This window comes from Cygnus olor, chromosome 2 (genome assembly GCF_009769625.2).
Source record: "Cygnus olor isolate bCygOlo1 chromosome 2, bCygOlo1.pri.v2, whole genome shotgun sequence".
Taxonomy (NCBI): domain Eukaryota; kingdom Metazoa; phylum Chordata; class Aves; order Anseriformes; family Anatidae; genus Cygnus; species Cygnus olor.
Window position 1 is genome coordinate 29,890,716 of NC_049170.1, and position 144,179 is coordinate 30,034,894.

At 35.6% G+C, this 144,179-nt stretch overlaps 1 long non-coding RNA gene across 1 annotated transcript; it reads left to right on the forward strand.

Moving 5' to 3' along the window:
• The first annotated feature begins 23,740 nt into the window (after nt 1–23,740).
• Nucleotides 23,741–114,506, forward strand: LOC121066298. The gene is made up of 3 exons (XR_005817647.1): nt 23,741–23,810; nt 53,097–53,250; nt 114,466–114,506. It is a non-coding gene; the product is annotated as an uncharacterized LOC121066298 (long non-coding RNA).
• The last annotated feature ends 29,673 nt before the right edge of the window (nt 114,507–144,179 follow it).

The window sequence follows — 144,179 nt, forward strand, 5'->3', positions numbered from 1 at the left end:
TTGTTATATAGACTTCACAAATATGCACAAAAGGACTCAGAAAAGTCAGCCTCCATCTCCCAAATGCAAATACTTAGCAGAGTCCTCAACTTCTCAGGTTAGGTGTCCTGCTACCTCTTGCAGTGCACTGTTAGACCCTTAAATAGGAATTTAAGAGATCATTAGAATCATCAGGAAAATAGCAGCTACCAATACTTAAAGGGAAGAATAATAACATAGGTAACCAACTATCAACAGCTTAATGACCAGAGAAATCAATGAGGTTTTCTTGCCTCTAGGCTGTAAAACTGAGCTGGAAAGCTGAGCACCAAAAAAGTCATCAGCATAAGCTACTGCAGAAACTAACTATACTAACTACTAGCTTTGTAGTAACTTTCTGATTCTGCCTTGCATTTACTGTTTGCAATTGTTTGGTTTTGTCTAGTAGTAAACTGCCTTGAATTATCTTGCAGGGTAGAACAGGGCAATTTAAAAACTGCATATAATTTCCATGTGAACATCAATTCACTTTCTTGTTAAGCCCCTGTTCAATACTGTTCAGTATTCTCTGTGGCCAAGAGCATCTCTCCTGTATAAATTCATTGAGACACTTTGGATTCTTTAAGCAGTGGTCCATAAAGACATCTTCATGTTCCATCTGGAAGATTATTCACATAGTTTTTTCCATTTCAAGCTGAGTCAGAAGTTCGTTAGAGGAAGAGAATTTGGACTCCTGAGGGGAAAAAAAAAAAACAAAAAACAAACACACAAAATAATAATAAAAAAACAAAACAACAAAAACACAATACAAATAAGCAAACAACAACAACAAAAGACACAAAAAAACAACAACACAACGCTACCACCACCACCCACAAAAAAAAAAACCAACACCGATGGGGCAATTATTCACAAATCTAGTTCATTATTAAGCCAGCCTTGTATGCAGGATATCACTGCCATTTAAAGCCATGGAAAAATACTTTCTGAGAAAACATAGTAAAAGCTGCATCTGTGATGTCTTATGCTTATTATCTTAAAAAGAAACTGCAAGTTTATTGGCACTGTAAATTCAAATCTATGTGCTGAATTAAAATTGGGTCTGTATACTTTCTCTGGCTTTGTGGTAGAAAAACAAATGTTTTAATCGCTATGGAGAAAGGTTCTGTTTATTTATAATTGCACCTGTTCTTGCATAATAGGAAATACAGTTTGAGCCATGCTTTCCTGGAATTGTTGTCTGACTGGTGCAGTTGTTCTCTAAATCTGATACTTGTGTGTTGTCTTTCAAAGGATGTTTTATTTTTTCTATTTTATTTAGTTATTTTAAATATCTGGCATGTTCCTCTTTACATTAGTATCTTAGCTATGTTTCCTGAGCTGCCTCTGTGGATGTCTTTCACGCCTGGACAGTAGCACCCAGTGTCTCCAAATTTGCATTCCTTGACAAAGCTGTCTTAACAGACAAATGCATGTGATGGCCAAGTTGGACATAATGAAAACTCCGTTCTGCACATTTTAGGAGCTGTTTGAGAAGCTTTTTCAGTTATTTGACCTCCTTAGAATATTTTGTTTACTTTTAATCTTAAGGTTTGTAAACCAGCCTTATCATTTTTACCACTTGCAAGAATTGTACCCCTGCCCAGTGGCACTTCCTTCCCTCACACAGAAAGTTTCAGTTTTAGAAAAGTTCAGGAAATATTAAAAAGAGTTCATGATGTATATTTCAATAACTAAATAAAAGGAATTGAAGTTCACATTTAACTTCTAAGCCTAGAACTTTTAATGCATTTACCTCTGAATGGGGGAATTGCTCATGTTCAGACAAATCCTTACTAAATTCCATTAGTAAGAACAGAGACTTAAATATGCAAAGGGATTTCTTCTGTCTAACTGGTAGGCATGCCTACACTTTCGTGTTCCTTAACAAACCAAGTAAACTTTTAATAGCTCTAAAATTTAAAAAAACTAGTTCAAATACATCCATGAGGACTTAATATTTTCATTTTTTTTTAAATCCCAAATGCAAACAAAAATTCATAGTTATAAAATTTCTATCTGGTTGCAAATTTTGATCACTAATTGTTGGGTATTTCAGCCTGAAAATCTGGACCAATGGTAAAAATCTTTTAAATGGAAAATTAACCTGCTCTATCTAATCTATATATGACTCATAATAATATCATGCTCATGATATCAATATTCATGCTTCATGATTCATGGTTTGATTGCTTCTTGGAAAGAGTCTAGAACAGAAAATTGTTGTTACAGACAAATCAATTAATTCTCTTCCTGCTAGGGAAAAATATGCTTTACAGTATGATACGTTAAATTAAAAAATAGGTAAACTGTATCCAATCTTGTCTGTGAGGTATAGTTAAACTGTATATTGCCTAAATCATGAATATTTAAACTCTGCTTAATTTTGCTTGCCCTCCACTATACCATTGGTGCTGTATATTCAACAGGACAGATGTTCTCCAAAAAGATATGGTAAATCAGAAGCACTATCTGATTGTTGTAGTTAAGGTGAACTTTAAGATTTGTACAATCTGCTGTGAGGGAAACCATAATCCTATATAGAGACCATATTGCTAAAGAAAGTATCTCTAGACAGGGGGAATTTATAAAGGGTATATCCCCTTGAAGTACCTGGGAACTTAGCCCAGGTGCATGATAGCCATTTACCTATGGTCTCTGGAGAGCTAATGCCTGCTGGTCTACTGAGCAGTGAGTCATTGGTAGAATTCAAGAAGCTACTGTGGATTCTCAGTAAGTTCAACATGCTCAGAATATTGGGTCTCTGCTCTTCAGGCTCAGTAAGTGAATGGCTGTCAATTTGTGGGTCTGGCTAAAAACTTCAGCTACGTTTGTGCTGGGATTTGGCATGTGTACCCAAAACTACCTAACACCTATAATCTTGAAAATGCTGCTGGCTTAGGTAAAGGCCTGTCTTTATTTCTGCATGTGTTTTATTATGCTTAACTCCCTAAAAAGAAACTTTTTTCATCTTTCTCTGAGTCAGGTGCCTGTTTAAAATTTTGACCTAGAATCCAGGGTGATTCAGGGCAATACCATATTGTTCGCTATTGCAAAGCCAGACGCTTTTCTTGAAGGGCTCTCCTTCAGGGCTAAGTGTGTGAACTGTGAAGTTGATTTCCACATTGTTACTGAATATGTAAAGAATTTCTGAACATCTGATGTCCCTTTTGTAGCTATGATGATATCTGGAAATCTCTGTCAAATGGCCTCAATCTATACCTGGACAACATTTTGGCCACAGAAAGGTTAAATATTCAGAAAAAAATCGAAATCCAAATACATTATCACTCTATCCACTTTCTAAACCGAATCTGGCATCTCTCATTACAACATAAGAAAAAACAACATCTTATAAAAATGTAAACCTACCTGCCAGAGGGAAGAGGATTATGAGAATGATGGCTTGGCTCAGGACAGATCTTCATGAATTTGTTTCTTTCTAATATAAGCACAAGTTGTACCTCAGACATGTTTGTTGACTTTCTGAAAACAGCGAGGAATTTGCTGTAACCTCAGGCAGGTAATTTCATCTTGGTTTACATAATGTTCTGATGTGCTCTAAAGAAGTGTCCTGAACAACCATTGCAGCAGTTCCCTTGTCTTTGAAATACTATGGCTTAGCTCCACATAGGATGTAGACTGTTAAACTGGTGAGAAACTGGTCAGAGCAGACGCACATCTATCAATCTAACACTTTAACTCATTTAATTTCTACAAATGGCAACATATTTTTCTGAGGCAGACACCAAAACAAACAAACAAAAAACTTTTTACAGCAATAGTTCCCACAACAGTCTTCCTTGCAAAATGAGAAGCATTTATTGTAATCAGAATATTTTGCTTTCTTGTGCTTAAGATTTTGTTTACTGTTGACCACACAGTGCCTAACTTTCCCCTTATCTAGCTAGTCTTTAATGTGGTATTGCAGCTAAAGTACAAAGTTCTCTGTGTTTTACCCAGAATATGTGCTGAAAATTCAAATTATCATGTTAAAAGTGTGCTGCGAAAGATGATGTCAAAGTGCTCTAGGACTGAGGATAAATTCTATCCAAAGAGGAGTTCAAAAAAGAACACACAAATTTTACATTTCTGGAATTTGTATGTTTGTTATGTTTCAAGATATGTGAGACCAGATCTTTGGGTAGCATCACCATTACAACCAGTGCTATTGGTTTTAATTACATGTATTGTAATTACGTGTAATTACATGTATTACAACCAGTCATCACATGAGGCTGTGGGAGAACAGAAAGAGTTGATCAGCACACAGAAAAAACAGAGTTCTTGTGATGCTGCCATTAAACATTCTCTGACAATATGTCTTCAGTTCTTGCATAATCTGAGATTCTGTGATTTTCTGCCAGCTTAATTGTTTTGTGGATTTTAAAATCTCACTTATAAACTTGGAAAGAAACGAGAAAATTTGGTGGATGATCAGTTTTGTCAGGCTGGTCTGTTCTCATAAACAATAAGGAGAACTGATGAAAGGCAGAGCTGTAGATATAAAATGCAATGACATGTTTTAACAACAACATCAGGTGTACTGAATAATAGACATGCTGTCATAAGACAGTATCAGTTTCAGAATCTGAATATTCAGCAGCACATCACAGGTTATTTGAAAAGTGTTTATATTAGCATTCAAAGCAACAGTCTAGGCTCTTTTTTTGTCTAGTCATCACTAAGCAGATATTCTTTCTAACATCTGCCAAAATTTTCTAACATCCTAGGAAAGCAAAGTTTTCAAAGGAGTATGAGACTTCATAGATCTGAATTGTATGTTTGTTTGTTTTCTTGTTTTTTGTACATGTATAGATTGAATGCAAGACTAGAGATAACTCTGGAGGAAACAAGCAAATAAGTGGTTGAAACTATCACAACTGACAGTCAAAATGGAAACGAGTGGATTTTTAGGGCCACATCCCCAAAATAGATAAGCAGGGCTAATTCCTGAAAGGTGTTCAATGAAAGTGAGTATGTGTGTTAGTGTGTGTGAAGAACAAGAGAAGTAAGGAAGGAGAGACAGTGAAGAAATAAAAATAAACATCAAGCAATAAGTCAGCTAGGAGATTTTTGCAGGTTAATTTTGAAGTGCTCTTTATGGAGGAAAGCCAAAGGATCTAAGGTAGAAGAAAAGCTTATTATCATACTAAATATTATGAAAACCAAAAGAGAGTGTATTTTTATTAAATATAAGAAAGAAATTATTTCGTGCAAGGATGGTTAGGTCCTGGAACAGGCTGCCCAGATTTGAGGGTGCTGGAATTGTTCACGGCCAGGTTGGATGGGGTTTTGAGCAACCTGGTCTAGTATGGAAGGGGTTGGAAGGCTATGGAAGGGGGATTGGACTAGATGATCTTTAAAGGTTCCTTCCAGTTAAAATCCTTCTATTCTATAATACCTGAATAAGAACTGGAGTATGTATACCTTAAAAAAAAAAAGTAAAAAAAAAGTAAAAAAAAAAAAAGAATTCACATCCACCTTCACACACCAAAAGATTTAAAAATGAAAAACAAAATCCAAAGCAACACAAAGTAACTTAAAAAACAAATATACAAACAAACAGCAGCATAGCAGCAACAACAACAACAACAAATACCAAAACAAGACGAGTCCCTCTTCTTTAATTTTCAGATGATGGATAGACTGATTCTTTTCACAGATAAACAATTTGAAATTGTATCCTTTTTTTTTAGCTCAAGAGACAATTATAGTAAAATTCAGTTCATTTGCTTAAGAAGCATTGGCTTTTCTTCTCAAGTTGGCTTAGAATGAGGTCTTTGGAGAAAATCCATTCTTAACATGTAGGCTCTGAAAAAATATTTGTTTTTTCTCCTCTGTGTGTCTAACTCTAGCTTTTTCATTGTGATGTAGTTTCTTTCTGCAAAGTAAAGCAAAAAACAAATGTTATTTTTCTGTAGGAGTCTTTGTGAAGTGGATGACTGTCTTTAGAACTTTTATGAATGTCAAAGTTTTTATTGCAAACGCATTCACTGACTTTTCTGTACATCCTTACTTGAGTAAGAGACTGTCATCAACCACCTGAGTTCAAACATGCTGTCTGGATATTCTATATTTTCAGAGTATATAGCACACTGAAAAAATTACCAGGAGTTCACAAGATCTTTATAACTCTGTCTGCAACTACAATTAATATGCAAAAATAATTCAGAACTCTCAAGAACCATGGAAATTACATGTATTATTGAATAAAGTTACAATATTTAAGGGTATTAGGAGTTGGGAAAGCGTCATTCATATGCTAGTCTCGTGCAGTCCAGTCACTCCTGTGACTCAAAAGCATCAGAGAAGATAAATAAGCTGGAGAAAAATGTCAAGAGAAATCGTATTGTATAAAAGCCAGACATGATAAAGAGTTGTTAGAGCATGCAAAAGCAGTCAGATTCCTGTCTGCTTGGCAGAAGCAGTAGCAAAGGTGAGAGAAGCCTGATTGTATGATATAGTGTCATAGAGCTGCCAGTCAGAGCTGTGGGTAGATGAAGTGGAGGGGGAAGTGAGGCAAGGGGAAACAGCTGGGGTGGGAGGAGGATAGCCTGAGTGTTGCAATAAACCATAGCTACCAGATGCAGGGTGGGGAATCTGATGTCAAACATGAAAGTTATTCTTGAAAGAAGGATCAAGGGAGAAATGCATTTCTGATCATTGCTGTATTGTGTCCTGTTCAATGCTCTCATCAGATGTCTGTAAGAGAAGACAGGGTGAGGTCTGGACTTTTCACATTTTAAAGGTGATTACAGCTTATTTCAAAAGGTTAGAGAGGACAAACTAATTAAATGTGTTGGTGCTGTCTTTGCACTAATGGCTGGAGCAGATGGCAGAATTACTGTGCTACAGGGAGAAGAGAAAAAGAAAAGAATCAGTAGCTTTTGTGAAAGGAGATATGTTCCTTGCACCTGGTCCTATGCCAATCACATTGCATCATGAATAGTTTTGCCAAAAAAAAAAATAAAAAAATTCATTTGTAACTTGAATTTCCATGTAAATGTGCTGGCCAGTGATTGCCAGAAAAGATGTCTCAGATTGAAGATTCAATCTTTGGTCAAATCCAAAGAAATATGTGCCTGAAAATTGCCCAGCAACAATGAGGAAAGGAAAGGGAGTTTGGATATTAGGAGCTCTTAAACTCCTGGCCTGACTCCATCATTGTGGAAAAAGAAACCTGACTTTTCTTTATCTTGAATGAAGATAGCCAAGTGATGTAATCACCTACTCAAGAATGGGATTTCCCTGCTTTCTGACAGGAAACTTCAGCAGTCTCAGATTTGCCCAGTGCAGCATGGAAATATTTCCTCAGTCATATACTGCTTTTGCCCAATTTATAGAATTAAGCAACATTTCCAACAAAAATAAGTGAGACAAAGGTATATGAGAAGCCTACCCTTTCAAATAAGATGGAAGCTAGCCTCCTAGCTTCTCTATCTCTTTTTGAAAAAGTACCTTTCAGAGATATGCATCCAATGGTAATTTAATGCATAAATGATTTGCCCTTTTCTTATGGTTGTTAAGTAGCAAATAGCTCCAGTTCTAGAATCTGCACTATTGTCTGACTTTACCTGACTTCCATGCTTTGTCCATCGTTGCAGATTTAGATAAGGGTCAGCCAAGCATTCATATTCTCATGGATTTATTCAGTCCTCTTGATTTTATTTGACTTTTGTAATACAACATTGAAATCTACATTAAAAACAACAACAACAACAACCAACCAAACAAAAAAGCTCTGAAAATTTCCTTGCTCCTTTCTCATTAGCCAGTGTGGCAGGATAGTCATGATGGGGACTTGCATGTGTCTGAAAATTCATTTGCATTCTCATCTGTGCATTGGACTGCTGGGAAAAATATAAAAGACGTGATGATCCTAAGTGAATCTGACACCAAATCCTGATGATGCAGATAGCAATTTTCATCATTATTGGACCCTGTGTCTCCATTTTTTCTTCTGCCCTTTACTTAGGGCAGAAGGGTCAACAAATATGTTTTTAGAATGCCCTGGGAAAGAAACACTGTGTTTAAAGCTGTTAAGACTGTAGAAAATGTTTCTGGAGAGCAAACATTTCTAACAATCCTTGGAAAGGTTTGTGAATATGCCAGGGATCTCTGCTGCTTGTTATCAAGCACAAGCTGTAACATTTACATCACTTAGCCTTTACCCAACCCTTTATGCTGAACAATCTTTCTTTCTATCTCTCCAAGTCAATTTTCTGTCTATAACTGTATGGCCTCTACCCAGTGAATATGATTCCTCATATGTTTCTGGGGGAATATCTTAAATCACATTACTAGAAGTGATTTTATGTTTCCTTACTGTACAGTTACTTACCATGCAGAGTGTCTTCCAATCATCAACCATTATTTTGTGAAACAAATAATACTTTTGGACCCAGATGCTGTCATGAAGATTAAAGGGAAACAGTTTATTCACGGGTGGACCAACAAATACACAGTGATGAAAACTATTTTGAAGATAAGTGCAGTTGCCTTTGCATTATCAACATTTGGTATCCAGAGAAGCACAGACTAGAAGACAGGTTAATAAGCTTCTGCTATTTATGACACTAGGAGCCAAGGAAGTCTACTAACAAGTTAGATCCTTGTATCATTTTCTTCACCACACCCCAGTGATACAAAATATAGTTCGATGGCATCATGACAATTCAAGCAAACTGAAGAAGTATATGGTTAGATAGTGCTGCAAACCACCCCAGACCTAGCTTTAGATTGTTTTTAATTCTAAAAAGTCATGTCAGAATCAGGCCCTCCTTGTGTTATGTGATCGTGTGACTGATGCTACTATAACAAATTTTAGTTTAAGCAGGAAAATTCCAACAAAATATGAAAGGAAGGTAGAATCTTAAGAATGACTTATCAGTCCTTATAAATTTTGTCAGATACAGGCCCCAGAAGATTTCCAAGATAGTCTGATTCCTTCTGAGTTCATTATCTGGTGAACCAAAGTAAAAGAAGTGGTCAACATTGCTGAAGTCTATGGTTGAATCTAAAATATCCAGGTTCAGCATGTCTTTTTAAATTCAAGAATCAAACTTACAAACCTGATTATTTGAAATCAGTATTCTCCAGAAACATGTTATCATCAAGAGGATTAGGAATGAGAGTCTTTCACTTCTTTTTCTGCATTGTTGTAAAAAATAGAGAATCACAAGTTATATATGAGGAAAAAAATCTGAATGGGAAAAAAAATCCGTCCTTTGACGTAGTAGGTATTTGTATCTCATTTGATGTTTTCTAAAAAGAGATTGAAGCTTGATTCTAGATAACTCTTGTGAAAATATGGGTTATAGGTTTTAAAAGTGAAAACAAATTGTAGTATTAAATTCTCATTCACTCTTTCTCATGTACTCTAATTGAATGTATGATACCTCCCTCCATTCCCTCTGTATACTTACAGAGCATAAAGAGCAAAATACACCTTGAAGAGTTCATGAGATTGGGTATTCAATACATCTTCCAATAAAGTTTTTTTCCATTGTGTTTCTGAATGGGCACAGAGGAATTAAACACCTTCCTTCTGTGTTGTTAATAGTAAAATGCTGTTTTGTATTCCAGCTAAAGATGGTGACTAACTTCATTACCTGTCCTAGTTCGTGTGGTTACCACAGTGTATTAATACATTGGCTCCATAGAGGAACATAAACATGGCAGCATCTTCAATATACACTTTGCAAAATGTTATTTCAATCTGATTGTTTGCAGCTTATGAGATTTGGGACTTTGTGATCAAACAAATCTCTTTTCTCGAGGCCTAAACACTCCACTCAAGGAAACACTCAGAGAAATACTGTACAAGAATCTATGACCTGAATTAATTCAGAAAAATGCAAGGTAATCTTCTACATGTAGTGAGCACTCACTCCAGTCTTACTCAATGCTTGGAAGATGATATTGAAATGAGTTCTAGGATGCTATGATTTTGCAACTTCCATTACAGTAATCATATAATTGCATCCTTTTGCAAGTATTTTCCCTGAAAAAACTCTTTGATTAACACCAGGTCAGTCCCCAAAAATGGGGACCAAAACTTTAATTTCATTGCTTCTGTATTCTGAAGGGAAATTTTGAGGGAATTTTTTGGGGAAATTTTGAGGGGAAGGCAGAAGCTGCAGGGAGTAAGTTTTATGTGTTCTCAACTGTCATAGGCCCTGATGAAGCTGTGGTTTAGGATGTATGTACTGTTTGCTGATGTATTTATCAGTTTGGCATGATTCTAAAGTACATTTGTAATAGCAGGCATGCAAATGAACCTTTTCATTTAATGGAATTAGCTATGTGCTTGAAATTAAGCCAAACACTTCAGTTGTTTAGGACCTAACATGTTGAAGTTGATCCAAGTAGGAGAATGAGAGATTAGAATCAAATCTGGCTCTCCTGCATGATGACATAAATCTGCACAAATCATTAGATAGCATTATTAAAAGATAGTATTAATGATAATAACATCCTCGTCTCACTGTGGTAATCCTTGTTTTCATGTACTTCTATCTCATTATCAGAACAGGTTTGCACTGAATGACTTCACAACAAAATCATCATGTAGCAAACTTTACATTCTGTGAATGAAAGAAAACAAATTCTGGAAATGTATTCATTCACCTATCATTCTAGTATGGTCAATATAAAAAAGAACATGAATATACGAGCAGTGTCATTCATGTCTTAAAAAATCTGAATTTTATTGTTGTTTTTTGTTTATTTTGTTTGTAAGTTGCAAAGTATTGAAACTTAAAAATACAACCCCCCACAGTACTTTCTCTATGAGATTAATGTGTGTGTAAGTGTGCTTTTTAGAACCCCTTTTCCTTTGTTTTATTGTAAGAATTATGTTCTCTAGTCCCTTTTCCTCTCAGGTCTCTCAAAAATATTATGTCCAGCCTTTGAGCCATAAAAATGTCTTGAAAAATTAATTTAAAAAATCTATTATGGTTATTAGTTCTGTTACTGAAGGGGACATGGACAATAAACTTTGAAGGAAAGATTGATTTTCACTTTTTAGACTAATTTTAAAATTCAGGTAACCTATTAAATATTTAAAAATAAAAGCAGAAAATGAAAGATAAAAATGTTTCCAAATCTTTGGAGAAACATCCAAATTTATACATCACTGAACAGATAAATTAATGCAATTTATCTCTGTTACAAAATATGCACAGTAAATACCTTCAACATCAGAGAATAATATTAAGACTTTGAATAGCAGCTTTAAAACAATACTTGTTTTATCACTTGCCTGTGTTTAATACAAGGTTTCTATCTTTAGCTAAAGCATAATTTCTGTACATACTAAGGAAAATTTCTTAGTCTTTGCCAAGCATGCTTACTACAAAAATTTACAACCTATTTCGAGGTTCTGAACAGGTTCCGAGCCTGTACGTTACCATGAGTATGAGTTGTCTACTGACTCATTAAAAACAATGGAAAATACTGAAATGTGGTAGGTACTTCAGTATCATCTTCCGTGCTTTGATTGAACTACTGTTTTTTATAAAATTTGCAATAGTAATAGATTTATTAAACATTATAAAAAATGAGCTTATTTTATCTTTCTATAATGACAGAAATAACTAATTGGAAGCAAATGAGTCATATCATGCAACATTTTTGTTTTCTAAGAGGAAAATTCTAAGCATATATTTTCTTTATTAGAATACGAAAAACGAACAGATCTTGAAGGGTCTCACATTTATTCAGGAGGATGTAGGAATGTTTTCTGAGGAAAAAAATAAATTGAAATGTAGCATCTTTAATCACAGAATCATAGAAACACAAGGCTGGAAAGGACCTACAAGATCATCTAGTCCAACCGTCCTCCTATCACCAATACTACCCACTAAGCTACTAAATCGTATCTCGTAGCACCTCATCCAGGTACTTCTTGAACACCGCGAGGGATGGTGACTCCACCACCTCCCTGAGCAGGCCTTTCCAGTGCCTGACCACTCTTTGAGAGAAAAAGTTTTTCCTGATACCTAATGTAAATCTCCCCAGGCGCAACTTGTGGCCATTTCCTCGAGTCCTATCATTAGTTATCTGGGAGAAGAGGCTGACCCCCTCCTCATCACAACCTCCCTTCAGGAAATTGTAGAGTGCAATGAGGTCTCCCCTGAGCCTCCTCCAGGCTAAACAACCCCAGTTACCTCATCCGCTCCTCATAAGACTTGTGCTCCAGACCCCTCACCAGTTTTGTTGCCCTTCTCTGGACATGCTCCAGGGCCTCGAAGTCTTTCTTGTAGTGAGGGGCCCAAAACTGAGGGCCCCATAGTTATAGATTATATTATTATAATAATATAATATCTTGATCTACTACCTTGTTCTAGCCTGTTTATCCAGAGAGATGTTGCTTTTTACATCAAATACATACATCTCACACCCATGTATGTTCCAGGCACATTTGTGGAAATGGAAATTTCTGGACCATGTTCCCGAAGAGTGGTAGGCTGGTAGAGCTTTCTTTTGGTAATCAATTATCCTAGAGTGCAGAGAGTGTTTCAGGCCTGTCTGACCCTTGAAAATCCATAACCTGGAAATTTATCGTGACGGGTCATGTCTGTGACTTTCCTTTCAAATTGATGAGGAAAAGTTTACTAAGGCTTCTTAAACAAAAACCACTCTACTCCTAATTGTAGTGAACACAAAATGTTATAATGTTTATCTATGAAATGGGGAGAGAAATTCAAATCTGCCTTCTGAAAAGTATTCAAATCTACCTCTGTGTCTTAATGGGTTTATATGAGATAATTCTGAAGTGAGGGTACACTTCATGATATACTTTGGAAAAATAATGAGGTCAATAAGAGGGAGAAATAATTGTGCTGTCTAGAGGCTAGGGAAGTCTAATGGGAAGAAGGACTTGACCCAACTTTTAGGTCTGCTACCGTATTTTATCCTATGAGTGAATCAGAGGAAAAATAATAATAATAATAATAAAAAAAAACCTCAAATATCAGTATGGATTTCTGAGATTTGGTTTTCATTCTTTGAATTTTCTGATAGATGAATTTGATAAAGGGGTGCCCTATATGCTAGTTTATAGAGTATGTTAAAGTCTTAATATGTTTTAAATAAGTTTTTAAAGTCTTAATAATCTTGTTAATGTCTTAATATGTTTTAGTATGTTACTATATACATGCTGTTTTGTTTTATCCCAATTCTCTACAAAGATTATATACACAATTTAAAATGTAAGGTCATTTTTTTTTTCCTTGCTCCTCCCCCTCCCCCCCCCCCCCCTTTATTTTCAAACAGTTAAGGAGAAAGTCTCTGCTTTTAGAGCATCTTCCATTTTCAGAGACATTTTCAGAGATTAGTAACAAACTGAATGAATTCAACCTCAGAATATACTTTGAGAGCTACAGAGAAATGAAGAAACAAAATACCAGATTTTTAGACATTAAGTGATGATTTCTAGACATTTGATGATCATTAGAATGCGTCATTTATAGTCAATTTAGATTGTGTGTTGATCACATACATACGTGTCACATAGATCTGGTTATTCACTCTGTCTGGTTATACAGTGGCTCCACTGCTTCAAAGGTGTGTTGGGTAGTTTATGAGAAGGAAATCCATTGAAAATTGCTACATATGAAGAATCTGCATGTGGTTTCAGGAGGTTGAGCTTCAAATTTTTGAGACTGTTACAGTACTCGGGGAAGGAGCACAAAATGTTTATCCTGTTCTTACACTTTTCCTTGCATATCTGTTTCTGCTAGTGTCAGAGATTGGGCTATGTGGCAAAGACAAAAAAAAAGTCCTCACGTTATAATTCATTTTTTCAATCAGATCTTAACTCTGGCTGTTCTTCCTCCCTCACATCTTATATGTGTAGCAAGATTACGATAAAAAACTCTTGCTTTACACTGGTTGCAGTCTGAAATGTACCTTTCCATTTACAAGGATCTTCCTGAAAGAGTTTTTGCCTCAGCACAAGAAAAAAAGGTGTCTTACCAGATCTAAAAGTTTTACCTATCTAGAAGAGCAACACTGGCAGCACCCTTTTATTCAGTAATCTTGTTCACCAATATCGTATTAGCAAAAGCTAGCTGGTCATTGACTCAACTATGCATGGCAGTTTCAATTACATTTCACAGCAGTTATCTAGTGAGAAATCTGTTCACTTTGATTCACTAGTGGATAGGAAAAGATGTCCTGCTGATGATGTATGCTTTCTAAGTATGCTTTTTTATACAGCCAAAGTATGAGGTTGTTAGATGCCTCTGATACCTTGGTCAGATGTGCTATAACAAGAATTGTTTCTAGGGCAATTATTAGAAGAACCCTACAAGAATTATATCTCAATTGATCTCTTCTATTTGAAATCATTAAGTTAAGAAATTTCACACTCTCATTTCCAGAGGATGAACTATATACAGTGTCAATGCCACTTGAATGGAGACAATCTGTGTACAACCCAGGGACAACCCTGTCTACAATCCATGTAGCAGCACCTGAGACTTGGTAATTTTCAACTGTTGAGGGGAAATGATTTGGGGAGAGAGGTGAATTATCTTAGTTAATCACTGTTAGACTTGAGCAATATAAGGTATTACTGTCTAACCTTTCAAAACCCTAAGCAGAACTAAAAAGCAAATTCACTCAAATTATTCAGCATGCTAGAATAATCAATGCTCAGAGACACTGAAAGCAAAGCCCTTCACTTTTGCCTTGTGCATTTTTATGTGTGAATATGTATTTATATAAATATGCACACACAGAGATATTAATATAGGTTCCCTGCTGACTTCGTCTTTTGATTTAGGTACTGCAAGAACTTCATAGAGATTCTGTAAACAAATCATGCTGATTCACTTCCTGAAGGTCTGAAGTCACTAGATCTCCTACTCTCAGGCTGTGGTGTTGGTTCTGTTCATTAATTATTAAGATTTGAAGTGGAAATTGCTTATCTGCCATTGTTAGGATAAAAGCAAATGTAAAAACATGAGAGATATGTGCATTTCATAAAGATTACAAATTCTTTGAAAGCAGAAAAATAATGAGAACGGCTATCTTGAAGTACTGTTGGAAGAGTACAGAAAGGGAGGCAAAGGCTGAAAATGCAGAAGGGCCTCATTTGTCTCTGAAGTGGATTTAAAGCTTGTAGAAACCAACACCTGTATAGCATTGGATGTTACAATGAAATGCCTCAAGATTATATTTCCATCTAGTGACTGGCATGATTTAGCAATCCATGTCATACTTGAGAATTAGTTTCTACTGTATCCTACCTGTATAGCTAGAATTTACTTTGGAGATCCTGAAATGGATCTGAGATGGTTTAAATTACAGTTGTTACATATTTATGTGTTTTAGAGGGACTTTTTTTTTCTTTTTTTTTTCCTTTATTATTTGAGGCTTATACCCTCAGAATATAAAATTCGGCACTGTAATTAATAGAAAGTATCCACAATCTGTATATGTGAGTTTTAGTAAAATGAGGATTTCAGAATTTGATCCCCAATTAATTTATTCTTGCAAATTTCCCAGCAAAACCTTTCAGAACACAAGTAAATTCTCCTGGCAGTCAAATAGAGGAAGTCCAACAGTCCAGCCGCTGACTCCTGAGCCAGATGCATCTGAGCTGCTCAGTTGTTTCTTCTCAGTCAGGTCAAATGGCTGACAGAAATGTTGCACTGATATCCATGTGTTTTGGAACAGGAGAGGCGGGTCAGAGGGGCTGTTGCATCACAAAGCAGCGAGGGTGAACTGCCCAATGGATTTTTTTTTAGCAAGGCTCTGGGACTCAGGTGAACTCTGTGAACCATTCCCAGAGTTCCCCTCACTGCTGCTCTTAGTGGCATGCAAGTTGTTTTCAGTGGCTGTTGTCTTCTGAAAAATGTTGGGATGAGATTCCTGGTGAAGTTGGTTGATAATTCCTTCTCTAACTGGTCGGGAAAATACAAATAACTTTTCTCATTTGCTAGCAAGTAGCATGCTCGTCCCATTAAACTCAGAACTACAGAGCTGAAATTTTACCAGTACAATAAATTGATTTCCATCCAAAAGAAACTGAGTGATTAAAACTAGCCTGTGCTTTCAGCTGATTTTTTCTGATCTTGTGAGCTGTCAGTCATATATATTATTACTCCCACATATATATATTATTACTCCTACATCCTAGTTTATGTTGGTATGTTGATCACTAAACACTCCTGTAATGGAAGACTCCATGATATACAACTGCTTGGCAGTCCCTTTTTCTCTGACTGATTGCCAAGAAATTTACAAAAATGTACCCATTTGAATTAAAATTTCCCAGTGATGACATTTGCTACCGGAAGACTTTACCTTGAAGTGCATTATTTTACATGGTTCATGGATGACGCGAGGGAGGGCAAAGGGGACAGAGGAATATATACATATATATTTCCCTTTAAAAACAAAAACAAAACCAGAACACAACAAGCAAAATACAGTGATCTTACAGAGAAGCAAAGGAGCATCCATGCTTTCTGGTAAGGACTTGATATCTGACACAAAGATTTTGTGTGTGTGTGTGTTTCTGTAAGTTGTGCGTAATTCTGTCTATGGCCAGCAGCTGTTTATAAGGTGCCCTCAAGGCAAGATTGCTACTAATTTTGAGCAAATGTACACATCATATACCATCATATGTTCTCATTCAGTCAAGTGCTCTTTAGCCCCCTTTGGCTATGCAGCTTTGAATAGAGGCCATAATCCACAAACAATATCAACATAAATGAGCATCCACACCAATGAGGATATGGAGTAGAGTGGGAGATACGGAGATGTGTAAAATTAGTACGTCAACAGTAATTTTAATTATATTTGAGGAAGATTGTTAATCATCAGTAATCATTGATTGTTTGTAATTGACTCATCTGTGAGCTCCATGTGTATCTGAAAAATTGTTAACTGTCAGAAAACTGACTACAGTTTTGTAAAGCTGTAAGAAAGTTGATGACAAATGCAAAATTAAATATGTAAAATCACAGTACATGTGAGATACACAAGCAGCTGTGAAATGATTTTGATGTTCTGAAGAATTATAAACAATATGCTAACAAAAAATAAAAAGCAAGTATCTCCACCACAAGCATTATTGAAATATATTTCCTCTGGGTCTTGTAAGAAAATCACCAATACTTTTTAAAAGGCGGTTAACTATAAATTGCTTTCTCCTTCAGGCAAGGTTATTATCTTTCTAATTTTTCATTATTATTAATTAAAACTAGCAATGATTCTGTAGAAAAAAAATATATACAGAAAAAAATATAATTTCCTTGGAGAGGTTAGTATAAAAATATTACCTGGGTTATTTGCCTTGAGTAATACCTTACAGATATGAGAAATGCCTGTGATTATATATCAATGATTTTATTAGCTATTAAAATATAATATATTATATCATTAGACCTAGGGAAGATATGTACATGTGCAAGCGTGAATAGGCTTCTTTTCCTTTTACTAGACTTGAAACTGAGCTGGACAAAGTCAAGCTTTGATCAGCAGGCAGTGTTACCATGGAGCTTCTCCTGATCTAATACAGCCCCAAAGAAAAGCAATGTATTTTTTATATATTTATGTTTAGTGATACGTTAACATGGTTATATGCATGGAGCTGGCATCTGACAGAATGAACCCTTGAACACTGAACTCTGAACTCATCCATGGAGTCATGCTGTTGAGGTCCAGGTCAGAGCAGATGCACCATTATATGTACCACATGATGATTAAGTATTGCAAATTATGATATTTAAAATGTATAATATGTAAAAGTATATGCTGTATAGTATAGGTTTTCCTGTTTTGTATATGTTAGATAATCCTGTCTAGGAAAAACTGAAATAATGCTTTTTTGTAGTAGGTGAGGAGGAAAAGAATTCCTGCTATTTATCTGTAGGTCTCTCTCTAATTTGTTTATCTGAAGGAGGAGTTTAAAATCTGCAGAAGATCATAAGGGTATTACAGTGCACTAAGGGAAAAATTTGATGGTATATGCATTTTCTATAAGTTTTTTTCTTATTTGATTTCTCATGAGATTTCTGAGGAACAATTATCGTTGGCATTCTTCATACCATTACGGTCATTTGTAAGAAGCTCAGATTTTATCAGACTTCATCAGGCTTTTTGGCTATACAGAAATTTTCTGATTTGAAAGTGTATTTTAGAAAGTAAATAGATACAACCAGATATACTGGTTTTAATCATATTATTGTGCTCTCAGATAATCATCCTGGCTTCCCTATGAGACCAGGGAATGCTATTCACTCACACTGACTAACAGTAGTGCACAAGGATTATATGGGGGTTCTATAAGTCCTATTCAACATGTGGGAAGCTATCAGAAAAACTCCCCGTCTTTACTACAAACAAGATGCAGAACAGGACACTCTTTAAATGCCAGGTGAAAGGCTATTACTTCACTATTAATTAATTAGTTAATGTTTTTTATTTAAACTCATTTTGCATGATATAGGGGACTTGATGTAGCTTCCGTTAAGCAGTATCACTTTTTATGCTTGGTTTATTGAACATGGTTAGTTTTCCATAGCCCCGTGTTTATATTTCGAATACTAGCAAGTGAATAAACTTATGTTCTGATGCACAGATGCTTCAATAGCACATTTACTCCTCAATTCAGTTATTCACCTATCTCTTACACATATATAGGAAAAAATTAACAATGTAACTAGAGTTTGAAAGCTTATTCCTATTGTACCTTGATACTTTGATTATATCACATTCCAGGCTCTGCTATTTGAACTGGATCATCTTTCATTTTCATACGGTTTTATATCATTGTGATATATAATGATATATCATTTATATCATTTATATCATTTTATATCATTGTTCCTCTTTTCTAATACAATGGTCCTATATGCAGGATGAAAAGGATCTTTAATGGCAGGATCATTATAAAGATCCTTAAATTGGGATTAAATATGTTGCCATGTGATGTCATATGACATCTGAACATTTTTTTTTTTTTTCCCCTAGAAATCAGTACTGAATCTGCTCTGAAGAATCCATAACAATGTTACTGTCTAAAATCTGGTGTACTGTGTGGAAATCACTGTCATTCAATTTACATGTGAGCCAAGAACCACAGTCAGGTTTTCATGTCTCATATTCACCATTCCTATTTGGAATGGATTCCTATTACTGGAAATAGCTAGACTACATACTGGTACAGATGGTGACAGAACTATTTTGTTTTATACAGAAGAAGCATTTAACACACTCTAAACATTAGGTATGGCTTATAGAAACTTCATACCTTTGCAGTCTCTGTAGGGTTTATCTGTCATTGATATAAATTATCACTTCATTGACCTTCTATTCCATCTTTATGGTCTGTAAGGCCATAGAAAAATTTCTATTGATGAATATTTTCTAGGCTACTTTTCCTTCCTAGTTGCTATTCATCTTTTGCCTTGGGTGAGTGCAAACCATTATATAAATAACACTACTGATAAGATAGCATTCCAGTAACAATTTTTGTCCTAGATTAAAAACCAGATGTGGGTAGCAGCACAAATTTATGATTATAGAAAACAGATGAAAACCTATAAAAAGCACAGGGTAAACCCTTTCACTGTGAAAAATAAGATGCAAAGTTGTATCAAGATATGCTAATCGTTACTTCACATGGCATGTGAGGAATGTCTCCATGCTTTCTTCAACACATATGGGATGATTTGGAAAAAGGCCATCTGCCCTGTGTTATAACAAAAATAAAGACGGCTGCTGCACTCAACAACACACATGACTAAAAGAATTTGACCCCTCTCGAATCTATTTGGAAATGTAATTGCAAGCAAATTTGATTGCTTTGCAGATATTCATCATTGTAGAAAAAGGACAGTATTGAAAGGATGATGAAAAGTGAGACCAAGATAAGATAACTCTAGAATCGAAAAGAAAGAAAATATGTTTTTATTTAACTTTATTTTTATTTTATTTTATTTTATTTTATTTTATTTTAATTATTTAGTTAGCTAGCTTTCTCTGTGTGGTTCACTGTACATTATGGGGTGGTTCAGATCCATTATGTGTAACCAAGCATTGTGGATGTAGGGAGGCCACTCCCTCAGTGGGGTGCCAAGAGCTCTGTTTCACTGTGACTCTATTCCACTCAATTCTTCCTTGAGGTCTGTGGCATTGTGGATGCTTTTTTTCTGTAACACGCACACTGTGCTTATGATGTTTCTCTTTCTTCCTTTCTGTCTTTCTATGAAGAATATCAGAGAACTGTGACCATATTCTCCCTCAAATTGGGACTCCTATACTTGAAAGTGTGCAGAAATTGTAATTTTGCTTACAACAAACCAAGTACTCTAAAAGACACTAAAAAGACTAATGGATTAAAAAAGACTGGCCTGATTCAGTCAGTTGTGTGTATTGGGATGGTTTCTGAAGTCCATCATCCTTCCTATACCATTACATCTCTTCAGAGATCATATCAGCTGAGAGGCAACTCATACAAAATTATTAATCTTTCAGGTTGTTATAAGGTTCATTCTGCAGAAATGGAAAAGGCACTTGGACTCTGTCTATAACTAGTAGTAAACTGAAAATGCCAGGGTGGCAGAAGGCAGATGATATGGTACAGCCTGCACCTGTGCTAGTAAACTTTCAAGGCTGTTGTTCTGCCAACATCAAGGTTGCTAGCAAAGGTAATGGAAGAGAATGTGTCCCCTAGGTTTTGTGCCTACTCATCTACATGTTTGGCTGTCATACCTGTTAATATATATATTTTAAATTGAGGATAAGGACTGAGTGTATATCCTCTCTGCCATGTAACTGTACTTGGTAAGAGTAGGCCAGTGATTGATCAGATCAATCAGATGTCTGTTCTGATAGTTCCTTCTGCCAGGATTCATGAAGGGTGGCTGAGATGCGAATGCAGAGGGGCTTGTCTTCAGATTCAGACATGCTTCAGTTGGACAAAGAGAGGGAGAGGAAGAGCTGTAGCCTCAGTGTATCTCTAGCTGGGTTGTGGACCATAATAGGTGTGGTGGAAACCTGCTCCAATTATGCTGAACTAACGACTTTGTCAGTCTTATGCTCTGAGTAAGTCAGGTTTAACTTTTTAAATTTACTCCTATGTGTGGTAGTGGTTGTGTGGTAGTCTAACACCCACAAGCTCAGCATAGATAATGAGGATGATTCAGTCAGTCAGATCCTTCTCTCACCATCCCTACCACATTTTGGGTGATACTAAACATACTTCTTTCCTGGGTAAGACACCTTGGTCCTCACTGCCTGAGTGAGGCTGTCATGAAAAATGAGAGATCTCAGAAACAGGATGTTTTTAAATATCCCAATGGCATGCCTTCTGCATTGCTTGGGGGTAGACATGAGTGTGCAGGTGTGACCCTGATGGCATAATGCCCAGGGACTATTCTAGAAGAAGTGTGCCAAAAATGGCATGGCTTCATCCCTACCCTTTTTGGAAACATTACCTGAGAAATGCCAACTGGGATTTGCTTGGGAGAGTATAACTGTGAATCATAAGTACACCAAAGGCTGTTCCAAAAATTTAATCACATAAGCAATGACCTTTCAGCATCTGAGCACATGCCCTAGTTGTATTCAGTTTACCAGTACAGATCTAGCTTCTGTCTGACAATTATTTTTTTTTTTCTGAGATTAGATAGCAGCGATATTTTGCAAGTTTTACCTGGGAGAAGGCATTCTGTATTCTGGTGGTAATGCTTTTAAAGGTAGCATAGGAAAATGTTACATGAAGTGACAGAATTTCTCAAGGTGTTTGTAATGAGTTGTACTGGTTTCTTCACTGACAGTCTTAAATGAGACCGTAATAAGCTAGCAATAGGACAGGTACAGAATTACTCCCTCCTTTGCTAGTATTTCAGTTATTGAGGAAAAGAAATGTAGGTAAAAACAGAAGCTTGGAAAAGCAAGTGAGGTCATTAATTGCTCTGCAGTTTTCATGGGTTTGAATGTAGACTCTCAGTCTAAACAGTCTTAGACTCTTTACAGCAGTACTACTTGTAATTAGAAAGAATGCAAAGAAACAGCAGAAAAACAACACATTTTTTTTTCATTCATATCCATTCAGTCTGTCAGAGAGGAAAACACAAAAACTGATTGCCAATAAAATTTATTTAACGATAGTAATTATTCAGTTGTTCTTTGTTCATAAATAGAAAGATGTGATGCTATTTCCACCACTTTCATTGTTTGTTTCGATTTTTCTGGATTTCTTTCTCTGCTTCTTTATGAGGCTTGTGAAAATGTGTTTTCAGAGACTAAGTCATTCACTCTGTTCCTGAGGTCTTCCAGTCAGTCACCTTCCAGGATTAAATGTTTTGCATGTCCATCTGTTAGATCTCAAACAAAACCAATTAAAGCAATTGCAAAACTTATTCCATTTTCATTTTAGAAAATAAGGTTCGTGCTCCTTCAAGGCTTGGGGGAATATGCATAAAAACATACCAAAGTGAAGATCAAAGCATACCAAAGAGTGAGCAAGTGGAGTGCCTAGAAGGCATTGTCTCAGACAAGAGGATACATTGCTGTGACCACAAACAGCTGAATTGTCTGAAAGGGTGCTAAGCTTTGTGGGCTATTTAGTTTCCTAGTAAGTGATCTCATGACAGGTCAAAACAAGACAAATTACTTCCGACAGACCTCTAGTCATAGTGCAGTACCTTATCTTGTGTTAAGGTTAATGTGGCTACAAGAGCATCTCCGTACTCCAGATAATGTGGTTCAATAAGATATATATTAGAATGTATAGGTTAGGCATACATGTTCACTCTGGTCAGCCTCTGGATGAGTGCTTTGGGAGATTCCAATATCAGTCATTGAAAGAATGCTGGGGAGGTTGTTAAAAAATGTGGGCTATGTGAAAGTAGCAGAGAGTTTTTAATTTAATCTTATTACTATCAAACTTTGAGTGAAAGAGGAGTGTTTATTGTATCCAAAATGCTTCCAGCCACAAAATGTGGAGGGGAGAGGCAGGAGTACTTGGGAGTAAGAAGCTACCACCTGTCCCCATAGAGAGGCTGCTGGCAAGGTCACCTTGGTTGAAATGGATTGTTCAGCCATCCTTAAGACAGAGTCAGGTAATATTAATATATTAATAGGTTACATTTTTATCAGGTTAAGCCATTCAATGCTTGCTCAGGGTCTGAATTTCTGATATAAAAAAAAATAAGGAAACAAATGGTATCAATTAGTTTATCTTGCAGTTAAGAAATGTGTCAAATTTCAAGACAATTCAGTATTAGTTTATAAAAATTATTTTTGTTAGATAACGGTGCACTTGAGTTTAACAGTCTGTTTCTCCGAAAGGAATGTTTATTTTGGTTTGGTTTTAGTCTGTTGGAAATTTGATACTGCGTGGTTCTGATTGCAAAAAGTTTCAAAGTACAAGTTTTTATCAATGGCATAGCTCAACTACAGTCGAAGATGAATGGCACTTTCCTTAGTTCTTTATCCATTCAATTTTTTGAATGTTTTCCTAGCAAGCATATGCTAAATTAATGTCATGTTTTTGGCTTGATATAAAAATAATGTTAAGTTCTCTTGCAATATCTAGTTCAAACTAGAAAATGATAGTTATGTTTTTTTTTTTTTCAAAATATAAATTACATTTAAATAATAATAATGTATTTTTTGTTCTGTTCTTTTTCCTTCTAAAAAAAGATAAAAAAAGATAGTCACAGAATCACACAATCACAGAATCACAGAACTGCAAGGGACCTCAATAGATCATCAGGTCCAACCCCCCTGCCAAAGCAGGTTCCCTAGAGCAAGTTGCACAGGTAAATATATTTGTGAAAATATATAATATATCTTAATCACATATGCTATGTGATTAAGATGCCCTAAACAGTGTATTTATCTTACCTGAGAATTCCATTATTCCTTCCTTTATCACTGTGTATTTGGAAGCTACAGACCCCAGGATCAACACAAATGAAATATTCCCTCTTCATAGTGCCATTTTTAAGATGCCTGGACTGAGAAAACTGCAATTTCAAAATGTGCATTACAGGTAGGATGATTTGGTCATGGTTTTTTTTTTTTTTTTTTTTTTTTTTCTTCTTTCTGTCAAAACGTTATTATACCATAATAGTATCTAAATGCTTAAGACTGCAAAGTTTCAAATGTCTTGATTCCACACATGCTGAACTCTGAGTGAAATAGTGAAATCAATGTAAGTCTATGGTATATCACAGCTGAGCTTTTTGAACTCATGGCCTGAGCATGAACAGAAGGACAAAGGTTTGGAGTGAAACCTGCCAAAAGTGCCAAGGTCTGCCCTGGGATCCAAAAATAAGAAATGGATTTCAGGAATGACAGTGCTGCCACTGTGCAAATGTGTGTGAGCTTTCAGAGATATTCTTGGTCTATGTTGTAGCCTTAAGCTTTTTTGTTTGACAGGAAAAATCGGGGAAAGTGCTTATAGTTCAGTTGTTAGGGCTTAGCCTGCTGAAGGCAATGCCTTCTGACATTACTTATGGAATTATACAGTAGTTACAAACACAGCCTACAGAGAAAACATCACTGGAAATTTGGGAGAGCAGCACTGAGGGAATATCATGAAAGAGTATAAAATACTTTCCTAGTATATGGGAAAAAAAAATATAAGTACCATTATGAGAACCAGTAGGTATTCCAAACAGCTCTCACAAAAAGAGATGTTCTGTCTGTCACCTTGCATACACAGCTGGTGCCTTAATTCACTCATTATATGCATTTCATAGTTAAAACCAGTAATAACTATCAGAATGGAAATGATTATACTCCTTTAAATAGTGGTACCTGATATCAAGCATGTTCATTATCACTGGTTACAGATTTACAGGAAAGGTGTCATGACATGTTGTTGCTATCATGCTGTTCAGTGAAACCCATATGTTGTGGTGTAATTGAGTTCTGAGATACTTACCAGTATAAGCACTATCCTTTGGACCTTGTTTTCCCCAACCTTATGTGAGACCTTAATCATGCTGTGGCATACCACAGTATATATTCTGCAGCAAAAGTTTGCTGAGCTGTTTTAAGTTCCTTAGCATAAAAAGCATACAGCTGTACATAGTCCTACATCTGTGCTATCCCATCAAAGCAAAAGCATTCCCAAATAACATGCTCTCCATGTTTTACTTCACAATGAAATGATTTCAAAAAAGAATTTATAAATCATTTTCTTTCTCTAATAATAGCATTAAATTTATGCCAGGAAAAGATCAGAGAGAGGGTGGAGGACTATTCTTTAAATAGTAGTAAAAAGATTTTTCAATAATTCTTAAAATTGTTCCAGAAGCCACTTAGTAAATTCCCTTTTCTAACCCCGTGACTGACCTCCCAAGTGCATTCAGAAGAGATGGTCTGGCTGATCTACATGCTTTGTGCTGTTATAGCTATACATTGCATATTGTAAAAGAGCAAATAATTACTGAATACTGGTATCTAGCACTGTTTCTGTACTGCCATCAGAACAGAGATAGAAATAATTTCCCATACATTCCCTCTGTTTCTTCCAGGCCTCAGCAACCCAAGGCAAAATTGTAATTGTGTGTGCATTTGGGTAGAGGGAGTCATTTTAAAGTGTCAATAGCATGAGGTAACATAAGAACTACGTGAAATTCAGAATATGTATAATATGCCATGGGATGTGGCATGCAGGCATATGGAAATGTTTAAGAGATTAAATTCTACTGGAATACTGTCGGAGGATTAAGCAGAGAGAAGCCCAAACGTGGTCCTTCCTTCCTTCGTTCCTTTTTTTTTTTTTTTTTTTTTTTTTAATTTTGATTCCTGGGGACTGTCTTTAGCATATGCAATCCCAGCTGTGCCTGACCATTGTCTTGGGGGAAAGCTTGTTGAGACAGGCCAGTGTGATGTGGGAAACCAGGCTACCACTTGAGCCCTGGGGGTTGAGAGGGCCCTGATGATCCGGCTTGTTCCCTGGCTTTTTGTTTTATCTACATCTAGTGTCATAGATGTGTTATGAGACCAGTTTTGTCCTACAGTGAAAGGGTAAAGATATATCTAGATAAAACCTGATATTTTGCCAGTGAATATAATACTATATTGCTCTGCTGGTATGATCTGGCATTATAATGTGCCAGCAGAAAAGTTCAAGGTAACTTTCTTCGAGTAACATGTTAGGCTAGGTCTTACAATTACAGCTATGGTTTCTCTGATTGATAGATTAAACATTCAGTTTTAAATGTGAATGGATTGTGAAAATGGGCTAAAGACTCTTAACTGTAACGAGAATTGTGGCATTTTAAAAAGTAAATGTCAAACAAGGAACCAATGGAACGTGCACAGTATCGTTGCAGAAGACAAAAAAAGATTTTGAAGTCAGTCTCATATTAATTTATCAATAAAAGATGGCACGTAGATGGTGCCTATTTGGTACCTAGGTTACTTGAATTCCTACATAGGAGTAGATGAAGAACTGGAACAGTTCTAGTTCTAGTACTAATCCAATGACAACATCAAAGTTTTATAAAGCTATATTTCTTGTACAGATACTGATTGTGTAATGTGTTTGTGTACTGAGTGTCTAAGAAATTTTCTATCATTTTTAAAAAATGATTTATGAAAACAAACTTACAGCAATGCCCATAATACTGCAGTTTTCAAATACTTTTGTATGATTTAACCTAGGACACTGTGGTTCTCTCTTAAAGGCTGTAAGATGTTAAGCAAAATCAATTACAAAATTATCAGCCAGATTTATAGATTCTCTTTCTTTGCTCTTTTCACATACTGACAAAATAATCTGCTGTTTTTCTGTACTTTCTGGGCATCATTTTAAGATGATAAATATTCTTGAAAGAAAAATTAAGCAACATACCAGGTTTTGTTCAATAATTTGACAAGTAAACACTTTGCTGGTGTAGCATTGAATGTATGCAATAGATGGCAGAAAGCTAGCACTTAAAATATTAGTAGCATAAAGAAGAAGTATATAGGATTTTTTTCTGTTTTCTAGTAAAGGGCAAGCTCCTCTACAGTTTTCAATACAGAATGTGATGTGAATCACACATGTAGATAATCCTAAGATTTTTCTATATTTCATTTTAAAACCACAGCATTCTTCCTTTGATGCCTATTGAGTTATATCTACCAGCCCGCTAGACTAAACCTTTTAGCCCTTTTGCATATTTATTTGAAGTTTTCCGTAGTGTCAATTTATATTGTGAAATGAGAGATGGCATTTCAGTATTCAGAATTTTGATGATTGTTCATATTGTGAATCAACCTGTTAAATTTTTGCATTCAACAATAATTTCTACTTGTGTAGTTTCAATTTCTAATTGCGTTCAGCAACAGTTTCTAATACAAATAATATTGCTATGAAATAGTACAATTTTGAAGTTTATGAAAATATAGGACCAGTTATAGAACTATTTTTTTTTTTTTTTACACACAAGTGTAAGTGCTAGCTTACTGTCAAGCCATGTAGTTTTACTGAAGCTTAACAGCAAGAACTGCTTTAAAGAACTTAATAATTACAGATGCATATTATGTTAGAAGGATAGGAGAATCAATTAAATGTAGTGGTGTTTCTCACTTTGTGGGCAGATCTAAGAATAAATAAAAAATTTGAATGGTAGTATTACATACTTTACTATTGTAAACCTTTATTATCACTTGCTTATAAATTTTAGAACATCAAAATACACATAAAACTTTAATATGTTAAAACTAGCACGAGTTCTCATCATTTGGAAGTTAAGTCTGGAGCTCTCAGCCAGCCTTTAAAACTTTGTATTTACTGTTTTACTGAATTTCTCTTTGTATTGATTAAAATAACAGACATAGTTAAAAAAAAAAAAAAAAAAAAAAGAAAGGCAGAAGCATCAGTAAACTGAATAGTAACACGTAGAAGAAACTAAACTAGGTTTAAATCTCCAGCTGTTTGTGTTGGATCTGGCTTAAGCCTGAAAAAAGTTGTAATGCAGGTCTTTCAATTGATAGGTCTTGGATTATATTGTAGTTGGAGATAGTACCCATATGTTGCTTCAGATGGGTAAAATACAGACAATTCATTAATTTAAAAAACTTAAGGATTGAAAGAGGCTGATCAGCCAGGCTGAGGTATCCAGAGGTGCATCAAAAGAATCTTAGCTAGCATGTCAAAAGAGGTAATTCTCCTTTCAACTCTTATGGGACCCCATCTGTAGTACTGTGTTCAGCTTGAGGGTCTACAGCATGAGAAAGACATAGATTTGTTGGAGCAGGCCCAGAGGAGGGCCACAAAGATGATCAGAGAGCTGGAGCACCTATTCTATGAGGAGAAGGGCTGAAAACATTGGGATTGTTCAGCCTGAAAAAGAGAAGTCTCCAGGAAGACCTTTAAGTGGCTTTCCAGTACCTAAAGGGGGCCTACAGGAAAGACGTGGAGGAACTCTGTAAGGTGTGTAGTGACAAGACAATGGGTAACAATTTTAAATTAAAAGGGTTTAGATTAGATATAAGGAAGAAATTCTTTACCATGAGAGTGGTGAGGCACTGTAACAGGTTGCCCAGAGAAGCTGTGGATGACCCATTCCTGGAAGTATTCAAGGCCAGGCTGGACAGGGCTTTAGGCAACCTATCTACTGTAAGGTATGGCCATGGCATGGGGGTTGGAACTAGATGATCTTTAAGGTCCCTTCCAACCCAAACTATCCTGTGATTCTATGTTGTGGCAGTATTGTCTACGAAAGTGTATGATTGTAAAGAAAAACCCTCAAACAAACCTCAAAATATCTCATGAGGACTGCTGTGTTAGTAAAAAGTTCAGACAAATTCTACGTGAGAGTTATAGTAAAGTAGCTTTTGTAATCTCCATGCTGTGGTGCTTTATAAAATCTTTGGATAAACAGAACCCAAGGTTGGAATTGCAATGTTGCTATTTTTCCAAAGTGGAAACGTATCATTTTGAAAAGCTGTTACTCTTTGATTTTCTATGTGCTCTGTAGATTTCATGCAGGGATAATCTACTCTTGAAAGCTCTAGAACTGAAAAGTGACCAGCTCTTTCTCATCTGGGAATTATCCTTGCTGGCTAAAGGGAGACCATATTGTGTGGTTCATGAGAATCTTTCTTATCAAATGAAGAAATAAAGTGATTTTTGATCAAGGGCTTGTGTTTTTAAATAATAATGTGTTTTTCCTGTGGTTTAGAAGCATTTTATACATCTAAGATGATCAGTAGTGAAGGCTGGTGATTAATATGCATTAAAAGGGTGACTAACAGTTCTCCATCAGTTCCATTCTTATCCCCACTTTTTAAAGCTACAGTCAGTATGATGTGTGCATTTCTGAATCTTGTGATGTTTCTGTATGCGTGCTTTTATTGAAGTCAATGGCCTTTCAGACTGTTGGCAAGATATTCTTAGATACCTTTGCAGACAAGATAGTTGAGGGTCTGAATAGAGCATAATAGAGGTTTGTAGGAGAAAGAATGGTGTGGACAGTATGAAAACACACTGATATATATTCATACACTTAAAATGAGTTTTAAGTGGAACTGAGTCATTTTTCCTATGTAGATGCCATGGTCAACACAAACTACGTCAAAGCAATCTGAATGGGAATAGAATGCTCTCATCTATTTCAGTCCAAGACAAAGTCGTCTGACTGTTTATCAGTTATAAAACTCCATTTAAGACACATTTTCTAAAATTGATTTTCTCTTTGTAAGTTGCTCTAGGAAGAATATTGGAAAAAAATATTACTCTTTTAATTGGAATCTTTGTTTTGTGGTGCCTTGTAAATCAATATTATATTAAATCTGGAGGAAATCAGGTTCCTCGGACAGTATCAGAAGTCAGAGGCCTATTTCTCAGGGTTAATAATTCACAAACCTTTCAAAATGCAGCTCAGCAGTGTAAAAGAAGAACAACTGTTGGGTTATAACACACATAAGCCACAGGAATATTGATTCCTCAGGCTTTAAGCCTAGGTGGGCCAGCAAAGCAATTTATTTTTATGTCTTTTTTTCAAGTAAAATGTTTTATCAGTAGTATTTTGCTAAGATGGTAAGAATAAATCTTTCCTATGAGAACATTTCAGTAATTGGATTAGATGTTGGACCTCATAATCTTGTTTTGGTTCTTTTTCATTAAAAGCCCATTGACGTTAACTAGTTCTAATTGAATGACTATAGGGTGCTCAAAAGCCTGACTTGGGCCAACATGTTAAGTGGGTTAGATTTCCAAAGTAACAAACTTAATGACCAATTTAATGAAAGATAGGCTAAGAGATAATCAATAACCCCCTAGGAATGTATGTTCAGGTAGATTTGACCAAAACAGTTTTTTTTTTTTTTTATGGTTATTCTTTACTAGATGTTTAAGAAAGTTTGTGTTGTTTCACTGAGGAAAACAAAGAACTCTTGTAGTTTTATTCATCAAGCTATTCATGATAGCAGTTTTAGCTCTCTCAAGCTAATGTATTATCTTTTTAGCATTTTTATCAGGAACTGCTCTGTGTATGTTTAAATTGTACTTTAATCTTATTGGGGTCAGACTAGTATGCTTTGATGTATTCAGGCTGATATACTCAGAAAAAAAAATCTTGTCAGTTGTTTCTCTTGATGTTGGTGATAGGCACAGCTTAATGTGCATTCTTTCCACCATGTACACTCTCAAAAATTACTTGTGATCTTTTAGGAGGCTTCATTTTTTTTTTCTTTAAAAGGCACACTCATGACAGACATTGAACTCTGAAAAAATGTCTGGGCACTCTTGCCTGTACAGAATACCCTAGACTGCAGGCTCACTCAGCAGTTCTAATCTGTTCTCCATCTATTGTTTTCCTTCCCAAAGAAAATTTTAATCTTGACTGACATGCTTGTCCACTGAAGTAAGTAATACATTTGCATGTGCTGTCTGGATGTTGGATCCTGTGGATGCAGCAGTAAAAAGGCAATGAGCATCCTATCTGTTGGGTATGTTAGATATTATTGCTGGAAATTAAGTACAGAATATGTGGTAATCCACAGAGAAGAAGCAACATGATTTGGAAACAGTTCGTGTCCAATTTACACTTCCAATTTTACAAGTGTACCCCAATAAAAACTCTATTGGTAAAAATCTGTAATTTTCAGTAGTGCCTTAGGTTTGGATCATGCCTGGGACATTATATGTGTGGCTTGATTGTTGCATTGTGGAGGAAGCTCCAGATCTGTCCAAGTTTTCGAGATCCCAGGTTTTGAGTATCCCAGGATTTCCTTTCTTTCTTTAACCACACCATATTTTGCTATAGGAGTAGAAATAGTTAGAATGAAACAGAGTCCTTCTATGGTCCCAGGATATGTAGTACAGACAAACCACAAACCACAGGAGCTAGAATGATAGTTAGAGGACTTTGTCAAAGGCATTGAAAGTGGTTTTATTTATTTATTTATTTTTGTAAACGGCACATCCAAAACATCTCTGTGAATAATGTAATTAGGTCATAGCTAAAGCTTTGTGGATGACCATATGCCAGATGCCTCTCAGGCATACTTAAGCATGGACACATAGGTGAGGACAGGATATTGGGACTGTCAACAGCTAATAGAATCTGGGGGATACTAGAAGAATTAGATCAATCGTTCAAGTCTTTCAAGTGAAAGAAAAAGCATGGTAGTTAAATTTTCAAGGCATATCATCTTCCACCATTCATTCCTTTCAGACTCTTACTGTTAAGAATAAATTACTGTAGTATTTCTCAGTAATAGATCCCAGTACTGTTATTGTAGGCTGTCTCTTAAAAAAAAAAAAAAATTAAAATTGTTTTAAAATAATAAAAAAGCTCTTTCTATGTGATTCTCCTGCTATGATATTTATTACTATGTATTACTTTACTATCCAATTACATTGACTTACTGTTCTTCCACTGATGTATTGGTTTGCTTTTTTTTTTTTTTTTTTTTTTTTTTCAGATTTAGACTAGCCTACTTTTAAAATACTACAAAAATTCAAAGAATTCTTACAGTAAAAGGAATCTTTAAAAGTTTTGGCAGTCCTGGTTTTATTGGCATTTTTGACTAACATTTCTCAACTTGGTTCATCTTGGTTTGTTCAAATCAAAGGAGATCCTTGTTTTATGTTCCCTTCTGAACGTTGGTCTGTTTTGTCCCGACAAACAAGATAAAGGATTATAATACACTGACTTTTGCTAAATGCCTCCTGTTCTCTGTTCCTCTCATAAGAGTCTTCTATTTGGCTGTCACATAGTACTGGCGTATTGTGTTCTGTGGCCCCCAGAACATGAAGGACATGGAAGTATTAGAATGAATCCAGAGGAGGGCCACAAACATGATCAAGGTGCTGGAGTACCTCTCCTGTGAAGACAGGCCAAAAGAGTTGGGATTGTTCAGCCTGCAGAAGAGGAGGCTCCAGGGAGATCTTATAGAGGCCTTCCACCTAAAGGGGGCCTACAGGAAAGCCAGGGAAGGATCCTTTATCAGGGAGTGTGGTGATAGGACAAGGAGTAATGACTTTAAACTAAAAGAGGGGAGATTTAGATTAGATAGAAGGAAGAAATTCTTTATTCACAGGGTGGTGAGGTAGTGTTACAGGTTGCGCACAGAAGTTTCCCCATCCCTGGTTCAAGGCCAGGTTGGATGGGACTTTGAGCAACCTCATCTGGTGGAAAATATCCCTGCCCATGGGAGGGAGGTTGGAACTGGATGATCTTTAAGGTCCCTTCCAGCCCAAACTATCTTATGATTCTATGATTCAGTAGTCTAGACGATAAAAATACATAATACCTTGAATTAAAATTTTGCACTAAATATTTTTTTAATCTGTTCTTGCCATAAGCAAGTACAAGATACTATAAAAGCACTGGTAGAACCTGTAATTCCATATGTTATTACATTACCATAGAGACGATCCTCTGATTATTTTCTTTCTTGCTACCACTTTGGTGTACCAAAAAGACAAAGCTAGCATGACATTGAGTGAGAGTTCACACAGAGCTCTTCTCATTACAAATGCACATAGTATGATGGCCATCTTTCAAGAAAGTCAGCTATTCAGTGAGGATTTTATTTTTCTCATATTTGATTCCTCTGTACCCTCAAAGAAATGTATTCCATCCGAAAGGAGGCCAAAATAGCAGTGGGCAGACATTAAATAATAACAATAATAATAACAGCAGCAGCAACAACAACAACAACAACAATAATAATAATTACAATAATAATAATAATGTAATCATCATGAAGTATTCTGTTCATTTACTCCTGTTACTCCACAGGAGGTATAGGCCCAGTAAAACCAGTACAGGTTTAAACTAGCAATAGAATAGAAAATTTAGAAGGTACAGACAGTTTTCAGTGTGTATTCAGTCTAGGTATATATATGTATATATATATATATATAATAATCAACTAAACAAAACTAATATACCTAAATTTCATTTCATTCATAGTGGTATAATAGTTATTAGCATAAAAAATACAGGATTCAAACCTAGGAGCTTAGTGTTGAGTTTTGTTCACTTGTTCCTTTTAAATGCAAAATGATTTTCACTTAGAAGAGCCAAAGGCAGGAGGGAAAGGGCTAAAAGCTGTTTGAAAATATCCAGGTTCTTTCGGGTTCTTTTTTTTTTTTTTTTTTTAATAGAAACTTAGAAACATTTTGTTTTGTACTACTTTTTTTTCAGCTTAAAAAGTTATGGAGAGAAAGGGATAATGAAATAGAGAAAGCAAGCAAGCAAGCTGAAAATGATTGTTTATCTAAATTTTCATACAAAAATCATCTTAACAGATTTTTTTAAAAACTGTATTTTTCTAAGATTTACCTTGAAAAACAGTTTTGCCTTTTAACCTTTTCTGGGTTTGAATATCAGCACATTTCACAAGCTACACAGTCATTCTTCAATGTGATACTTGAATAATCATAGGCTGATGTCTATAGCCTATGACTGTTTCATAATAATTCAGGAACTTTACTGCAGTAGAACTGCTCAGGGGCTGATACACCACTCATAGAACAGATTAAAATTCTTAATTCAATTTTATTCACCTTAAATCAATATTTTCTTATGACTCATCATAATTAATTATACTTTCTCTTTCTTGGTTTTCTGTTTCTCCTTTTTTCAATTGTGCATCATAAATATTTTTAAAGTTATATTTTCTTTTGACACAATTTGTGATCATTGCTGTTTTTAAAAATTAAATAGTAAAAACAGTTACGGGAGATACAATTTTCATTAGCAAATGATGGCATATTTTAATTTGTTTGTGTTAGTCATATCTTTTAATAAAGATATTTCCTCATTCACACAAGGCGATCAAGTGCTAAAAGAGGTGAGCCTTGTTTCTATATAATGGATACTGGCTTTTAACTGTAACTATAATGATGCATATTAAATTAAATATAGAATTAAGATAGTAAGATCTCACTGGGATATTTGAGACAGGAAAATACCCATGCAGGCCTCAAAACTATTCATCTGCTTTCCTAAATATAAAACCATCGTCTGGAAACATCTCACATTTTATGCTATTGGCACTGAACCTCATATGTGAAGTTAGACTTAAACATGATACTACAAACTTGGCTTTGCCTTTGCATATTTATCATTTTCAGTTGCACTGAGAAGTATTTTTCAGAGGTAAATTGCAGTTTTAACAGATGTTTTGCTTATTAAGTATAAGCTGCCATTCTGCTGATGAACTAAGTTAGGGATATACATGCAATTAAGTGTGAAAATAGCCTAGTGTTTTTTTTGTTTGTTTGTTTGTTTTTGGTTTTGGTTTTGTTTAGTTTGTTTTGTTTTGTTTTGTTTGAGAATTTACTGGCTAAAAGCTACATCTTCTGTTAACGAACTTAAACTGTGAAGGACACTTTTATAAAACTACAACTACTATAAACAATACTACAACTATACTATACTACAACTACAACTACTATAAAACTATAAAATTTCCACTGTTGACAGTGGGGCCTGGGGAGGCAAGCCTAATGCTAGCCTTTGTGACTACTTCCCAAGGCATCAAACTGAATCCTTTGGAAATGAAGCACAGTTTTTATTGAAGCTAGTGAGAATTCCTCACAATTATAGCAAGAGTGTGTTTGACCAAGTATCTGAGAAACAGAAGGCATTAAAGCTTGCAAATGGAGCTCTGCTGACTGCCTTACTTATTTAAGACAGCAATGGCATGAGGAGCAGCTGTATAGGCTCCATCACATTTCCTAGATAACATGCCTGAAATCTGGTCTGTAAGGGTCATCTCTAAACTTACAATGAGATTCTTTATACTGACTGACTTTGAACATCCTCTATAAGCACTAACTCAGGCACCACCTGGCAATGTCTGTGAGTCTTGGTTTAAAGTGAAAACAGTAAAATTACTGTATTTTTCAGTGTAAAGTAAAATATCACCATTTTTGGCAGTCTTAATGGAATAAGAATCACTTAGTGTTAGTGTTATCTGGGATATATGTTAGTTGCAGTTAAGCCATCTATGAATAATGTGGATGCTCAACTTCTGTAACATTCCTCTGCAGAAAGAAAGAGTACTTGGCTTGTACATGATATACCAGCACAGTACCCTGCCCCTCTTGATTCTCACCTACTGAAGTTCCAGCACTAGATCATAGGTGCTACCTCACAGCCATAGGTATGCTTGGAAAGAAATAGGCCCAGGCTTGACCTGTTGTGACCAAACCTGAAAGTAGAGATGTTGGGCAGCCCATTATGAAGAGAATCCAAGATGTTCTGTCTTATTTCTGGGGTTAAATAAAGCTTAGCATCTTGTATACCAGGTTAAGGAGCATCACACTTCAATAACTGTAAATTTTGTGGTACCAGTTAGTACTCTCAGGGATCTGCTTACAACACTGTTACATTCTATAGATGGTCCACTGTGGATAAATATTTATTTATTTATTTATTGTTTTAGTCTATTCAATGCCTGTTAAAAGCATCAGGAAATAGACAATACTACACTGACTTCAGAGTAGTTTGCAGCTGACCGTAAGTAAAATAAATAATCCAGAGCAGGGAAAATCTCTGGTTAAAACATCTGCGCAAAGCTGGATCATGATGAAACTATGGAAAGTGTCTTAAGTGCATGTCCATGAAAAAGTCATACAACTTCATCCCTGTAAATCAGTCTGCTTCAAATATCAGCATCAAGACTGGGGATAAGACTTGGATTTTCTGATATTTTGGAGTTTTGACACATTGAGTAGAGAGAGAACATAAAAATAGAGAAATATGATTCCAAAATTGCAACAATTTCCAGCTGCATTTTAGAGTACGTGTTGCCTTTAATAAATATAAACCTCTTTTCCCAGATATCTTATATTTCTTTTAATAAATAGAATCATTATTTAGTGCATCTTGTGAAAAAGGTTTTACTCAAGCTATCTGGAAAATGCCAGCTCTACCATTTTATTTAATGGCAATCATCAAAAATCCATGATAGAAAGACTTATGTGAGTGTAAGCCCCTGAAAAATTAGAGCTGAAAGACAAAAAAATAAAAATTTCCTGTATGACTTTTGATGTACATTGTTAGTGAGGCCGCAGAGTCCTGAAGCTGTAGCTGGCACAGAAAATCAAATACTCAGGTAATATTAAGGCCTCTGCATAACATTATCTCATTCACAGCACTACTATTTCAGTCTTTTGTTTTGAGCAGGGACAGGAACAATACATGCAATCAAACTTGTTTTTGCTGTTGTTGTTTTTGTGTGTGTGTGTTTGTATGTTTGTTTTTCAAGTGTACAGGTTCTAGTTCTGCAATGATCTCTACACAAGGAGATGCCAACACATAGCCCTGGAAATTTATTTAAGGCTGCCTGTGCAGGAAATCTGTCTGTGTGAACTTAGTGCAGGAATAGGACCATATATTGGTGTAAAACAATTCATGGAACTCCTATTCATGTTCATGTCAGATTGAGAGCAATAAGCCATATTATCCTTAAATCTAAAACTTTGACATTTAGTCCAAATAGCTCCAGTCTATTCCTTGACTTCTATGTTTTCTTCATTATAGGAGAGTTTAAGTGCCATCTTACCATGGCACTTGCAAATGGTAGATTCAAAAATGCTTATTTCTCTACCTGTACTACTACTTTTTCATTTGAAGTACTACATTCTAACTTCTCTGTTTCTGCCAGAAGGTTTGTCCCTTGGGAAATACTTTTTAAATGTAAATGAGCTATCAGATCTATCATTTCTCTCAACAGAAGTATGCTGTGCTCTTATGAACAAAAGATGGTGCATCAGAGAGCTGGGACAATGCTGTTATTTAATTATTAGAATTACAAACTAACTGACATTTCTGATTGATTTTCTACTCTTCTTCATGTATAGAAGCAGAGTGAAAAAAAGCTCTGATATTTATCAGTTATTATTATTATTACATTAATACTTGCAGTGGTTACTTTGGTATCAGCCTAATACATTTTCCAGACATAGGTAGAGATCATTGTATACCCTATTAGCACATTTTGAAAAAAGCAATTGCAAGCATGATGATAAGTGCTGCTCCTCCATTGCCAGAAGCTTTGAAGACTGTACATCTCCTTTTACAGCATATCAGCATGTTAAAATACAAAATTATCTACATTTATCAGTTCTCATTTCACAAAGCTCTTTGAGCATCCATTATGAAGTGCATATAGAATTTAAAACGTTGTTGATAGTGTATAGATTCTCTATAGAGGGCCATTCTCTTATAATATGCTATAGTTTCTGTTTCTTGTCACAATGATTTTAGAACTGCTACCATAAAAAATGTACTGCTTATTGCTGCTGAGTTCAGCTCTTCCCACTTCTTTTTTATCACCCAGTGACATAAACCTTTTTTAAAAATGTCATAATCTCAATGGCAAAAGATCATAATATCATAAAGTCATAGTTTATGTGACTTCACTCCGAAACTTGCATTATGTGTAGGATTGGAACTTATGTGCCCTGAAGGAATCTTTTCACAACTAGGAGCTTATTTCTCCTTGAAATGTACTTTGGGTTAGTTTTACCTTCACTGGTGTTTAATTATTCTAACAAATATTACAGTGAATGGACCTACTACATCTGCAGATCACTAGTAGCCAATGGAAACAAAGAATTAATTATGTGAGTTTTAATTTAAATGAACAAACAAGCAAACAAACAAAAACCTAAGAAATAGAGAGAGGACAAAACCAACTGGTTTTCATATTGCTTTCATGAAAGTAGCACATTTACATTAATAAAGATGCTCACAATTTGCATTAAAATACATGTTGGGATGTTTATTTAGAAATCATGTTCGTGCATAATACAAAATGAACCAAACAGGAATTCTAGGTTTCAGTGTATTGTTTCAGCAAATCATTTTAGCAAAAGCCCTAAGTTGTCTTTGTTTCTGAGAAAGAATGAAATAAACCAAAATAAACAACTGTCTGGTGCAATTAGCAACTGTCTTGTTTATTGCAATTGCGTGGGTGTACCGTCAGACTGCAAAATAACTCAACCACCATTAATACTTAAATTTGGATATGCCAGATGACAGAAAAATCAGTATTTGTCAGCCTTCTAATTAAAAAAGAAAAAAAAGAAAAAAAAAGAAAAAAAAGGAGACAAAACAAAATACAATTGCACATATATAGAAATCTGAAAATTCCAGTGGAACAATTGTCCAGCCATGCACAGACACCTCTGTGCTTGCTTGTTTTAACCCCAGGCTGCATTCTGCCACTTAGATCATTACAGAGAAAGTTTGCGTTCTGCCAGTCCTCGGTGGTGGTCGTGTCACCCTCCACAGGTCAGGCCTCCAGAGGACATTAAGTGCTGCATTTAATTGTGTTAAAAAACATTTTTACTAGTTCTCTAGAGTAAGAGTGAAGTATCTAATGCTCATAGCTGCCATGTGCAGCGTGTCAAGCTGTGTGGGGAGTGCCAGAACAGGAACAGCAGGAGATATGGAATAGTCTCTGGAGTAGAGTACTGCTAACAACTTTTACAGATCTTTGAAGTATCTGCCTGAGACGATAGCATATTGGAGTGTGTCACTGAAGATGGGTGTTACGCACACAGGGCAGAGGCCAGAGTGCCAGGATGTATCAAGGAACTGAGTCCTACTGGCTCTGATGTCCCACAGCATCAGTGCTGCATCCCAGCTCCTCCCTCGCTCTCTGTAATACAGCGTGCCAGACAGCTGCCCATTCAGCCAACCAGCTTGGGTTGTAAACCCCATAATATGTGTGTGAGGTTCAAGGGGGTGGGCCTGCTACCTCAGAGGCAGAAAGCAGCTTGCCCCCATCCAGTTACACTCATATCATGTGTCGGTTTACACTGATGTCTGATCTGTGTAGGACATTTAGGGCTCATGCAATACAAGTACACAAATAGCTGTATTTTTCATGTTTCCTGTGTTCTGTGTGTGTGGGGGTGTCTTCAGGTAACCTCCATAGAGAAACCTCTGTCAAACTAGTCTAGTGTACAGAAACTTCTCTACAAACTAGTCTATACTAGATCTCTCTTTCATCTCTGTACTACCCTCCAACATCCATAAGCTTGGTCCTAACTGAGCTCTGGAGGAAAAATTCTAGTTTAGATTTTTTTTTTTCTTTTTCTTCTATAGGGAAGTCCACGTCTTTCAAAATGCTGTGCCTCCTACAATCAGGGCTTTTCCTGAAAGCAATAATTTGATCCTTAATGACCTTGAACAAGGGGACTCCAGCTGAGAGTGTGTGACTACCCAGAAGGAAGAGCCACTGAACTCAGCATCATCATGATCAGGCCTTAGATAATTGGCTGGTAGCCTGAAGGTTTGTGTCATGTTTTGATAGTGTTCCTGCTGATTTCCTCGACCTCATTGCTCTCTTTTTATAGAATCACTAAATGAGCAATTTGGCTCATTTACTTATAAAGCATAATGGGGACTAATGATAGAATGGTCTTTTTTTCTTCTTCCATAAAAAAAAAAAAAAAAAAAGAACAAGCAGCTAGAAAGTAGGTAAATGCTCCTCAGGGTGTCTAAAGTTACACAGCTGAGAAGCACTGCTGGCCCTCACGTCACTCCAGCTGTCACAGCTGTATGCCCCACTAATGAAAAAAACAAACGCTCTTTCCTTCCACTGTTGCCTTCTGGAATAAGAGAAGGATATTGGAGACAGTGTTAGAATGACTACTGTGTCCTTAAAGCTTTTGTTATGCTGAAACCTGATAAGTGTTTGCAATTTCAAAGCACTTTTTTTGAGCGTCTAACCAGTGAAACAGAGATTTTTAATTTTACAGTTAGAACACAAAGCCTGCCTAAGCAATTTAATTCTTTTTACAGCTTTTCCAAAATGGTTGCAATCTGTGTGACAGGTGGTGTGGTAGCAAAAAAAAAATGTTGGGGAATTTTTCTGCTATAGCTCAGACTGTTTTGTAGTCTTTGCTTGCAGGTTATTGCAGAGACAATTCTTCAAGATCTAAGAGATTATTTGTATTAGTATTAGTATTAGTATTTAATTTAGCAGTTGTCATCATTCACTCAGGATGAATTCTAAACACGTTTTGAGAATGCTGTGGCTTTAGCTCTTTTTAACTCCCAATGGATGGCATTGAGCATTGGTGCCACTTGGTAAGACTAGGCACGTGAGAGAAATGTGGTGAGGGGCAGTTTTGTCAGATTTTTGACTCTGGAAGAGGCCTCTATTACTATTTTCTGGTTGGCTTTCAGGACATTAAAGCAGGCCAAATACTAAGAAGCATTGCAGCAAAAATAAAACAAAACAAACAAAAAGTCTGTATACAAACCTTTTTCCTGAATCCTTCGTGACACAAAGCTCTTCAAATTCAGAAAACTGCTGTGTTATGGTTGTCTTTTGCACTGGATCACTAAAGATAGGGTTTTACACTGGATATCTAGTTCTTTCACACAGCAGGTGACTGTTCTGGGTTTTTATCATCACTTACTCAATTTTCCTTTTTTTTTTTTATTTTATTTTTTTTATTTTTTTTACATCGGAGAAAAGTGAAGTTGTTCTAGGTTTAACAGTGTGTGGTTGCCTTATTCCATAGCTGATGCCCAGCTAATAGATCATAACTAATAAGACTGGTTCACTAACATTGGCTGTAGCTTTGTCAGGAAATGGTTAAAAAAAAAAAAAAAGCAACACCACAGACTGTTTTCTGTTCTGGATCCCAAAAGACAAGGATGAATGTCCAGATTGAATGTCCAGATCTGGGTGTTCTGATATGAAGGAGGAAGATCTGAAGAGACTTCTGTTTAAAACTCATTTCTTGTGCTATTTTTAATCCTTTGATTAGCTGGTTAATAGAGTTGACTGACCAAGGAAACAGGTGGACTAAGTGCATTTCCTAATGGTTTTCTTATTGTTTGGGTAGCCTGACCTATTTCTTTCATCCTCTTTACAATGGCTTAAGCTTGACTAATTGGATGTCAGTATTGGCCACCAGCAATATAGGAGCTTTTAAGATTTTCCATTGCTGGTAGTTGGTCCTTTATGGCAGTCAGATATGGTTTATGTGGATTTTATTTATTTATTTATTTATTTATTTATTTTTGGTGGCTGTTTTTTCTATCTATCTTTATAGATAAATAGAATGGATCAGGCCTCAGATAACAATACAAAGATATATTTTTATGAAAAGAAAAATCTATGTAAAGAATGGAATTATGAAATTATTGATAACAGAAAACAAAATTCTTTTCTAGCACTACAAATTACAGATGAAGTATAAGATCACTCTCTGCTTCCTTAATGGAAAGTATAATGTCAGCTTATTGAAGTGAGTCCTCAATATTGCAAGTCTTCAGTTAGTCTTTAAATAGAACAAAATGAATCAGACTGAAACAGTTATGTTTGGAACAAAGAGATTTGATTGCTCAACTCAAGGCTCTAGCTTTTCACTGAGTACCATAATTTTGATTCTGCATTTGCAGTGATCACTAAAAATATTGCTGCCGAGTTTAGTCTGCAAAAAATCTTGTCAGGAAACAGTTACAAAAGGCCAGCTTCAGACTTGGTGTAATTAAATAGAGTGAAAGTATACCAGTGATGCATTTGGCTCAAGATTTTACTGAAGTCTAAATAAAAATGCCAAGTTTGCAACTGTTCCTAATTCTCTAAGAACAATAAAATAACGTGTGGGCATTTCTAGAAACTATTAAGGACTCATGATTGCACTAGAAACCCAGAAATCATCCACTGAAATAGGCTAAATATTCCATATTTCACATTTTTTCCCTTCAGAGTTCCTTACAGCATACAGATTTCCACAGTTTTAGCTATTATGACATGCAGGGGAGATGTAAGTTTCTATTTTGTGATTGGACTAATGCTCTCCTATTTTGCCATCAGATTCTTTTATGTTCCCATGTTTATCACAGCTCTCAGTATGGCGTCACTGCAGTCTTAGAAATCTGGAACAAATTCAAATTTCAGTGCTAGAAGAAATCTTGCCAGAAGAGAGAGAATGCCATCATTATTGCATCCAGCATTAGGTACTCTCTATGTACACACATAGTGGGCCTAGAACTTGCCTAGGAAGTTGAAAGACTAAGGAAACCCTTGGCCTCACTGACTGTGGAGTTCACAGATAAGATATTTATTTATTCCACTAAGAAAAGGAGGAAAGGGATGATTTGATAGTTTGTTCATAGTACAACTATTGGAGTATGCATAGACAATGGCTATAATTATTTTTTTTTTGGCAGTAAGCACGTATGGAAACCTACCTGAAAATGCACATACTCATTTCTTTTTCTTACATAATACAAGCTCTCTTGCTTTCCAGAAATCACTTCCTACCAGGCTGAATGGTTGTGCCAGGGTAACTGCATAAAAAGCTTAAGGATTCATTCAGCCAAAAAGGTGTCAGACCATCCACAGAGCCTACTGCCGACTCCCTCAGCAGGGTGAATAGTTTGCAGCCTGTTTTGCAGTCTCTTGTTGCTCTTTCAGGGCATCAACTGAAAGCTACAGATGATGTTGCACTTCCAGGAATATAAATCACAGGTGTATCTAACCACAGCTACTAAGTTCCTCTGTGAAGCTGTGCCAAAAAGTAAATGCCACTTTGTGAACTAGGGACCATGGGCATGGAAAGTAGGGTATAATAAACATGGTATTCAGCTCATTTAGTGGGTTATTGGAGTTATCCATGAGTAACCAAGAACAATAAACAATTGAGTTTTATTAGACTTTTTAGAGTTTCTAAACTGTAGTAGAATATTTGGTGTGGATTACAATTTTATTCTGTGCATGCTTTTAATTTGAAGACTCACTGTTTCCTGGCGCTAATGTAATTATGGCTAGTGATGAGTAAAAATTGAAAGCACACATTGTGTGGGGAATATTAATTGCATGAAAGATTAACAAAGACCGTTATAAATGAGAAAGATAGCTTGGCAGGAATTTCTTGGATTAAGCAGTTAAATGTTCTCAATATAGCTCTAATTGTAGGGTATTCACTATTTCAGGAAGTATGGCATATGTGAGATTGTGACTTTTCCTCAAAGAAGACTTGAAATATTTTGATTATATTTAACCAGCTGGCCTTATATCCGTATATTAATAGGCCATCTATTTAGAAAGAGATCTAAGTATAATAGCTGTATCTGCTAAATTCAAATCTCTGCACAGGATAAAGCTGAGAAAGGAAGTAAAGGTTTTCACTGGTCATGCAGACATATTTCAAGGAAGTAGATGTAAATAGCTCTAGTTATCATAGACACTGAAGTTTTGTAAGCCATATTGGAAATGAATATGATGTAGTACAGCAGCAGTGAGATATTGGAGAATGTTAGATGAGGAAAGAAGGAAGCAAGTATATAGATTCACAGCAATGTAAATATGCAAATTTGAGTTCTGTAAAAGTGATAAATACAATTAGTGAATTAGTGTTCTTCTCTTGACTGCTCATTTATAAACTTAACTTGCTATGGGTTTTACATGCAATTTTAATTAGTATTTTTCTTAATGGATCTAGCTTTCAAAACATGGCAAATTCTTCTACTAAATATAGTGGAAAATAAATGTTGAATCATTTACTAAACACTGAAATTAAAACTTTTTCCACTGCTTAAGTCTGCAAGACAGGGTAACTGCTCACAAATCATATTTTCACTATGTGAATACATATATGGTCTGGTTATTGGAGTGCAGCCCAAATACCATTTACTAATCTTACTATTTTAAGGATCAAAAAATAGTAAAGAAGATATGAGTTTACCAGTGGATGTTAGCGTTGGTAGCCTTCTCTGCCTTTCTTTTAATTTTTATTATACTGCTGCAGGACCAACTTGATGAGAATAGGAATCAACAAGAGCTCTTATTTTTTGCAATTTTTAATATCTGTGAAAAGTAAGGAAGTACTGCTACTCACATTTACATGTGGAGAATGCATTTGCCATTATATATACTTGTAATTCCACCTATCTCCAAAGGAGCTCTGAAAACCCCAGCTAGCTGCCGCTTATCTCCTGACCTGCTGTACTTGCTTCCAGGCACCTACAGAACCTATTACATCAATGCTAATGGTCTTTTAAACAACAGCCTCAGAGAACAGTCTCCTGCAGTTGCATTAAATATGACTGGAAATCTTTGGAGGACTTCTGATGGTACTTTTGAAAAAGTTCAGTTTTCTTTAGTTCTGGTATTCAATGAGGCTTAAGCAAAATACCATTATCAACCTTTTCAGACATTGGTGGTTTGTGCAGCATGTGCAGGAACAGTTTCAGCTACCCAGTAAATTTCAGTCCATGCAAAAAAGCATGCAGGTATTTTAATTGCTTGGATTCATGAGTTGGAACAATTTACATTGCAATAGTTGTCCAAGTTACCGTTTTCTGCCTTGTTCTGCGAGTTGCACAGCTCACTGAGCTTCTTCTGAACTCCCATAATTTGCAATCTAACATGTTAAGGTAAACCATAACTCATTTTCTGTACGGCCTATAAGCACATGCTTTATTTCAAGCATTTGACCAATCCGAACATTGTGAAGCAAAGCAGTCAAGTGTGTTCATGTTCTTGAAGTTAGTGGGGGTTGAGAACAGAATTAAGAAAAAATGTATACCTGAGTGCTTTGCAAAAGCAATAGTCAAAGGAGTTCCTTTGTGTACTCTTTACTGTGAGGCATACAGTCTGCCATATTTCTTTTCAGTAATTCAGTTTTGCTGATAAACTTGCATAATTGTTCTCAGCAATAAATGTTCATAGCTCTAAAATGCATCAGTTTAAAAAGCAAGAAGTAGTAGCTAGCATTAGCTTCATAATGGGTAGTGGGCAGATGGAAGATGAAAAAAGAAATACGTTATTATTACTTTGATAAACATGAAGCTTTTGTAATGTCAGCTTTAGCTAATCAATAATGAAAACCTTCTATAAGGTTTCAGCCTCTTAAAACTGAATTTCAGCCCCTTAGATAAGCCCCTAAGATTTCTTATCTTTATTTATGTATAAAATAATTACCTCCACATTCCTTTAACATATAACTGTGATTTTATTTTATTTTATTTTATTTTATTTTATTTATTTTATTTTTATACTTTTACACCAATTGATATAATAACATTTGTTGTACATGGAAACTCAGACGAGTCTGGAGACAACACTAACATTTCTGTATGACTAATGTATTTAAACAAAAGATACTGAGATATGTAATCAAATGCTACAACATATTATTGTAAAGACTAGAATGAGAAAAATATAAATCTCACAATAATATTAAAATAATAATTAACTTAAGATAAATTCAACACTGATTTAACTTGCTGTTGGTATTGACTTTCTGTAGTAGCCTTATACAGGTACACTTAGTTGTGCTCCTCCATATTCTGTGTCCTGTGCTGAACTGATGACATTTAGACTACTTGTGCACATATGAACCTATTTAATTAATTGAATTAATAATAATTGACAAATCAGTTGACTTCATTAAATTCCTTTTCTTAAAAGGGTTTCTCAAATTTACATTGATGTTTTGCTATTTACTAAATAAAACAATTTAAGATGAAATTCCATAAGCTATTCATTTGCTTAGATCTGTCAGAAAAAATGCATATTTCTATCAATTTTATATATAAATATAAAATATATATATACAAAAAAGTCATGTGGTTTAAGGTTTACATACAGTAAAGACTACCTAGCAGCACATTCAAGCCATAACAAAACCAGCATTTCTCTAAAGTAAGAAGCTTAGTGCATAATACAGGATTCCTTCAATGTCCATAAAATGAATGACCCCGTTTATGTTATTTGGCTGCCTTTCCTGATGAAGTCTATGGATCATTCACCTTGAAGCTGAAGTTAACGAGGTTGGGTTGACCTTTGTTCTCATAATTAGAATACAATTGCACAGTTTGTTTTTAAGTGTTCTGTTGAAACAGGTCTCCTTGGCAATCATAACTTCAATGGAGACCCTTCTTTGACAACCTAAACATAAGATATTTAACGTTTTTGAATATTGCTTCCACAGCTCTGTTTCCAAAATATGATTTTCATATGCTAATAATTAAATATGGACTTGAGGCCAAAACTGTGCTAGGTTATAAAACAATTCCTTCTAAATGGAAGAGAGTTTTGTGAAGACGTGGCTACCATATTCTAGTTGGCTTGGGATTCTCAAAGGTAATTATTTTCTGCAAGTTAAAAGGACACCATTTTCATGTTGGCAATTAATGAACTACAGAGAAAGCAATACCTTATTGTTATTGGTGATAAAAGAATGGAATCCAGCTATTAGCGTCTGGCTAGATTTACATTGTTTTAGCAGCAAAAGAAAGTTATGATATTATAAAGGAAGGCTACTGAATGCTCTAACTTAATTCAAATGGAAGTTATCATAAAATAATACAGTTACTTATAAAACACTGATCTTGGTGGGTTCAGTTTTTATCTAAAGATTTGCATCATTTAGAGAATTGCAGATTTAAGAGAATTTGCATGTCTAATTATGGGATTTAACCTGCATTAAAAAATTTAGCTGTTCCAAAGCATATACTATAATCACTTAATGACTGCAGTTATTGGTGTTGTAGAGGCATTACTGAAAGTGAATTTTGGAACATTCTGTATTCTCTTTTTGTAATGCAATTGTTCATGCCACAAATACTGGCTCTGGGTTTCCAGGGCACTGAGATGGAAATCTAAAGTTCTGAAAAGAAGTATTTTGATAAGCTATTTTCTCACTTCCGTTTTATTTATTTGTTTGTTTTCTGTTCAAAATCTACCAGGTTAGGCTTAGTCATATTATTGTTGTCAAAGACACATGAAACTTCTTAATACCAGCTCCTCATCATAGTATCAATGTGTGCTGTTTTACTAAACAACATCACAACAGATGTTTTCACACCATGACAACCAGAAAGTGATGAATTTGATCTGTTATATATTCTTTTTTTTTTGACTCTTAAAGCACGATGAACAACTTCCTGTCTTTGAATTATGTCTCTGGTGCAAACTGGATCATTTAGCAAACTGCCAAATAACTGAGAATTCAGGAGCAATTCTGTGTGTAGCCATGTATTGCTAAGGATTTTATATGAAAACTTCTTTAACCCCATGACCGTCTTCACACTGTAAACCCGAGGTTATTGTGTACATAAACATACAATGCTTATAAAATGTTATTTTAACATTCTTAACTCTGTCGTCTCTGTTTACATCTCCACTTAGATCTTTGCACATTGAAAATCTTTCCTGTCCTTATTTTATCACTTACAAATTGCATAGAGTAACAGGAAAGAACAGTGAGTTCAGGAAGCCAACAGCATGGTTTTAGGTCATATACTTTTCCCCATCTCTGCACTTATAAATAAAAAGCTTATAGCATTATTCTATTGTTTTGCCTCAGTGGCAATTTTGAGGATTGGTTATCAAAGGAATTTGCAGCAAAGGAAATTTCAGTGTTTGCCTTGTTATGAAAACAAGAATTGTTATTCAGGAGATGGAAGGAATTACAGCCGGACAATTCAGCAGTATACTGTCATTATGTATAGAACAATAATATAATGGATTTCTGGCAGGTTCTGTGTAAAACACTTGTAAGGAAGATTGCTAAAACATCCATAGGAAACAGGTAGAATGTGACTGGATGGTAAAAGAGGCTACAAAAGGCAGAAATCACAACTACACAACTACTTTTTTTTTTTTTTAGTTGGTATGTAATTGTTCTCAGCAAATTCTTCAATAGGTGTATATAACTATAGTGGTTCTGCTCTTTCCATTACAATCTGCCACCATCTTCATATACTCATGGAAAGAGAAGTGGAAATCCTATAAAACAAGTAATGTGAGGGCAATACCTTTCTGATTTGTATGAAATTTTTCATTTGTTAAAGGAAAGCTGTATTGTAATCATTACAGAGCATACAGACAATAATCTGTGCTCTTGATGTTTGCTATACTTTGTCTGAGCTTTTATGATTATTGTGAAAACAATCATAAATCACTTTTTTTTTTTCCTTTTTTTTTTTTTTTTCCCTGCATTAGTTACACAGTAACAAGTGTTACAGTGGCACAGCTTGTCTGTTTCCCAGGTGACAGTTCTTCACATCATCTAGAGGAAAAGACAGTGACGCATCTACAGTAAAATTAGTGGAGCTGAAAGCATTTTAGCAAATTTTACCTTTAAGTTAGCATTAATATGATATTTAAAGTAGCCTTGAAAAATACCATCCTCAACAAAAATTTGAGTTATCTGAGCTCATGTAAAGGAAAGATTCTCCTTGGGACAGCCTTCTCCTGTAATGATCAGGCCACAAGAGTGTGATCTTTGGCCAAAAGATCAGGCCAAAATACAAGTGGTACAAAATCAGCATCACTAGAAAAAAACAAAAGTCCTGACATCACTCCAATATGTACATAGGAGTGGAAATTTAGGAAAGTAAAGTTGATGTTACTCAGGTTATAAATTTAGAAAGAATTTGTAATGAATCTAAATTATGTGAAGTTCAAGTGTGGCTGTCATAGCAGGAAATATTCTTAGTTCATTTTAGATCTGATAGATTTATACAATAGGCTTAAAGTGTGCACTAACGATTTATTCTCAGTTCCTGCCTTCAGTTCATTAGACTTAGCTTCATTATTTTCATATGTAAATAGGCTCTATTGGAGAAGAGGACCAACAAGAAGGAGCTTTGTATTGCTCTCTTCATGAAAGAGCACTTTTAATGAAAGTAGTCAGCATCACTGGAAGACAATCTCAGCACTGTATTTTGAGAGCTGTACAGGCATACCAGCTCTTGATATGCAGTTGTAGTTAATGTTTTATAATAAGAGACATAGAATAAGAATAATAGAACATTATATCTTCAAATGTAGATCTAAGACAGTTATGGGACAGCAAATGTAGCTCTAAGACAGCCTGTCCGGGTCGCTCTGGACAGCAGCACAACCCTCTGTTGTGTCAGCCAGACATTCCAGTTTTGTGTCATCTAATACTTTTGTTTTGCCTGACAAAGAAATGAACAGAACTCTTAAAATTCATTGAAAACTAAAACACTACATGGATGCTTAGCATTCTTTCATGTCTTTTTGTGCTGCTCTAACTCAGGTAAAGGGCAATAACTTTAGTATGATCTTATACATAAGAATTGTAATCTTCGTTACAATTACATACATTATATTATTTAAATGATTTGGAATCTATATGATATGCAGACAAAAAACCCTGATGAATACCAAAATAAATACGTAACGAGATCATATACTTGAACCAATAAACAAGACTATTGCAGCATGCGATCCAGTTTATTGTGTACATAGACAATAATCTTGGCAAATGAATTGCTGAGTAAGTAAACTATTAGGAACCATTTGAGATGGTTTTGCTTTTTTATTTTTTTGTCTGTTTTTATTTTATGTGAGCGTGATACATTTTTTTTCTAAAATTGTTTAAAATCCTTCCTAGAGTGGCCTGCTGTGATGTCCAACTGGCTAAGTGATTTCTGTTACTATACCAAACAGTATGATGACATTTAGACAGGAAGAAGGAGCTGTGTGCCAGTGTTATTTTACTCCCTCCTGGAGCGTCACAAAATGTCATTTGTGTCATACTGGGTGCTGTTTATTTTACAATAAGAGACATTTACAGGTTTGACTCCTAAAGCACTTTGAGACAGCTTACTAAAGAGGCACAAACAAAAAATAAATAGAAGAATTGCATGATTTTAATGAAGCTTCAACAGTTTCAAACAGCTGCAGAACCACTCTGTTTGTATTTCCTAAGATTACAGAAGGCTGTCTCAGAGTACGAGATGTTTTTCTATGGCTTGGTGTGTGGTTTCACAACAAAGCAAAGCAGATCTAAGACAGTGATGCTTACTAAAAGGGCCATCTTAGCTGCATGCTGCTGCTGCTGCTCTCCCTGCATTTGCTCAAGTGATTGTGTATAGTAGGGTTGAACAGTAACTCTTCAACAGTAAAAATAATTTAATTCTCAGTGGGAGCAATGAGTATATTCAGCTTCCTAGGTGGCTGTAGAATACTTCTGTCTATCCAGCAGTCATACCCCAAGGATACATCCTAAGCACTGTCATATATTTTTTGTAAGCATACCTGTAGCAACAGCCAGGAAAAGCAGTGTGGGTGTGTGGAGGGGGGTTGTTTGTTTGTTTTGGTCTGGTTTTGGTTTGGATTTCTTTTTATTGCCTTATTTTCACTAAGAAATATATTTTTCATGTGAAGCATACTATGCTCCATAAAGATTTCAACTGGGAAAAGATTAAACTGGAAGAGCTGATAGACTTGGCCACCTTATTTATTTATTTATTACTTATTTTTCCTACTTGACAGTATTACTGTTTACGTCCAAACAACAGCACAACACGATCTAATTCAGTCAGTAAGTCTCTGCGATTCAGGAGGTGTTGTTTTGCTTCGTTATAAGCCATACAGTTTGTAACAAGACTTCTGCTGTTTTTACCATTCTATGGAAGTGAGCAATGAATGATAACCCCTGCCAAAAGATTCTTGACCTTTCAGGAACCTCTTATAGAAATACTTTAATAGAGAATAAAATTCATCATTCTCCATCTGTTCACAGCTGATTTTAGGTATAGAAATTACTATGACTATCTCACCGAGATTACTTTTTTTTTTTTTTTTTACTTTTTACTTTTATTATTATTATTTTTTACTTTTTTAAGCTAACTGATCACTTAGTTTCAAAATGAGATTGTGATGTTACACATCCGTGTCTTTCTAGGACAATTCAGAGAAGCCATATTACCAATGTGTTCTCTTTGTGTTTGCATTATTAGTTCTTGAGGAGTGTTGCTTAACACCATGTGGAGGTGAAGGCATTTAATTCAAAGCATTTTAAAATACAACAATTTACATCAGTGTTTGTGGTAAGCACACTGATGGACTGAAAATAACAAGAAGACAAGTATGGTTGTACTGGTGTGAATGTGAAAAGGGAGAAAGAGTTACATAAAATGTTTTGGTACAAACATACTTTGAAGATTTACAGATGGCACTGATTGCAACTCTCTTGTCTTCCAGCCATTCTTATTCCACTTTATGGTCAGCTGGAAGCATGATTTAATTGACCTAAGATATAGTATTCCTAATTGCTTATTGAGGAAATATGCTTACATTTAAAAGCTTTATTTTTTTTCACCATGTGTTCTAAGAGAACTACCTCCACATCAGGATCATTTCGCTACTCAGTATTCACTGACTTTTGCCCTTTGAAGGCATTACCATTTTGAGCATCATGGCTGGACCAACAGACTGCTTCCTCAATTTACAAACCTGAGTTGTAATTCACTACAAACCTATAATGTCTTTAAAAATCCATGATGTCTCTTAACAGATATATGCCCTGTGATTTACTCATGAAAATTTAATCATGTGTAGCCGTATTCTGTTGCAAAATACATACTGCACAGTTGTAATGGGGTTTGAAAATACCTGACTGTTGATTTTCTACTGGAAGAGCATTAATACTGTCAGAATGATGTTGCAGCAGCCAGCATTTTGCATTGTAATAGCCACAGTTCTTAAGAGGCATTCAGTGGGACAAGTGTTCCTAGCTGTTTTGATTTTACTAAGGAATAATGTACTTTTAACTGACTAGCTTTATTCTCTAAATAAGAAGGAAAAGATAAATTTCTGCCTCTTTATTCATGTATTTATTTCTATCTATTTAACATATACTGTGTAGTCACAGTTACTTTATGTAAATAATATTGTAAACATTATTTGTAATGAGCATTTTCTGTTTCCATCAAATTCTATTCCATTTGATTATTTCAAATAGAAATCTTGCTTAAGCTGGGGAAGAAAAAGATGACATTATACAAAACTACACCAAAATTCCCACTCTCAATTCATGGTCCGAAGAAATAGTTTGAAATAGTTGCAATATTTGAACGAATACAGTGTCCTGGTTTTGTCTGGAATAGAGTTTATTTTCTTTACAGAGGCTCATATCATGCTATGTTTTGAATATCTAATGAAAACAATGCCGATAACACACTGACTTTTTAGTTGTTGTAGAGCTGTGCTTACACTGAGCTGAGGACTTTTCTGCTTCTCATGTTGCCTTACCAGGGAGGAGCAGGGCTGCACAAGGAGCTGGGAGGGGACACAGCTGGCCCCAGTTGACCAAAGGGATATTCCATACCATATGGCATCATGCTCAGCAATAAAACCTGGAGAAAAGAAGGAAGAAGGGGGTTGATGTTGGGTGTGATGGTGTTTCTCTACCCAATAAACTATTATGTGTGGTGAATGTATTCCTTTTCTTTGCTTGCGCACACAGCTTCTGTTTTATGAAGTAAGCCGTTTTTATCTCAGCCCACGAATTCTCACACTTTTACCTTTCCAATTCTCTCTCTTATCCCACTGTGGAGAGAGTGAGTGAGTGGTTGTGTGGTGCTTAGCTGCCTGCCAAGGATAAAACACAAAGTACACTCATTATTATCTATATGGTTATATATGTATAATTGTGGGTACAAACCAAGCATGCCTATTTTCATGTGGATCTTGGTACATCCCCTTATTCTTAACAAACAGATTGCTCTATGGTTGCATAGAGTCACTATTATCTTCACTTTGCCACTGTAGAAATTTGAACAGTTGGATGAATTTGTGAGTTTCACCACTGCTAACCCTCACTTTTTTCTTCTTTCCAGCTGTGTTCTGCTCTCGCTCATCACTGACTTGAGAGCAGCCTGCTGTTGGAGTAATGAAGAGGTTATCACAGAAAACAGACCCCTCTGAAGACAGGTGGGCAACCTGAAAGCAAGGATAACAGCACTGTGTTTGCGGAGATTCTTTAACTGGCAGGTATGGGAAAAGACTTCCAACTTCAGTGGCCTTGATCCATCTTTATATCTGAAAAACAGGGAAATATGAGCATCACTGAGCATAAAACGCCTCTAAGAACTGTTTTAGTTTCAGTGAGAATGAAAATCTGTCTGTGAAATCCATCACATGATTATTGATAAACCTGAACGCTAGGCTATCCTTGCAGCAAATGAAGAAAGGTGAGTTCTTCAATCACTGAGTATAAAGCAAGTAAATTAGAATTTTGTTTTCAAGCAGGCCCTTCAGGAACCTGTCTTTTCTATTAAAACAAATGATATCTTAATATCTAAACTTCTGTCTCATTGTTCAGAATGTTCAGAGATGCAGCTTTAATATTCTATTTGTGTTATATCCACAAATTACTGGACTAATTTTTCTCTCCTTCATAATTCTCAATCTCAGAAACATAAATTCAGATAACTATGTTGATATTTTTTTTTAATTTTTTCCACACTAAGAATATAACAGTAACAACAATAATAATAATTCTGGGTGGGGGTGTACATGCAAGTTACATATCTTACCCATGTTCTGTGTAAATACATGTGTTTAAAATTTTCCAGCATTGCATTATGCATTTTGCCTATATTAAAAGGCTGATGAAGTCTCCTGTATTGAGATAATCTACTTTGATTTAAATGTACTTCTTGGGAGTAGAAACCATTGAGAAAAACAGTTAGATTAGATCTGCCTGCAGATTCTTCTCAACTGAGTTTGTCATAAATGACAATAGGTGTTCTAAGGTTTTTATTTTTAATTGGCAAAACAGCATATTGGGTCATCTGATATCACATTTATTCCTTGTGAATGCTTCTAAGATTAGCAATCAAAGTATTACTGCAAAAAATTCTCATCTTATATTTCTGTTGACTGAAAGAGAATATGAATCCAAATGAATCTCTCACATTTCAAGAATCAAAAGGTGTCACAGAAAGTATCTGCAGTGCTGAAGTGAGAGGAGGAATATTGTGTATGCAATGTTTTTCACTGGCTAACAGCTATCTAAAAGATGAAGTTTATTTCTGTGACAGTTCCTAAGTAATTTTATATTCAGCCTCTAATAGACTGATATTGATTTCTGCAGTGTTCAGTTTTAGAATCAGAAAGCATGAGTCAGACAGAAAATAAGATGGATGTGTATGTTTTGCTGAAATACAAGAATTCAATATTCACCAGAGATAGGAAGGCTTAGAATATGAGAGATAGTTGCCTTCATTGTAGGGTAATCTGGCCTCCATTGCATTTTTAGATTTCAGTCAGATGGTGTAATTGTTGCTTGCCTATAATCACAACGAGATTGTTGTGTTTATACTGAGAACAAATGTCCTTTACTAAAAGGAAAAAAGAAACTGAAATGAACATAGGGTCATTCAAATTCTTTAAAGATGTGTTATTCAAAGTTCTAAATGTATCATCTATGCTATGAGATATACCAACAAGTGACTTGTTGATATTCCATATTTTTTCTTATTTTCCTTTAAAGATACAGGAGAAATATAGGTTTAGTAAAATTTTTATACTTCTTGTCACTTTGCCAGAGATACAATGAAATGGATATTAAAAGATTCAAGAGATAAACAGTAAAAATTCAGGGTATAGAAGTAGAATTCCCCAATTCTTGATGGGAATGACTGTACAACATGGAAGTCTTTGACAGTTTTTACAATCTAATTGTAATATTTACTTTTCTTAAATCATTTGTTACATGTTGCATTGTACTCTTTGTCACACAACTATTTATGTATACACACTATATATATGTGGTATTTATGTATCTATATATATGAAGTACACACAGATTTTTTTCTTTTTTTTCTTTTTTTTTTTTTCCGTCCTTAAATTCTTCATATCAAATGCTTAAATGTTATTTTTGACAGGTTCCAGCTCTTAAACAAGATATGTTAACAGTGGTATGCAAGCATTATATTTTCACACAACATTGAGAAATTCATCAACATTGCATTAAGCAATCTTATTTTCAAAATTCCTCCCTGTATCTGTGAGAAAACTGGTTAAGAGTCCCTAATCTTGACAGTTTTTTTTTCCTTTTCTTTTCTTTTTTAAAGTGTGTGTGTGTGTGATGTTTTTGTCCTTGGTAAAGTTAAAGCAGATCTTTATCTTACTCCTAAAATCATCATGAACTTTATACTAGTGAAAACAAAACAAAACAAAAAACAACAAAAAACACCCTAAAACAACAACAACAAAAAATATAGTTTTTGCCTTCTTATGAAGATATCACAGGTTTTTCAGATCATCAGGTAGTCTAAAAAATAAACTTAAATTTAATAAGAAATTCTCTCAGAAGATTTAAACAAAAACTTTGAGGTCTCTAAAACTTCACCAAACTGAGTGTGAAGTTATTAATTCATAGATAGTTATTCATCTTTTTTATTTTTTATTTTCCATATTCTCTCCTTAAAATGAAGAATTCAGCCTCAGTCAAAATTAATGAGTTAAATATAAGCAGGTATAAAAGGCATACATATCTATCTACATTTATACAGATAACTTGTATGCATGGAGAGTTATATATTTCATGGAGAATCCAGAATTTCTAATAAAATTTAGTTTTGGAGTAGGAACAGAATTCACCTTTATTCCTGCTAAATTGTGCTACCAAATTGATGCTTATTAGGTCTTTAGCTTCATAGTAGATTGGCTTAACATTTCAATTGGCATTGAAAAGTTAAGCAACTCAGTGAGTGTGTGTTAGGTAACTTGTCCAAGACAATTAGATATCAATATGCTGTTTTAATAATTTCTCAAGTGAATCTATTTTCCAAACTGCTAGACTGACTAAACCTCTGCATCAGAGGACAGAGAAATTCTGATGCAGTGAGACTTGTCAAGGTCAAATTTATCCTGCAGTGCATTTAAGATAGCTATTAATTTCCATTATAGCTATCTATATAATGGAATGTTCCTGTACTCTTCCATTGTACAATTTTGTGCCCATATAGTAAGAAATTTATTGAGGAGCATTCAGGTAGGTGAATGTAGAGTAGGAACTCAAATTTTTTTTTTAATTGGGAATTGTCGTGTTCCTGAACAACTATTTCACTTTAAAGTTCCAGTAATGTAAATAATAGGGCTAAATCCAGTGTGATGACTGGGGCATTTTGGACTTTAGATCAGATGAACAAGCATATTTTATTCGAACACTAAGTTTGTATCTTATTTGAGTGGACCTTTGAATGTTACTTTGTCCATGCCTGTGGACAGAAGCTTCAGGTAAAAGGAATCTCCTATCTTGGAACATGACCACAATTATTCCAGGAGACAAGTGTGCAAGTGCTATACCAAAATACCACCAGAGTTTAAAGAATGATGGTAAATAGCACTTGTGGAATATTCTAGCCTGTCATAATTTGTCTGAAACACAGAAAGAATCACAAACCTGAACTGAAACCAAAAATCCTCTTTTAAGGTATAATAAATAATTCAGGCTCTGGGTTGCAGTAAAAGTGTTTAATGTTGCTGATAAGATCAAACTTTGGTATTCAGAAGCATTCTTTTTTTTTTTTTTTTTTTTTTTTTTTTGTCAGCACTAACAGTGCACTGTATAACTTATATGCCACTGAAGACTTCATCCACTTCACAGGTGGTTTCAGGGAAGATAACAAAATTTTCGTTTTAAGTGAAATTAAGGCAATATAGAGTGAGAGCACTGAATTGGGACTTGTAAGATACAGGTTCAGCTCCTGGTGCACTGCAATACCTTAATGCAAGTAAATGAGTTTATATATTGCTTTTCTTCAGTAAAGATAATATATCCCTATCTTGCTATCTTTAAAATGCAATACATGATCACAAATTCTTCCTTTATAACAAATAACGCTAATTTTCTCTTCCCCATCTAAATTCTAGACTTTGATTACACAGACAAGGGTGAGGGAATAATATCCATAGATCTGTTTAGCTAAGTCAAAAGATTTTTTTAAATTGATCATCCCAACTGGTGACATTAATATTGAACTAACCAGCTTGAAGAGTTGGATCAATATCTGATTTGGTTTACTATAGTCAACTTGTATATGAATCTAAAGAGCTAAAATCTCTTATTTCGTTTGCAGTTTCTAAAAAGATAATATGCTTGAAGTTAAGAGGCAGACCTGGGACTTTGATCACGTCTGTTTTTTTCATTTTTCAGCTGAAAGTCAGGAGTCTGTTGTGTTCAGACAAATTATACTTTATTTCAAGTAGTATTAGTATGATTTCTCCACATGTACTATTAACTATAAATTCACATCACTTTGCATTGTGTTAATTAGATATTTTATCTAAAGAGTTGGTATAATCTATTCTATGACTCTGGAATTACAGAACAGAAATAATAGTCAAAATGATTAAACTGCTAAGCTGGAGGTGGCCTCTGTAGTTGATATGGAACAGATGTGCCTCTAGGTTATCTAAATCAAATACAGGAGTGAATAAAATTGAGTTGTCATCTAATTAATGGGTTCTTCAAACCCATATAAATAAATAAATGTCCCACATTATCCAACCCTATTACACCCTAATGAACTTTTATTTCAGCCATTGTCCATCTTGGCAGAGAGCGCAGCTGGGTGGTGACTATTTAATATATTGCTTATTTTCTGTCATAACTTGAGATGTTTCATTCTTCTGGGTTTGGAATACATGGATGAAATATAACAGAAATCAGGAGGTGACTCTTCACTGCCTGAAGGGTTTGCATTTTCAATAGTTCTTCTTTAATTAGACAGAAGCATCTAAAGATAGTGATGTATAAGAAAAAAATAAGAAAATTTAAAAGATAGGGATTTGGAAGAAAAGATGAAATGATTTATTTTATTTTAATTTAATTTTATTTTTTTTACTGGAAGCAAGATTATACTGGAATTAAATGAATCTTGAAGGTATAAGCACTGTTTTTTATAAGATTGGAGTTTTTTATAGCAGTGGGTAAAGTTATCTTCACATTTCTATTACAATTTTCATTTTGGAGTGACTTGTAAATCTGCTACGCTAGTATCCTCATTGGAGGAGAAAAGGCTGGGATACCATAAAGTGCCTTGTACACATTAGACTTCTTGTATTTGGGCTAACTGAAAGATTTATTTATATATTTAGTTAGTCTCTAAAGGTGCCTGCTTAATTAAATAACTACATAGTAACCTGTTACTCTAATTTCATCAGAGTTAATGTGGTGGGAGTTGGAGCTATTCTTCGAACCCTAGAGACAGTTTCTTCAGTCTAGAGTTGTGGCAAATGGAAGTCATAAGGAAGATATTTGCAGTGCTGCTGCCTGTACTCAATCTCTCAAGTGAGTATATTTGTTCCTTTTTGCTGTAAAGCTGTTTGGCATGATAGGCTAGAAAGCCTTTTGGGCTAGAATGGCCCTTTTTGGGCACTGAACAGCTTCATTTTCTTAATGACAGCAGCAAACCAAGAAATCCTCCTTCAGAAGAGGGACAAGGAGATAGAGGTGGGGTAACACCTCATCCTGCTGTCTGGGTGCAAACAGCAGTGCCTGTTGTACTCTCCTAAGGTGTGTGTTCTCTCTGTTCTGTAAAGACTGCTGAGTACATAGAGTAGTGTGCTAGTCTGACCTCCTTTTCCTGCAGCTCTAAGACAACCCTGTGTGACTAGACCAATGAAGTATATAGTAGTCACCAAGGCACTGAGCATGAATAATTCAGGATGGATTGAATTTTAAACTACTGCGAGTATCTTTGGAAGACAGATAAGCAGAGGTGGGGGCACAAGTCAAATCCATGGCACCAGATACCAAAACTGAGACAAAGGGAATACCAACTAATTAATTGCTTTTGCTGTGCCAAGTATGATATATGCCTTTAACTAGAATATGAATGAAATCAATTAAGGGAGAGTGGATACAGGCCGTATGGCAAAAGGCTTATGTGATATACAGAATAATTTTTGCTGCAGCTCAGGAAGTCCAAATAGACCCTCTCTCATCACGGATGTCTATTTTGTACCTTCAGTGTTACTTTCCCCAACAGATTTGAGAAACTGTCCTATGTTTTGGGGATAAGGGAGGAGGCAAATGATCTCTTGCCACTGCACTTGTCAGATAAAGCATTTTTAGTGTTTTATCACAAATAGAAACCAAAAAAAAAAAAAAGAGTGGAAAAAGTCCAAAGTTTAGACAGCACTTACTTTTGACTCCCAGTAAAAGGAATACAAGACAGATAATTTTTGTCATATTCTATTTTAGAATTGTCATATTTCTATTTTATTAAGTAGTATGTGTTTGTTCCAGTTTGTTTCTTGAAAAGGTATGGTGAAGGATGTCAATATGATAAAACTGGAAAGCATCCACCAATAGTGTATTACCACTATACAGGAAGCCAGCTGATGTAATCTTTCTGGATTTCAGTAAAGTTTTCGATACTGTCTCTCAAGGTATTCTTCTGGGCAAAATGACCAGAATACAGTTAGATAAAAGCATAATAATACGGTTAGATAAAGGCATAATAAGATAGGTGATTGGCTGATGGGTTGGGCCCAGAGGGTTCTTGTAAATGGGGTTACGTTGGGATGATGATCTGTTTCCCAGGGTTACATTTTAGGACCAGTCCTCTTCAATGTTTTCATAAACGATTTGGATGTAGGACTTGAAGGCTTTTTGAGCAAGTCTGTGGATGATACCAAATTGAGTGGAGCTGTTGACCCTATTGAGGGTGGTGAGGCCTTGGAGAGAGATCTAGAGAAATTAGAGAGCCGGGTGATCACCAACAATATGAAGTTTAACAAGAACAAATGCTGGATTCTAGACCTGGGAAGGTGCAACCCTCGCTGTACTTACAGACTGGGAGACAAGATACTGGAGATCAGCCCCACAGAAAGGGATCTGAAGGTTTTGTTCAACAGCAAGCTGAACATGAGCCAGCAGTGTGCCTTGGTGGACAGGAGGGCCAGCCATACCCTGGGGTACATCAGGCACAGCGTTGCTAGCTGGTCAAGCGAAGGGATTGTCCCACTCTGCTTTGTGCTGGTGTGGCCTCACCTTGAGTACTGTGTGCAGTTTTGGGCACCACAGTATAAGAAAGATATAAAACTGTTAGAGTCCATAGGAAGGCTGTGAAGATGGTGAGGGGTCTGGAGGACAAGATGTATGAGGAGCACCTGAAGTCACTTGGTTTGTTCAGTCTGGAGAAGAGAAGACTGAAGGGAGACCTCATCGCGGTCTACAGCTTCCTCATGAGGGGAGTGGAGGGGCGGGCACTGAGCTATGCTCCTTGGTGACAGGGACAGGACCCAAAGAAATGGCTTGAAGCTGCGACAGGGGTGGTTCAGGTTGGATATCAGGGAAAGGTTCTTCACCGAAAGGGTGGTTGGACACCGGAATAGGCTCCCCAGAGATGTGGTGACAACACCGAGCCTGCCAGAGTTCAAGAAGAATTTGGACAGCGCTCTCAGACACATGGTCTGATTTTTTGGGTGGTCCTTTGGGGACTCAGGAGTTGTACTCAGTGATCCTTGTGGACCCCTTCCAACTCGGGATATTCTATGATACGGAGCTAATGTGTGCAGGGTATTAAGATAATGCATTCCTTTCATCACATATCAGTAACAGCCATCAGAATAAAATAAATAAAAGAATAAAGCCCAGATGTCCCCAAAAGAATACAACGGATTCAAAGACTAAACCTATTCACAAGCTTTCAAATAACTTGAAAACTATGAGACTTGTAAGCACTGATTCTATTCAATATCTTTCCTTTTATCTGAAATATTGGCTTTGGGTTTTGATTTCCCCGCCTCATCTCCAAAAACAAAAAATGCAAACAATCTCCCCTGGGCTAACACAGAAGGCCATGGAGATTTATTTTTTTCATAACCCTTTGTAATTCTGAAGCATTTCAGTAATTTAAAAGAGCTAAGTCAGCCTAGATATTTTTCCTTCTGCAAATCTTGAACTTCAGAGCTCTATGCCTCAGAAGCAATAATTCTCTTTACTGTAATAAGTTTTATTGCCAGATTTCTAAAGGATAAATAGCCACATTTATAAAAGCATAAATATGTTAGTGTCAAATTGGTAACTCCAAATTTCTGTGAGGTTACTTAAAATAAAGATATTCATCTTGTAGCTGAGAAAATGAGGTGCATATTTTTGCAAAATACGTAATACATCTTGATATTTAATAACGACATTAAAATCAGTTCATATATTCCCACATATATGCACTTTAAGCACACACGCACACACATACCAAATTCTTTAATCATTAGATAATTAAGATTTTTTAAGTATTCCAACATTTTGGAATACTGACCTTTCAAATATCTTTACATTTTTAAAGAGGCAGTAGACATAAGAACTGTATTATTTAAGCATTGTAGCCTTTGAGGAATATGTACTACAATAGTGCTGTGTTCTTTGAGATCAAAAGGCCAGCAGTGCTGGAGTAAGCACATCTCTTGTGGATTAATTATAATGAAATTACTCATTTGGAACACTATGGCAGAGCTTTGACACTACCCAAGCTGCAGTAAAAATTTCATGTGAGCTTTCTTTGCAAGGGGAGAAAAGCTGCAATGACAAAAGATGTTTTATTTATAGCAACTCTGTCTGTACCAGTGAGAGAAGCGCTACTGCTCACATTTTGATAGCCAATATTTTCACTGTAGCAGGTAGTTATCCTTCACCTACAGTACATCTGTGATGCTTAAAATAGATGTACATGATAGGAAGAATAGAAATGCACTTAGCTATTATCTTCATAGCCTTCATCTGAGTGAAAGATCTCTTGAAATCTGGAAATTCCACTTTTAAAGAGACATTTTTAGTTTTAGAAGTGATAGGGAACACAATGTCTGAAAAAAGAGAATATCTAAGCTTTGTGAAACATAATGAAGCTCTTCAAATCAACCCTGATCTGAGGAAGCTGTTTGGAATTGCATCAGACCCAAGTATACACGTAAACAATGCTGGTATATTTGTGGGCTAGCGCAGATTCTCCTCCCATTTATGGCTAGAGTCCGTGCTCCTAATTTCTAACGCAGGAGAAGTCCAGCTTAGCCTGTTTTATATAAAATTACTTGTGCAACTTATCAAAAGGTCAAGAAGAAAAAACAGAGCTGGTTCAAAGCAATTATTAGCGTAGTCTATGGATTGAGCTGAATGAGTCACATAGTTAAAGGCAGCACAGAACTTGAACTGGATACCAATATTGGTGTGTTGAACTGGATACCAAGATCAGGGTGTTAGAAATAAGATTTAGTTAAAGAAATACCACAATAAATAGCTCAGTTTTTCTCTCTTTTGAGCTCTCTTCTGTCACCCTGATAAATAAAGGAGTGCTGTGTTATTTCTTTCATTTACACTGCCCTAGGTAGTGTCTGGGCTAGCAAAACAAGAGAGTATCTTGTGACTGACAGTGGTACAGATCAAGGGTCAAAGCAGCCTCAATGTCAGCGCAGATTTGCTAGGTCAGGTAATGTGGCTGTGCTGTCAGTTCAGCAGCGAGCCCACAACACAGGCCAGAGGCCACATCAGGTCACCAGTACCAGAAAGATGACCTTCATTGTCTTTGAGTCTTCTATTCAGCACTACTTTTGTACTATTTTCCTCAAAGCAAATAAAATCACTTTACAACCAGCACTCCAGTTAATTTCAAACTCTCTAGGAAGGACAGTATTAACTGTTTAAAGTCTCACCTGGTACTTTTTCCTTAGAAGAATTCTACATAGCTAAATGTGAAGATTAGAGAGGAGGAAAATAAAATTAATGCCTTAATTAATGCCTAAGCTATCAAATGTTTTAACCATTCTTCAGTAAAAATACAAGAAAAAAATGTTCTTGCTTAGTGAGAAGTTGCTTTTTAAAAGCAAGTTTCGGCCCTAGGATTAAGTTAGTTTGAAGGTCTCTGTAGACAGAGCCTCTAGGCCTTCCTTAATGTTATACAACTGCACAGATGCTTTTTCTCTTTGGATGCTTGGGACCCATTTATTCTATCCAGGCTAACACATGGCAACCTGAGATAGATCAGATTTTAGGGCTAGGTTTCTGGTTGGGACACTGAATCTTTTTGTTAACATGACTCATTACTTCAAAGATAACATCTGGGTGAAATACATTCAATTCTCAAGTACATTCAGAGCTTTTCCCCTTCTGCTGCTTTCAGTGAAGCCCATGAAACCTGAAGTACCTGAGAGCTAGGGGCAAGACTGCACTGAAGACTGTATCTATGAAGAATAGCATTTTTTACTGAGGAACTTAAAGGCTGTCATAAAATACATTTTAACAGTTAGAGAGATTGGGGTGAGAAATTTGAGGTTGCAACACAGTATCCTAAAGATTATTGAAAATATAGGAATTAAAGGAAGATCCACAGATTTCTTCACAAGACAAGCAGTTTCTGTGCTATAATTTGTGCAATACTAGTATTTGTATGCATACTGCAATTACTCCTGAAGCCTCAGCACCGTATTGTAACATCTCTGTCTCTCTTGTAATAATCTGGAATTTCTGACAAACTCTGAAATTTCACTGGCAAGAATTTTCTGGCTGATGGAGAAGAGAGTTTGTTCTGGTGATGTTCAGATTTCTTACACTATTCATTTGAAAAATAGGCATGAACTGTGATTATAGAAATTAGGAGCTTCCAGTTGAGTGGTGGACAGGGAATTAGAATTGTGCTTTTTATGGTTAGAATTGAAAAATGAAATTAATTTTAAACACCAGGCTTAAATCTACATTTGTCTTAAATGATAATGGAAAACTTTAGGTAAACTAAATAAGCAGTTCTGTAATTATGGATGAGTTTCCAGAACTACAAGCAAATGTAGAAAGTGAGTATGTGGCAGATTTATTTCAGATTATAAATAATTTCAAAAAAGCTTAGTTTCTATGATTCCAGTTTAAGTACAAGGGAGCTCTAAATCCTTTCCAATCTCGGTTTTGTGTATCCTACTGATCCTACATACACCTTTATCAGTTTCAATCCCCAAATCACTTTTCTCCTACAAAGCACTTGTCAGTTAACCATAACCAATAAAGAATTTCCTGAAGTTTCATTATATTTGTGAGCATAAACTTCACTATATTCGATATGTTGGTTGCAACATCAATTTAAGCATCTTGCAGTTTTGACAGAAATCTCAGTAGATTAGCTGTGAGTTATGTAGGGAGAACTGTACAATCATAGATTAGCTGAGATGAGTGAATGAATGTGAGTTATTCTGAATTCCAAATTAACATGCTCAACTAAGACTGTCCTTCCAGGAAACTTTTGCCATCTCCTTGGAAGTAGCAATTATTCTACAGCAATACTGATGCTTCAGTGAACCATCTACTATTGTTTTACTTCAAAGGAAAGCAATAAAGTAATTCAAAACTCTGGGATTGTCTGATATTCTAGGGACCCCCTAACTGAACAAACATTCTGCCAAACCATTATTAAAGTATCTCTGAAAAATTGATCTATTGGAAACGGTATTCTACAACAGAAGATCAGCTTAGTTATCATGATCCCTGTGGGATCCCAGTGGGTTTTTCCAGCAGAAAACCCTGGCTGGCTTGTTAAATGCCAAGAAGACATTTGTTTTCTAGGTAATAAAACTAGAAAAAGACACACAAAAACCAACAACAACAACAAAAACACCCCCAAAACAACAAACAAACAAACAAAAAACACCCAAACAAACGGACAGACAAACAAAAACAACAGAATTGTTCTTCTTAGTATCCTTAGGAATTTAATTAAATCATTGCAAAACAACTTTGTAATGATTAAGAATTCTGAGATAGAACTCAGTTGTTTAAAATAGTAGTTATTTGTACAGTATTTCTGAAAACAATCACATTACCAAATTACTTTATTTAAAGTGGTCCTAAGCTTGTTTTAAAATCAAAAGACACCTTATTTTTTCCCATGCAACAAGACAGGAGCAATGGACTTAAACTTTAGTTCTATGTGATTTTGATAAGCAGGTTCTGAAAGTTAAGAAAAGGTGATTTAACACCACTGCTTAGTGGAGAACAGTGTAAAAACTTCTCAGAAAGCACTTATGTTGGCACATTCACAGTGGAGTGCTGCAGTATGTGAAGGCAGGACTTGTTTAGGTACAGAAGTAGAAGAAACTCATTGCCACAGAAGTTTGTCTAAGCTTCATCTGCTATACTCTCTCCAATGTTAAAAGAAATTTTCATAGAATCATAGAATCATAGAATATCCCGAGTTGGAAGGGACCCATAAGGATCATCAAGTCCAACTCCTGGCACCGCACAGGTCTGCCCAAAAGTTTAGACCATGTGACTAAGTGCACAGTCCAATCTCTTCTTAAATTCAGACAGGCTTGGTGCAGTGACTACTTCACTGGGGAGCCTGTTCCAGTGTGCGACCACCCTCTCGGTGAAGAACCTCTTTCTGATGTCCAGCCTAAATTTCCCCTGCCTCAGCTTCACACCGTTCCCACGGGTCCTGTCACTGGTGATAACAGAGAATAGGTCACCTGCCTATTTTTTTTAACAAAAAAAGTTCTCTACGTCGTGATCCATCATATCAGGATAAGGCAAAACAAATGTAATAATATTTCTTAGCTTAAAAACCATTTAAGCATATTCCAGCTGGCTATCCCAGAGCTGATCTAATGTTTCTCAGTACTTTTGGTAAAATTTAATATCATGATAGGTTTTGGGAAAAGGACAAAAGAAGAACAGGCCTGGGAGAGTTAGTGGGATCTCTGGGTGGGTTCAGGGATTCAAGGAGGAGAATGGCTGGAAGCTTTTGAAACTATTTGGTGGCCAATCCCTTTTCTCACTTTTCCCTCTTCAGGGATTTCTAAGAATTCCTTAATTCTTAGAATCATTTCTGTTTAGGATTTAATATCTCCCTCTACTTCGCATATACCTATGTCCTTTTTCATGTAGTCACCTTCCTTCTTACCCCTTTCAGTTAATGTGCAAGTATGCCCATTCAACTCTCTTTCAACTGTTTCCCAAGTTGTTGTAAAGGAATGCAGAATAAATCCTGTCTGTTTTTCTATTAGTACAGAGAAAGGCCAAGATAAAAAACAGAAGAGAGGACACTCGTGCATATTACCTTGCTGTCAAAACAAGTAGGAATCTTGCCAGGTGGTAGTTATACGTCAGTTAAAGTCACCTGTCCTACAGATAATCAAATTAAGCAATCTGCTGTGCTCTCCTGTCTTCTGCCCTGTGCTGCTGGATTGGTATTTGGGCATAAATAGCCACAGTTTAGGAAGACACTGGTGAGTGAGATTCATAATTTGATACAGCCACTCCTGGATATTGCTACTGTGTAAATGAAAGAGAAGCAGTATCTCAGGACAGTTTGGTACAGCTGCTAACATTTTTGAGTAACCAGGGCTGGGGTGAAGGTGGTTAAATAGAGGCAGCAGGCTTAAGATGGGTGCAGCATTTGTTTTACTGCTAGAGATCTTCTTGTACATAAAGTGAAATAAATACAATGACAAATAGCTTTTTTTTTTTTTTTTTTTGGTAGAATAATTACATGCCTACTAGTGGTTGTATAGTACAAAGAACAGTATCGAGATATTCCTTTCATAACCAGAACTGTGGCAATGGTACAAAGAATGCATAAGGAAATCATGTTTACTGATGCTAAGGAACTCATCTAACATACTGAAGTCCCAGTCCCTAGGCAGCGTATTAGCTGTCATATTTAAACATGTTTTTTATCTCAATTCAGGGCTTAGCAACGGGAGTTGAATTGCAGTAGAGTCATACTGACACCAGGAGGTTATCAGCATTCCTGGGAAGAGTTGTATGAACATGGAAATGCTAACGTGTGTTGCAAAAGCTTTTTAAAAATGCAGTCATTGAACAAAAAAGCAACAAATAAGACCTGGAATGTCCACTTTCATTGTAGGCTTTTCATTTGATACTTTATTTTCAAGACAGGTATCCTCTCCTTCTTGGGGTTGTAGCTTGGGGGCTTTTCAGCTAATCCTGTGTACCATGTACCTGTATGTATCAGGACAACATCTTTCCATTGATTGTCATAGTAAGGGGGGTGGAATTAATAGGAAAATATCTGCAAGGATAAATTCATGGATCCATTCACACAAAGGAAAGGGGCATGTATGAAATTCTAAGTAATAAAATATTGCAGAAGACAGAGGTGGCTCCCCTCACTTCCAAGGCTTGTTCTTTTTTTTTTTTTTAATCCCCTGTTAATTAAGGTGTGGAGTAACTGGCTAGCTTCTAGCAAATCTGTTGAGCCCTTGTCTCTGCTGCTGGTGGTACTAACTTCCACAAGCTTGTGCTGATTCATTCCAGTAAGATGTAGTGTACTGTGTGTATCATCAATTATTTATTTATTGTGGTTTGTATATAATAACCATAAGCAAAAAAGTCTGCTGCTTCTTCCTTTTTCTTGAGAGGATGATGAGGTGTAATTGCTATAAATTGTTCCTGATATCATCATCTGTTGGCTTTTTTTTTCTTTTTTTTTTTTTTTTCTTTCTTGCTTTAGATAAATATAGGTATAAATCAGGAAACAATAACAATTCAGTTATTCTCATCCAGAGTAATTCTGAAAGAGCATTGAGTCTATTATTATGTTAAATTCGAAGAAAGGTGAGCAAAACATATAAGCAGCTGTTGGTATGGGAGATAAGACTAAGATAGTTTGGTTTTAAGAGCAAGTTTATACTAGTGCTTGAGTACTTCTGAGATCATACTTATGAGGAAAAATAAATATTGATTGACTATAACAATATCTGATATTTAAAAACAAGGAGGCTTATGATAAGAATGACCACTGGAAATAAAATAACTGCTTTCTTCCCCAAAAAAACAGTGTTTCAGTTTTAATCTTCCTGCTTTGTTGTTTCTGTATTTTGTTACTATGGTACACATTGCTCCACTGTAAGAGTTCCACAGGATCATACAACCAAGAATCAATGTGGTCTCTGTAAATGAAATGCAATTTGAAATCTATGGATTTGCTAATACAAACATTTTTGTTAATTTTGTCTGTCTACAGGCAGACAGCCTGTATATCAAGTCTCAGCTTACTGGTGATATAGGATAGGATAGAATAGGATATCTTGAGTTAGAGGGGACCTACAAGGATCATGAAATCCAAATCCTGGCTCCACACAAGACTACCTAAACCTTAAACTATACGTCTGAGAGGATTGTCCAAATGATTCTTGATCTCTGTTGGGCTCAGTGCTGTGATCACTTTCCTGGTGAGCATATTCAGTGCCCAACCACCCACTCAGTGAAGAACCTTTTTCTTATATATGACCTGAACCTCCCCTGATGCAGCCTCATGACGTTCCCTCAGGTCCCATCTCTGGTTAACAGAGAGAAGAGATCAGCACCTCATCCCCATCCCACCTCATCTCATTAGGAACTCATTCTAGAAATAGTAACCTTAGGTAAATTAATTTTTAAAAAATAGTTAACTTTCATAAATCCTTTGTGGTAGTCTACCAATTCCCTCCACGAGTCCATAGACCAGAGGTTAAACAACAGAAATAAACCAACTCTGGAAAGTTTTCAGAGTATTTAGACCTATCTTATCTGCCACTGCTTATGTCCTGCCATTTCTTCTTTCCTTCCCTTAATGAGCCTACAATGATCAAAATCTGACCAGCAAAAAAATGGATATTTTTCTTCTGTCTCTTTGGCCTGAACAGGATCTGAGAGGTCAGTTCATCGCTGGTATGAGAGCAAGAAGAGGTAGGAAGGTTGTGAAGGGCAAGAGGACCCAACCTCCACAAAAGTAGGGCAGATCAAGTTTAAAGCTCTGTACCCCTCCAAGACCCGTTTTGGAAATGAAGATGGCACAGCAAATGTTTCTGGTGGTGAGCACTACCCAAAGTCAGATTTATAGAAAATACCTGGCACCCAGAAAGGTAAACAGACAGATATTCAGACCCCTTAGAGACTGAAGCAGAAGCTTTTAATCAAGAAAAAAAATAGAAAATGAAACAGAAAAATGGACAAATGGACAGAAATCCTTTGAAATTTAGGAGAAAGTATTTTTTTTTTTTTTTCCCCGATAGGGGGAAATGTATTCTGCATAGAAACAAATACTTGAATGTAGACGTTTATACTTTGAGTTTGAAAACAACCAAAACTTAAGGAAGTCATCCTGTATTTCTTCATTTTGAGTTGTAAGTGTGAGGCCATTATATCTTTTTTAAAGTCATGCCCAAGTCTGTCACAGTCAGTGATAACCTGGACAGTAATTTTTAGTTCTTGGGCAGCTGAGCTGATGGAAATACAAATCTGTTTCAGACAATGAAGCCATATCTCTGCTAGCTAGACTTTGCAGGGTAAATCAAGGAATATAGGTGAGTATTACAACTGTTCATTGTGGGTAGAGGCTATCTGTATTTAGTGGTAAGCTTAAATATTGTTACAGCAAATAAGTAGAGCAAATGTCACCAAGAAAGATTTGTTGATGAGACCTTCCAATTTCTTATTTCAAAGTCATTGATACTAAATCATTTGCTTTCCACACTATTATTTTTTAAAGCTGCTAGATAGTATCATTTCCATTCTTTTTCTGATCTGTGGCCATGTGGAATCTATGTATTTGTGCTAAAACAAATGTATAGTAAGAAAAAAAAAAACAACACAAACAAACATACAAAAAACAAAAACAGCTAAGGCTCAGACAGTTACTTGTATCAGGCAGGGGAAGTATTCTGTCACCTGGAGTTAAATTAAGAAAGACATCTACTTTGTTGGACATTGCAGGGAATGAATGTGAACCGTTAGTATCTGTCAGAGGTGTGGGGGATACAGAAAGACAGACAGGTAAGTACTCTTTTTACTGAAGTGAGTGCAGACTCCATGCAATTATGTAGCCCTAATTCGGGCATAGCATTATGTTGGACTATTTGTGCTTCATAACAAATTTCTCCTTAGATTAATGGCTAACACTAGCCTGGAAACTTTTATTGTGCTACCACTAGGTGGTGAGGTCGGCTAAGAGTTTGTAAAACCGATGCACTTCCCTCCGGGGTGAGGAGATTCCTCCCCTGAAGGACGTGACACAGTCGCCTACCCAGTGTTGGAAAGGACATGCAGATCTTCTGGTTCTTCACAGAAAGAGTAAGTCCCGTCTGCAGGGGAAGTCACCATAAACCTGGTGCTTCACTGTACTTAATATGTACAAGATAAAATATCATCTTAAAAGTATTTGCTCTACCCTTTTGTTGGATTATTTGAGAGACTCTAAATTCCCTCCATGAAATGAACCATGATTTAGATTCCAGTAGAAAATGGAAAACGAGACACAAAGTTAAGCTACTTCTCTATTTCACTGCATTCTATCTTACAATTTAAATCTGTACAGTAAGAGTCCTGTCCATAATTTCTCCCCCTCTCTCTCAAAATCACAAAAAAAAAACAAAAACAAAAAAATAAGCAAATAGAAAAGAATGAGAATTCCACTGAGAAAGCTATATACTCACTGTTTTATCTAAACTCTCTAAACTGTTTAATTTTTAGAGTCCACCAAATACTTAATCATTCCCTTATCATTAACCCCAGAATTATCCCCCTCCTCCTGCCCCAGCCCTTATCAAAAAATGGCAACAAAAATCCAGGAAAACAGAACAATTTTGAATTTTGTGCATTTGGTTGGAGTGGAACACAGGAAAGAATAGTTTAGGTAAGGGGAGGGGGGAGTTTTAGTTGTCACATTTCCATTTCAGGCTTCCCAAATATTTTACGAAAAACAACCAACAAACAAATATTTATTTTCATTTGTAGCATAAACAGAATGATTACGTGAAATAGTCTTTTTGATTTGGGAAAACAGCATTATTTACCAGGAAAAAAATAAATTGACAATTCAGCTTTGGTTTTGGTTTTAGGGGAGCTGGAATATTATAAATTATATAAAATTGCAAAACAGTTGAACGACTGAGTGAGCAGTGTCATAAAGTAGAAAAAGTAGATATTTTTACTAACTAGTAGATTAATCTTATGAAGCATAATGGCTTAGTGGTAGACTTGGCAGTGCTAAGTTAATGGTTGGACTTGACAATCTTAGAGGTTTTTTCCAACCTAAATGATTCTATTATTCTATGGTTCTATTTGGGGAATAAATTGCATTTAAATATTTCCTTCTTATTTATAGTTTATTGTAATTATTTGCAGGACAAAATCCTAATTGTAAATTTTATTTTTCTCTTCTGTGTTTTGTGATACTTAATTCACAGCATTATGTACCCAATTGTAATGCTTCCCCCCCCCACCACCACCCCCAACTTATATTCAGAAATAAATGCCAGTCTAGTAGTAGAGCAGCATCTACTAGATGTGCAAAGTTTTGTGAGAATTATTGTGGCTCCCTGTGAGGCCATTTGGGCATTATTGAGAGGGGTGTGTGGGGGATGTGCACTGCCTTTTTTGTCTATATGTTCATCATTCAAATTTGAGTACTGAAATTAAAAACACATTTATATTGATTTTAATATTTTTAACTGACCCAAAGATTTCATCAATAAGGTAGGATTTACATATAAAAATGCAGTAACTTTCAAGTTCACCAAATAATATTTTCTCCGCATATATATATATATATTTATACATATAAATGTATGAAAGGGATCCACAAAAATCAAAAAGAGGCAAGATGAAAATCAAAAAGTAAAATACTGAGGGAGAGAGAGAGCATGAGCAAGGTGTATCTGTTCGAAGAACAAAAATTAACTATTTTAAATCTCATATTACATAAACAAGTATACCTATGCCACTGATGAATCCTTTTCATTTTCTTTGTTGTTGTTGCAATGTTGTTGAAGTATGCACTTCCCTGGCATGTGCTAAGAGATGGTCACAAGTCCCATTGCCCCTTGGCAGATGTACCTGAGTATTAGTAACAGGAGATCGTCTTTGTGGTTAATGTCCTGTCAAAACAGGATCTGTCCAGATCCCTTCCTTCATACTTCCCGGGGATTATTTCAGGCTAAAAAGTATTTGAACAGTTTTTCAGTGATTAGAGGAGGGAGATGCTGCTAAAAATTCCCACAGAAACAGAATAAGCTTAAAGAAGAAATACAGAAAAGCTTTCCTGATCCCACTACTGTTGGAGGCAGGGCGGCTTTCAAACTTTGCTATATGGAAAGCTGTCTAGTCCTGGCTGAAATTCGCCAAAGCAGTTCTTACATTTGAGATAAGCTGTGGATGCAAATCAAGTGAAATGCCACAGCCTTTCCACGTGTCAGGCACCTCCTCTAAAAAACAGCTTTCCCATCTAATGCTACTTCCCAAATTTTGGGGGGCATAGCAATATTACTCAGTCTTACACCTATATTAGAAGTGTATTATGCTGAAAAGGGATTCATACATGGAAGTGAGTCTGCACATTTTGTACGTATAAAGCAAATTCTTCTCAAGTGCTAAATCCTGTTTCAAATAACTCTCAGGGAAGCTTTAATTTTGGCCCTGTGTTGATGCCAAGAGGGAACTGACTTACTACTCTTCTGAAAGCAAACAAACAAATAAAGAAACCGTAGTTCTGAGTCCATATTGATAAATTATTCTGAAAACAGAAACAGCAGAAAATACTAGTGTAGGTTTTTGTTCTATTTGTTTTGTTTGTTTGTTTGCTTTGGAAGGTGTGGGGGAGGTTTGGTATTTACATCTATTTTTCTTAAGTCTACTTTTGACTTAAACATTTTTTTTTAATGGATTTCTTAGGTTTAAATGAAGGAAGCATCCTTTTGCCTGCATCAGCTGAAATTTAAGCAGGATTTACATCTCCAGCTTTTCAATAGCATCATACTGGGGATCATGTCCTTGCTCTCATGAATGCTTTCAGCCACTGGGTGGAGAACTTGTCTAACAAACTGTCTCGCTATGACAGAGTGAAAATCAATCCAACTATACTTTGCTGGCTGGGCAAATTTGTTTAATACAGGTCATATATTAGGCTTTTCTTTTCCAGTGGTCAACGTGGTTCAATTTCCAGCTAGGACATAATTTGCACAATAACCTGAAGTTGAAATTAATACTAAGAAACAAGCTGTACTGTGCGTAAGAAAAATCCATTAACCCATCTGCATTAGAGGAAGAAGCTGACCAATGGAATTGAAGCACATTTGTTATACTCTAAGAAGAAAGTTTCAGACAAATATCACAGGAACCAGGATGACACTCCAATAAGATAACTTTAGGTTTAATCTTAGCTGCAAATAAGAATATTATTATGATGATTTATTTGTAGTACTATCTTGTCTAAAGGACTCAGATGAAATCAGAGCCCCAATGTGCTAAGCAATGTGCAATCATATCCAGCAGAAGTTGTTACCTTCCAAGTGGAGCTTGTTTTTTAAGTAGATAAAGGTAAGGATCTACTTCAAGACAGAAGAACAAAACAGAGTTGTCCAAAGTGATGGAGTTGGTCAATAACAGAGCTAAGGATAGAATCCAAGTTTCTGATACTTGATCATGTCTCCTTGTTACCTGGTAGCCCCCGTGATACTAATGCTTCTAATGATACTAATGCATGTATCAATCTGGTAAGTGCTATTTCAAAACAGAGCAGGCACGTCAGAATCTGGGGCTCTACTAAGTAAAGATTTTGAATGGTGACATAAAATATGGGTAAAGACACTTTAAAGGGATGGCTTCCCAATAGTAGTTTAGTAGGGGGGGAAAGGTTTATTTATTTATTTATTTATTTATTAAACAGAAGTCAGCTCTACCCAGAAAGAAGAAAATGTTTCTCCTTTATGAAATCAAACTTCCTTTCCTATGTATGTTCTGCAAAAAGGTTAAAATTCAAAGGAAACATTTTCATCAGTGTATTGTGTGGTGTAACATAATGTCTAGTACGAAACCAAAACTTTTGTGAAACAGAGGAGATGTCTGTTCTTCTAGTAGACCCTGCTAAGAACTAAATAATTTACAAGGTATTGCTCTTGCCTTTTAAAATATGTGTGAGGTGACAGCTCTCTGGATATTACTTATGATGATCTCCTTTATATCAAGTTGGAATATTTCTATCATAAAAAAGTTTATCACAAAAAAGTGTCAGACTAAATTAGTAAGACAGGATGTTCTTACATATATACTTGTATTTGGTTTAGAAAGATGGAAATTATTCTGGGATGGATTACATCAGCTTTACTCTTATTAAACAGTAACTTCTGCTGCAAGTCATCTTAGTGGTCAATAAGAGTAAAGTAGTATGGAAAAAAATATGGGTCTAGGATTAGTGACAAAAAACTGAATGGAATTTGAAGAGTGGCAAAATCCATCATTTATTATAGATAATATGAACTGGCCTTCTGTGAGTGCCTCTGCCCTCTGTCTTTGCTTCCTTATATATGTGTATGCTTTAAAGATAGCATTGCCCAATTAATCATTTGCTTGCTACCCATCTAGCTGGAAAAAATATCTTATTGGTAATGATTATTGAAACTACAAGTTTGTGTAAGTGGCAAATTGGTTGAATATCCAAATTATTTTTGTGGCTGAACAAATCAACAAAAATCATCATTGGGTCAGAACAAATAAAAGTTTGTTTGTTCTTCTTCTTTAGAGTCAGAAACAAAATTATTTCAGGTTGTGCTAACCATGGCATTTGCATTGGGATATGGAAAGAGAAAAACATAGTTACAGATATGCCATGTCACTGGTGCAGATAATTTGCCTAACAGGCAATGCAGGTAATTTTGCTCTTCCTGAGTGAAGTAGATATCCTATGTCTATAGGAAAACTGCTCCATTCATTGACCTATGGAGCAAGTTCAGGAAAATTCATGACATGACATTTAAAGCTTTGTTCTGTGACAAGAGTATTTAAATCTGGAGTTTCCCTGAGAAAGTGGGGTTTGATGAGTTTATTCCAACTGTCATCCTGATATTCCATAAGACTTTAAGTTATACAGTTTCACAGAGAAAGACAGAAATCTTTTCATCTGCTGAAAGATAGAACAGTCATAAGCTTTCATTACAGAACAATAAAAGAGGATAGGGCTGGAGTCAGCCATAGTTGTGTGACTAAGATTTGTGAGTTACAGCATTCTAGTATATTCTTTTAACAGTACCTCACAAAGAAAACATAAGTAAACTCCCACATTTACCTTACTGGACTTCAGTTAGCATATCCTGTATGACATGCACAGCCCTATTTTAATACAGCTAGTCCAGATTCCTCCTTCCAGTATTGAAGGAGAACACTGGAGCTCAGGAGGTCATCTATATGTGTCAGTTTATCCTGCATACTGTGAATCATAAAACTTGTCCCAACAAGAGCATAAACATCCCAAGCACAGAGATTATTTTTAAACTCCGTGTTTAGGTAGCTACTTTCTAGATGCACAGGGACCTTTGTTTCAAGTTTCCTGACATAAATTAGTATGCAGTAAGAAAGAGGCTTTTATTGTTGATGTCCTGAAAGGAATTTTGGAGGAATTTACCTCTTTTCTGTTGACTACAAGGAAGAGACTCGAGTTTAGTGTTCAAAGCTGGACAGTAGGAAGGGTACTGTACTCACACATGACTTCAGTGCTCAATTACAGTTAATGACAAGATGCCTTTGGCCCCTTTGAAATCTGTATATGTGTTATTATCTGCACTGGGGACAGAAATTCTCTCTAACTTGTACATTTGGGCTGTGCAGAACTAAGAAATGTAATCAACTTCTGACTTTCTGTGCATGTTCAAACACACTCCCCCTTATTCCCCCCGATGTATAGTTGTCACAGTGTAAACATTCTGCTAAATGCTTCCTCCACCTGCTTCAAAGAATTAAAGAATCATCTCTTAACAGGAAAAATAAATGTACCAAATGTCACAATGCCTCAGGGGGATCGAAAATGATAAAACAAATGTTGTAACATTCTATTTTTGATCCAAAGGTAAACAAATGAAATGATGTGTGTACGTGTGTATACACATACATTCACTCTTTCGGTCATGTAATCCATCACTGAGGCTATTGGTTAAGGGAGAAATTGCAGTTCCAATGTATTTTCTAAACATTTAAATCTTTCTCATAAAATTATTTTGGGCTGAAAAATGTCTCCTGCTCATTTTCAAGCCAGGTCTCGGAAGTGAATTTTCTTGGAAGGTTTCATAAAAAAAAAAAAAAAAGTTCAGGATTTTGTTTTCATATAATAACTTTGAAATACATTAGTTGACATTTTCCAGATGCACTTGCAGTGCTCAGCAGCTCAAAGGAAGCCCTCATTCAGGAGATGGACTAGATGGCAAAAAGCAAAGACAAATGTTCACCTTCAACCTTTCTGATTGCTATATTAGAAAAAAAATATCATTTGATACTGGTAGAAACACTCCTGTTTTATGAGACATTAATCTGCTAGTTTTTCTTGTCTGCTTCTGATGGAGCTAGATTCTTAGAAAAGGTGTACATCTGTAGTTTGCAGTGAAGTTAAATATACACTTTTTTGGGTATGAAATTAGGTCTAGATTTCACATTTCACTGGTGCAACCAATAGAAGGAGGTGGTTCAGAAAAAGGAGGAAAGAGAAAGGAAATGCCTCACTGTTTTCCCTTCAAAGTTTCCAGGAAATGATCTTTTGAATTTCAGATGAAATAGGAGGATTGCAGACAGCTTAGGCTCCAGGTCATGTGTGTGGATCTCAAAGGAATGCAGATTAATATTTAGAGATTTTGTGATCTCCTGGAGGCCAAAACATGAGGGCTGATTCTTAGGAGTGCCCAGAACGATGCTTATAAAATATATTTATTACTTTACCTTGTTATAGTCAACCCTCGCATTTATTAGATGCATATGCTCTTTGTAATATTAAGCTGTTAACTGTTTAGAGGGGAGCCTGTATATGTTCTTACTGCTCTTAGTGCCTATTTTTGTGAGTCCAAACTCCACACTTTTAGCTATTCCTGGGACAGAAAGAAATAATCAATAACAAACTCTGTGGAAGTCTGAAGCTAATCACAGCATGAAAGAACTAACAAATCATTTGACCTGGAGGCCGTGGTTTAGTGCTATCTCCAGTGTGATTTTTGTCAGGCAACTTAGGATATACTTGAATTAGCTTTACAAGAGTTAATGCAAGCACTTGAAGCATCTTATGTCCTTCCTTCTCCTAAGGGCATATTGACCTGCACCAAGTTCCACGCTGCTGCAGCTACACTGCTGCTCATGGTGCCAAAGCAGCAGAAGCTAGCTCAGGTGTCTCTGTACTCCACTGCAGTCTGCATCTTAGACATGTATTGCCTGCTTCTAGAATAAAGGTAGGAAGAACAACAGAGGTTTTTGTGAGGATAAATATATGGTTGATTATGAGATCCACATTTATGCTGAGCCCCAAGCCTGCTTAGACAGAATAGGAAATTCAGTATCGCATAGCAGGAGTGTACAGTAGTATTCGTGCAGCTGCCTTCCCTTGTGCTGCTGCTTCTAGTTGATAGCATTTAAGCTGCTGACGTTTGAATCAATAACTAGTTATCCTTTTTCAGAATGGAGATCATTCAATAATGGAAATGACAACAAAAGCTAAGGTGGACTCATCTGGCAAAATGAAAGCATTCTTGTCAGTGGTATTAGCAGAGATTTTAGAACTCCTTTCTCAGCTGTCAAAATTTCTCCTATTCTCAAAAGGCAGCTAGCCTTTTTACAGGGGCTCTGCTTAAATTCTGACAGGATTTTTAGCTGTTTTGCTTGATTATCTTACTTCTTCAGAGCACTTTATCAATCTGTCTGATTTGAAAAAGACAAATCAAAACCTACTAACATGTGGACTTTGCTATCAAATAGAATGTCCCTGATGCCATGTACTGGACTCTGACACCTGATGATTTCAAATCTGTTTGCTTTACGTTGAAAGTAAGGAAAGAAAAAAATTACCACTTGATTAAAAGATGTCTGGTTGAAAGTTCACATTTCCCTAGCACCATTTAGTAAGGTCTCACTGAAATCTGTGGAAAGTCTCCCTCTGGCTTCATGGAACTTGAATAGAGTCCTTATGGATCACATTATCATTCCTGTATTTACAGCTTGAGTTAAAGCTACGGCCATAGTAATTTTCAAAGGGCAGGAAGAGACTGTTGATATTGTAAGCAAGAGTGCAAATATTTGTTGCAACTGAAGGCTTTTTTCCACGGAAGCCAGTTAGAACAGGGAGCAGAACAATGCAGTGAAGTAATCGAAGATTTCATTGTGGAGTGCAATGCATACAGTATCAGGTTGCAGAAGCAGTTAAAATACTTTTGCCAGGTATCATTGGCAGAGCATCAGATTTTTAATACAGAATGCTGAAGAGGATGGAAAAATCTTTTGTATCTTGATGTTTTCAGATGCATTATTACACACTCTTCAGCTTTTTCCTCACAAGTTTGGCTCATTTTTCTGAGGCTTTAAATAGCTAAAAAATGGCTTTCCTAAGTTGTCCTGTTATTCTGTTATATTCTGTTATTTCTTTCTGGCATGTATGATATTGTGGAATGACATCATAGCCATTAAATCTGTCTGTCTTGCTTTAAGGAACTTGTTTAAGGTTAACTGAGGCACAGGGGTTCTATTTCATGTATCTGATGCTATTCAAACTGCAGAGCACTAATTCATAATCTCTTTAAAACAATGAAAGAATAATGAGTAAGTGGGTCACTGAAGTTGTTTCAAGGCTTCTGCACTACCAGTACTCTAATTCATATGTTATATATGATTGAAGCACTTTTCATTTCCTGAACTCTTCATATTGCCAGGGAATACAATCCATACTTTTTTCTTGCTATTTTAGTAAAGGCTGCTGATTCGGCAGTAAGTAAGTAAATTAGATTTAATATTAATACCCGTGTTAACCAACTGAGTAATGACACCTACAGTACTTCCCATCATTAATCTTTTCTTAAGCAGATTATGAACTAGGGTAAACATTACACATATATATATATGTCTATATATACATACATACACACACACTTATTTACACATAATCCCAAGAGGTATAACAGTATGAGAAGACTGATAAAGTGTAATACTGCCGTAAAACTGCTGAGTATAACTCATTACATTTCTCTACATATCCATTTGTGCATGTGAAATAGATTAGCCAAAAATTTGAAAAATACAACATTGTCCAGCCGAAAGCTCCACAGAGAACAGACTAGCTCTTAAATTACATATTTTATAATAGGCTATTATATGTACTAAAACAAATTTGAAACTGCGATTTAGAGATCATATCTTTTATGAGCTTCAGACAGGTAATTAAACCGTGTATAAGAGACTGAGATGATTCCTTTCCAAATTGTTGTCTAGGATTTGTTGTAGTCAAGTATCAGATGTTATACGCCACTAGCTCAAAACCAGCTGTGTTCCAGATATGATTACTTTGGGCAACCTGATCTAGTGAAAGATGTCCCTGTCCATGGCAGGGGAAGTGAACTAGATGATCTTTTAAGGCTCCTTCCAACCCAAACCATTCCATGATTCTATGATTGTTGTGGTTTCACACAGGTGTGTAGCTAAGTTCCACCATGCTGCCCTTCTCTCTCTTCTCAAAAGAACAGAGGGAGAAAATATGATGAAAAAAGGCTCATGTGTTGAGGTAAAGGCAGGGAGATCACTCACCGGTTACTATCACGGAGAAACTAGTCTACCTTATCCCTTGTTTGAACTTATAGCTGAGCCTGCTTTGAGCAGGAGGCTGGATAAGAGGCCTCCAGAGTTCTCCATTTTCCAACAGCCTCAGTTATCCTGTAATCCTAAAGATATAACTGGATACCTACAGAGATTACTGTGCTGTACTGGAGAATATGTTTGTTACCTTCCAGTGTTGCTTTGTTGTTGTTGTTTTGGGGTAGTTGATTTTTTTTTTTCTTCTTTCTTCCAGAAACAAGTAAGAAAGTAAATTTCTACCAAAAGTTTACATTATAACTTTTTGAGGGGCTTTGAGCAACCTGATCTAGTGGAAGGTGTCCCTGTCCATGGTGGTTGGAATTAAATAATCTTTAAGGTCCAACCCAAACCATTCTATGATCCTATGGTTAAATAAAAATAATAGCATGTACAGTAGAAATGAAATTGAAATTTAAAATAATTTCTATTTAAAAAGCTTTTAAATTTCCCCAAATTCATAGGAAAAAACATAATTTAATGAAAAATGTATGCTTTTTTTTTTTCTCTAGCTATCTTTTTTCTTCAGAAATGGGTATGAATCATGGTAAGTTTTTTAATAGTAGTAATCAAAAGGCTTTGCAACTGAAACCAGTCAAATTATGGCTTCTAAATGTAGACTTTTTTTTTTGTTAAATGTTTAGTATAGTCATTCAGGGAAACATAATGTTGTTTTATGCTAACTAGCACAGATTGAAAGTATTTTTCAGTCTCAATGTTGAGTTCTCTAAGAACCTTTGTTTATATTGTATCCTATTTATGTGAGAAAATGAACTTCATTTTAAAGCTGGTATCTTTGAAATAGAAGATAATTTGCACTGTGTGGATTCTGTCTGCATGGATTCTGTCTGCAATATCAGTAAAGTTTGCAAAGAAAAATAGTGGTAAAAACGGTAATGTTTTAAGCAGTGATCTCTAATTTCTGTACTGATATAACTCTATGAATTAGAGGTGTGACAATTTACCTAAATATCATACCAGTGTAAATCTTAATAACTTTTTGTGGAATTACATCAATTAAGAGTTAAATAGCCAAATATTTCTTATGTTACTGAGGACTGCTTGCTGGCTTTCCATTTATGCTAAAAATCAGGGTGCAATCATCACATTCAGGAAATCACTCCTAAAATTCCATTAAAAAATCTTTCTTGGGCCATTTCCAGAGAGGCTGAATTCCTGGCAGTCCTAACAAATGGGATTTGCTCTGTTTCTTGAAATGAACCATGGTTTGAAGACAAGATTATGAAGGGATTGGCTGATCTAGTATGAAATTTTAGATATTTGAAAGGTACATCACTTTTCCCAAAGAAAACAAAATTTATCAGCCTGGGAATGGCTATGTGATATATAATTGTGGGCTTTTGTGCTTTGGGGTGCAAAACACATGTATCAATATCAGGCTCACATCTAACCATCTACATTGATAACGTCATATAACTTTGCTCCATGTCTTTAAAGCAGAACTCATGATTGGAAATGCAGATTCTAAGAGAAGTTTAAAGATCTTGTACTTCATGGGTACATGGCTACATCACTGATATTTTCTTTATTTTACAGAAATAATTTATTATCATAGAATCATATCATAGAACAGCTTGGGTTGGAAGGGACGTATTATACTCACAGTGTTCCCTTCACCATGCTGTTGAGTATCGCACAATAAAAAGTACTCTTTCTTGTATTTCATTCTCAATGGATATAACTACAGTAGTAGATTAAATAGAGAAGAGGTACAAAATTAGAAAATGTCATCCAGTTGCCCAGAAAGTTTAACTGTTATTATCATGCTCCTGGGCATGATTTTCAGTTGAATCATCTAAAACTTTCCCAGGCAACTGTTAAGCATAGCTTGGAAGATAGTTTGGACCAAGGACTGTCACCAGTAAGCATTTTTTATTGACCAGCATAGAATCTGATATCTGTGCCTGAAATCGCTTGCTGAAAGTTTATGGCTTGATAAAAACATATACCCAAGCCTTCTAAGTCTTTTGCTAATGTCCTAGCTGCTAGGCCATTCTCTCTTTTGCATGTGGTGGCAAACAGGAGCTTAGACAACATGGTGGCTTAGACAGCAACCATACCTTTCCTTTGGTCTCTGAGTGTCCCTGCATATCCCGTTTTTCTCTGTTTTTAGAGGCCTAAATCTACAGTCATTTACTCCTGAAACTAGCCCTTCAGTCTCTGAATAATCGTATTATATTCACTGCGTATGTAAGTTTCTGCTTAAACAGCACTTGGAGGATTTAATGAATAGATTGTGAAGTCTTTGGGACACAGCTTTTCTTATTTTTATGTTTGCAATTTATAGGGTCAATTTTCTTATGATTTCATCTAGTCCCCAAGGATACAGGTGCTCTGTAAGCCTGAAATACATTCCTCACTAGTCGCTCTTATTTTTGAGTACTTCCGATGCAACCAGACTGAAATGTGCCTCTCATATTCTGAGTGGCCTGGCTTCCTAACATTTTTTAAAGGGTCATTCATTTCAGTGAGAGTTTGCAACTGCATGAAAAATTCACTATGTTTGATTTTAAATTCTTAAATTTTAAAAGGAGAACAATATACAAAATTATCTCTAAGAACTTAAAAATTACCACACCAAGATTGAATTATAGGCATGATGAAGAGTTACATCTTACCCATATGAAATATTATTAATATATATTAGTCAATATTAGTATATCCAGTATGAGGCCAGGAAGATTTTCAGAAGTCCTTAGCATCTAGGTCTGGATGAGATTCAATGCATAGTTGTCGGCAGTCTAACACTGTAACTGAGCTAGATTTCCAAATGTTTTTTTTTGTCAGTATCATCCACTTTTAATGGGAGCAGGTGGATGAACACATTTGAAAATCTAATCCACTGCTATACTGGGAGATCAGGTGTTTTCAAACACAGATATATTTGTTAGTGCCCTGAAATTACACAAGGCTGTCTAGTCATTTGTATGTATTTCAAACATTTGTGTAGCAGAAAGATTGTGCTGCTCCCAAAAGGCCAAGTATTAGTCCCAAAACTAAAGGTGAAAAACAGTGATTCTTTTAGCTATCATCAGTTGTCTCATTTGCCACCAATTACTATTTAACTTCATAAATCTCTGGGGATTTTAAGAGTAAAGCTTATAAGCTTATGCAGCTTTGAAACTGTTTTTTTTTTTTATCTGATTATTCACAGCTTGCTAATTCGTAATTGGACTTTTACAACTCAAAAACCTCCAGATTTCAGAAAAACTAATTTATTTTTTCTTGGTTTAATTGTGGTATTCACACTCAAAACTGTGGAGTGAAATTGCTTCTAGTAGGTTGTATGCAGTGTTCTGGAACTAATAAAATATATTATTGATTGCTTAATGAAAATCACTGCATTCACACAGATTTACTGTGGCTAAGGGTGGTTACAACAGCTACTTCTTATTCTGTTTTGAGGATCACCTGCCATTTTACTTGGGTATGTTGCTGCATATCAAGTGTGCTTTTAAATTAAGTTATGGTTGCCTACAGGGCACTATGTTGGGTAGTACCATTAAGGTACCCTTATACCTTTCCTTCCATGCAGTGCTACCCACTGCTTTTAATTTAGCTTAAGATCATCAAAATTAATTACGATAGAGTGTATTAAAAATTGAAATAGCAAATCAAAGAGTTTTATTAAGTACTCTTTAGATTTTCTTATGTGTTTAGTGGCTTTAGCTTTTTATTTGTTCATCATTGTCTAATTCATTGTGATTGCTATGACAAGGATTGGTAAAGTAGAATAGAAATGTCTAACTATGGTGGAAGTAACTATGACTCTCTCAGTTCCTACCTGGGCTTGAATCAGTTATATCATCCTCACATAGTCTCACTGGATACCCCTTCTGGGGGAACTAAATGCACAACCTTTCCATCAGTGATGGTGGCCTTTTGTACTTGTTGCCCTTGCCCTGTCAAGGTGTTTGTTCTGTGTACCAAGTAAAGGACTGATTGTACCTCAGGCATATGACCATGCTGCTGGTCCTCCTCCATAGTCCTGATGGCAAAAATTCCAGAGCCTTATGGCACATCCTGACAACCATCATTGCACTGTGCTGAGTGTTGTAATGGGGGATGACCTCCCACACTACCTACAGGAGGGACATGGTGTGCCCACTGAACCAAGTGGTTAGAGCTGGATTTATTGGGATCTTTTCTTTCATAGTTGGTAGGGGCTGGTAAAGCCCCATCCAGTGGTCCCCCTGGGTGGCCTGCTTCTGTATTATGTTGGTTGATGTCCAAGGGCACAAACCCTGTGAGGTCCCTCATTGTGCTGGGAGTTGGACTGTTAACTGGACCGTTAACCCTGTGGTTCTAGCACATAAACCTTTAACCTCTTGCTAAAACAGAGCAAACTTTTTCACACAGATGCCTGAGCTTGCTCAGCTCTCTGCATCTTCTGCATCTCTATGTCTTGCCACCTGGCTTCTGTGGCTGGAGAGACTCAGGACAGTGGGATGCATCTCCAACTGGAGAATAAGATCTGTCATTCTTTGGTGACATCAGATGTACAAAGCTCCACCCATGAGGCATAGTAACATCCATAGCAGTTTGCAAACTATTCACCTAATGACTTCATGATCAGTATGGTCTTTGGTGGATGGGCTAACTATCAAATCTAACTTGCAAAAGGTGCTACGCATATGGTTCAGCAAGTAACTATTATGCTTTCATCTCATATTGCAAAGTCAGAGATTTGTAAAGGAAAACACATAATCACCTATAACCACATTCAATCTCCTGCCTATTACAGGACAAAGAATGTAATCCTTTAATTTCTTTAACATGTCACAGTTCTTTTGGCATAAAACATAACCAAAAAGAAAAAAACAAAGAACACCCAAACAAATCTTACGTAAGTGACATAGTGCTGGATGATAGTCATATCCTTTTTGTTCCAAAGTTAGGTCTCTGCTTCAAATCTTGTCTTTGCTTCTAGTTAAATTTTGTCTAGATTCACTTTGGATCTTGTTGCACTTTTCCCTGCCAGATTAAACCCTTACTTACTATCAGAAATATGTTTTCCATGCAACCAATGTGCAAGTTATTTCCAGGTGATCTGACAGATCAACCAAATTTGTGCTTTTTCCACCTCTCACAGTAAAGAACGTTTTGAAGGCTGCATCTTTCCAGAATCACTTCCAATACTTCATTATCCTTTTAAAACGATAAACATTAATTCTGGACACAGAATTCCAGTATCAATTCCAATGTCATTAATACCATCTTACCACTTTTATCAAATATTCCCTTGCCTGTAAATCAATTAAAGATCATGTAAACTCACTGAAGGAGACCAGTGTCAGCTGGTCATCTACCATGACAATAATTTTTCTTAATCTGGAGACAGAATCATTACTGTCAACGTTAGGTTTCCTCATCTTACAAAAGCTTTTTGTTTCTAGATAGATGACTTTGCATTTGGCTGCATTAAAACATATGTTTGCATCTGAACTGACCTCTCCAAGTGATCCAAGTCACATTCTTACAACTGACCTGTTCTCTGTATTATTTACTATTCCACCAATAGGTCACACCCAGTCCTCTGATTAATTGAAAGTAAAAGGAAATAGATTTTTTTTTTTTTAATATAAATTAGTTTAATGCATGAGGCCATGACCCAAAGCCCATTAAAGTCACTGAAAGAATTTCTATTGAATTCAGGGAGGTTTAGATTGGTTTCTGAGTAAGTTGTAGTTCTGTTATTTTAGAAATTGTCCTAACTCCAGGGCTGAGCAAAATACATTATAGACTTTCCTTGCAGCTACAAAATACATTTTTCATTTTACTTAGTTTGCTCTTTTTTTTTTTTTCCCTAGCCAGGTACACCTGAAACATCCTGTGTTCAGCAGGACAAAAGCTGTCCTCAGAGAACACATTCAAATTCAAAATAATTTTCAATAGCTTAGCAAACTAATAGACTGTACACACTGTTTCTGGAACTATCCATATCCATGGTGTTTAACGTGTTCTGTATTTTCTTAAAAAGTTAATTTGTTTATTCAATTATATTTGCCCAAAATCATACTAATATCATACTAATGAAAGATATATATAGATATATATATATATATATATATATATTGATAATCCTGAGTTGAAATTCACCCAGGTTTTGAATTTTGTGGTAAACTACAAAATTTCAGATTTTCATTCAAATTTGACATGCGTTTTTTAAAACACTGGCTAATCTTATAGAACAGCTGTCCTTGTTGTAAGTAACTCTGTATAACTGATAATCCTTAATAGATGGCAAGTCTTTTGATAAAGAATAGAATAAAGATTTTAATTCAAGTTTCCTGAACCTCACTTTCCAAAGGGAAGGGGAATGTATTTCATTTGAATCTCTTTTACCTATATGAGTTACAAATTAATTTTTTTCTATGACTATTCCTTAGTGTTTTTATGGGTAACATCTAATGTAGTAAGTCCCCGATCTCAGTTTAGATTAAGACACCAGTATAATAACTAATAATAATTTTTCAATTGAAAATAAGCTGCTACAGAAATAAAGGGGGGTTACTTTAAGGTGAACATTCTCCAGCATTGGCTAAAAGCCATCTTCAACAGTCAACTACATAAAGATTTATTGGTCAGATGACTTTTGTATACACAGCACAAATTAAAATCCCAATCTTGGAAATTTGTGTAACAATAAACCTCTGGACTGTGACTACATCTAGATTGTTGTAGAGGACATTAAGAATTCACATGAGTTTAAGAATTATAGCAATTTGCCTCAGTCCACAAGATATCCCTACAATTTTTCCTCGAAATCACAAGGAAGGGTGGGAGGGTCAAGGACCTTTTCTGTGTTCTTTTCTTAATATTGAAGATAGTACCTACAAGTTTCTCTCTATCAGTAGTTAGAGATAGAAAATCTGCTAATTGTTGCCTATGTGCTTTGGCACACAAGGCTATGTCTTAAAATACCAAAATAGTTGAGTAAGCTAATAACACTGATCCTAAAAGATTCAGTGCCTGTAGGCTTTCCTTGGTGCATTGTGTATTTATATCAGAAATTAAGCTTGTCTTGTCTGCTTGCTGTGCTGTGCGTGGGTTCTTAGCCTCCTGCTAAGATCCTAGCTATTGATTTGGGTTGGCTCTCTCTGTAGGTGCCTGGCATGATTCATGATCCTTTATTTCTCAGAAAGCATTAAATACCTGCTTCTGAAAATTGGGACTTTTGCTAGTATTTTAAGATAGACACCAAAATCTTAACCATCTTTGCTAATTATGTAATAGTACTTCCTTAATATAGGGACCTAAAATCTGAACATTGCTGATGGCATGGAGTAACTTGAGCAATGGCAGTGGATGTCCTGCCTGTTGTTGCACTGGATGGATGGCATCCTGGCATGCAGTTGACTAGTTGGTTCTATTGCAGCTTCTTGTATTTTATTTTTTCCCCTTAAATGCTTCTTAATTTCTTTCAGTAAAAAGATTTGCATACCAGGGGATAGCTAAGTTTTGCCTGTATATATAGTTAGAACTGTGTACTCTGTTCTTCCATTGCACTGATAATTTGCAGTTCAGCAGGTGTATTTTTATTTGTTCATTCCCTGAGTCTGTTGTGAAAATGGGAGGGGAGAGAGACTGTACCATTCTCTGTGGTTTGTGGAATTGTTCAAAAGTAACAAAGGGGAAGTTCGGAAAACCTGTAATGACAACACTGGGTGCTGTTCAAAAGCTTCACCGGGCAGTTTCAACAGGTGAAATGTGATGGCAGAAATAGCAAGCTATGCAGTAGAACTGAGGAAGGAAAACCAGGCAGATTGTCAGAAATGTGGTCCTGGCTGAGTGACACAGACCCACTCTAACCAGCATGCAAACGTGTGTAACTACTTGTGTGAGCAGTGTTGCTGATTTAAGGGAATGTCCAAAAAGGAAAGATATTACTACAAATATATATATATATATATGTACACATATATATTTCAGGCTTTCAGCCTTCAATCTTTAGAAAAGCTTGGATTTTATAGATCAGCTTTACAAAATACTTTGAAAAGTATTGATAGAGGCAAGTATCTGGGTAATCAAAACAGACTAACAGCTCACATTGATATTACTCAGATTCAGAGTATGAAAAGTATGGAAAGCTTTAGTACAAGTAATGCAGAACATATTTGTTTCAGTTTAATAACCAATAAGTTTAGATGGCAAAGTATTTACCCATTTCATTCTATATTTTAAGGATAAAAAGTTTCACCTTCCTTCCTCTACTTAGCAAAGACTGGACAAACAGAAAATCCTGGTCTGCATTTTGTTGTAGGTTGCAAGTAACCACTAGGAGGAGCTGACTGCCTTAAAGAAAAGGTAGTGGATTGATTTACTAACAATTCCAATAAGAAGTGTTAATAAAATGAGTTCAGTACTAAAAGTAGTGCTAAGCTAAGATAAAGTTGAAGTATTTATATATTATTTACAATTGTTACACAATAACTTATGGGATAAACACTGTTTAATACTAATGTACTTCCAGGCAGCAAAGATATTCAAGGGCATGACTTAAAAGCGAAGCTCAGAACTGTTCTGTCCTGAATGATAGGATCTGATTCATATCACTTCCTTAGAATATATCCTGTATTTTATTCACCAGTGGGCTACACAGATAAGGTATCTGATTGAATAAAATAAAGAAAATATATGTATATTATTGAATATCAATGTATTAAGCCAGGTGGTTGTGTTCACAAGCATAGTTCTTGGACAAAACAGCTTCTGTTGTCCATGATAGTTATTTTTTTTTCCCTGCATTATAATCTCTTTATATATTTAATACCATAAATAAAATAGTGGCATAGAAGAGAACTATAAATAAAACATCAGCATAGAGGGGATATGCCAAAAATGATCTCTCAGCTTGTTTCTTAATATCAGTGCTGTAACTAAAAGAAAACTCTGTTTGTTGCCAAGGGATGAGGGAGCAACTGTTGCAAACCATCCCAGACAGACAAACACAAACAGTCACATCAGGAAAGTTACAAATGGGATTGCTTCTGCAGATTACTGTCAATTGTGGCTTTATTTTTCCCCTCCTTCGGGTAGAACTTATTTGTCATGCAAGGTGCCAGAATGATGATGCTGACCTCTCATTAAGAGGTGCTTTGGAAAACGTTGCATATTTCAACCAGAGGATAAGCACTGTGAACAAAGTATGTGGTATTGCTCTTCTCTCCCTAATTTACAACACTGGGAATGAACAAGTGTGTTTGGCCCATGGCTGTAATGACTTGTACTTGTTCTGGTGAAGTGTACTTCAGGGCAAATGTATCCTGGAAATAATGTCTTTTTTTTTTTTTTTTTTTTTTTTTTTTTTTTTTAAAGGAAGGAGAAAATTTAATTTAGGAAGATAAATGTGAAATATAAACATTTTTCTTTTCTTTCCGTAATTTTATGAGAGTCTTGAAATTAGAAATATAGCAGCTGCCAAACTGTAGCCCAAGAAGCTTGGTGAAATAAGGTTAATTTTAGAGATCTGGAGAAAGAAGGAAGGAAGGAAGAGAATGGTAGATTCTCTAAAGGCAAATTTCAGTGCAGATGGAGATGTTTGCTATGAAAAATTGGCCAAGAATATTCTTCTTTGGACAGAGGGTAATGATCAGGATAAAAAGGGACGTGAACTGACCATCTACATTGAACAGAAAGATATTTTCTTCCATATTCAAAAGTATGTTTTTGTGAGTTAAAATCATTTCTACACAAAAGCAATTAGTATCAGTACAGGAAACATGTTTGTTTATAAGCGAGGAAAAAAACAACAAACAGTAATGACAAAACTAGGGCATGGTTTCAAAGCATCCCTTTGCTCTGTGAGAAGGCAAGTCTCTGCCAATCAGCAGAGCAGTGTTTGTAAGCAGGAAAAAGCTCCTGTTCCCTCTCAGTTCATGTAGAAGATGAGCATCTCCCTGGTACAGGTTGTCCCGTGCCTTCAGTGCTGACTTTGGAGTTGTTTAACCCTGGCAGGCAGCTCAGTACCCCACTGTCGCTTGCTCACTCTCCCTAGGTGTGATGGGGGAGAGAATTGGAAAGGTAAAAGTGCGAGATCTCATGGGCTGAGATAAAGACAATCCACTAGGTAAAGCAAAAGCTATGCGCACAAGCAAAGCAAAGCAAGGAATTCATTCACTGCCTCTCATCAGCAGGCGGGTGTTCAGCCACCCCCAGGAAAGCAGGGCTCATCATGTGTAATGTTTTCTTGGGAAGAAAAAGACTATCACTTTGAATGTCCTCCCTTCCTCCTTTACTCCAGCTTTTATTGCTGAACATGACACCATATGGTATGGGATATCCCTTTGGTCAGCCTGGGTCAGCCATCCCCTCCGAGCTCCTTGGGCACCCCCACCCTTCCAGCCTTCTCCCTGGCAGGGCAGCACAAGAAGCAGAAAAGTGCTTGGCTCTGTGTAAGCACTGCTCAGCAACAACTAAGAACAGAACTAAGAACAGTGAAGTGTTATCATCACTTTTTACATCAAAAAAACAGAAACACAGCATTGTGTGAGCCTCTATGAAGAAAATTAACTCTATCCCAGCCAAAACCATGACAGGAATAGACTGAGGAGACTTGGAAACTACTACTTTCACAGAAAAAAATACTTTCACAGAGGCAAGCTCTTGGTTGGGGGTGGGGGCAGAAACAACTCCTGATGTCAGTGAGTTCAGAATGTCAGGTGAACAAGGGTCTAGGCTTTGCAAAAAGGAATTCAGAACTTGGTGGGAGCTTCCTTAATGAAGTGTTTTACCTTTGAGATTTAAACAGATGGGAACTACCAGATCCTGCTTCATTGTCAGTTCAGCTGAGCTGCTGTCTCTCAATGATCTTGCAGTGCCTAGACCTTGCCAAACCCAGGCTGGGTTAATCAAGGAAAGTAGCATTTCAGAAGAGGAAGGGTGGTGATACAGTACACTGTCCCACATCACTATTTCATATAAAAAATGTTTGGAAGAGTTCTTTATACATAGACTCCACTGAAAAATAAAAGACTCAATCTAAATATCCTGATTAAACATTTTTGAAATTAAAAAAGGAACAAAATGCTTTTCTAGTGTTATTTCTCAGAAAGTAGACTATTCAGTCCTGCATGGTGGAGCTGTATACTCACACTAAATTGGTTAAGCTAACAGATACTTTATGGGCAAAAGTAATGGCTAGCCTAGCACCAAAATTATTTCATTATGAGAGCTGAGAAGAGCTGTCCTTGATATAACTTAGTGCATGACAATGTTAACCAGTACACCAAGATTCCCACCCACCCTGTCACCTGACTTAATACAGGGATACAGATTTAAGATACTTAAATGTCGCTGACATTCCCTCTCTCTCTTCTATCAAGTCTTGTATTGTATCTGCCATCATCATAGGGAAGCATCAAAACCCCTAGACTGTCTAAAATGGCACTCAGCTTCTGTGGAGTCTCCCATAATTAGAATACCAGTAAGGTGCTCTATTGGACCAGCTGGTGAGTTGGTGGCAGGTGAATACGGAAATCATTGAATGGCTTGGGTTGGAAGGGACCTCAAAGAACATCTAGTTCCACCCCCAAGTCCTTGCATGGAGAGCATCTATTTATTGTTATCCTGAATTTACTGTAATTTAGCCAATTAATAAAGAACAGAAAGTCCCCATTAGAGACCCAAACTTATCCATTTGGGTTTAATTTGCCCAGCTTCTTAATATGTCACCAATGTAGCTTGTAGGCAGCAAAGATAATATATATACTACTTTGGTTATACTAACCAAAAAGCTTGAAGAAAATCAGAGATTTGTAACTGTAACAGCAGTAAGTCATGAAAACTCCATCTTCCTCTTTGAGTAAGGTTTAGTGTTTAGAATATGGTTACCCTAATCTTACTTAGAAAATCTCTTATTCTGCTTATCTACATTTTTATGCAAAAGATTTTCAAAATGAATCCCTCACACTCCAGTACAGGAATTTTTCTTTTCTCTTTCCTTTGCCTTGTGGGAAATTGCCATGCAACTCAACAGGATCTTATTTTACCAGAGAAAATAAGGTAATTGTGATAAAATCAGGTAATAAAATATGTGAAAGTCGTGTTAACTTATGTGACTTCAGTCAATAACTTTTTTTTTTTCCATTATAAAGATTTGTTTTGCATCTGTTCAGGTTTCTATAGACAAAAACAAAACAAAACAAAAAACTTGCAAACATTCATGAGTTAAAACATTTCTGGCTTATCAACTTTTACTTGAAGAAATAAAACTTTTAAATCAAATGCAACCTTTCTTGTGTGAAGGCTACATTTTATAGTTAATGACGTGAATTCTAAGTACTTTGTGGGCCTTAGTTAAAGCTTTTTCTGATGTCCGTGAAGCTGAATTACTGGCTCATGAGTATTAGTAATAGCAGTCCTAACCACTGTTTAAGAAACCAATACAAACTCCCTGACAAATTCACCATATGAGCACATAAAGCTGATGGTTTGATGGATTGGGAGGTGCCAACCTTTTCTGTAAATGATCCTTGGTGCCACAGCCACTATTATATTTGAGAAGAGACCTTTTAAGAAGATGGGCAAACTTGATGCATCCAAAATCATTAAACACCTGATCCATTAATGACATGGAATTTGTCCTGTGTACAATTGTAGCAGCTTCCATCTGGCAGTTCATCTGAGAGAATTGGGCCTAAGAAGGAGGGCAGAGGTTCTCAGCTAATGAGCAAGTCAAGGTTCTGATCTATTAGGTTAGATATAAACTACCTGCCTTTGAGACTTAAAATAAGACCAGGTCTTTGGCCTTGTTTTCAAACATTTATTAATCATCAGTGGCTTAATATTGAATGACTATTTACCTGAAATCAGTGGAACTATTCACATGAGTAAAAACTGCACTACTGGTCCACAGAAGTACAGCACCTTCCCTGTGACTTCATTAAATCTTCTTGAACCTTTCAGCCTCTCTTCCTCAACATGCTGGCTCATCATCCAGAGAGGATGAGTTCAGTCTTCATTCTTTTTCACTGTTCAACCCCCTCTTTAAGCCTGTGAGAAATGTGATAATTGGAAGAGTGATTCTTTATAATCAGAATTCTTGACTAGTAGAAAAGCAAGTGGATTTTTTATTTTTTCACACACAAAAAAGTTCTGTTCTTAATAAAGTGATAGTTCATCATGCTGATTTTTTATTTTCTTTTCCAAAAAGTTAATATGATTGAGATTATAATTTCTATTTCTGGAAAATATTAATAAAAATGTCTTTTTTTTTTTATATTGGAGTTTTCAGTCACCACATAAATAAAAATAGTGGTTAATTATTTGTGAAATAGCAATTAACAGAGTTTGAGCATATTGCTGCAGTGATGTCATCCTGGAGCTGCTTTGGTCAGAGCTAGCTTGTCCTCCGTGTCACAACTCATTTTATATTGCAGACGGGCCCTAGGAAAACTATGCTAAAACCTTACAGGGACTTATCTCCACTTGAGTTCTCTGAAACAGTCCCCAAAAGAATACTGAGCACCAGACTTTTATGCTAATAGTATTTTGAATAAGACTTGGTGATTTATTTTTGTAACCAAGTATTCTGATAGAGGTGGTTGAAGCACAATATAGTTGAAATGTCGCAATACTTTGAAACCTTATAGAAGGAAGACTGGAAAGAGGAAAATGAGCTGAAGCTGCTCACCTGAGTAATAGTCCCTGACTAACTTATTGTGGGTGGTAGGCCCACAATAATGAGACTGTTGAACTGAAGGTAAAGGCAGTTTGATTAGAAAAGACTCAAAAGATCTTTTAGAAATCAGGTGTGAGAGGCCTGGCGTGACATAGTGTCAGGTGATTGGTGACCTCAGGTGATCAGGTGACAGGTGTTTGGTAGGTCATGTGTGATGCTTGCCGTTATTGAACAATGCCTAAACCCCCACCGATTTCACAATTACAATGAGTTCTTCAGCTAAGGGAGTACATTACAGTTTTGCCACAGGTGGCAGATGTTCCCCATAAGAAACTGCAGCAATACGATGCTTTTAAAAATTGGATATAAACAAATATACATATATATATATTTATATATTTCTCACTAATTCTCATACATCTGCATGTAGTAGTGCCCTTAGTATATACAGCCCTGTGCAAAAACTGTTAAACTGCATTGCCTTCCATTGCCAGCAGTGATCTTCAAGGTGTTTTGGGCATCTATCCTTTGCCCTTAATCTAAGACCTAGTCAGTTGGTAGCTATACAGGTTTGGCTGGTAGAGCAGTACAGGTATAGTTTGTTAACATCAGTATAATTTCTATCTTCAGAAAACATTTTGTCTTTATGGTTCATGCTGATGAAATAAGGTATACCACAGACACTATGGCATGTTCTGCCAGTGTAACCATCTAGAGTATTTGCTAGATAAAAACATTATTACAGAATTAACCTTTAAATAACATTAAAAGTTTTGAATGTTGGTCTAGATTAAGAGAATTGTTTGCTGTTGGTCTGACTTCACATTTATTATCAATAAATACTGTGTTAAGTTATCCTGTAAGTAGTGGCACCAACTCCTGTATTCCTTGGATGACTCAAGCAGAAGACTAGTCCACCTTACAAATATATACTCAGGCCAAATAAAGACAGCTAATATAGTGGTGAAAGATTGGTTTTATTCTCTATTGCACAGCTTGAATTCTTCCCTGTTCAGTGTGTGACAAAAGAAATCCTATCTTGTGGCTTCTAAATCTACGCAGCACAAGTTCTGTTTTCACTTAGTCTATTAAGCAAGTCTGGTCTCACAGTGTAAGACAGCAATACTCCAGATTGTGCTAATATATATAGCTTTGTTGCTACTCTATATAAAGTACTATGTATTTTTCTTCTTTTCATCTTTAGAAAAATGTAAGAAATGATTTGATATCCTGGACCATATAGAGCCTGCTTTAAAAACCTGCTGACTGGTGCTTCTCTGACATCAACGGCAGCTTTGCTAAGACAAAGTAAATGTCATAAAATGTTTTGTTCTATAGCAGACACTGGCAAATAATTGGCATCTGTTTTCTGTTGTCTAGCTGCTAGTCTGTTTTCTGAAGCAGAAGCTTCAATTCTCATCTAATTCCTTGTTGAATTCAGTCTCATAATGGATTGAAAAAAAATGTTAAGGAAAAAATGTGAAGCATTCTGTTAAAGGAAACATAAAAAGTTTCATAGTGATTTCCATCCAATTGATTGTTCAGACTACTTGGTATTTCTTAAAATAATCCAAATAAATTCTCAAGAAATGTTTATCTTGACAACTGAAAAATTCTTCAGCTAAATAATATAATTCCTTTTGCTCTTGTCTGAATATTCTTGATAAATTCCAGTGGAATACAGATATTTTTCTCATCAGCTTTACTATTTTACCAAAATGCAACATAAGATTTGTGTGTACAGTAGGTAGATTTTTCAGTTGTATCCAACTATTGGCTAACAGGATCTAGTATGCTTATCAAAATACATGTCTGTATTCAGCTCTTTACTGCTAATGTTTTAAAGCAGAAAAAATAGCACTCTGACTTCAGAAATTCTTTTGGCTAAACATAAGACATTAATACTCATTAACATGCTTTCAAATATATCGCCAGAGTGGTAATAAAATCAACACCTTCTAATTTTTATGTTGAAACTAAGCCAAAGTGTATTTGGTCTTGTCACTACATAGCAGTGTGCATGACGCTTAAGATATCAGCATAAACACTGAATAAAAACATAATTTCTTTATTAAGTGAAGACGTTGCAATTTTATCATAAACAGATATTGTTTGACTGCATAAGCAAAATGCATTGTAAAGGACCAAGAGGCAGGCAATAGGATAAGAGATGAGATTAGCTTTTGTTTTCACACCAAAATGTTTTCATAGTTTGTTATGGTTAGATACCAAATAACCAGAAAGCTAATTCTATTTTTTACACTTACTGCTTACCAAGTAGATAAAGCCTCAAATAGTCACTTAAGTTTATGGGCAATATTTGCCTAGAGTAATGCATAGTCAGATACATTTTCCACATTATTTCAGATCAGACCAAGATACATACACTAAGTGTGGAATCTGTTCACAGCACTCTTAGTTTCAGTAAAATTCAAATTCTGCATTCTTATAAAACATGCTGGAAATCATCACTGCTGTGAAATGATGATACAGTTTTAGATAATGTGAACCTCTGCTTATTTATGAGCAGTATCACTAAATAGTTTGAAGATATAAATACATAAATGTAGACATACATTTGCTTCAAAAGCCCTGAATCTTCAAGATTATCTTGGATGGGCTACAGTTTCTTGTGGGATCATTCTCTTGTCATGTATAGTACATTTGAGACATTTCTGCCTCAATCCTAATAAATGGCCCATGAGAATTATTGTTTTTTGTTTGTTTGTTTTCTGTCTAGTCCCTGGCAGATTTAGAACCTGAATCACCTCAGAACTTTACCAGATAGTTTACTGCAATATCACAACTGTGACATAGGACTGATAGGCCAATGACACACAGGATAAAAACACAGTTACTTTCTGAGTCAGAGAGGCTTGGTACTAGCAGAATAATATGGAGAAGCTTTGTTTTGTAGAGTCCTTGTATTTGTGCCAGTTTTGTGACAAAATTGCAATAATTTCATTTCAGGAACTACAAATCTGTATCAATGAAATAATGAGGTCTCACTAAAGTAATTATTTCTCCCAAACCATACTGTTTTATTTTTGGTCAAGAACAGTTGGCTGAAACTTCATTTTAGCTTTAGCATTAGTTACCCAGCATCCTGATATTTCTCCTTTTCCATCAGTCTTAGTTACTGTTCCTAGTTTTCTGTATGCTATTCACCTCTCTTCTATTTCGCTTCTTCCTACTTTAAAACTTCCATTACAAAGTTGTTATGATGTGTCAAGTAAATTTTTGGTAAAATGTCTCTATAATGCTTTCAGCTCTCTTAATATCAGAATATGTACTGCAGTTTTGAACGGATTTAGTATTTTCAGAATTTTTCCTACATTTAATTATTCTGGTTCAAGACCGAGAAGACCAAAGACAAAAAAGAACAAAACCTGTGTTATGAAAGAAGCACAAGTGCTTCTTCCATTTAAAAAAAAGTATTTTTTTTTAGCATATCACACTTTGTTGCTTCTTTTGACACCTGAAGAAGAGGTCCTCAAAGTAGGTCCTCAAAGCTTTTATATATATATATATATATATATATATATACACAATATATATATATTTCAACTTTACCAGTTTATCTAATACAAACAAGGTCTAAGAATCCTTGCTTTTAGATCCTAATGACAGCAGCAGCACTGTGTTAAAAGTATCTCCTTTCTACTGCAATTTACAGAAAATAGTTCTTGAACTCTTATCATAGCATAAACATATTGTTACTATTCTCTGCATCACAGAAATAACTACAACCAGGTATTATACAATAGTTTTCCCTGTAGCAGGAGGAAACACTCTGGTCTATTGAAGTTTGCACATTTTTCTATGACGTGCAAACCATATAAGCAAACAGTTTCTGTCCTGTGACTCAATAACTATTAAGGTGCAGCGTACATATAAAGACATATACACATGCGGTATACACACAGAGATATATAGTATAATTCATTGAAAAGGGAGAAGGCAGAGTAGTTAGGATTTCTTCAATTTATTGCAGCAGAATTGTCTCTAATTATAAATTTTGAGATGTTGACACATGAATTACACTTTATAAACAGTTTTAGCAAAGTTTTTTTTCGTAATATATATAGAAAGTAGAACTTGATTCTTTTCTTTTGGAATGTTATTCAGATATATATTGCAGTTTTTCTAGAATTCATATTTTTTTCCCACTGAAAATGTTATAATCCTACATTATCAAATAAATTATTTTATTTCTCCTAAAATTTCCTTCTTTTTTTTTTTTCTTCTTTTTTTTCTTTTAAATGATTTCAATAAAACTGTTATAACTGTTATGTATTGCGGTATATTATATTAGAAGCTTCAGTTTATTTATCCACCTTTACTCCTTTTGGGATAGAGTCCCTGCCATCTAAATCTCTCATAAGGCTTATAGTCTTACTTCTTCCTAACAGAGCTGGAGGTTTGTTCATGGGAATCATATGAATAAAGCAGTTGTAACTCGGCAAAGTGTCTATTGCATTAAACATAATAAGTTCATTAGGATCAAGAGATAGGATTTCCACAATAGGTGTTCTGTTATGTACCTAATGTACCTTTAATGTACAAATAATTGAAGGCAAAACATTTTCAGTGATTTTGACCCTTCTAAAAATAAAACCAGAAGATTCTCAATATTTTGCTCTGATTTAAAATAGCAGGATGAATTGTTTCTTTGTGAAAAAAATGCAGATTTTGAAATTAGAGCTTCTAATCATGATTTCAACCAAGACAGATATTGAGATAATAAGACATTGTCAGTGTGCATTTTGAAACTGACCCTTTTATTAAGATCAGTGGGGCAGAGTTTAATGATAGAAAAAATCTGGGAAAGCAAGGAAATGTTTTATGGCAGAATTGATTTAATGAGAAGTTTCAGTGAAAACATATTTTTCTGCCAGCTATCTTACTTCACTTCTAGGCTGGCCAGCTTCAATCTTCTAGCATGTTCAGGAATTTTAAAAATCTTTTCCAAAACTGGTATTTTTCCAGTTTCTTTTCATGGAACTAAAAAGAATTCAATATATTCTTCACTTTCACTCCCCCAAATTAGAGTGAACTGTTTTATTTTTGAGGCTTATCCACTACATTTTTGTTGTTTTGATTTATTGTTATTGTATTATTTGACATATTATTTCCTGCTACCATCTGAAATGAATGAGTGAAGATGTAACTTCATTTCTGTCCCCAAGTAAATTGCTTCCTTTTCTGATGTCTGCCTTTTTCTTGTAGATCAGAGTTCCAATATGGCCATGCTGTTGAAAGGGAAGCACTGAATACACAGCTCATTTATCAAGGCAAAAGTGTTTAACTATGACCTTAAGCACATGCTGCTGCTTGTTAGTTTAACTGAAGCTACACAAACATGATAAAAGGTAACTGACCTTTATTCTGTGCTCTAGGTGTCTGTTTGATGATGATCTCACTTTGTCCAGAGGTTTAGCAAGTGTTTATTTTTTAACTAACTCTCTGATTACATGATTCTCTTTTCCTGACTGTCTTCCTTCATCGTATGATACAGCTTTTTCTTAAGTCTCTGACATTTCAAGTGAGGGTCACTGTATTTATGCAGTGCCAAGAACTAGGAACAGTCTTATGTGCTGAGTGTGCCCTTCCCCATTGTTCTGCAAATTAGTCAACATGAAACCAGATAGTGATAATGTGTTGTTATGATTAAGGTTAATAAGCTACTGATTATCTCCATAGACTACAGTTTCAGACACATTATTTAAATGGATTGTTTTGTTGGAGTAGTTGATAAAAGATCAAAATTTTCCCTTGTTGTGTTAAAAGATGTTATAAATCTGTAGAGGGATAAGGAAACATTACACAACAAGAACAGTTTACTCTGTCCAGTATATTATACATTTATTTTAGGATCAATACACTATAGCTCCAGGAAATATTGTTGAGTAACAGAAAGATGCTCTTCTATGTCTCAAAGTTTAAACCACACACCAAAATGCGTGTCTTAAGTAAACTATTGTTACACTTCTGATGCATGCAAGAAGTTTAAGAAACTATGTCATTCATTTAACCTCAGTTTCTAAACTTGATCAACTTGCAAGGCCACTAGTTGAATGTAATTTTTTTTTTTTTCCCCTAGGGAAAAAAAAAAAAAAGTATTTTCCATCATTTTGTCTCCATTAATAAATTTAAAATGAGAAACAAACAAACAAACAAACTAGAATTTGATTAATATAAGAAAAAAATACAGAACTTTATCTAAAGGAAAAAAAAAAAAAAGAAACACCACACAACACCACAACTCTAGCTGAGTCCCTGGCAAAATTACCAGCTTGGAAAAACACTTCATAAACCCTTAAGATTAAATAAAGCTTTAAAGAACAGGTTATGGGGGTAAAACAAACAAACAAACAAAGAAACAAAACCTTACATGTGTTTATACCACAAACATAAACCATATACCATGAACATAAATCTCAGATCAGAGATTTTGGGTGGGTAGCATTTTAAAAATTGGTATTTTGGCCCAATAGGAGTTTTACAACTTATTTTAGATTATTTACCAATTTTGAAAATACCGACAGGAATACCATTTTCTTCTCCAGACCTGCAAGAAGATAATTTCCTTTGAAAATCACAGCCAAATCTAGATTTCTTCTAATGGCCATGCCTCATGCTATGTTTTTCAGCAGTCCTGAGGAAAAAGGGAAAAAAAAAAAAAAAGAAAAGAAAAAGAAAAACTTGGAAGAGCTATCTCTCACTTTTTAGCCAAGGGTTCTGAGTACCACCAACTGGGTCATTACTGAGAAGCTTGTGTATTTACACTTTATCGCGCTAGTTGGCAGTCACATACCCCAAAGAAAAGGACCTGAATATAGAGTTGAGAAAGGGCACTTGTTCTGCCAACAAAGCAAGGTGCATTGTGCAAAAGTACTTTGACAATCAGTTATTAAGTATACAGAGATGACAACTCATATACACGTATATAAATCGATAACTTTTGGGCACTTAATCCCCAGGGATCACAGCAGACAGTGACGGAAAGTATCAAGGTCAGTTATAATGAAGTCAAAGTGATGAAGAACAGATGCAACCTGCTTTAGCCCTAAGAAAGAACACATTAAAGACGTGGTGAAAAATTTATTTTTCTTTAGTGAACTTGCAATATAATATCTCACTATGAGTATCTGAAAGTAAAGTTCATATTCAAGAGCTGGTGCTACAAATATTCAATTTTGCATGTGTAAGATGGGCGCTTGAATTAATAGCTTTATATCAACACAGTATGTGTCTCAGCATGTCTCCCTGACTTATGAAATGTATTAAATCTATGTATATCTACCTATATAAGATCATTAGTCCAACAACACACCATGATCAATGAAATGATCACTATTATAGTTAGGATCAAGAAACAGTCTTTCTAAAATACTAATTCAAAATTCATAGGAGAAAATTAGGGCTACAAAATTCATCTGCTGACAAAAATTGTGGAAATTATATACTGTACACAAGATGTATTTTTATTTGCTGTACTTTAAAAAAATGTAGCTCATTACAATTTTGCTAGCTAGATTGGGAGTAAAAACAGGTCCTAAACTGTATCAGATATAAGCAAAAAATCTCTTTTTCATTAACATAATTGTCTCTGTCATTTCCTCTGAAAAAGGAAATTTGAAGATTTCTTTAAAACCTCATATGAAAAGGAGGGAGAGGTTCTGTCACTTCTGTCATTTAGAAAATACAAAGAAACCATATTGTTTAGAAAGAGCCAATAAGCGGGGTACCACTGTGATGAGGTAAAACAGAACATCCTGTGTGTGTGTGTGTTCCATGCTGTTGTAGGAATGGGATATTCTATCACTTCAGAGAAGTCATGAATACTCTGTATATATACAGTATATCATGAGATATTAAATATATAGACATGAACTGTAAATCAGAAATTATACATTGATGTGGTCTGAGAGAATAATTTGGAGAAATATTTTGTGCTTTTAATGTTTTACACTTTTTCTAATAGGCCCCCATTATTATCCTCTGTCAAAGTTGTGATATTAGGCTCTGTGGGTGCCTCTGAGTTCCTGTTGACTACAGCCTGTTTTTAGGACTGATCTTGTCAGAGGCCTTAGTACAAATGGGAACTAGAGACACCGAGGCACCAAGTTTGTTTGCCTTGGCAGATTTTGAGTGTATTTGTGGTGGAAATAGTAGTGGAAAGAAAATGGGAAAAGATGAGCCTACTGCTCGGGCACACCAGGGATATAAACTTTCTCCTAAAGTATTTCAGAGTACTCCCTGGAACAAAAGGGGAGCAGGGAAAGGATGTCTCCTGGGAGTCATAATTCATGTTCCAGTCTGCTTATTGAATGGGGCAGCTACTTGAAAGATTCATAGATTTTAAGGTCATTTATGATTGTCTTGCCTGGCTTGTGTGACACAAGCCATAGAATTTCATCCCTTCAGTGTTGCCTTCCAGCCCATTAGGATTATATATTACCCCAAGTATATATGTACTTAATGATTCTCCAGTACTAAAAGAAATAAAAAATTAATGGCCATAAACACAGCAGCTTGTCTAGTACTGCTGAAGAGCAGAGTGCTCTTGGTGCTGCTTGTCAAGTTTTAAGTCATGTGAGAAGAAAAATAAATACCTAAAAACACGCTGAATGCTCCTGATAGCTTTTCTTTGTGTAAATTGAAGGTGGTGAAGAGAAACAGAGCAATTTGTCCTGTTATATCTCTATTTGGAGGAACAGTATCTATTCCCCTATCTGTGCTGGCAGTGCCCTTTGCTGAGTTACTGCCACAGATGTAAGCAAAGGGGCACAGAGAAGAAGCAAAAGTGGCAGTATTATCATTGTAGAAGATGAATGTAGTGGCACTTCTAATTTATTTAGTATGCAGGATTTCGACTTTAATTAGGATTCTTTTGTCACATCATTCATCAAATACACTTGAAAGAAATGGAAATTAACACCAAAGTTTCTGTTGCCTCAGGCATGCTTTTAGTACTTTTACTCATTTTGGTTTACTGTTGTTCAGTTCAGTGAAATAGTTTACTTGTGATAGTTCACTTGGCTGTAACTGAATTTCAGAAAGGGTAGAATGAATACATGCTCTTTAAAAGAGCTCTTTTGTGAAGCCCCGTAACATCTAACATGTCTTTTACTAAAAAAAAAAAAAAAAAAAAAAAAAAAACACAAAACGAAACAAAACAAAAAACCACCTTTTGTTTTGTTTTAGGATCATTGACTGTGTTGTATAATGTAACATAGTATGCCAGCTTTTGCCCTAAATAGTCATTATCAAACTAGCTAGCAGACAAAGACCTTGTGACTGCTGGAATGCTTGTAAGTCATAGACTATCTATAACTTATAAAGTACACTTGTGTTTAGAGAAAATAATATAAGTTATTTGCTGAAAATATTCCTATTTGAAGTGAAGCTCAGTTTATCTACAATAGCACTGTTTGCATGGGGAAAAGTTTCTACATTAATTACCACTCCAGCTCCTTTCCTGTTATTGCAAAATTTACAGTATCCTGGCATAACAGCAGCTGTGTTAATAAATGATTCTTCTTATATCCAGAGCTTCCATCTCATATAGCAGAGGTCCAGTCAGACGTTTGAATAAAAAGAAAGTGAACCAATATTAGTCTGAGACTATGCACCGTGCCAGCTACTGACTCTCAGCACAAAAATCATTAGTTGGACTTCAAAATTCATGGTTAGTTTAAAATCAAAAGTTTTATTAAGTAATTAGTTCTCAGAGCTCTGTGATTGATGACGCCTGATTTGTGGTGCTTATGGATATGAACTGCAACATCTAAGCAACTGCATGTTCTATCAGTTTTCATGCAGTTTGGAACACTGAAGTTTTCTTCCTCGTGAATTCTCTAGTGTCCGATAATATGTAGTTTTTCCATAAGAAGGATCTCTTTCTCTCTCCCCCCCCCCAATAGTGAAGTTCAAAGAAACTTTGTCATTTTTTCAGCCATCTTCTCATATGCAGCTGAAAATGAAATGGAAGAAGAAGAAATATTTCTACAGACCTACTCCCATATAGTATTTTCATAGGGAATATTCCTAGTTCCCAAAGGTAATATTTTGGGGGTATTTAAAAATTGCATTCTTATTACTAAAACTTTTTAATAGGTCGGGAATCTCTCTCCAGCTTTTTCTCCAGCTTAGAAGAGCTAGAAATTACACTTCAAAAAGGCAGACATTCTCTTAGAAAACATATGGTGATGGAAGTTGGATGCATACTGAAAAGTAAGGACTATAAAGTCTACAACACTGCCAGTGTTTGAAATTGGAGATAGGCTTCTGCTTTACAGTGTTTAGCACATTTTTTGGTGGTGCTATAAGATAATAAATAAGAAACATCTGAGACAACCAGAATTGCCTGTAAACTCGTCTAGCTCCTGGTGGAATCAATTAAACATTTCAACTAACATAAGTGGGAATGAGACCCAACTCCTCATAGGTTTTTGAGCACTATCAAAAAGATAGGACACCATCAATCAAATACAGGAAACTAATATGTTTCAGACCCTTCCTTTGCACTGAGTGACTTCTGCAGTGTATCAGCTCTGAAGTAGAATACAATATCTCTAAGAACTCAAATGAAAAAAAAATCATTATTATTATAATGCAAATAAAAATAATGGAGTCTATATGTTTTTAAAGTTTGAACAATTTTAGCTAATTATGAAGGATTATTTCAAATAATTGGTATACTGGAACATATGTGTATTGGTGAAATTATTATGGAGATCAATTTAGTCTTAAGGACAAACCCTGTCAGCAGATACTGCAGTGGTGGCTATAAGATCTCTTTTATAATAGGACATCATGAACACAGATATTGTGGGTGCCTAAAGCCAGTTCTGAGTATAAATAAATTGTAGCTCTGAGAATATTATCTATGCCTTGTACTTCAGAGCTGTCAGTCAGTATTTTTGATCATTAGCCATCTGTGATTATTTTAATTTTTGCCAGCAGGAGAAGGAACTCTTTTCCACCAGGGAGCTCTGTTATTACAATATAATTTATATGTAAAGAGCTCATTTCATTAGAGAAAAAAAAAAAAAACTTTAAAATTTTTCCCCAAAGTTTAAAAGAAACTTGTAGCATGAAATATTTGTTCTGCATGTCTTTTTATATTGATGTACATGGCATGATCTATGTAAAAGTAATATTTTACTGGAAGAGTTAACAATAATTCCATGTCTTTAGCTTAGGTTTTGTTTAACACCTCATACTAGAGAACAAGAAACTGAGGCAGTTGTGGATCTGAAATATTTAACTAGATAAAGTACTATTTTTCAGCTCCACTTGAAATTACTGCATTTTAGACACTACCTATGTCTTTACCACATGCTAGTTAAAATCCTTACAGGGTCATTTTAGATTTACCTCCCGTCAGTCTGTTGAAAGAATGACTTTATAATGACCTTGTTTTTACTAGAAATGACTTGCTGAAATGAAAATGTGGCATCTCCTTGATTTACTGAAATGAAACTCTGCCCAACATTATAGTATAAAGCTATATTTTTATTGACATAGTAAATGCTGACATTATAAACTGAGTTAAATTGGTTCATGAGAATACTAACATAAAATAAATTAGTTTATGAAATTTACTTAGCTAATTCTGTCTTTTTTTCCGAACAATCCTCGTTTGTCAATGGTGACAAGTACCTGTTGCCACTATTTTCAGCCTGACTTTGAGGTATTAAACTTTGTAAGTATTTAGGTGAACTTGAAAATAAAATCTGCATCATTATGGCATGAATTGCTGTCTGCACAAGATGCCTGTGTTTAACTTCCTCAAAAGGGAATGGAGTTCTGTGTATGCCAAGAATAGTTCCTATGCTTTTAAACAAGTACGCTCAAGTCTTCTGTTTCACATGTCATAACTGTGGTACAGATATTGTCTGTACATTTAGCTCTTCTCTCACAGATCTTCAAGAAGCCAGCCATAAAAACAATGAAAATTGACTACTGCAGTTGAATTGCCTTTTAACTAAGCTTTGAAGCTTTAATTATGTTGTTCTTAAAGTAACGTACGCTATGTATTTGACTTTTGAATTTGAATCAATTCAGTGATCTACTATATAAGGCCAGATGAATAGTGTCTGTCAGTTTTACACATACTTCAGCATTTACAGAACATTTCTGTTTTACCCCATCTGATTGTCTGGTTTTATGACATACAGATATGTTTCACATAACAGCTTTTCCAACATCTTTGATCAGAAAGATAACATGAATTTTAATAAGCAGTGAGACAATTATAAAAGACTTTCTAATTAAAAAACAAATAAACAAAGCCTGACATTATAAGGACATTCAATTGTCCTCTATAATCTCTATAATTAAATTATAAAGCAAAGAATAAGAAGAGAGATATATTTAAATAGAAATCTTTGATGTACTAACTAGCTACTTGTACTAACAGTTTTAATTGGACTCAATGTTCAAATCTTGTACTCCCAGGCTCCTTAGGCTTGCCCAAGGTGTGTATCACCTTGTTGTACCTTCTGATAATTCACAAGGAGATCCATAAGCAAGGGAAAAAATATAAAATGATTTCTGTTCTTTTTTCCTCTCCTCACTCTCCTTTACAATGTCTAGTGAGGGATGTGCTTTTTAACATTTTCAATGCTAGGCAATACAAGGTTCTCTCTTCCTTTCGCAAAAGTATAGTAGCACATGCTATTAGTGCAATTCAGCAAGACTAAATATATAAGGCAAAAGAGCTGTCTTGAGAATATACACTACAAATGATGGAGGGATGGATACCTCTGATTATTTCAGCCCGTGAATTGAAACTTTCTCTGGGATCTCTTCTGTGTCATACTTGCTGAAATTGGCCAGCAGATCTGTTGGTATAAGGATATAAATAGGTCTTGCCCAATTACATCACAAATATATATAAACCATTTTTTTCCTAACTAACAATCTCCAAAATGGCAAAAAGTTTAATGAAGATAACATTCTATAAGCTTGTCTGAATGTATGATAAGTTTTGGATTAAAAAAAAAAAAAGCTTGGAAAATTGTAAAAACTTGCAATTTGTATAGTAAACAATGTAATGGAAGAATCAACCAGTAAAGATTTTCTGTATTTTTAACAAAACTGCCTTCATATACTATCCTGGTTCTGTTAAACAAAAATATCCTTGGGACAACCTGAAAGTAATTCACTTTTTACCTCGGTATTGCTAAATTTGAGTTGATTTGATTGAATCTATATTTATCCTCATGTGGCTCCCAGAGCACTCACGAACTTTCATAATTCCAGTCTATCAGGACAAATCTGCAAGTAAAAAAACTCACTTTTACCAGCAGGTATTCAATGAATGGCAGGTGGCAAATAAAGCACTTAGTGAATTGTTTTAATTGCATTTCTCTTGTATCTCTCAGAACTTGAAAAAGTTTCAGAAAGCAGAAGAGGAGCAGGAAGGATATATTTGCTGCTTTCATTTTGTTCCAACACTGCTTGCTTTCAGAAAAGACATGCTGATATAATTTCACTGCCTTTCTGCCTTTCATGTATGGATGATATTTAAACAGGTACAACAAAGGGTATATTATAGTGCAGTGGAGAAGTACATCATAACAAATATGAAAGCAAAGAACTAAATTTACTGCACCTACTCAAGAATATAAAGAAGTTTTTAACCTAAGCCTGCTGACATGGAGTGCAGAACGAAATCCTTTTTTTTTCTTAGGAATTAAATAGAACTGAAGGTTAGCAGGTTTAGCTGTAGTTACAATTTCTGCCACTGGTTCATTTCATAGAATTGCTTATGTAATTTCAGGTACAGCCCACTGAAGTTAATATAGTGGTACAAAAAACATTTACTGGAAAGCTCGGACTGCCAGTGTTCAGATCAAAAGTTTTCACTTATATAATACTTTTTAAAACTATTTTCTCTTACTTCGAGCAACAAAGAGAGCACAGAGTATAATGCATATGCTGTATTAATGAGGATTTCAGGTTGGGCTGGAGATTCTTAAACATAGCTTAGTCAACGAAGCTGTTGAAGGTCCTTACATATAATCTTTGTCTATGGATGGAGTGATTAAACAAACAAACAAAAACAACTTACCACAACTTAATTGCACAATGATCATGTTTAATTTCTTTATTTTCAAGGCTTTTGATTGGGATCCATCTAGGACTGTTAAATTTAGCTTTTGAAATATTAACTGTATGCACTGGAAAAATGTGAAGGAATCTTTTGGCATATAAATATGGCAAGAAGCTTTATCCTGTAATAATTCATATTGCTGAAGTAGCTCCATAAAATCATGGAGAGTTAGTGTAGTCTGGAGATACAAGCAGACTGAGGATCAAGGGATGGTAATTATGCTCCATTTTTCTTTGATCTTCTTTGCAAAGTAAGATGAGTGATACCTGCTTGTTCCTAAGAAAACTATGTGAAACTTTAGGCAGTAAGATTAATTGTGATAAAAGATAATTAAAGGAAAATATAGGGATAAAGGGATGAATTAAAACAAGACGAAACTATAACTTGACTTCTCTTTGTTGTTCAGAATTAACATGGAGTCAGTGCATCTGAGGACTGTTTCATTTTTTGAGTTTTAGTTGTCCAATATTTCATGGCATGAACTTCTGCAACTTGCAGTTGGATCTAGATAGCATTTGAGAGAGCTTAAATGGGTAATCAAGTGCCACCTGCGAAATGCACGGTCCTATAATATATATTTAAAAAAAATTGAGTTGAGAATGTTCTTTTTCTAAAATCAGGGCTGAAACAATGTTTCAGGATCAAGTCAACAAACAGTTTGGGGTAGTTGCCTCAGCTTGGAGATTTTCTGTGAAGTATGGTATCAGTTCTACTATTTTTTCCTTTCCCTGCCCCACCTTTGCAGTTTTTCTCCATGTCTTGTATTATATTGAATATGCAGTCACACTATGCTTTCTATCAGGGACAAGTACCACATCTGAGTTTTTATGAACTGATGATAACGCTTTATTCAATTGTCTGAGATCTGTTACATTTTCTAGCTTTTAGAATTTAAAATGAAATAAAAATGCTTGGAAAAAAACTTCAGTACAACTTAGTTTATCTACTCAATGTTCTTTTGCTTCACAGATCTGTGTTAACTGTCAGGTACCTAGAGACACCTAGAATTCCACAGCCTGTAGAAAGGTCGCAAGAGAGAATTTCTCTTGAAGTCCTCTTGCGTAGATTCTGAGAGAGGTGGATGGTGTGTGAAAAGTCAAGGATTAATCTTTTCCTTTCCATTTACGATTAAATGTGTAACTTACCGATGTTGGTGGCATGCTACTCCTATGATTCAAGTGCTAACGTAGGACTCAGAATATGAGAATTCAGTATCCTACTTTGCTACAAGCAATCTGGTGTTTTATTTTCCGATCTCTAAAAAAGGCATCTATTCACCTATACTCTAGGGATCTTATTCAGGTAATTAGGCATTATTATTCTTATGAGGATTACATTTAACATATACATAGAATCACAGAATCTCAGAATTCTTTGGATTGGAAGGGACCTTAAAGATCCTCTTGTTATAAATAAATAAGGATTTGTCAAGATGTTTCTACAGTTTAATTCCTTTAGCTGGAGACTGTAGTCTATATTCAAATCTGAATTTATAGTGTTGACTATATTAGGAATTTTGCTTGAGTAAGAATGAAAATATGTTTTATTACTCTGAAAGTTAACAAGACGGTTTTATTCCACCTTTATAGTAAAGTGGGAAGTTTAGTTGCAAGGCCAGTAGCAACCAAATACAGTCTGCTAGGCATTCATTTGCTTAAAAGAGTTCTTTGTTTTCACTGTTCTGGAGAAAAAAAAATCCTTATAAGACATTCAGTTAATACTTTAAAGATTACAACATTCCTGCTCACTGAAGAGAGGCACCAGAGTGGTTACTCAAAGAAAAACTGAAACAAGCAATAATAAGAGTTAATGGGGAAAATTCCAACCATTGAGTTTCAAGAGGAGAGACAATTACCTTGAAAAGATAATTAAGAACTTTATGGGGTTGAAATCAACTTCAAGAGACACCGTGGGACATTCAGTTTCTGATTTTTTGTATCTCAGTTTAGTGTTTAAAGTTAGATGGTTAAGAGTCTGTCCATTGTTTTATTCTACTGCTTCAAAAAATTATCCAGACTGCAGTAATTCCATTAGCCAGGATTTTCCTTTATCCCATAAAAGTCATCATGTTTTCTTCCTCCATATTTGTTATTGATAGTTTCACTGATGAGTTGCTGTGAAATCTTATCATTCTGAAATGCTCAGGGTACTCAAGAACAGAAGAATATGTTTCATGGCATTGTGGGAAATTTTTAAATGTTTTAAAATTATTTCTGAATTTTGTCTTTTTCATTATCCTAATGAGTAAAACAAAACAAAACAAACAAAAAAACCAACACACACACACACACAAACAAAAACACAAAACTTCAACAACAAAAACACCAAGCAAAGCAAAACAACAACAACAAAACACCTCCCAACCTCTTTCCCCCATTCCGCATTCCCCCTTTCAGTGTCTCCTAAGCAAGACTACAATTCTCTGGAGTCAGTTTTCCTAATAGAGTCCTTCCTGGCTATGTTGGACAAATGTCATGTCCCCTGGCTCTCTCCATCTTGTAATGAAAATAGACCTATTGCCAGCTACACCTTGCTGATTGCTTCCTACCTGCTGCTAAGGATAATTTGTGCAGTGTAAATGAAGACTTCAGCAGTTGCTGAAAGAAAAAAAGGTACAAGAAGGGACTGTTGTTTAGCATTTACATAAGTCAGCCCACAATGAAACAGCTCTATTTAGATGAAAATATATAAAGTGTATAAAAAATCCTTAAGTTTTCACAATTGTAATTATAATAGACATCATAAATAACTTTTTCACCTGAAAAATGAATTACATGCTTTCAGCTTTTCATTTCCTTAATCTCATACCAAGGATTTGTGTGTATTTGTTTCCTTATTTATTCTGGCAAACTCATATTACTCGATGTGATTGCTTTTGATCATTTGAAAGTAAGCAATGAAGAAATTTCTAGTTGTTACTCTGCAGAAGATTGTGCCCATCCAGAATGTTAGTGTTCATATTTGTTAATTGTTCCCAAATATTCTTTCAGATAACTTCTTGTCCCTGAAAGGAAAAAGGAGACAATGGTGTTACAATGGGGAGGTACAGTGAGGAGGTGAATAGGAATGTGACACTGAAATACCAGCAGTTCCAGACAGCAAACCTCTCTGCTTTGTATGGTATGGCTTGCCCCGTCCCTGCTATGTAACAGGTCATACTGCCTTCTGTTTGTCCTGTGCTATGAGAACAAGAGACACACGTGGGAGCAGGAGCATTTACTTTTCCTCATTCACCATGTTTAGAGAAAGGGAAGCATATTATTTCTAGCTATTGAAGGACTGCTGTTGCATTTTACATCCATTTTCTTGGCACAGCCTGGAATTTAATTGGGAGTTACTGGGAGTAGAGGTGGAAACAGTCAAATCTACCTCTAAGAAAGTGCATTATCTTTGTACTGAAGAGCCAGCTGACAAATGCTAGATGAGACATTCAGTACATTCTCTAGAGTAACAATTCAGATTTGTTTGGATAATTACCTAACCTTTTACATGCTGACTCTACATACAACTTTCACCTCTGTTTTCTATAAGGAGACAAAAGAACTGCATCAATAATCAGCATATTTTATATACCTTACCACTCTCTCTTTCTTACTTTCATGGGCTAGGGTCCTATCTACACATATACACACACACACTTTTCCTATTTTTTTTGTTCTAAGTAATGTTTGAGGCATTGGTTAACAGTAGATTAAAATACTTTCTGCAATTTGACAGCTTGTATCTCATCCTGATCCTTTCTGCTTATCCTTCCAAATTTGTGTCTCTTTTCGCACTTCTTATCAGCCTCCTCAACAAATTGTTTAGACATTATAAAGTTCTGATCCTGATTCCTAGTGATACTGTTTTTTCAACATGCCTAGACACTCTTTTCTTCAATTGCTTTATCTAGTTTCACCTCTAAGGACACAGTAATCTAATTCACAGTGCTTTTTCTGAGACTCAAAAGCAAAAGAACAACATCAAAAAAAAAAAAAAAAACCACCACCTTTTACATATACTACAGATCCAACTGGAAACATCTGATTCACCTGAGTGCTTGGACAGCAACAGCAGATCACTAAAATGAATAGTAGATTTACACATTGGTCTGAAGTGCCTAAAGCCTTAAAACACACAACCTGCAGTCTGCAGTAAGAAAAATGAAACAAATAGTTTGGCTTATAACTACTGAAGATTATACTGAACTCCCAGAGGACCTGAAAGATCTTGAAAGACCTCAGCCTTCATTGGGAATTGGTGGACTTCCTCTCTTTTCAGGCTTCAGCCCATTCAGATGATAGGACTGACAGACTTTTAAGACAATAAGACTCTCAGCTGCATCTGTTATCCACACTGCAGTGAGTCAAGTTGGGTTTTAGGGGTTTACCAGTTAAATCTTGACTTTTCCACACACCAGAATTCATCACAAGTTACTGAAGGATTTTGTTTTATAAAAATAGGGCCAATTTCTACATTTGTTTTTCAGTGTTTGCTAAGTTCTGGAAGGGGAACAAAGAACATTTTGATTTGTTTAATTTTTCTTCGAATGAGCAGTGCCTGTGAAGGATTTCACTTCCAATCAGAGCTACTGGTAGCATCATTCCTGCCCTGAATATTGGAGCTGGTTTACCACTGTTTCTGAAAATCTTTTGAGGTTCCCATGGGCCAAAAGGCTTGAGGTGTCATTTGAGTGCGTTGGATGTCATTTCTGTTCAGCTGTAATGACATTTCAGGGTAGCTCTGGACCCCAGAAGAGAGGAATTATGCTCTTGTCCAAAGTCATCTTTTCCAATAACCAGATTATTGATCTGCTGGTGGTGGGTGGTGGACTGAGACAAACTCCAACACTACAAAACATTTACTGTTTTTCTTTTGGTTTTTATCTCTCTCTTGAAGATGATGTTAGATGAACCCCCCCCCCTTTTTTTTTTTTTTCCACTTTTAATAACAACAATAATGCCGAAACCGAATCAGTGAGTTTTGCATGCATTGAGAGAAAAAGGACAGCAGCTGTCACTACTAAGAATAATTTATACATTGTCTGATTTACCCTTCTGAGGTTACAAATGTTGACAAGTTAACATCAGGGCAAAGGTAGATCAGTCTGTCAAGTTTCTGTTTTCTGCTTCTTGCTCTTCCACAAAGTGCTGCAGTGATTGATTGATTTGATTTTAAGGAGTTCAGTTACATCATGATGACACACTCCTCAATATGAATTTAAAGAGTAAAATTGTTTGTTTAACTTGTTTTCATGTTGACAGGATCTTTGCACTCCAGGCAATCACTTTGTTTTTCTTACAGCTTTGCTCTTTAGCCACCCAAATGTTGAATGTCACTCAACCTTGTCATATGTTTTTCTTGATGTTCTCTATTAGTCCCAACCACACTTTTCAGGGCTCTAACAAATGTGGATACCCTTTTGCCAGTCAGTAGCCTGATTGTTTGCCATTTTAGGCTTTCTGTCCCTTTGCTATACTAAGGGAATTTCTTAATGAACATCATTTCCCTCTGTAAGATTTCAGCTAAGCATTTGAGAGAGAAGTTACCGCAGGTATGATCATTTAATTAAATCAGTATAAATGTCCAGAATGAAAATTACACTTTTGAACTGTCACCCACAGTTTAATTTTGACTCACCTCCAAACATCACAAGGGAATAAAGAAGTGATAATTCCATTAAGTGTCTCGCTGTATTTGAGGTCTTTCTGAAAATGAGATTTAAATTTCTTCAAAATAAAACTTAGGTAATCCAAAATTCTGACCATTTTTTACAAAAAGGACTGTCCCATTGAACCTTATCCATCTCATGTCTTGTACCTACACTTTTAATTTCTGTCTTACTCCATCTTATGAACTCATTTTAGTATGACATTCTAATTCACATATGCATCACTGTTATTTTTATACATATAAAGAACTGAGATGAAATTATCAAAAGGAATGCACAAGTAAAAGAATATGAGGCATATTATGTATAATACAGGAAAAAAAAAAAAGAAAAAAGAAAAAGCAAGCAACCAACCAAAAACAAAACAAAACAACAACAAAAAAAACCACACACTCTTGATCTTAATGGTTCTTCATATGTAAAAGTTTGAAAATGGACTGTGAAGTCATCACAACGAAAAAGAAAAACAACAAACAACTGTTGTTTATGTATGAGCCCTTATTTGTGATATCATTTACAAGTGTTTAAATCCCAATGATCTGAGTGGGGTTTAGCATCCACTTAAGTGTTAAAAAAACATGGGCTGGTAAGTAGTAGAAATACAGAGTTCATCGTTATCTTTTTTTTTTTTCCCTCAAAAATGAGAACTTAAATTTGGGGTTCTTTCAAAATCACAGAGTTGGAAAGAAATTTTCATCCTAGCAAGCTTCTGCTCTTTGCAGCTGCAGTTTTGCTGATTCTCTGAAGTCATAGTTAATTGATAGACAATTTGGCCTGTGGACTTTAAATAACATACTGAAAATCTCTGTTTTGGGGAGAGGCGGGTTTAAAGTTGATTATTCCCCAAAATGACTTTTTCAAACTGAGTACTAGAGCTGGCAAAAAATATTACTATTGAATAAGACTTCATTTCTGTATATTTTTTTTTTTTTTCTGTCATCTAAGACAGAAAGTTAGAATGCTTTTCCTGAGATAGGATAAAGTTGTTGAGCACAATGAAATACATTTGTCTACCTGAGCATCTCCACTTCACTTTTGAAAGACAGATTAGAAACCTTAGTTAAGTAGACACAACTCCTAAATAGTAATAGCTAATTGTATGTTTCCAGTTTTGATCCCAGACTTTTTGGGCTCTTAATTTTTGAACTAATCTTTTATCCTTGAAAGCAAACAGGTTTTTTTTTTGTTTGTTTGTTTGTTTTTTTATCCTTCAGGTATGAGACTCTCCTTTCCTGACTTTAAACCAAGCTCTTCCTGACCTTGAAGGTAGGTTTCATTGAACTTTTTAGAACCTTCACTCTTGTTGTGGAGGGTTGTTTACTTAGCGTTCTTCTAATGGCTTTTCCCCACAGTGTCAGCATTTATCTCTGATGGCTTGTATTACTGCCCATTTATATTGTTTTTCCATTTTTCTTTAAAAAAAATCAGTAATATCATGAACCAGATTAGAATCTATTTTCTTCATGCATTTGCCTCTTATGGTAAATAGTTTCCATATTTCTCAGTAACAGCTGCTTAGTGCTTCAAGGCAAGATTCAATTTCTATGGCAAATACCATGGCTTCCTGGAATGTTTTGGGCTTTTTTTTTTTTTCTTTTTTTTTTCTCCTTTCTTTCATTGAGCTTAAATTGAAAATCCAAATCAGTTGTTAGACATGCCCTGAAAATATATCTCTGTAGCTTTTCTTCCAGTTTATCTAAGGTTCTTGTTTTTACTTCTTGACTATCTGTTCAGCAGAGAATAAATTCTGGAACACTCATAGAGATAGGCCTTTTCTGCATTGCTAAAATGCTAGTTTCTTTGAGGTTTTGCCATTTATTTTCTCTATGAAGTTATACTGGTGATCCATTTGTTTTAAAATTAAGAGGCAATTTACAAATAGATGTAAATAGATGTTTCATATAACTGTATTAAATGAAGGGCAGTGGTTAAGCCTACAAGTGTCAAGATGTTTTAACATGAGTTAAATATTAATTATCTAGTCTCTAATTTAGTTTGGTAATGATATAGCTCTAAATTTAAAAGATGCACCAAATGAAATATGCATGGACCTACTGAAATGTTTATCATTATAGCATAAAATGGGAACAATTAATTAAATAATTCACATCAGAAGTTTAAGGGTAACAGTTGTCTACAATACTTTACTTATCTATCTTAATTTTGTTCTAATCGGAATGACAAATAATGTTATCTCTTGCAGAAATGGTATGTTATTATTTTCTGTTCCTTTTATGTTATTGTTGTCTTTAGATAGACAGATACTTTATACATTAGAAAACATGTATATTCACTTTTGGCCACTGACTGACTGGTTGCATTAAATTACAGCTTTTCAAAAGGCAATACTTGTCATAAAATGACCAACTGTTTGCTTTTACTTATAGTCACAGGAAACAAACAAAGAAAACCACACTCAGTAGCATTATCAATAGTTTCCAAAGATGTCATCATTATTTCTTTCAAATTCAATAATCCATATTTCCTTTGTGCACTCATTTCTGAAAATGTGGGGAAAATCCTACGTACTTGCCCAGAGAAGTTTGGATTTTAATATTTAGAAACTGAGAATATGTTTGGAGTGTGTTTATCAATGGAATTCATGGAAACAAGGAGTTCAATATTTCATATTTGGACATCCTCAAATTTTTATAGTTTTTGAGCCAGTATAGATAACATGAGGCCTGACCTGTGAGCCCCCATTTCTTAGTGAGTTAGAGTTTTCCATATCAGGTCTGTGTTTGGTAGAAAAACACACATTTTGTTGTTCTTGTTTGCATTCATTTGCATCATATTTACAATTTGTAATTAATTTTGTAGTCTATTTTTTCCTGAAGTACTTCTCAGTTTATTATTATTATTATTATTATTATTTAATATAGCCTGTGGAACACTGAACACTGATTAAGTGTTGTATGCTTTCTGTTATCTCTGAAGCATAACCGATGAAGTATTGTGAATTTGGCACTGTGTAATGTAGCATTTTGCTTGCTGTGCAGCACTAACAAACAACACATCAGTAGTCATGCCTATCTCTCATTTAAATGCAACCTCAGAGTTGCGCTGCATGTTACAAATATCTGGGAGCTGTGTGATTAGTTAACATCTTGTGCATAACCCTTAAAATTATAGCAAGTTCTCAGGAGATAATTAGCTTTCTGGATACCTCTAGTGAAATGAACTATGGCTTAGCAAGCATATGTACTACGTGTGCTAAGACTTCAAGGAATGGTGGCATGAAAATGCCTTTAAAGCATAGCTTAAGTGTCTTAAAGAGAGAGAGAAACAGACAGAAAGAAGTCCTTACTTATTTATTCCATGTTATCAAGATTAAATTTGTTTTCCATCTTTTAATTTTATGTTCTTTCATCTATCAGCAGTTCTTGTAGTGTAAATAAAGGGTGTTCACCAGGCACCAGCCTCCCTCAATGAAGTCAGCTTACCTTTGCCCTAGAGTCCATGTCTCATATGCTATGTGTGAGTAAATAGACAAAATACATCACAACTAAATAATCAGGACGCTATGATACAGTGTTTTTCCTTAGCAAATGCTTGAGACTTCAGTTCTTTGTATAGATCTAGCAAAAACAATGTTTTCCATACTTTGTTTCATGAAAGATTTTCCCAGCTATATCCATGTGCAAAATGGATGTTAAAGCTTTTAATCTTATTTTGAAAAGACTATTCTAAGCTTTCAGTGTTCACAATATTCTATTCTAGAACTGGAAGTTTCTGTATAACAACTTCACAATTAAAATGTTTTGGAAGCTTCTAAATATAAGTTATAGCTGCAGCTGTCAGGAAACAGCATTTTGACAAAATTGAACTTTTTAAAGGAAAGTATCAATTTGATTAAATTTGCTTGAAAGGTGTTTTTAACTTGACACAGCATTTCAATGTTCTCACAGCATTCTCTACATTTATTAGAGGATGATGTTGCCATTTGTTTCAAAATTATTTTTCATTATGAGGTGCATTGAATAATGTGATATATAATCAAGAGTTGAAGTATTTTTGAAACATTTCTATATTATTAAAATAAAACAGTTTTATTGATCATTAAATGATCCCCCCCCCTCAAATATTTGTTTTATAATAAACTTCAAATTTTATTTTCATTTTATTTGGTCAAAAATCTATTTTAAATGGCCAAAATTTCTTATGAAATTCCAGATTTAATCAATTTTTGTTATATTTTCCCCACTGAAACAAAACCAATTGGTCTGGTTGAACTGATTGTGCAAAGATATAAACCTGCATATATCTGTAACCATATTGATCAAATTGAAGTGCTCAAAATAATTCAGTGGGTTTTCATCACTAGATCTTTTCCAATGGTCATATTGCCCATGTAATTTGGTCATCAAATTTTAGCTTTATTATTCATCACCTGTTGAAATGAAGGTTTGGTGAACTTTTCTGAGAGTGTTAGTGATGAAAAACGTAGCTGTACAGACAAGACTGAAGAGCATCAAAGGCTCAAGATACACCATGGAAGGAGGCCTGAAGTCAGCCTGTGAGTAAGGATGGGAAAGGAGAAATTATGTATAATCAATTTCTTACCTAGAGAGGGAGAGTCATAAGCCATAGTCCAATGGGTGTTCTACTTTTCTAAAAAAAAAAAAAAAAAACAAAAAAAACGGGAAGGAGTTAAGGAGTTGCTTTTTAATATCCAGATGTTTCACTGAGGATCCCACTGGCATTCCAAGGATCACTCTGTTGATGCAGCCATTTTTCTCATGGAATTCATTCTTTCAACATCTCTTCCTCTCTATAAATAACTATAAAGCAGGCAACTAAAATTTCTAAGGAAGCAAAAGAGCGAGGATTTCGTCTAGTACTGGCTTTGTCACATACTGATGACATCTAGTATGGCATGAAGCCAAATATGCTTGCTGGCCCTTGCCTTCCAGATGGAAGAATCCCTGGTTAGGCAATGAGGCTCCTTCCCCAGGGTACTATCAGAGTTAGGCACATTTCTTGAAAACTGAAATAAAATCTAAGATGTGTGAGGCTAACTGTACAGCTACAGACTTAACAAACGCATAGGACAAGTCTCCAAGCTGTACAAAGCTTCAGGACAACACATCTGTTGTGTTCTTCTGAGGCTTAAAATTCGCTCTTACAGACAAGGTAAGGTCTATTTTGATGTTCCTGATATGTGCTTGCTTATACCTGTTCAAATGCAACAAGGGGGAAACGTCAGTATTTCCGTCTGTTTATGTAATTCTCAAGTGCATAGTTAATTGCATTGTGAGTAGAAACAGAGTGTCCAAGATCATCTCACCAGGTCCCAGATCGATACTCCAGCCTCTGTCTTCTTCAAAGCACTTCAAATGCTCCTCATAAAGTTCAAATACCATTCGGAAGACCATTGAAGATTTACTGAGCCATATGGAAAGGGAAGAAGAGGGAGGCTTAACTCAGTAGCTGAGCACTAGCTTGTAAAGAGAAAGATGTGGTTTCAAGACTTTTCCCTCAAGACAGTTTCTGTGTTGTTCTGTAGGAAAGTGAGATAGTCTTGTTAACAGGAACTGAAATCCTAGTCTTTCTCTGTCATTACCACTCTCTTTCTGCTTTTCTTCTTGTATCCACAGGACACAAATTATGTGTTCATCTATATATAAGAAATCCTTGTTGTTTACCCATACTTTGAATTAGATTGAACCAGCTGGCATGCATTAGACTTGTTAAATCATTACCTATAGCACCTAGGAACTGCAAACAAGCAGTAAGACAGGTGGAGACAGAATAGTTTGATGCTCTTCTTCAGGATTGGATGGGAGTTTCCAGCTTAATAATTTTTCACTGAAGCAGGTAAATTCTACATAAATCTTATTTTTTAATGTTTAAATCTCTACTGGATCTGAACCTGAAGGTCAGACATCTAAAGTTTCCTGATTCCCATCAAAATCACTAGGTTGGGCATTTTTCCCTTTTAGAAATGCAATTATTTGTCTCTTCTGCCTTACCTCCTTGTGTATAAAGTGGGAATAAAGGACTATCTTTTCCTTTTTAGAGAGCTGGAATTTGTTAACTGTGGTAACAGAAAGTACCTAAAATCACTTTACTCAAATTCTTCACAGAGGTCAATAGACAAGTGCTACGTGGCAAAATAATTCTCTGCTCTCCAACCTGGAGTTGAATTGCTAAACTGAAGGACACACGCTCTACTCCATTACCTAGTCCTCCATATTTTACATTTTTGTCAATAAAAAATAAGGTACGGATAGAGTGTGAAATTTTGTTCTGTATGGAGGGCCAACAAAAGGCCCATGCCTCACCAGCCTTCCAGAAGAGAATGACACTTCAGCAGGCCAGTCAGTGTTAATGGTTTAAAAATGAGACATTCAGAGCTTATATGTCAAATATTTTGGGGCAAATTCTTGACCCTCACTACCTAGCTGAAAAGGGCACATGGGACAGAAAGCTGCCTTTGGCTGAAGTAGGTGATCATAAATTGACTTGAGAGAAAGGGCAGATTTTGTCTTCCCTTCTCTTCCCTTCTCTTCCCTTCTCTTCCCTTCTCTTCCCTTCTCTTCCCTTCTCTTTCCCTTCTCTTCCCTTCTCTTTCCCTTCTCTTCCCTTTTCTTCCCTTCCCTTCCATTGTCTCCTCTTCCCTTCTCTTCCCTTCTCTTCCCTTCCCTTCTCTTCTCTTCCCTTCTCTTCCCTTCCCTTCTCTTCCCTTCCATTCTCTCCTCTTCCCTTCTCTTCCCTTCTCTTCCCTTCTCTTCCCTTCCCTTCTCTTCCCTTCTCTTCCCTTCTCTTCCCTTCTCTTCCCTTCTCTTCCCTTCTCTTCCCTTCTCTTGATATCTTCCTTTGTATGTACAGCATGCTTTCACGTTCTCTTTAATAGAAGTTAAGGCATTCAGTGTCTTGACCATAAAATAGGTCCCAGTGTCTCACTATATAAATCAGACACACACAAGACTGGTTTGGATTCTATGGAATGCTCCATGACACGTTTACAAGGACAAATTATTTTTTTTCAAACAGTTGCCTAATTTCTAAGAAAGAGGATTGCAAAATAGTGTAGTTCTTCATTTTTCCTCTTCATTATTTCAGGTCACGTTTTTAACCCTTTTTGGTAAAATGGAAACAGAAAAATTCTTACACTGAGGAGATAGCACTAATATAGGACAATTCAGCCTGACATTGGAGAAGTAAAGGTTATTCATACAATTTCTTCCACCCTTTTTCTTAAGATGCAAGAGAAAAAAAAATCAGTAAAAATAGATGTTCTACCTTAATACTCGGAGTCCCCTAACATTCCCTCAGGCAGCTGTAACAGTTTAGTTTCCTTGTTACTTGAACTGGATTTGGGCTTGGAAAATAGAGTTAGCCAGTAGTTAAGTTTCATGGTTTTACCTTTGTGAGTTGACATGTAAGTAACTTTTCTCAGCAACATTAAAATAGCTGTTCCTTCTTCATCTTAAGTTTGTTTAAATTCTGTAGCTGGTATTAACAGGCCGCATTTATATCTGGATGAGTCAGGTCTTTAACTGAAGGGAAAAGGGAAAGGAAAAGAAGAGGCTGAGTAGTATATTCAAAGTTTAGCAATACTGTGCTTTAACCTGGAGTTGACTGCAACAGGGTGTTTTTTCTTGCTGCAAAAATAGTAGTGTCCCATGTATTCTAACATGGTCACCAACTGCTCTTCCTGAATAGCACTTCTGCTATTGCAATGAAGATGTTGTTTTGGCCACTTGTGGAGGAGATGATTCACTGCAAAACGCCATTTGTGGCTAATGATCACCTGCAGTGTTACAGGGTTTCAAAAAAGGTAAAGCAAAGAGGAAAGAGCCACTGTTGAATTAAAATCACACAAATTTTTACTATAAAATCTGTATTTCTACTGTTTCTTGTTTGTTTGTTTGTTTGTTTTGAAATGATCTGTCAGTTCAAAAAAGTCACACAGAATAAAAAGAACTGTAATAATTGACACAGTTCAGCATGCTGAGGGAGCTTTTTAATGGAACGTTTTGGGTTTTATAACTAATCTTCCCCTTGCAGACCTCAGCTGTTTGAGAATTGAGTTCTTAGTTGTCTTTTCACAATGATTTTGTTTTTGTAAATTAATGATCTAAGTGATTTATTATTCAGTTCTTCCACTGCTGCTTTATTTCTGTTGATCTTTGTTTTTCTGCTTAATTTCTATAAATTACTGTACAGTTTCCCATAAGGTATAATTAAGCAGAATTGCTAAAGTTTTAATTATTGTGTATTATAGACGTTGAAAGCAACATTAGCACTTAGCTTTTAAAAATGTGATAGTATATTTATAAGAGAGCATTTATAAACACATTTACATATAGTTAAGATGAAAAAGGTATTTGAATTGTAGTCATTAGCATTTCTTCAAACATATGGCATACCAGCAGAGGCCATGGGCCATGCCTTCATTAACTGAACACTGTTTCATCAGTATCTCAGCTTCCTGCTGTGCCACCCTGTGGCGTACCCTTCTGTCCCTGAGGTTTCAGTGACAAGGGACAATATGTCCCCAAGGTGAAAATCTGGGAAATAACGCAGATTAGCCCTTAGAGGAGTTCTTATGATTATTTAATCGTGCTTAGGAAAGAAATACGCAGTACCACTAAATAAAAGCATTAAAAATCCTACTGGCCTACTATTTCCATTGTTGCAGGGTATGATGGTCTCTTCAGTGAACCATCAACGTAACTACATGGGAACATGACAGTTTTATGCTGCCCATTATAATGCTGGCCTGTTTCAAATTTGCTTGTATAATGGGCAAAACCTACACTGGTACTAATAGGTATCATGGGTCAATTATCATTCATTGGTTATAATGTTCAGGTGATGGATCAAGATCTGACTTCTCTTAACCATGGAACATGCAACCATTTAATTTTATTTCCTAATAAAAACTGGAAAAGGAATAAAAATACTCATATAAATGTCACGGTCATATTTTATTTATGCATTTCTCAGGTATATAAAGATAGGTCAATATGACAGGCATAGCCGTTTATCTTAAGTCATTAAGTTCTCTCATGTTTTACCTGTCATAATCATATTATATTCTTTGTTAAATATATATATAATATGCACATATATTTTTTGAAAAGCTCTTAGTAGGAATTTAAAAACAACTTACACAGTTTATTTAACAATATGACTCTGAAAATAAGGTTAGTTAGTTTGCTTATTTTGTTATTACTTTTTTTTGTAAGATGTGTCTTTCCAGTATCTCCCAGCCTAACTTTTTCTTCTCATTGTGATAACTGAGAGTAGGAAATAACATTGAAGTGGGAAATCAGTATCAAAATTGTTTATTCAGTTTGCTATGGATATGGGTCTTCTCTCTTGCATTTATATCTATTTTCTTTAAGAAGAGTTAGAGAATCATAGAATACCCTGAGTTGGAAGGGACCCACAAGTGTCCAGTTCCTGGCTTCACATAGGACCACTCAAAAATCAAGCCGTATGTCTGGGAACATTAGAGCTTTATGGATGTCCGTGAATGCACTCCCTCTTTGGAATCCAGACAGTAAAACCTGTTCTCGGATTAAGGGGTGGCGAATATCAACTAGCATTGACATATTTAAACTATAATTATAAAATCAGCTATTGCAAAAACTTTTTCTATTATTAAAACACATATTATGGTATAATACTCCTATCCTTGCACCTATAAAAAAAGCTATTTTTGAATATTCATTTAAGTAAAGGAATATAAAGTCTATTACAAGTTAGCCTAGTGTAAATAAAGTATGGATTTGTAAAGCAAGATTTACTTCAAATCATTACAATTATCTGATGCAATTTATATATTTTTAAATATTTTCCCACAGGCTTGGTCAGGCCTGGATGTAATGATGACTGAAGATTTAGGAACATTTTGGTAGCTAATCAGAGTATTTAAACTGGCATCAGTCCATTTTTACCCTCATTCTTTTTACAAAAGAGGAATCTGAAAATCTCTTGCAACAGTATCCACCATTAATCAGTGGTGCAATGGAAAGCTCTCATTAACTTTAACCCTCCGACCCTGACATTAGTCTACTCATCACTGCAATCATTAGCAAAATGAAAAACAATCAGGCAGGGTATCTACATTTTAATAATATTAATGCTTTCACTCTATTACACACAAATGTCAAATGTGACAAAAATCACTGAACTTCAAATATATACATAACAGACTTTGATATATATAAAGCAGCAGTTTTTGTTATTCTCACTCAACAGCAAAATTAAAGATACAGTGCCAAGGGGGCCCATACCATTTGCAATCTGTAGCATTTCCAATGTATTTTCAACAATATTGTAAATATTTATGGAGTTTTATAAAGACTCTATGCTTCCTTCTGTTTGTGATGCATCAACAAGACTCAGTAGGATATCATAGGCAGATATTTACTTCTGGGAATTCCCTTTTGGACTCTTTTTGGTTGAAAACCGCTTCATGACTTACAGTACAGCAAATCCCCAGAAATGTACCATGCTATTATTGCCAGCTGAGTTCTTCCAAGTAAAGATGACATCAGCCATCTGTCATGTTATACTAATCCTAGGAAAGAAAGCCAAGTGAAGAGAAAATAAATACCTTTCATATCTATTAGCCAAATATTTGTATTAGAAAAATGAAATGATTAAAATCTTGCTAGTCAAGCTAATTCTTGTAAGTGAATAATCCTTTCTGAGTAAACTACATACCTAAAATGTATTTGTCTTTTTACCTACTTAAAGCAAATTATGCCATGAACATATGTTTGAAATGCTGGTCTCCTGCTACATATTGGTAGATAAGGAAAAGCACCACCAAGCAGTGATTTTCCTCTGGTCCTGCTTGCTAAATCCTGCCAAGTACCGTGTAGCTGTATGACTGTTCTGTACTATTCTGCTGAGGTAAATGGAAGTTTCCCAGGATCTAGCAGAGAATAAATTACTTTCCCCATCACGAACAATGCTGCCAATCAATAAGGAGTGTGTCTAAATTAGCAGTAACATCGTAATGAAATGTTTTAAAAGCCTGAACGGTGTCAGGTACCTGCTTCCCCAGAGAGCAGGGGAGGTGTCAGTGAGGGAAACTTTTGGATAAGCTGTATGACTAATTTATACAGAGACTAATTCTGTGAGCTTTTGCCTTGTTTCTCTGTCATGGACAGTTACTCAAAAACATACTTCCAGCAGTTCAAATATTAATAGTAGTGTCTAAAAGAACTGTTTGTGAGAAGTCATCACAAGATAATTAGGGCTAGAACAATAAATGTCAAGAAATAAAAAACTAAACAGCCAGCTAGGCTATTCCCTGATAACAGTGTAGTATGGTATTGCAATAGAAAGGGATCCTAAAGCACATTTATGCTTAGTTCAGCAGTATAGATGTTAACACTTTTAGCACTGTAAAGGTTATTTTCTCTCATTTAGTGCTGTAGAAGCAGAAGCACAGAACTAAGCATTGACACACATAACTACAAAAATGAATAAATGTATACTATACCATCTCCCCACACTCCCCACCCTCTTTATTTGTGCTGTATTTTCCACCTAAGCAACAGGCATTTTGAAGGAACAGGCTTTCTTTCTAATCCAAAAAAAAACATTTTGGGATGTAGGTTCATTACAAAATGGAAAATGGTGACAATGGAAGTTTCATAACTACAGTTATGTTTCTTGGATTGTATACTCGTTTGACTGATTTCTGATAATATAGAGCAATGAGGTAGATGGAATGAAATCTTTTGTTAGCTAATTCATTTCTACAGAGGTAAGAATCAATAAACAGAGGATTTCCTTACAAGTTCTTCCTGAGCTACTCAGCTGGTCTTCTAATGGTTCCAGTAGGTTTCTAATACTTCTGTTTGAGGGCCTTGAAAACTGATGGGGAAATATGAATCCTTTGTCATCATCACTCATTTGATTTTTGGTTTGGAAAATTCTTTTGATGTAATTCCTTCGACCACAGATTTACCTCTAGTCATACATACATGATTCTTAGAATTTGTAAAGGATAATCAAGCCTAGTAGAAATACTACCTTTTATGTATGTACTACTTGCTATCACAACTTAAAACATCTTATCCATTCTGGAATCTGATAGTGTATTTAAGTAACTATTATTGCTTTCACACATGCTCAAAAATATTCGTAGAAAACTGTTTATGCTAAGCTAGACAGCTTTAAACATTACAACTATGCAAACCCATCATCAACTCAGAATTAAAATTGACTGAGACACTTCTGATGAAGAATCTTTCTTCAACTAGTATTTATTTATTGAAATCAATACTTTTAATTGAGTGCAATAATATGCTGGAGAAGGCTGTTCAGTGTCAAGATAACATTTTTAATAGAGAGTAGGAGAATCATAAAAAGTCATATACAGTAGTTTGGCAGCTAATGTCATCTCTCAGAAATCTGTGTTCAAAATTGCTTTTCTCATATTGCCAAAACAATCCTGGACCACGAGTGTCCGGACTAATGTGAATAATACTTTTTTATTTTTTTTTTGAGAAGTTTAATATTTCAAAGAAGAGGACAGTCTGGATCACTTAGTTTGGGAAACCTTAGTCATCGGTTAACCTCTTTTTTCACTTGTTTTAATACCCTTTATTTCATGTGCATAGCATATTGCTTCCCTCTCACACAACTAAAACAAAAAATTCCAAGTGCACTTATGATGTGTGTAAATAACATACAGCCAAATTTACAAAACAGAGCTTGTTCTCACTGTGGAGCTAAGGTTGCATGCAGCCACCTGAAGCAATTATGCACAATAGCATAATTGATAGTTTTATAGTAAGAGAAACCTTGAAGCTGGATGAGAGATAAAAATTTTAGCTGTGCTTGATAATGTGAGTTAATGACTCCAGAATCCCAGTCAGGAATTATTTCTTCAAGTTCTCTAAAGATGTGATCATCTGAAAGCTTTTTTTCAAGAAACAGTAGTTTGGAGTGGATACTGAGAAGTTTTCATATGTGAAAATAAGTAGTTGTTTCAGGGTGTTTTTTTGTTTGTTGTTGTTTTGTTTTGTTTGTTTGTTGAACTATGCAAAATGAAGGTTTCCTCAAGAGACATGTAACTTGCAAACTTCTTTTTCCTATGCTTCCCATGTATAACTTAGGTAGAAAAGCTAGAGATCTAAGTCAGAACTCCAAGACAGAGAAATATCTTGAATCAGAACCTACTTTTACCAACTCCTAATTACTCCAGATTATTCCATGTCTTGCTTATTTATTTTTATGATTTAAACTTCAAGAAGCTTTAGGTTTGTCTTGATACAAAAACTGAAATTTTTGAATCTGTGGCTGCATATATAAAATTGAGGCAGTTAAATTTTGCTTTCCACCAGTAAATAAATTCTAAAATTCCAATTACCCAATCAGACATTTAACACTTCTATGTCTCTAGAAGAACTTAGATTTCTACTTTTCAACAAATTCTAGTACCATTTCTAATACTGTCAGACAGCATTTTCTTCAAGGGGCAATTAGCACTATAAAGTTCAATTTAATGTGTTCTGACTATGTATCTCTAACAAAAGATTCTCTCATGTTTGTGTGCCTGTAATATCAGTGCTGAGAGAACAAATGATACTAATATAAAATATTGAAACTCTAGATTTATCATCCTTTTGTAGCAAGTGAGCCCTTTCTTGGGCAGGGTTCCAAATACATTTCTCCTGAATGGGGTGCCTGAAAACTGTTATGTAATAATATGGGGTTGAAATTTTGTAGCTCTATGGATTTTGTCCCATGAGGGTTTCTCTCCCTCTGTTCATCTTGAAACTAAGCCTAAAATAATTTCCATTTGCTTCTACTACTATAGAAATCCTCACCTTCCCGTAGTTTTTAATAAAAAGGACTTCTGAGAGGATCAAAGTGTGATTTTTCTGCTCATCTTATTTGGAGGAAGGGAGGAGAGGCTAGGGCGAAATACTCACTAAGACATGCATTCTGAAGGCATCTGATTGAATTTGAATGCCCATTTTTTTTCTAGTTTGCACTTTTGTGTATGTCTTAGTTAAAAAAAAAACACCTATTGTTATTGAAAATAATTTCTAGAAAAACATGACTCGTTGTCAGTCTGCAGCAAAACATGCATGGCCATATGGCTTTGCAGAAGCAATCAGAGATGCTTACTGTCTCATGAAACTCTAACATGATTGCTGATGATACATCTGCAAAGTACACACACAGATTCTGTAGGACTGAAGATAAAAATTATAGTGAGCCATATCCAGTCCATTCTTCCAATGAAATACATATTATCTGCAGGAGGAGTGTGGAAGTACACACCTGCTGACAATGCAATTTGATTTTCCCCCAGAAGCAGGAAATGTGTAGAAAGGGAAACTAACTGCACTGCCACCTCTTTCCCCTTCATCTTCTGTTCCAAGAGTATGCAGGAGAGGTATATATACAGAGCCTCTGTTTACTTTAAGGGATGAATTTCTTGCCTTTCCCAGGTTAAGTTTTTACTTAATAACAGTTACTTAACAGTAACAGCATGACTGTGTTTTGATTTCTTTATTCTTTCTAAAATATTGGACTGGAAGAAGCAGAGGCAGGAACTGACTGGAGTTACTTTGTTCTGAATTGTTACTTAAGATCTTAAAATCAGAAAAAGATTGTCTGAACTTGGAAGGCAAGAGGTGTTTCAGAAGAAAAAAAAAGAATACACATACTGCATATACGCCATTCTGTATGTCAGTCATAGTAAAAAAAAATTACACATTTATTTTGGAGTGATTTCTTCAACTCATCTTTGTCAACCTGTATTGTTACCGTTCTCTCACCATTGAAAATCCTATTGAAAAACAAGATGTGATTTTTAAGATATCATTTTTGTGCCTTCAGCTTATTTACAGAGTTAGGAACTCTGAATTTATTAGCCATCACCTATCTCAATAAGAATATACCTATTTGCTTTGCAACCCCATAAGAGCTGGAAAAAAAAAAAAAGTTTTATCATCTTGCACGGTAAGACTTTATTCACAATATGCCATTTCTGAACCCAGAAAAACTTTAAAATTATCACCTGCAATATAATATCTCTTTATTGAGTACAGAAGCTGAGGAAGAAAGTTGAACTCTTATTAAAGATAAATCAGAAGAAATAATATTTTTAAACCTTTGTTTTGCAAACAAAATTAATTCCATATTTTAAGTAATAGATTTCATATTAAAAGAAATTATATTTTGTTTAAATTTTTATTTCAGTTCTCTCTATTTACTAAAGAGGAAAAATATAAAAATTGGAGATTTCATGCCTCCCTTTTTCATTCTGAGATATTAAAAAAAAAAAAAATAAAAGGAACGGCTTAGAATTTAAGCAGAGTTAAAAAAAATCTGAAACAAAAAAGAGAAAATAGATTATTTTTTTTTCCTTCAAATTTCAATCAAATTAAACCTTGATATAAAAATGCCAGGTCACTAGTTGTACAGTGATCCATCTCCATTTTGAAGTACTTCCAGCTCTGTCTATGGTACTTGTGTATATTTTTGTATTGGGTGTATTTGTGCTTCTTCAAGAACATGAAATTACCTCTGAAGACTATGTTGGATGAATTATTCCAGTCATTTAAAAAAGCCAACCAAACAAAAACAAACAAACAAACAAAAAAAGCCACTGTACTGGAACACTGTAAGGCTTGGTTTGCTCCTTTTTAAATCATCATGGTGAGGTCTCACAGTAACTTTAGGAGGCTGCATCCTGAGAATTGTTGCCCCAGCCTCGCACCCCGTGAAAACCCCTACTTTCATCTGGTGCAAACACTTCTCATGGAATAAGTCAGTACCTCTCTGAGATTAATGTCTGGGTGAAGACAGCTGCTGAACTTGGTCTTGAAAAAGATAAATTGAGACATGCATGGAAAGACTGACATATTTTGAACTTTTTTTTCTTTTCTTTTTTTTTTCTTTAAATGTTTTCTCCCCTTAGTTCCACGCAGTGATTTAGGCCCTGAGTCTGCCTGGATTCTATGCTACTGCTGCTACGTGTTCAAATGGATATGAGAGATGAATTAGCTAGTGGTCTTCTATGATTGACTAGAAGACTGATGTCAGACTGTTCATATAACCCATTCAGCGAACATGGGAATGTTCTTTACCTTTCTAAATTCCAGTTGGACTGTTAAATTTTCATCTATTTCAGTAGAAAAATGAAGAAATCTTGTTAATGTAGAGAGCAAAAAACTATTCCAAGAAGCCTATTGTCATAGGAAATTTAACCCATCATAGATAAGACTGTTGTCAAAAGGGAAGAAAAAGTTCATTTCTGATTTATTTTTTACAGTTGTCTATAAAGTATCTAAAATTAAGAATGAAGAGATAATAAGCTTAAGTGATTCAGAAAGTTGAGAAAAAGAGTCAATGGGTTGTGTAGGTTAAATCAACTGAGAGAAAGTAGAAGAAAAAATATACCACCACCGTAGTGGGATTTTGGCTATTTACTCGTTAGGAGGCACTCATATACTAAAAAGTCTCACTGGACAGATAAATAGCAATGTGCAAATATATACTGCTGCATACATTTAAGAGGAAAAAAAGACATTACTGAAACCTGAATTTCTTTATTGAATAATTTACTTTGTCATCATAAATGTAATGCTATATTGCCTTGCAGTAAAACTACTGGAGAGATGTGTTGGTAAAGCCCAGTCCCAAGAGGGATAGCAGAAGAATGATCAAAAGCTTGGATTAAACTTATTTATTTATTTATTTATTTATTTTTGCTTAGGTTGTTATTATCATTTTGTTTTGGTTCCCTGGATTTCTTATTAATTTTGCAAGGACTGTCATAGACTGGTTTGGGGACTTCCTGTTCATTTAGTTTAACGGATGAATAATTTTTTTCCACAAAAATTATAATCGTAGGAAAAGTTTGTAAGAGCATAAACAGCAGACTGAGAAGAAAAAAAAAAAAAAAAAAAAAGAAAAAGAAGATGTTTATTCCTGTAATGGGTCAGTGATTAATTTTGATATCTGTGGGTCTTTGAATGCAGAAGTCATTTGACACTCTTATTTTGTACTGAGAGTGTTTAATGTATGTAGCTCTTGACTACAAGGGCTTTGATGGTGTCGAACTCCTGTGCACTTATTTACAAAAGTATGCAAAGTTGGTGAAAAGGAGTCTGGGGGAAGAACTGGTCTCCTTCTTTGAGTTCAAATTTGATGAGCTTCCAAAACTCAGTGTTGCACATGGTCAACTCTTCCTGCTTGCTGTGTCATTAATCAGTTCATAAAAACCCAGAAATTTTGTTTACTGTTTTTCGTAAGTGGTAAGACTTCAGTGCTGACTGTGGTCTACTTCTAGTTTAAGAAAAATGAATAAGGCCATCCTCATTTCCCACACTCCAGAGAAAAAAAGTATAAGAATGCTAGAATGTTCTTGGTAACTAATCTGTGTTTCAGCAAACTGAGGATGACCTTTATTTAGTAATGTGGTGATGGCACATGCCTCATGTTGCAAACATTTAATATGAAAGGATCAAGTTAAAAAAGCTGTAACTTTGGTCCAAAGTTTTCCCATAATTATCCTGGTATAAATTGATCATAATTGAGGTCAGGCTAAAGCACATATTATGAACAAGTTTTGGAGTATTTTGTCTCAATTTGGCTGAAATGAAGATGGCTGGCTCACAGAAAATCTGGGATTTAAGCCTAAATATACTTCCTAGCCCTAATCTGAATACCAGTCCCTTTGCTAACATGGGTAATTGAATAACCACATGATCTCTCTTTTGTTTGCCAATGTGAATGCATTATTTTATAGTCCCATGTTAGTATATACAAATAAAATAAAAACATTGTCTCTGAGTTTCAGAAAGAATAAATTTCTCTCCAAATAGAAATGACAGTCTACTAAAACTTGCCATAACACAAGCACAATGTGCCCCATTTGTGCAAACTGGTTGTGTAGATGATCTGCAACAAACCAATAGGGATTTAGGATTTTTTGCGTTAGTAAGAAATCACATTGTGATTACTTTTCCTGTGTTTTTGATGCCAGTTACTACTTTCTTGTGTGTGTGGATTGATTTGCAGATATCTAGTATTTCATCATATATGAAAGTAGAATCTGATCAAATACCTCACATTTCTGGGATGTTTGGATGAAAACTGCAGGGCTATCTTGTTTGAGGTGACAGACGAGATTTAATTTCATTCTCAGAGTACTTTCCTTGGTTGCAAACAAAGCACTATACTTACTCTAAGTATGAAAGGAGCCATTTTTCAAAACCTTCCCCAAAAGCTTGCACCCATTGATTTCCCTCAGTTGAAATCGTGTTAGATATAATAATATTGCACAGCTAGCTGTAAAATATATGTTTTAATTTTCCCAAATGAAAGAAAAAGTGGTGAGGATTACTTTTGATAAATGCAGCATATATATATATTGTAAAATAGAATACACTTCTTTGTATGTATTCATATAACAGTGTATATTAAAAAGTGTATTTCTTGAGAACAGAGAAAAAAATTAAACTTATCTGCGTATTTTAATAAAGAGAGTTGTTCCATTTTCTTTCAGCATCTGAGGGATCTACCTTCATGAAGGTCATTCTGCTGTAGGAATTAAAAACAAACAACAACAACAAAAAACCTATCCTTTTACATTTTGCATACATGAACAACAGGATTTAAACATTTAATTCAGTTTTAAGGTAGGGAATCACATGGGTGGATTTGTAATTGGGTGCTGTAGGACAGCACAACTGTTACAGATAACTTTTCAAAAGTGTTTTCATTCTAACCTTCAGGTGTCACTCCTAATTTTCTTGATTTTTTTTCGGGGGATGTTTTTAGATGCAATCTCCCTACATCCTTGCTGTTTACTTTCTCCTTAGAATTTCATTTTAATTTTGCTATTGTATATGTTAAATTTAACTAATTTTTAGTATGGAGAGGTAGGGGGAAAAAATCACTGTCGTTAAAGCTAGAAAATAATCATGTAGCATTGTTTTTTCTAAACATTGAAAACTGCAAGTGATACAAATTGAGATGTGCTTTGTTAGTGCAAAGAGAAACACTTCGGAGTGGTCTGATGAGAACCAATGTTGATTTGACAGAGTTCTCAGCCATTCAAAGCTGCCTTCCTCATCTGAACACTGTGCTTTTATACAAGAGTGTTCAGCTTTGTTCATACTTTCTTTGCAATGGAAATTTAATTGCTGCTATTTCAGTAGAAATAACACTGGGTTAGTAGTGAGCATTTTGGAAAGAATTGCATGATGAGAGGAGGTTATAGAGATACATACTGCATGGGTGCCTGGTGTTATTAGCAAGCAGTGCCTTTTGCTTGTTAATGATGTGCCTTTCCTTTGTGTTCATGCCAGGAGATGTTGATTCAGTGAAAAGTGGATTTCTGCTCCAAGATCCAGGTGAATACTTTCATGGCTGACTTATCGTAGGTAAGATTGTTTGAGAGAGAGCAAACTGAAAGTGTTTATATTTGATAGCTATTCCCAAGGAATGTGGTAGAGTAAAAATAAGCTGACCAGGAACATTGCAATAGAGGTTGTAATTAAGACTAACCTTTCCATAGAATTAGACTCTTCAACTTGGTGGGAAAATAGAGAGAAGACAGAACTTAGCTCAAGGACTAAAATTGTAAGCATTTTAGCAAAAGGATCCGAGGAAGAGTCTAGTGCCATTTTATGTTACTTTGGTTATATAACGGGATATACTAACTAAATTGTTGGTGAGGCTCCTCATGGTTCTCCCTTTCATGCTTATGGAACCATCAAGCCCTGCTAAGAATCTGAGTCAGGCAGTGCAAAATTAGTAAGCAGACTTTTAGGATCTCTTGCCCACTTCCAGTTGGTTTGCTCTCTAGAGACTGGAAGGCAGAGCAAGCAAAAATCCTGTTCCTTTTATTTGCTTGTGTACAAGCAGTTTTAAACAAAAACTGTCAGAACTGAGAAGTGTGGTATGAAAAATTGGCAAGCAGTTTGCTTGGAATGTTCTCTATATCCTGTTTCTGAAGAAAATCACATCTTTGTACATATCTCTTGTAAGCAGATTATCAACAGAAGGACATTGATTCAAAGCAACAATGTAGTATCAATTATTTTTAAAAATAAAAAAGCTAGGCTTTTATTTCTACATATCTTTCTTTGTAAAAAACAGTTGCATACACTACGTAAAATTGTGTTGCAGTTTTAAGTATGATCTGCAATGGTGTATCAAATATGTTCCTCTTTGTTTCTCCATTCCATTTTTGCTACAGTTTACCAGATACTTCAAGTAATTATATATCTAATGCAGACAAGTTACACTGATAAACGGGTGATCTATCTCTCTTTGACTCTAAAGGGCAGTCAGACATTGGTTGATAGATCAGAGCTGAATTAAAAAATAATAATAATAATAAAAAAAACAACTGTCCTGTGTAATTTATAAACCAGGACATTTAGGATTAATCTGCCTTCTGCAGAATGTACCAATCCCAACATTTGGGAAGAAGTCCACATTAAACAGAGACATATCTGTGGGAGCCACAATACAGTTACAGCCAAGTTGGGTTCAAGTCCAAATGCTAAAATGTTCTTTATCCAGCTAAAAGGGGGACTTTTAAATAAATTCTGGAACATTTTCCTGTAATAATCTCCACATGTACTTTTTATAAATGTAAACATTAGCTGTTGCTATGCCCCGATTTTATTTTAACCTGAACTGTATTTACTATACCTAAGGATAATTCACATGGAGCAAAGAGCCCTAATATTTGTATTTTAGAATAAATATTAAGAATATCTCTCTCAGGGGAAGAAAATGTTTAGATAACCTGCCTTTCACACAGAAAAGCTGGCTGCTGAACCTTCAAGCCAGCAGTTCTTCCCTGTCTTTCCCACTGAAAGACAGTACTACATATGAAAATTCAGTGCCTCCTGGCCATACTTAAGAAACCCTATTTCTTTGTGATAGAAGGAGAACGTATGGAAGCTGTAAATAAATTATGATTGCCGAAGATCAGAGGAATTTTTGCACAGCACCAAAGCAACTTAAACTCATTCTTTGATACAAAACTTTAATAATTTAACACAGTGGTAATTTTGGTATTGCTAGAATTCCTAACAATTGCACTGGTCTCCAGGTTGTTAGTGGATGATTAACAATTGTTCTAAGTAATTAGCAGCTGATCTCTGCAGAAGTCATAATTTGCAATGTTTCATTTAAGCAATTGGCATGCTTTCTTTTCTAAGAGGCCTTGGAAATCTCTGTGAAAACACCACAATGTTCATTTGATGAGGACATACTATTTATTTCTTTAATAAGTATTTTGTACTCAGATGTCAAAGGTAAGCACTCTGAAATGCTCTTACTCAAGTTACTCTGAAACATGATTTAAAAAATGATGCCTTAATGTAGTAGCATGGTGGCTATCAGAGAGAAGAATCAGCAAATCTTCTGCCTCCTATTTTTTCCAACAAGAATAATTAAAGTATACACTCACTGAGGAAGGCTCATCCACTTTATAAGCACAAAAATTTTACTCATATGTTAGTAGAGACTCACACCGAGTCCCTCTTCAAACAAATACAGGTTATAGAACTGGGACACTCCTATGCAGGAAGATATTTTTTCTTTTACTCCAATCAGTCAAGTCCCAGGCATTGAGTTTGATGTGTTGGAGAGGATCTTTCTTGTGCTGGCATGCCTGCAGCTCACACATGTGCAGGGCAGCACCCTACAGCCCAGTACTACCTATGCCAGCGCACAGAGCATAGCTGACCCCCTGCACTGAAGCAGGAGGGAGCACACAGAATTTCACAAAACCAGTATTGACTGCTTCCTAATGAGGTGCACAGACCAGGCAGCATTCTTCATCCCACCCTTCTGCTCTCAGTGTTTTAACACCCCATTGCTTTCCTCTGTGATGGGACTCAGATAAACCTCAACACTCTTTTTAAAGTCAATCAAACTGCCATGTGTCCTTTTCTTCAGACCGGTCAAGGGGTGACTTGCACATTCAGAAGCCAAAAACTCTGACAGACCCATTTATTGAGGAGGGTAAACAATTTGAAGTGATCAAGTTTTCACACAGGAATATAACAACAATAATCAATTCAGAGTATTATTAAGGCAAAATATTAAACCAGGGAACACAGCAAAACTATAATCAATTCCACTTAGCAATCTGATCTTGCTTAGATACAGTTATTTTACTGTTTGTTTTTGTTGTTGGCTGGTTGGTTGGTGATTTTTTTATTTATTTTTTTTCCTCGGTTGATGTTAACACTGTAATTCTATTGGAGCCAGTAGAGAAACCTGACTGGTATTGGCTGAAGTTCTGGACCTACATTTATAAGCTCACTTCTTTTCTAAAACACCTTTTTGTTTTTCTTTTATTTACCTAATGCTAATAACAGTCTGTATTTTTTTAATAACTAGCACGTAGACAGGTGCACTTTTAATAACAGATAAAAGATTCAAATTCTAATTGAATTTGAAAAAGAGAAAAAGAAATAAAGTAAAGAAAGAGAGAGAGAAGGAAAGGAAGAAAGAAAGCATAAACAGTAGCGAGCTGGCAAAACAGTGAACTTCCAGATGTGCATTAGTTTATTTTCAGGCAGGGTCAGTTAGCATATTTCTGTTCTGGCATGCGCATTCATCTTCAGAACAGGGTGGAAATTCAACATAATGAGCACCTGATCATCCATTACTAATGAGCCAGATATGCCCTGTTATTTAATTTGCTCTTTCATAATTTCATACACTATATATTGTGCTTAACACTATACCAGTCAGTCTAATGGAGAAAGCTTGTCTTCATCCCTTTCTCTGTCCCTGCTAGTAAATGGATTTAGAAAAAGAAATGCAGTCTATTATTCAAAGATGGTTTCTAAGATGGTTCACAACAGGTTAATGAATGATATCTCATATTAGACCAATCATATTAATAACAGAGAAGAGCACATGAGGGTCATAGAGCTAATTGCATAGGAGGTCCAGCCAGAAGGCATCTTAAGATTCAAGACACACCAAGTTTGACTAATCACCCACAGTGTGTTTGCAATTAAAATAACACTGTATTAACCCTGCCAATGTGAGGTATCAATATTTTATGTGTGGCTTGACAGTTCTAAGCTGAACATTTGTGGTGCTTGTTATGCTCATATAGAAAGCATGCAGCTCTTGCTCTGCTTTAGACTGCAACTGAGGAAGTTACAAAGGGGGAAATTTAAGGGAGATTTTTTTTTCCCAGAAATGTAATTTGCTTCTATTATTTTTAAGGAAGGTATTAACATCTTCAAAAAGAAGGATTTTTGCAACTTAGTTTCCTTTATCCACCACAACACAAAATTCAGGTGGTTTTGAATGTGTTGAATAAAATCCTATTGAAATCAATGGTAAGACTTCTCTGACTTAAATAGTCTTTAGCTCCACTCTGAATTGAGGGAGAGTAATATTTTTATTTTACTATGACCCGAACTGTCGGACAAACATTTTCAAGGTAGGCATAAGATGTGTTGAATTTGCAATAGCTCCTTGTGTGACACAGATCTTCACCCAGTTTAAATTCGTTTGGGGCTCATGGCATATATATTCTGTCGATCACGTAAACCTCTGGTTTGCACAAGTAAAATCTATGAAGCTGTTTAACTTGCTGACTGAGCTCCATTTCCCAAATCTGGTTTTCAAAGAGGAAAACATTGGCTGTTCCTCCTTAGCCCACATCCCGAACACTCTGCTCAACTGTCTTCTGTAGGTCTGGTTTCTATTTGCTCCACAGCTGTTATATTTGTGATAGCTCATCAGTAGCAAACACAGCCACCATTGTCTGAAAACCCACTCAACCTTCATCGTTTATGACTTAAGAAAATAAAGACATCCCCCCCTTTCTTCCCCAAATTTTGATGAGTGTTGAGGGTACTCCAAATGCCCAGAATCATTGCATAACTTTTTATATTTTCTTTAAAAGAAGCATTATATCTGAGAACCAGGTGCTTTTTTTTGAATTCCACTAAGCTTGTTACCCAACAAAATAAAAACTGCAAGACTCTTGAAAACGTCTGTTCACAATGAACCAGCTCTTGCTTCTTTGTTAGTTCACAGATGTTTTATATGTTTTTGTGTCAATAGATTTTTTTTTTTTTATTATTTCATTCTTGTTGGTAGTCTGAACACTTTCAAATGTTTGTCAATTGATGGTCTATACATAGCGGGTACAATCTATATCTGGGTCAGACCTTCTAGTTCAGATACAATAGCTTCACTCCCTAGAGCAGTGATTTTTTTATTTTATTTTTTATTTTTCATGTAATAGATTTGTAAAGAACTGAAATGATGCCAAGTAGACTTAAATGCTTTTCCTCAACTTTTGCAAATGGTTGTGCTCCTGTTTGTGCTTGGATCTTCTGCAGACAAAATTATATAAAATTATTTCAAGTTTTAAAGAGAGGCCTGTGAGATATAAAACTAGTTATAGATTTTCTTGTTATTCCCCTGTGTCATTGTATCTGTATCTATCTTATTCAGAAATGCCTTACTGATTTCTGCTCATATAAATGTAATCTGTTTTTAAACCACAGACAACAAACCATAATGTAAAATTTGTGGTAAGTTTAATAAGAAAAAAATTATTTCATTTTTTCATGGACATTTTGAAAACCACATTTTTTTCCTGTCCCATCTACAAACCCTTCCAAAATGAAAGTTGGAACTATGAATCTTCAGCTTTCAAAGGACTATGGCAGTGTGTGTTTTTTTAATTCAGACATCTGGAATTGATTAGAGAATTTCATTCCTTAGATTTGAGGGTAACTTTCAACAAAGATACCAATTAAATCTTCATGCCCCCACAAGAGATTCAGATAGTGAAAGACAGGCTTTGCTCAATGAGCAGAAAAAATGTGCTGGTCACATTGGGCACCCAGACCCCAAACTAGCCTCAGTGTAATTTCTGAGAGTGCAGTGAGCATCTCTGTTCATGTTATCCATCTTCAGAAACCTAACTTAGAGAAGCACCATGCCAGTGGGATCTGGTTCTCTGTCACACTGGTCTGTGTGTGGGTGCTTTAGCAATCTAGAAAGTCTAGAAATTATTATAGTGGCAGAAGGGCGTTAAGGAATTTTCATACAGAAAGATTTATATAGCTCATATATGTACATATATGTGTGTGCATATATGTATGTATATACACACACTATAATCTTATATAAGCAGAGAGTTTCAAAACTCCATGTCCATCTGAGGAGAAGTACTTCCGTCTCAGATCCCCTCTTGCATCAGGAGAGGGGCAGTAAGCTGGTATCCATGTTAAACAGCCGAAGTATGAACACCAGAGGTGGTGAAAGAAGTGTGCATCCTAAAGTTCCTTCTCCAAAGGGTTGCTGCCCTGCTATGCTTGGCAATAAAGCAACAAAGCAATACAAACAACCACAACAGCAACAAAGGATATATATTAATCTACTCAGGTGTATGAGCATCTCAAGAAAAGCTGAAAATCCAGTACTGTATGCAATTCGTACAGGTAAATTCAGACAGACATTGCCTTGTGAGGATTGGTGGGTTTTGTTTGTTTGTTTTTGCTTTTGGGGAGTAGAAGGGCAGGGTTATTATTTTATAAGATTTGGTCTAGGTTTATTTTCTTTATTGTTTTGATAGATGTTTTGCTGAATTCCAAAAGCTGAAGGTAAATGCAAAGTTTCTTATTGTATTTCGAAGAGGCATTGGAGAGTCTACAGGTCACACGACTAGGATAGTTTTTGTTTCTATTTCTAGGCACACATTGTTTTTTCTGGTAACCAGATTAGCTTCCTAATAGTTTCACAGATTGCCCATTTGTACCTTAATGTCCTTCCCCCCCCCCCCCCCCCCCCCCCCCCGAATGATTTCTGAAGTTTGCTAATCATCATGACAGGAAAGACATTGAGTTAAGAAATGAAATGTTAAAGTCTCCAAAATTCCATGTGAAGACTCAAGGGCTACTACAGTAACATGCAAGATCTATAGTCAGTAATAGAAGAAAATCTGATGTCAAATTCATTCTCTTATTGTGGGTATGTGTGCATGTGTATCTGCATTTTGGTGGCACCTTCAGCCTGATGCTGTGGCTGAGAGTCTCTTGCGAAAGAGTCTCAGAAAGTTAGAACATAACAGAGCAAACTGACAGGTACTGGGTAGCAACAGGAACACAGCAGACAGGAGGGAGAGCACATATATGCACATATGCAATCACAATGGTAGAGTACTCAACACTTTTCCAAGAACCAAGAAAGCATTCAGGAAACATCTCTACCTCAAATGCATTGAAACATGTATGCTAGGACAGGTTATTGTCTCAATATGCCTGCTTATCAGGGCACTGAACTATTTAAATTCTCTCTCTCTCTCTCTCTTTCTTTCTTGTTCTTTTATATTATCAGGGGACAAAAAGTCCCTCAGGAAGCAGGCGAAAAAGAGTACATCGGGCAGTAGGGCAGTGAGCTAGTGTTGTTAACATTTCATTTATCAACATGTACTTGGTCTACTCAGTCTCTCTAACCACAGTTGTGCACAGAAAAGAGAGCATAGGCCAGCCTTGAGCTAAAAAATTCAGTGTGTGGCTGTTGATGAGTTGATCGCCCTCTAAAGTGCCTGATGAATTAGGCATAAAGATCCGTATGATGAGGAGGGTTCATTAGCATGAGCTCTCTCTCACCATTGTAAATCATACATCCCCAGACTGCAGGATGACTAAGGGGAGAGGGAGGGCAGCCAGCCAATTCCTTGCCAAATCAATGGCAAAGGCAGGGAGCAGAGTTGTGCTCCCACTGTGACCTTTCACAGGGTGGCAGACGGTTCAAGCCTTTTGTCATTAACCCTACAAGGGACTGAGTACGGTAATTATATAAAGAAAATCACAGAAATAATTGTTTATCATTAAAAGCTCACTTTTTTTTGCTTCAAAGTATTTTTTTTGAAAGCTTATTTAAACTTTTGTGGTCTGGAAACACATCCATATGTGAATTTGGGTATTTCCTGGTTTCTTCCAGAAAAGAAATCATGCAAGGCTTTGGCCTTGATTCACCCTTATAAATATTGGGCCTATGTTCTCTGCACCAGCACTAGAGGACCCTGCAGGACCTCATCCTGTGTGATCTCCACCAGTGGTCTTGTGTAGAAGTGATTCATGATAAGGGCATCCCCAGTCATACTGGCTAAACACACTTTCTGTTACTGCAATACAGCCTCAGCCCTCCTGGAAAAAGGATACTGCTGGGGGTCTTGCATCTGAGGATAAAGTAGAACCAAGCCCTGTGTTGCTTACATCCCACTACTAACTAATAACGTTTCCTATAAGAGAGACGTTACAATCTTGTTAGCAGTGTATATACTATAGTGTTTAATTACAATTAAATTTTATTCCCAGTCTTTAGTAAAAAAAAATTTTTAAACTATCAGGCAAATTATAACAAAGTAACCTGTATCTGAGCTTCATCTATGGTATATAAAAGAGAATTTGGGATTTAAATTTAGGCAGAGCAGAGATGCTGAAACAGCAGATACTTCAAATGCACATATTTTCTTCAGGGAATGAAGAAAATTATAACCATTTATTTTATTAAAAAAACTTCATAAAGTTTAGTTAGCTTTCTAGAACTGAGCTGTTATTGATTGAAAGCAGTTTGAAATACAGTATTCTATGCAAAGGACCTTAGACTGAAGTTATATTGGAAAACAGATCATTCTTTTGCCCTGGTGAGCTTGCAGATTCAAGTGGGAAGGGGGCGGGAGTCAAAGTGTTGTTTGAGGTTAAATAAAGCATTTTGTTTTGATATGTCTATGTGTTGTTTTTTGTTGTTTGTTTTTGTTTTGTTCATTTAGTTGTTTTCTTTAAAAATGCATTTAAAATAGTATGGAAGGAACTAAAATTTAGGTCAATTTTAAATGAAAATTAATATGTTTATTTTGAAAATGGTGAGGAGAAATATTTCAATTCCATTTGCTTTGTGAGAAGATTGATGTCTTGTAAGGCAATGATAAACTGAGTATTGTTGTTTCTTGCAGAATAAGGTAAAAATCAAAAGGAAAAATGTTGAACTGCTACTATTGTTTTAAGAAAGATTATAAAGATCAGTTTTAAAAGGTATCACACTTGAAAATGGAAATAGGCATTTTGGAGAAATTTTCAGTCTACCTCAGAATTGAAGATAGACACACAAACAGTTTGGAATTTCTCATTAGGTACCTATCCACATTTTAGATCCTTCTGATTCCCCTCCCCTTTTTATGTGACTTAGAAATCATGTTACCTGTGAATTTTAGCAAATGCCAAAAACAACACTGAGAATCTTGATTTCTAAGGATTAAATTCAACATATGTATGTAACAGTGTCCACATTGTCTTGAATACCTAGAAAGCTTCAAAAATATCTAATATACATTTAATATGCATGCAACCTAGTTAGGATACCTAATACATACTTAATAGCACCTCTGAAAAACTAGCTAGTTCCAAGAATCATAGGAAAATTTGAGCTCCAAAAGTAAGCAGTCACTAGCAATGTGCAACTATTTCTTTGTTTTCTTCAACTGTAGAAGTAACTTAGAAGGTCGTAGCACTCCTACCTTCCTTCATGCATGCCCCTAAAAACTAAGTGAAAAATAACCCTGCAAAATCTTTTACATTTTGCCTAGTATCAGCACAGGAAAAATACAACAAAATATATGGCCATGGGGTAGTGTGAAGTTGTGAATAGCCTTTTTGGCAGAAGAACAATCTTAAATTGTCTTTCATAGGTTACAAAACCACACTTAGATACCATCAGTTGAATTCTGCCTCTCTCTTTTTATAGGCTTTCGAAATCTTCCCAGGGTAGCTAAGAAAGCTCTTAAAATATCATCTCAGGTGTTCACTTCTCCTGGATTAAGACATCTAACTGTTGTGGCTTTGAAAATAGTTCCCTTTTATTTTAGCCTAAACTTAAAACAGACTCAGTAGAAAACTCCAGGATCCAGGGGTGCTTTTTGTCATGATGACACAGTTTATAAGTCCTGTATGAGACTCAAGTTTCCAAGAGTGATTAGAACGGTCTGAGTTATATCAATCTGTGTTTACAGTTGGATATTTTTGTTCATGTATTTATTTTAATATTGTACTCTGCAAAACATAATTGGCCTTTTTCCATCCAATTTAAATTCATTGGATGAATATGTAACCTTAGCAACCAAGGTTTTTTAAAGCTACCTTTTGGATTTTGACCCCATGGGGAATATTTGTGCAATCTAATGTAGTTGTTCTGAATATCATCCTATTTAGAAGCCTAAAGTAGGATAAAGTTAGGCATCTACACTAAGCAGAAGGACATAGGCATTTCACTCAGAGGGTGGTGAGGCACTGGAACAGGTTGCCCAGAGGGGTTGTGGATGCCCCATCCCTGGAGGCATTCAAGGCCAGGCTGGATGCGGCTCTGGGCAGCCTGCTCTAGTGGTTGGCAACCCTGCCCAGAGCAGGGGGGTTGAAACCAGATGATCTTTAAGGTCCTTTTCAACCCAGACCATTCTGTGATTCTATGATTTCTGGAATATTATTCCAACAAACTAAGTTAGATTCCTGAAAATAGCATAAATATTTCCTCATAATTTGGCATTTCTGTTCACTTTGGAAGTTCACATTTCTAAGTAAGTAAATTTGGCCAAAAACATGGCAAAATGTTGTTTCCTTTCTCAGGTTCAGAGGAGCAGCAGTGTAAGTCTACCTTACATTTCCCAATCACTGTGCTTTTACCTAGGGAAGATATTGTATCTAGCAGGAGTTTACATGTGTTTTACTGTGGCCCTGGAATTCAGTCCACTGTGTAAGAACACTATGTTGCTGAAATGGCTTGCTTATATAACACTCTGGCTCTGCTATAGCCAAATGCAGTGATAGTTTTAGCATCAGAGTATTGGCTGCTCCACTATCTGGAGAAAATTTGTGGCTGTTAGCGATGCTGAATTGAAAGAGGAAGGGTCCTTTCCAGAGTAATGACTGCTTTCTCTTTTGCCTTTGGGCCACAAGAAGTGCATTTGATGAACCCATAGGACAAATCTAGGTTATAAACTATATTCTGCTCTGTTCTCCAGCCACATGAAAAGTGTCAAAACCTATTCAAGGAAGCCTTACAGCCCTTACCAACCAAAACCCAAACCCCTTATTTCATTTTGCTAATTATTTGTATTACTACTTAAGAATCACATAGCAAGCCTTTGGATGGAAACAAAATGAACTCAATAATGAATTCTGAACTGAAGGCAAAGTAACATTACTTTTCAGATCCTTTATCCCTCAAAAAGTCTGTAAGTCATTGTTTCAAACAGTGATTTTTTTAATAAAGATTTACGGTACTTGCCTTCTGAGAAGCAACATTAACAGGTACTTGAATGGTTAATGCTGTTTCAATGAAATCCTAAAATCTCATAAATCTATATTCATATTTTTACTGACAAAATATACAGTGTTTTAATTGCCTGGATGAGATTTTTGCATTCTTCTCAAAAGAGACATGCTTACAGGATTGTAAAGGTGAGTCTTCGTGGCAGTAGAACATCTTAAGCTTATTTTTAAGATAACAAAAATATCATACATGAGGATCTAAAAATAGAAAAGTAAGTGAAAATTAGCAGTGTTTTCCTTTAAAAGCTAAAACATTTTAGTTCAATAGTTAAATTATTTGTCTTTCAGGTGAGATGAAGGAAGGAGGAATAATAATGCCAGTCTTCATTTGTATAGAAACAAGACTCTGGACCCTGTTTTTGGAAGGGAATATTTCAAGATAGTTCTCTCTCAGTCTCTTGTATTGAAATAGTTTTATGAAGGATTCAAATATTCCTGGATATAGGAGCTGGAATTCAAGTTTACACTTCTAGGGGACTGCCCAGAGTGCTGAGACAGTCATTCTACCTCTTTTTCTTTGTTTGAGCTGAAACAAATTATCTGTTTCACTACAAATGCTTTTTTTTTTTTTTTTAATTTTTTAGGTCTGA